At 32.6% G+C, this 108,809-nt stretch overlaps 2 protein-coding genes and 1 long non-coding RNA gene across 3 annotated transcripts; 2 read left to right on the top strand and 1 right to left on the bottom strand.

The window, feature by feature from the left end:
• The first annotated feature begins 17,929 nt into the window (after positions 1-17,929).
• LOC129233740 (uncharacterized) lies at positions 17,930-31,971 on the top strand. The gene is made up of 2 exons (XR_008581482.1): positions 17,930-19,895; positions 31,824-31,971. It is a non-coding gene; the product is annotated as an uncharacterized LOC129233740 (long non-coding RNA).
• Positions 31,972-35,626: 3,655 nt separating this feature from the next.
• Positions 35,627-80,536, top strand: LOC129233739 (src substrate protein p85-like). Its single transcript, XM_054867716.1, has 17 exons — positions 35,627-35,716; positions 37,219-37,295; positions 39,670-39,799; positions 41,222-41,332; positions 41,569-41,623; positions 44,843-44,950; positions 45,182-45,406; positions 54,748-54,858; positions 57,287-57,453; positions 62,268-62,334; positions 64,488-64,636; positions 66,081-66,278; positions 67,665-67,844; positions 69,588-69,705; positions 72,337-72,429; positions 73,188-73,243; positions 78,856-80,536. The coding sequence occupies exons 1-17, from the start codon at positions 35,627-35,629 to the stop codon at positions 78,934-78,936; spliced, it is 2,016 nt and encodes a 671-aa protein (XP_054723691.1). The 3' UTR covers positions 78,937-80,536.
• A 2,406-nt stretch (positions 80,537-82,942) lies between these two features.
• Positions 82,943-105,695, bottom strand: LOC129233741 (methylosome protein 50-like). Its single transcript, XM_054867717.1, has 9 exons — positions 105,556-105,695; positions 101,870-102,055; positions 97,434-97,575; positions 94,058-94,110; positions 93,002-93,072; positions 92,873-92,927; positions 89,427-89,604; positions 84,995-85,072; positions 82,943-83,216 (listed from the first exon to the last, which is right to left on the bottom strand). The coding sequence occupies exons 1-9, from the start codon at positions 105,611-105,613 to the stop codon at positions 83,087-83,089; spliced, it is 951 nt and encodes a 316-aa protein (XP_054723692.1). The 5' UTR covers positions 105,614-105,695; the 3' UTR covers positions 82,943-83,086.
• Between the last annotated feature and the right edge of the window lie 3,114 nt (positions 105,696-108,809).

The following is a 108,809-nucleotide window of genomic DNA, read 5'->3' as shown; positions in this document are numbered from 1 at the left end:
AGCACTTTGTTCCAGTTCTTTAATGGCAGGAGTTATTTGGCTTTTAACATGAATTTTTCAAGGCTTTACTTGATTCCAGGCACTACTACTCTTTATTGAAATCATCAATAACTAGTATGTTGTGGCCATCACGAAACTTTCTTCTATATTTTTCTTTTTTTTTCTGATCAATCCCCATGCTTGACGAGGAAGCAATATTCCCAATGAAAACAAAATTACACATGCAAAAACTTGACGACCATCCCAATGTCTGAGTTATTGCAAAAGCAAAGCAAAGAGCGATATTTGAAAGTTATTTTAAAAGCCTTGCTTGAATTAATTACGAATATTTTATCTGTTAACAAACATAAGATGGCAACAGTTAAAAATTTTAAATCATTGAGATAATATTTCCGATCATTTCCATACAATTAAAATCACGGGAAATACGCAGACGACAATCTATTACGATTTATCTTTCTTATTGTTGCATTAATAAAGCTATTTTTATTCAAAAAAAAAATCAATACCTCTTGGGGCGATTGGCGTCAAAATTGAACCAAAGCCTGTTTACATATGGATTCACATATATTCCAAATTTCAACCAGAACGTAGCATTACTTCTTGACATAGAGCACTCACAATGGAAAAAAAGAACGGGCGATTGCGCTACCCCCCTTTTTAGCTGTTGACAGCAAAATAAAATCAGCTCTTATACCCGCTAAGGACTACTTGCCGATAAATTTTTCTTTCATTCCGTTCATTATTTCTTGAGATACAGCTTTCACAATTGACGACGAAAAGCGTTCTATAGCTCAACCCCCGTTTGAGTTATTGACACCAAAATTGAATCAGCACCTGTTCCTGTTACTGGCAACATATGGACCAAATTTTGTTTGATTCCGCCAGTTACTTCCTGAGGAATAGCAATCACGCGTAACTCAAAAAACGTCCCATTGCTCCACCCCCCTTGGAGGAATTCGCGCCAAAAACCAATGGGCACAAGTTCAAATAGGGGCACATATGTGTACCAAATTTCGTTCGATTTCATGCGGTAGTTTTTTGCTGTAGAGCGGCCAAAAAAAACTGGTCACACACAGACGTGACACACACACAGACAGACAGACATTTTCCAAAAATAGTCGAAATGGACTCAGCACACCTCAAAACGTTCGAATCCTTCAAAATTCGAAAATTTGCACGAATCCAATACTTTCTTCTATATATTAGATATAGAAGAAAGTAAAAATGAACAAATGACTCCACTGTTTAACGGTTTTTTTTTGAGCAGTCATGATTGCTTATTGTTCTCATTTGACCGTTCTTGATGTGGTGGTTCCTTTTTCAGCTTGGACCAGGGAGGTGCCTCTGCAGCACCGGCCTCTGCAGGCGCGACTGTTCCCCGGTAGCTGCTTCTCCTGGTCGGTGGCGTCCATGTCCTAGACACACTCATGCCCATACACACACACACATGCCTTTACACACATACACACACGCCTACGTGCATACAGACAGGTTTACGCACACACACAAGTCTACACATGCACGGACGTGCACCTGCACACACACGTAACCAAACAGGAGGTGGGACAGGCTTGGGGGGACAGGAGCCGTTTCTAGAAACAATAACTGCAATGAGTAGAGTCCTGTGCGAAACACATAATTTGAATTCAAAATTCAGACATGTGATTTTCCAGTATTTTTACTGAATTCAGTATTTTTTGAGAGAGCAAAATACTGCATGCAGAATAAAAGAAATCACATAGGCAGTTAATTTCATGCATCCAATTAACATAGTGTACTATATAGATACAAAAATACATGAAAAAGCTTTCAGTTATAGTAAAATATAGCAACATAGTAAAATATAGTCTTAGTTCACACAGACAAGCAATTTCAGTATTTTTCATCCTGTTTGGGTCACATGTCTGAAAATTTCAGAATTCAAATTAATTGTTTTTTTTTTTAAGTTATTTTTAATTTTTTTATTTTTTCACTCCATTGGAAAGAAAGACTTTGTTTACCCCAGATCTTGACACCTACAGTCGCAGATCCAAGCTTCTATTTCAAAAAAAAAAACTAACAAATTTTTAAGTTAAGGTCAAAAGTATCTTCCCAATTCAAGTTATTTTTTGCCGTGGTTATATTTATTAAAGCCTTCATTTGTTTTTTATTTCAATTATAACGCGGAAAATAATGCCTTTTAATTCATGGCAGTTCCAAGTGTGGCAGAGAGGCATTTTTGGTAAGAAACTAAACAGGTTAGAAACAAACGCCTACAATGAAATAGTTTTCATTCCACTGAATTTTTTTATGCATTTCATCCTTATATAAAAATCAAGCAGAAGAATTAGTTTTATGCCCCCCCCCCCCCCCCCATGTTTGCTATTTTTTTTGCTTTGTGCCAAAATTATGATTTTCTAAAAAAAGTTTTTGGAGCCTCTTAGTGCAAACCAAAATTTATGCGAATGAAATGTATGTATTAATTTAAAGCTTCCCAGGCCGCCAGCCTTGTCTAGTGGTCAGAGAAGTCTGACTGCGACAGGATGGTCTGGGTTCGAATCCCGGCTCGGGCATGGACGTTCTCTCTCTCTCTCTCCTGTCCTTGTCCTTTCTTTGTGAGAATGTGTTGTTGTGCTGTGAATGGTTGCCTACGCTATAAACGAGTTCTTATGGCATGTGTGTACTGTAGAAGTCGGACTTCACGCCAAATTACTGTAGAGTTGGAAAAGTGAAGTAGCGCACCCCAAATTGTCAGCCTAGCTGGCACTCGACAACAACAACAAAGCTTCCCAAACTCTTATACAGTCGACTCCCGCTACAACGCGAAAGGGCTATAACGCGAGTTTTTCACGAGGAAAGAATTTTAGAGCTAACGCGAATTCCTCGTTGACAACACTTTTTGGAAGGAGGTATCGGCTCCGTTGTTGGCTACTAAATATTAATTTTGTGAATGTTGTTACATCCCTTTATCGTCACTGACAGCAGCGAAAGTTCTCATACCAAACTACTCTACGTATCGCGTAGTTAGTGCATCAAATAACAACTCAGCATATTTTTTTTTTTCATTCTAATTATTAAAGTTGATGAAATAGAATGATGCCTTTGTGTGCTGTTTCATCCAAAGTTTGAAGATAGGAAGAAAAAGAAAGTTCCTGCCAGAAAAAAAAAGGGTTTAAGATTCTCGATATGCTTGAACAACTACAAAATGTCGACGGTAGCACGAAAATAAGTATGAGTGAATCTTTCATAAGTACAATTAAAAGTCAAAACTACAGAACTTAGACTTCAGAAATTAGTTTCAGTATTGAATTGCAGAGTAGTGTCTAAGCAAAGTAAATTGTATTATGAAAATGGAAGCTGCTCTTGTACTGCGGATTAAAGAGTTCAGGAAGAGAGGCTGTTGTCATAAAATGGAAACGTTATAAAAGACAAGGCGAAGCAACCATATTTAAAAATATATTGAAAAAGAAAGGAGCATAAATCATCACCATCTTTATTTTTCAACTCATGAATATTATTACTGTATCTACTGTACAGTGTTATAGTGCAGCATTTTATTATTACTACATACTATGCGTGCCGTGTTGTTTTATTTTATGTCTGTCCCTCCCATGCATTGATCATTCATTTTGTGCAACTTTAAGCATTTTATGTTGAATAAAACAGTTTTTTTTATTTTTAAGAACAGTAAAAGTTCAGTTCTTTATGTAAGAAACTAATGTATAGTTGAGGAATACTTTAAAACAGTTTAAGGGGTGTTTAACAGTGTCTAAAAGAATTTGGTGTGTTTCTAAAAAAATGTATACGTAACATTTCTCTACAACGCGAAATTTCAACTTACGCGAGGAGTCTTGGAACGCATCCCTCGCGTAAGTCGGGACATGACTGTAGTCAGCAGATCCTGTCATTAGAGTGTACAGTAGGGTGGGCCGAAATAAGCCGAAAAATTTTTTTTTTCGAAATCAATTTTTGGATAGCGCGCAAAAGTTGCGTAGTGAGCTAGTTAGCACTCACAAAAAATTTCTTGGATATTAAAAAATATCTAGCCGGCGCTATTTGACACTGAAAAACCGAAAAAAAAGAGAAAAATGAATTTTAAAATGAATTTTTTTTAAAAAACCTAAATTCCAAATATTTTGCTGAAATGCATCGAAAATGTTATATAATGAGCTAGTTCGAGCCCATAAAATGTTTCATTGATTTTAATAAGCATTTAACCGCTCCTTTCCGACATCAAAAATTGAAGAAAAATGAAAAAATATTGAATTTCTTTAAAAACCAATGTGAAAATTATTTTTCAAAATTAAATCATAGAATAATTAATTAAATATCAATATTAATCATAGTAATTGTATCACGCAATTGTATCATACATAGTCTTAAAGGAGCGTAGCTAAATATTCTACGAAATGTATAAAAATCTTTGAGGATTTCAACTAATTCACTGACAGATACTTCTAATGTTTGATGAAACTAGCTTCAAACTTTTATTTTCTAGAATTACATATAGAGATAATAAAATTTTGAAAAAGAAATCTTCAAATTTGATTCATAATACCTCATGCATAATGACTATTATTTTTTGGAATAATATTGTCCCTTGTTATCAAATGATGGAAGTTCTTTCCTAGCTTGAAGTTTGGCACGAATGTATCCATCTCGTGCAGTTTCACCGCGAACTTTTATTGCAGCTTCGGTTATTAGATTCATACAACGTTCCGCAGCTTGCGTGGGACAGGGAAATTTCTCGAAAGTGAACTCTGTAGGCAGTTCTTTGCACATTTCTTTCATTGTTGGTCTTTTAGATGCATTATAAGAGATGGCTCTGTAACAACACAGTTTGCCCAATCAACTAAATCAACATAATCAACGGCTTCAAACTTGAGTTTAGGACGCTTAAAAAATCGTACACCATCCGGGCTCCTCGTCTTCTTATTTCTAGAGTTCAGAATGCGCCTAATAGCTGATTCCCGAATGTACTATTTTCTTGAGTCAGACAACATTGTCAACAGTTGTTATTCAGGATGAGCGAAATATGCATTATTTGAGAGAACTTTGAAAAGTATCAAATCTTAGATGGTTGCTTACTTCCTTCTCCCTTTATTTGCATTCAAAGTGATTTGATAACCTCTGATAATGTCCTCATATGTTGGAAGAAATCATCAGGAGGAGACAAATCTTTTCCAGGTCCAAATAGAAGACTACTTGTGTTTGCTCGCGTTACTTTCTTTTTCGCACGTTTCTCCATAACAGTCGTGTTGTATACCAAAACAAAGATTATAATGCAATGACATTCGAAATTTCTGTTTAAAACGATCTGCAGTGAACAATCGAATGCACAGAATTTTGTTCTGACTGAAACGCAGAGAACAGCCGGCCGGGAATCTTTTCTTTCCCCAAAGATGGACATTGGACACAAGAGAGGACCCCTTTAATTGCTTAATTGCTAACATAGTTTTGGCGGGCAAGAGGCTGAGAAAAAGAAGAATATTTGCGTTCAATTCATTGGTCAGTTTAAAGGACTTTAGAGGATTCACCTTTTTTTAATACTCAAGTTCTCTATTTGTCAAACATATATAAAATAGTTATAAATTAATCTTAGGAAATATAGAAGCAGTTGAGCGCCGTTAATTATCCAGGAGAAACAATTGGAACCAAAGATTTAAAAATTAGTACCTTGTGTAACTATTTTTTATTTGAGTGTGTTCATTTTTTAAAATTGGCGTACAAATGTCGCATAAAATTGTTTGAATTTTCACTGTTTTTTTCTAAGTAACTTATCGCGTAACATTTCAGTATTTACTTATTTCAAAACTACTTTTTATTTTTTTTTTTCCATGTTTCAGTCTTAAAGGAGCGTAGCTAAATATTCTACGAAATGTATAAAAATCTTTGAGGATTTCAACTAATTCACTGACAGATACTTCTAATGTTTGCTGAAACTAGCTTCAAACTTTTATTTTTGAACCCCCCCCCCCCCCCCCCCCCCCCCCCCCCCCCCCCCCTTTTTTTTTTTTGAAAAAAAAGTGCATTTTTGCCCTTTTTTTCAGTTTTTCAAGGTCAAATGGCGCCGGCTAAATATTAAACAAACTTCGCGAAATTTTTTCTGGGTAATAACGGGCCCATATAGCAACTTTTCCGCACTATCCAAAAACAGATTTCCAAAAAAAAGTTTTTTCGGCCCACCCTAGTGTACAGATACTTACAGTTAGTTGATAATTGAACTACAATGTACTCTATATATTACAAAATCAAAAGGACAGTAAAAAATTTTTTCAAGATATTGAGTTTTCGAGATAACATGGTCATAATCATAAGACAGTAACCCCTATGGTTATATCGAACTTTTCGGGGGACAAAGAAAAAGCGCTATTTTACCTATAAGTCATTAAAAATAGTCATCCATCCAACATACAAGTAAATTAGGATTCGTTCTTTCTGACACATAATTTTCAAATAATTTTGATGTAATTCACGAATGTACTATCACATGTATTAAATTTTAAATAAGATTTAAATTTAAGTAAATTTTTAGCGTCAGAAAAGTACAAATATCAAATGGTAAATGAAAATCATCTTTTTTAGCTACTGCAAAATAAGACTAAGCATTCCAATTCCCTCTTATTCTCAATAGACTTTCTAATCCCTTCGATTTACAGTAGAAATGATGTGAAATGTTAAAGTAACCAGATTGTTTCCAGAAAACTCTTTCAGCATTCCAATTTCCAATTGACTTTCTAATCCTTTCGATTTACAGCAGAAAGGATGTGAAAAGTAAAAGTAACCAGATTGTTTCCAGAAAACTCTTTCAGCATTCCAATTCCCTCTTATTCCCAATAGACTTTCTAATCCCTTCGATTTACAGTAGAAAGAATGAAAAGTAAAAGTAACCAGATTATTTCCAGAAAACTCTTTCGCCCGCTTGTCCAGATCATTCTTCCTTTCTTTGATGCAAATCCCGATTTGTACAACCAAGCACAAATCTTTTCTGTACTAAAAGGCAGTCAGGGCCAGGGCATATGTTCTTTTCATTTTGGGCCAAGGCCTAAGTATCGATACAGAAGCAGATGTCCAGTGTAGTTTCCAAACAAAATCTAAGACTGAAATATACTGCCAGTATGTACATTTGGATGACTTGAATTGCTGCTGCTTTTCCAGCGAATTCAGAAGAATCTTCATCTTGTTCATTGACAAAATAAAGAAAGAGACCTTTTCATAGTATAATACCATATGTTTTTATAAATGGTTTCAAGCAAAGTTTTTTTGTTTAAGGTTTTAATATTTCTTTTCGGGAGACAGAAGAAAAGAGCGATATATCGAGGCGCGAGATAACGAGGGGTGTAAAGAGCAATTTTAGACGACCTCCAATCATTTTAGGGAGAGAGGGTTTCGAAATATTACACGCAATTATTACGAAATTGAAGTTCTAAAATGCAATTTTATAGCACGACCCCTTTCAACGGAAAAGAAAAATAATAGCTTTGAGGATATGCTTGGATAAATTTGTATATTTTAGTTGCTAAAAGCGATATGGCAGCTCCCCGCTCATCTCAAGCATGTGTAAAAGTCAGATACGTAGTAAGTGATTAGTTAAAAAATCAACCACCCCCTCCTTGAATAATTTCTGGATCTGACTATAATTCAGGGACTCTCACCCGGAATTTTCTTCGAAGTTGAAGACCCGAAAAAAAGAAACTTTTTAAAATTATCTTTTGTAAATTTGGGAAGAGGGAGGATTTTCAGAAAATTTTCAAATTAAAGTGTTAAAAAGCATAAAAGTCTTCATTTTTTAAAAGAAAGAAGACAACAGTAGAGGGTCGCACCGGGCATTTGTCCACATGGCCAGTCCACTCCTGGCAACATGAACCAAATTATGCTTGATTCCAACTCTACTTCCTCTGAGGAAGAGCCGGCACACATAACCAAAGAAACATTCGATTGCTCCTCTTCCCTCCCAGGTCAAAATTCATGCTATTACTAGCAACAGAAATATGCTAGCTTTTGCTATTTTTTGCTTTGTCTGCTAGTTATTCATGCTATGATATGCTTTTTTATGCTAGCAAGCATCACATGCTATTCAGCTAGCATACTCAGTAATAGCATGGCAAGCTATCTACAAGCATCATATGCTTATTTGCTGTTCAAGCTTGTTCAAAAGCATGTAGTGCTACGTAGCTTAATAAGCTATTTTAAGCTTTTTTATGCTAGCAAGTATCACATGCTATTCAGCTAGCATACGCAGTAATAGCATAGCAAGCTATCTACAAGCATCATATGCTTATTTGCTGTTCAAGCTTGTTCAAAAGCATGTAGTGCTACGCAGCTTAATAAGCTATTTTAAGCTTTTTTATGCTAGCAAGCATCACATGCTATTCAGCTAGCATACACAGTAATAGCATGGCAAGCTATCTACAAGCATCATATGCTTATTTGCTGTTCAAGCTTGTTCAAAAGCATGTAGTGCTATGTAGCTTAATAAGCTATTTTAAGCTTTTTTATGCTAGCAAGCATCACATACTATTCAGCTAGCATACACAGAAATAGCATAGCAAGCTGTCTACAGGCATCATATGCTTATTTGTTGTTCGAGCTTGTTCAAAAGCATTTAGTGCTACGTAGCTTAATAAGCTTTTATGCTACACATACACACACTTATGCCTGCACACAGACACAAACACATATGCCTACATACACACACGCGCGCGTACACACACAGCACTGCATACGCAACACGCACACATTTGCATACACACACACACGCACCCACACACATGCGCCTACACAAACGCACACGCGCATTCATACACACACACGCTGGTGATTGCGAAAAACATAATTTGAATTCAAGATGCCAAAAATTCAATTTTTTTTTTTTTTTTGCGCTCTATTATATGCCTTCATGTATGCGCCTTCATTTTTTTTATGCGCCCTCAAACCTGTGTGCCTTCTGTATTAAGGTTGGCGGGGGACCCAAATAGTGTTACTTTTAAATAAATTCATAAGGCCTCGCTGATTGCCTGCTCAAACAGTAGACTTGTCATTCAGGGGTCAACTGCCCCGATTCTTCCAGATAATAGGAACAGGAAACATGCCAAAAGAGTCGCCAAAACGAACTCGTCGCCGCATTTATGCCAACCTCTGGTAATCGTTATTTGGAGTACTGATCACGGATTTATTTACACCTGATTTGATTTACACGAGGCGTGGTGATTATGATCCGCAAAAATTGTTTATTTCTTGCATTTGTGTGTTTTGTATTTTACTTTTTTGTTTTAATTTATTCATTTTGATTTGTACTTTACATTCCTAACTGGTATGCGACTACTAATTATTGGTGATTCGATGATGAAATACGAATTTAAGAAGTTGATGTTCCCAGAAGAAATTTAAAATTGATGATATACCGGCGTGTTCTAAAAGTGAATGGAATAAAAATCTTGATATCCTAACTGCCTATAAAGTAAGTATTTTTAAAGTTAAAACGCATTATCTTTTGAAACGGTTGGTTATTTGACAGCATCGTAGATGACTTCCAAATCATATAACACAAAATTCCAAAATTCAGTAAGTAATAATTCACTTGCTGCAAAATCATATCATAGTCGGCTCTTACAAATGAAGAATATGTTGTGCCAGGGAAGAAATTTCTCGGTCAGATTATGTTTTTTCTACCAGCAAATATCAATTGTCATTGGTTCCTACTGTTATTGACAGTAAAAGATATAGAATGATCAACTTTTAGGATCTTAAAGGTTTGAAAAAATTTAGATGTTTATTCTGATTTTATAATGATATGGAGAAACTTCGTTTGTAAACTTTTAAATATCTTTGATAGTGATGTAAGTTATCCTCCTCATAACACTCACATTGATAACATGAATTGTAGGGTATGTGTTTGACTATTAAGAATTTTGCTCAACAAATTCTCAATAGTCAAAATTTTATGTCTTCATTTGATATACTTGCCAGGGTTCAAAATTAACAGTGGTCCACTAGTCCAGGACCAACCACAAAAGTATCTACTGGACCAGCGAAATACAAATTGTAGTGGTCCACTTGACCAGGGAAGTTTTATTTCTGCTTTCCTTTCAGAAATTGTAAGCATCACAATTTCGATACCATAAGAAAGTTTGCACCTTTATTTACAATGTTTAGATTTTCAGTCTGCAAAAAAGACTATGTTAAAAGATTTCTATAGCATTATAACATAGACTAGTGATTTTACCTCTTATGTCATGTCGATTAAAAATTGTAAATTGTCTCTATATTATCATGTTACTTTATTTTGTTTTTTTCCCTTTTTTCGTATTGTTCAAAATCAGGATGTGATAATGGACCACTAAACGTGTGCTGTTCTGGGAAATTTAGATTTTACTAGTCCATTGGGCCAGTGACGTGTTTTTCTAAATTTCAACCCCTGCTTGCTTCTAGGAAGCAAATTTATAACACTCTTGTGGGTTGCAAATAAATAATTACGTGTGAAACTGATTTTTGAAAGGTAAGAGAAATAAGTTATTGCTCTACCTTTCTCTGTATACTTACCTCACAAAATACTTTTTTATGTTAATGTACTTTATTTTACAGCTGCTGTGCAGAACTGATGAGGGCAGTTTTAAATTCCAATGCTTGAATTTTTGCAAGTCTCTTGGTGGCAATTTTTTTCATCAGAGACAGAAGACCCACAAAACTAAGACTGATCCATACCTTATCCAAATGCGGAGTGGAAATTAATCCTAGTGTATGCTCATGCAGTAGTTCATTTCATGCTACAGTTTAAAAGTTAAAATGCATTTTTTGTTCTTTCTTTTCTTTTTCTTTTTTTCAAATCTTTTTAACACAATTTTTAAACACGCCAGCATTAACAGCTGCCAGTCCTAAGCCTGGATAAAGTGTGAAGGAAAATTGTACAACATTTTAATTAAATTTGTTTGTAGGTATATTATAGCAGGAAGAATTGGTTTTAATTAGTGCCAACCTTTCTGTTGATGCTTTTCAGTTTGCATTGGAAGAAATTGAATTTCAAGGAAATATACATAAATAGTTTTAATTTGCTGTCAAGTATTACTATGAAATTTGAAGAAATCCTAAGATTTAAATCTCATTTCCAAAGTGTCTTGTTTAATATTAAATCATTTCTTGCTTTTACAGCTATCTTACGACCTTTTGTTTTGAGCCCTAAGATCCAGAACTGGAACCAGGAGTTTCAATACAAGGATTGGTCCAATCTCACAATTTCCTTTTCAAGTAAATGTTTCTACTGAGTAGCATACAGCAGGAAGATTTGGTTTTAATTAATGCCATCCTTTCTGTTTGTGCTTTTCGGTTTGCATTATCTCTTCAAAGTTTCTTCAGAGAGCAGTGGATGAATTTTGCAGAAGCAGCTTTGAATCTACATTGAACCCTTTAAATTGCTATCAATAAATCACAAGTATAAAAAACTATATATATTTGATGCACTTCTATGATTGTAACATTTTTTTGTGTATTCAATATTGTAATAAAGTATGATACCCAACATTTAAAAACATGGACTCAATTTTGATGCAAAAATAAATTGAATGAAACTGTCATTTGTCATGTTTGAACTTTATGCATAACATTGAATTTATTTGTTCAATTATGTAATATGTGTGCAATAATGATGAATTCTTATAAGTTACAATTTAGTAAATATGAAAAAGTAAATTTTATTTCAAATTGATTTGAATAATCATGAATAAGAGCAGGGATTGTTAATATTCATATTGTATTCAGTAACATTTAGTTAACAGTGACTAAAAAATATGTCTTTAATTTTAGCTAAGAGCAACATTTTCTTGTTAAACTAATTAAATGCGGTAGAAACTTGTTACACCTCAAGGTTTGAGGGATATATTTTGCACTTGCCTCATAACTTAACCATGGTATAACATTATTCATTATTGCCTTCCCATTGGGCAACAAATTATAAAAATTAAAATGAAGAAAATGTGCATTTAACTTGGGTGTTATTGTTTGACAGCTGTATTTTACATGTTATTTTTTTTCCCCGTTATAGAACTTGGGCAAGAGAGGAGAAGAATTATAGTTACATTACATGAAAATTCCAACTTTGTTTTGTACATGCATATTAAATGCTGTCATAATTTCTTTTGTTGGCTAAGGTTGCAGAGGGCTCAGGGCGATGAGACCCCTGGACCTGGAGAAAGGCACCCTTTTCAATCTTCAAAGTAATTGTGTGTTTAGTATAATAATTTGCATCTGCAATAGTTAATCAAGCATTCTTTCATAATTTAACACATATACATTACATGATATCAGGCCTGGCTCCTGGGGTAGGCAATTGCCTAGGGCAGCAGATTTTAGGGGTAGAAAATTTCAAAGTTGAAACATTTTTTTCTTTTAAATATGAATAACTGTTTCAGAATCATAAGATTCACTGCTTCAATGCAAAAAAAAATATATATATATATATTTAAGACTGTACCAGTGCTTGAATATGCTAAACATAGTTTGGAATTGAACTAGAAATTCAATTTAATTTTAGAGGTAGCAAATTGCATGATTTGAATGTCTTTTGAAAATATTAATATCTGTTTCTAATTCATAAGATGCACTACTTTAATGTTAAAATTGAAGTGTGTACCAGTGCTTGGATATGCAAAAATCAGTTTGGAATAAAACTAGAAACTCGCTTTAATTTTAGAGGTGGCAAATTGCATGATTTGAAAGTCTTTTGAAAATATTAATATATGTTTCTATGGCATAAGATGCACTACTTTAATGTTAAAATTGAAGTGTGTACCAGTGCTTGGATATGCAAAAATCAGTTTGGAATAAAACTAGAAACTCGCTTTAATTTTAAGCACTTTACTATTATTTTTATTTTATTAATATATTATTATTTTTATTATTCAATGGGGGGGGGGGGCACTTGTCAATATCGCCTAGGAATGCAGAACTACTAGAGCCGCGCTACATGATATAAAAATAGTTTTGCACAATTCTTTAATCTTTTTGCTATCTACATAAGATTTAATTCAAAGGAAGCTGTAAAATGAATGAACATTATGGTCAATAGCCAGAAAGTATAAAATTTCATGCTGAGAATGATAATATGACTAAAAACCAAATGTTCTAGAAGAGAACTTTAATGCCCCCTAGTTGTAATCATTAAAACTCCATATTTTTTTTTTTTTTTTTTTTTTTGAGCAATCACGATTGCTTATTGTTCTCATTTGACCGTTTTGGTGTCCGTGCCTTTTTCAACTTGGACCAGAAGCCTTTGCAGCACCACCGCCCACCGTCCTCTGCTGGCGGCGCGGCGCGGCTGCTCCGGTTTTGAGCTATCCGCTTCTCATGGTTCCCATGTCCTACACACACGCACGTTCACACACATACACGACTTCACACATATACACTCACACATACCTACGTGCATACACACAGGTCTACGCACACACACACAACTATGCACAAGTAACCGCCCAGGAGGAGAGGCAGACTTGGGGGGATAGGAGCCGTTTCTAGAAACAATAACTCCAATGAGTAGGTCCCTGTCTCAGTTCGTGATTGCGAAAAACATAATTTGAATTCAAAATTTCAGAATTCAAATTGATTTTTTTTTTTTTTTTTTTTGCGAACAATTTTAAAAGAATTATTTTTTGTGTAGTCTTATAATTTTTTTTCTTGTCTATCCAATAAACAGATATGCTGCAAAATTTTGAAATTTGATAGTGAGCAGAGTTATTATAGGGGCTCATGTGAACAATTGAAGACTTTTTTTTTTTTAATATCATAAAGTAAAGAAACTTAAACAAAAAATCTCAAAAAATTCCATGACATAAAGAAAATATTTAATAGGGACGTTTATGGGGAAGTTCGTCATTAGTTCATAGACTAGTGTGCATCTAACCTTAGTAAATAGGATGATTTACGAAAATTCTTAATTCCAATTTCCATTATTTTGACCTAAATTGCCCTTCATCTTCATTTCAAATTTTAGCGTTTACACACTTTTTTTATTTTTTATTTTCTACAAACTACCTTCAGTTTCCACTAGTACAGCGCTGTACATATATAAACATACCATGTCATGATTCACACCATGTGGTATATAAACCAATCTAATAAAATAATGTGGTGTATAAACCAAAATATAGTCCAAGTGGTGTATACCAGCTAAGAAAATGTATATCTGAAAAACATAGAGCAGATCAAATTCATCTAAAGTCAAACCCAGTGGCCAATTCACCATATGTCGCAACTGTAAAGGGGATCCGAATGACGCACAAAAGTGCACATGATAAGTGCACTATGTTTTACATAGTTTTGTTTTAGAGAGGGCCTCCAACTTTGTATTCTGACGGGCCCTAAATCTAAAACCGCAGCTGGTCAAACCATCTATTTTTTTCCCCAAAATTAGGGCCTGGTTAAGACATCAGGGAGCCGTGTGTAGTCAACTCTTACAATTTTAGCCATTGACGAAATCAGTTTGAAAAAAAAAAAAAAAGCCGTTTGGGGCCACAGCCTAGTTGACCTATTCAGTAATCAGGCCCTGCCTGAAATTAAGTGAAAAATTAGGTATACCAATAATTACCAAAAATCGCAATCATAAAATCGAAACCTTTTGAAAAACCGCGATCAAAAAAACGAAAGCTTTTCATACACGAGTATAAACTTAAAACGTTTCAATTTTCTTCATTTTAGTCCAATTATTTCCCCAAAAATGCAGTGAAGTTTTACTGATTTTCTTCAGACCATCTTACTGACCATATTCTTTGAATAGAGAGAGAAAAATTACCTTTTTTGCGACCTATATAAACGGAATTTAAAAAACTTTTATTTTCTAAATGTATTCATTTTCTGTTTTTATATTCTGTTTCGTTCTCAATTCCAGCGCACGGCAGTCCAGTTCCTGCACTTGTTTGCAATTTTTATTTATTATTATTTTTTTTTTATTCAAAGATGTCCATTAAGAATGATGACGTACCCCTTCAGATGTTACAGAGCATCCACAAATTGTGCAAAACTTCTAAAAATCTCAATGGCGCAGTCTGCATCGTGTTTTTTCTCATTATCGACGGGATCCTGACTATTTACGCATTAATACAATTTCTAAAGACTTAGTGCAATTTTTTATAGCCAAGCCACTATCTCTTATATCACTTTTTAAATTAGAATTGAGGCCTTACCCCGAACCTAGACTAGTATATTCCATATCACAGTAAAAAACAAAATAGCATAAAATGTATTTTTTGCATTCAGTTTTAGGAGCCCTGCGTTTTCAAAATATCCTGCTTCTTGTTTTTTAGAGACGGGACGTCAGTGTATATGTGTGTGTGTGTGTGTGTTTGTGTGTGTTTTTTTTTTTTTTTTTTTGAGCAATCACGATGGCTTATTGTTCTCACTTGACTGTTTTTGACGTTCCTTTGATTTTTCCCACCACCACCCTCCGCACCATCACCGTCGACGGGCTCCTCACGATGCTGCACCTCCAGCGAAAGCCGTCTCCAGGTTGCATCCATGTCCTACACACACGCACATACATACACAACTACACACACAAACACATACACCTACACACACCTACACAAACACATGCACACACGCATACATACAGATACCCACACATACACACACAAAAACATCAACTACCCACACATTCATGTCTGCACACAGACACAAACACATATGCCTACACACACATACACATACCCCCCCCCCCATTCATACACACACATACACATAACCCGTACACACAAACACACACGCCTATACATACACACACTCGTGATTGCGAAAAACATAATTTGAATTCAAGATGTCAAAATTCAAATTAATTTTTCTTGTTTTTTTTTGGGGGGGGGGGGGAGCAATTAAAGGTATTTTTCAACACTCATTTGTGCGCAAGTGATTTTTTTTTAAATAAAAATTTAAAATTAGGATAATTTTATATTCTCAAGTAGTTTAGATTATTCTGGAGGCCAAATAATTAAGCATTCAACCTTCATTTCTCGCGACATATCATCATCGTGAGCACAAAAATTGGGGGCACAGGGCCGCAGTCCCATCTATAGAGTCCCTAAATGAAGTGAGTTTGGAGCATTCAACTGACTCTTCTGACGATGCTCATGGAAGCATTAATTAAAATTTTACCAATTTTTCCCCGTTTCTTGTTCATTATTATTATTTTAATTGTCATTATCTGATTTTTAAGAAAAAAAGACTCTGCGAATGACCTGCTTGATCTGTACAATCAAATCACAGAAAACACCAAAAATAAATTGACATAAAACGTTTAAAAAAATAATTTAATTAAATTATGCGATGTTTAGTCTTGTTTACGATTTTTTCAAGACTTTTTTTACGTTTGTGAAAAATACTAATTTAAAAAATATTATTAATGTGAAGAATTTCTACTTATACCATTTTTAACTGTGACCAAGTTAAGTGCTTGTTCTGTCTTTATCCACATCTTTGAAGTGAATAATTAGAATCTTTCAACTGAGCGATAAGTTGCCAAATATGGTAACCCTGCAGTGTTTCCAGTTCCTATTATTAGTCAGACTAAACTGCCCCACACTCCTTGACTACGGGAAATTAATGTATCTACATATAATTTAGCGTATTTTTTGCTATTTCTATTGTAATTTCCATCAAGTACCATACTTTTTGCACCCACCACCCTGAAAAATTCGAAATGACCTCCTATAAGGCAGATGCTTATCCCCAGTTTCTTTCTCGACCCCGATGTAATACTATTGCATAGTTTATGAAGGCAATGGACAGTTCCCAGTCCTCTGATATTTGTTAAGCATTAAAACTTTAATAATGAACATAATTGCATAGAAAAACAAAAATGCATTTAAATGAGCGTCCCAATTGTAGGGACTCTAGTGCTAATAATTTTGACGAGAAAAATTTAAAAAAAATGAATATAACTCATGGAAAGTGAACTGTCAAAGTGTTTTTTTTTCATTGGTTTGTTATTTTCACACATTTATAGAACAGCGTTTCAACGTATACAAGCAGAGATTTTTTTAATGAAATTACGCAAGGGCAAAGTGCAAAAAATGTGTACCTTTTTTGGCGGGAAATTTGGAAAAGCAAACTGTGATTGGCAACGGCAACATTCCGAGCCGCACCACACCAACCAGCATGTTTATTTTGTGCACAGGAGGAAATTTGCGCTGAGATAAGTATTCTTTTAAACCTGTTTTTGAAATTTAACTTAATATTGTAATACTTGTTTGTGCTTGTAATTGTTTTTTATGCAAATTCAAGTATCTTATCAAACTATTTTACGTTGTAAGCAAAGCATTGTAGCAAAAATGTTTGTTTCCTTGAGTTCGGACAATCTAAGGAGTTGTTTTGTTTCATCTTGTAGTACGGCGCTATTTACTGAAAAGTGTCACTATTTTACTGAAAAGTGTCGATGCTATTTTTTTTTAAATCATATTTTGGATCAGAAAGTTATTGTAATCCATAACGTAGTTATGTAAGCTGCCTTTACTTAATATAGGCATTAGAGTCATATATTGGATATTCAATCACGTTGCTAGAAATTTCTTCTTTAGTTTTTCGTTTTTAAATTCATTAAAAATCTTGATTTTATTTTATGATTAAAACAAATTAAAGCAAGATTAGGATGCATCAGTTCATCAGCAGCATCAGTACAACTTTATAACAAGTATAAGGTTAGACTCTTAAAAGTTTTAGATTAGCTTTAGTTAGAAACTTCTATATATGTTTACTTCATGTATAATAATTTACCAGTAATTTTGAAATTTAACTTCTGAACATATTTTTGCTTCGTCGTAGACCAAAAATCAACAGCTTAAAATTGAAATTTATCCAGGACAGAATTAACTTTTGTCAAGACGCTTCTTAGTTAGGATTCACTGAATAGTTGGTTAATCTTTCAATATACTGCATATTTGGCAGACAAACAGAATATTCGGTTTGATTGAATACTTTAATAATTCAGTGACGCAATGCGTAGCAAATTTATTTTCAACACTTAGTAAACATATTTTTTCATATAATGAATGAAAGTTTTAACGTAGTTAAAAATTAGTTTGAGTTGTTGCCGTCTAATACTGTCAAACCTGGTTTATAAGAAAGCACTTAAAATTAATTTCTGCTTGGACAAACTGCATTTGAGATCCCTAATCCCGGTCCTACTGTTGATGATTTTCCAAATAAGATGATCTGCTTTAAACAATATGGTTTTAAAGGTCCCTCTGATATTGTTTTAACGAGTTTCAAATGTGCTATCATATTCAAAACAATTTTAACGTAAGAGAAAACACTCAGGTGGTAATTTCAAATTTTATTATTTTCAATTTTTCGTAATTTTTATGACATGTCTATATCTGAGAGTCAGAACAAGGTAACTCACAATATCGTGAGGAGACAGCTAAAATGGTTGTCAAAGATGGAATGCACCTGGTAAGTAATTACAAAGTTTTTTTTAGAATTATATTCACATGACTCGATACAGAATAAGATTCTACATGACAATACACTAATAAACTGAAAATCACAGTTTTTGGACTTATGTCAGTATTATAGCTCTGAGCTACAGATATTTTAATTAATCTTACTTTTTCAAATTCAATTAACTATGAAACAGTAAGCAGAAAAGAAAAAAAAAACTTGGATAATATGGAATATACATAATTATGTACAGTCGGCTAGCAACTTTGTTTTGTATTTGTATGTAAGGTAATTGCAAGATCCTTTATTTATAATGTAACATACTACCATGATTATATTAGCTACATCAAATATTATTCGAAAAGAATTGCAGATAAATATAAACCATTAGTCCTTTACTAGAACAGTTTTTTTTTAAAATTTATAATTGCACTAAATATAGATGCATTTAGGATGTTAAATGAAAATTAATTTTTATTTCATAAAAAAGGAAAAATAGATTAACCTTCCTTACATTAAATTGGTATAAAATACAAATGTTGAAATCACAAAATAAATAATATTAGATATTGGGTAAAATATGTTATTCGGTGCACCTATGCTTTTTAGTACGGACAAACTGAGATTTGGCACTTGCACATTATAGTGAATCATAAGGAAAGGGGTAAGGAAAATAAAAATTTGTATTGTTGATATTTCGATATGAAAAATGCAGTAACCATTTAAAATATGTAAGTACTGTACACAAGTAAAATACTGTATTAAAATTGAAAATTTAGTTCTTTTAGTCAACCAGTTTTCTGCCAAAATGGAATGTTTCAATGACTTAATGGTTTGAGTTTTATAATTTACGAAACATATTAAGATTTTTTTTCTTAGTAACTACTTAATTTAAAGATTAATCATTTTGACTTTTAAAGGGTAGCTATTTCCTAAATTTTCCTTAGCAATTCTTGACAGTTTTCGAGCGTAATTTTTTAAAAAGACTAGCTAGGCTTTGTGTTGAATTTTAAAAATAATGAATATTCTAAAATAACACACAAGTTATTAAAAAATATATTTAGTAAGATCTTTTAATTTAGGAAATAAAACTTTCAAGAAAATATAATTACACGGAATTAGTATTAATGCTCTACTCAAGCTATACATTGTATTATTTATCTTTTAAATAGTAATGAACAAAGTTTTAATGAACAGAATCATCGGGTTACTGCATACACGTGTTTTGGAGTTACAGGAACTCTTTTTCAATGTAAAGTGGTGAGCTTTTGTATGTAAAGACCCAAAACACGGGTATGCAGTTGTCTGCTATTTTTGTGCATTAAAACGTTGTTCATTACTATTTACTTCCCTGCCCAAAGGTATTTATTTCTTATTTATCTTTTAGTTTAAAGCAACTTTTTTTTGCAGCCTTTAAGAACAAAATAAGATGCCTTCTTTGCACTAAGATTTTCAAGTAGGAGAGTGGAATTGCAAGTCCTTTCTCATCACAGGTAAGTGATATTAGTTTTGAAAATATCAGTAGGGGAATGTGGGGCAAAGTAAAATTGTGAAATGTTTACCCTGTTTTTAGTACAATATATCTAGTAATATTTTAAAATACATTTAGGCTTCTCGAGTCAGAAAAAGTTATCTCTGAAGGTCAAAGCGTAAGCTAATAAATACAAGCAGTTTTGAGAAATTGGTACTCATTTGGTAATATTTTGTTGTACAGTCAACCTTCGTTTATCGTGGTCAATTCGCTCCAGACTTTACTGCAATAACTGAATTTCCGCGAAGTAGGATTTATTTATAAACCAAATGTTTTTTTTTCCTAATTAGAGTGCATAAAACCAACTTACGACAATTTAAATAGGTTTTAACATAGTTAGAGCCCCCTAAATATTAAACAGCTCTCTTAATCCCCATCACATTTTCATTACTTTGTTAAAACTAAGCTACACGCACAATATGCAGTTCTTAAACATTACTACTAATCTGTGAAAACAGCTCAACTTGTTCGATGATGAATATGTGCCCCCGTTCTTCCTCTTAACTTATCCTCATTAAAGGTATTATATATACAACTTAAAAAGCTTGTACATTGTGAACACTATATAGAAATGTATGTATTTATCCCCTAACAATACAATGATTTATACTTTCCAGTTAGTGTTGAACGGTTAAAATGAGATAGCGATTCCCTACACTTTCTTCGCCAATTTTGTACCTTCACTCCCTTAACTAGTCCAACTATAGCCCCTCAGAAGAGCTTATCTTACTAAAAGGACATACTTTGTTATTCTTTAGTGGGAAAAAATTTACAGGGCATAAAAAAGGATTATTACTATATTTGAAAAAAAAAAAAACCCCAGAAAAAATCGCAATGTAGTGAAGCCCCGAAAGTCGAAGCGCAAAGTAGCAAGGGATGACTGTAACTCAAAAATTATTTTTGTAATTTTAAAATGAAATAGTTTTTATTATTAACATTTTTAGTACTACTTGAGGCCTATCAGTGCAGTTTTTACTCAATTATTACTAAGCTTAGTTTTATTTTAAATGTTTTTTCCAATTAATCATGTGCATGCGAGGTAAAATAGAATAGTTTATTCCATGTACTTATTCATTTCTTTTATCACTTGTATATTAATTTACAAATAAATTCATATGCATTCCTTTGCATAAAAATTCACTACTTTAATCATTCATTTACATATTGACTTATTAAAGCATTATTTTATTTGCTCGTTTATTGTTTCGCATGTATTAATCAATCAACTTTAACCCCGCCTCCCTCTGCCGCACCACCGTCGACCAGCCGCCTCACGGTGCTGCTCCTCTAGCGAAAACCGTCTCCAGGTTGCGTCCATATCTTACACACACACTCATGCCTGCACACTGACACAAACACATATGCCTATATACACACACGAACGCCTACACACACACACACATGCAGGTACACACACAACACGCGCACACACATGCATGCATACATACACACACACCCACCCACACACATGAGTCCACACAAACACACGCATACACTCTCGTGATTGCAAAAAACATAATTTAAATTCAAGATGCCAAAAATTCAAATTACTATAATTTTTTTGTTTATTCTTTCACTATCTCTTTATTAATTTATTAATTATTTTAGTTAATCATTTATTTAACCCAAAATGGTGTTGATAATCAGATAGAAAATATTTCAGACAAAAAATATTTTATTTTTCACTTTGCCCCTTGATAAAAAAAAAGGGGGGGGGGATTCTTTATGTGCTGTAATTTTTGAAACAAATTTCCAATTTGCAACAAGTAAGTTATTTTAACTCTTACACTTTGCCCCACATTCCCGTACTTCAAACTTAAGACACCACTTATTGTATGATGGTTTGCTAAAAAAATTTGTCAAGTGTGACTAGATAGCCTTAATATTCCAAAGCAAACAAATGAAATTGTTTGCTCACCGAACATACATACTACAAAATTAATTGCTTCCAGTTCATCAACCACATCTCTGTTGTCAAGCTTAAGCTGCAGTGAATTAGTTATTGTTTTATGGCATTTGTATTGTAACAAGTTGGTGTTGTTCGAATTCTCGTAAATTCCCCTTTTTTCTAAAAAGAAAAAGCTATGTTTTGATACAATTTTCTAGGGATTTACCAAACACCTCAGTGTGCTGAATACTGATAATAATATAATACAGCCGGACCTCCATATATCCAAGTATGAACTTACGAAGAAAAGATTCCATTTATAGAAATTTAGAAGCTTAATTTTATTAGAATTACCGTAATTTCGGGTAGATAAGCCGCCCTATCGTATACGCCGCACATGCAATAATTTACTAACTAAAAACAAAAGTTCATCGGATAAGCCGCCCTATCGTATACGCCGCAGAAGAGCGTATCAAACCATGGCGCCCCACACCCTCTATATATACATATGTACGGATGCGATCATTTATTTTAGTTAGAACAAAACTGTAACAAGCAACTGCATTTGTTAACAGATAAAAATGGAATAAACTTCGTGTAAAAAAAAATCAGAAAATGCTACGGTTTCACAAAAAAACCAGTGTTGCCAGATGACATCTACAATTGGTTGGATGAAAAGTTTTCAAATCATTGTTATACTTAGCAGTTCATTAAAAAATTGTTTACCCTTTATCAATTGATTCTTTTTTTTTTTTTTTAATTTATCATCGAGACATTTTAAAACATTACTCAGACTATAGGGACTCTAACTCAGAAAAGCTAGCGATTCCTCCATTTTTCAGCCTAGTGAAACGTATGTTATCATCACGAATCTGGCAACGCTGGAAAGAACAACAACAGCGAAAAGCGGTAAAATCGGCGCAAACTAACGCAGGTTTAAGGGTGGGAGAAATTAAATTTAATGAAAAACCTGTTTCATGGTGCAATTTGAGAGTTCTACTAGCGTTTTTTAATGAATTTTAACATTACCACTCGATTGGGCGAACATGAAAAGCACTAAGAAAGAATGGTGGGGGGGAAATTTCTTCAGATACGCCGCCCTGGCAGATACGCCGCAGATGTTAAATTTCAACTTCAAAACACGTATAAGCCGCGGCTTATCTACCCGAAATTACGGTACTACTAAAACATTAAAGTTCAATCTAATTTTTCTGGAAAAACTACATTACTCATTTATTTGTGAATTATATTACATAAAAGTTAATGATTTAAAAAAGAAAAACAATAAGAAACTTTCTTTTTTTATTGTTTTTAAATAAACAGTATTCCAGACATTGGATAAAATCATCATAGCTGTATTCCTTAAAAAGAAAAGAAAAAATTTATGAATAGCCAATTTTACCAACAGTTCACCAAAGAAATGTTTGCATTTATTGAATCCTCTATTTCATTAGAAATATTTTTCGAAAATTGAAGTCCAGAACCTGTAGTCAGAGACACCTCCAACATTTCATTTTTGATTAAATTCAAAAAATTGCATTTTTATCCCTCCCCCTTCTGTTTTGCAAGGAGTTATGGCTTTTTCAAATACTTAACTATTTCTGTGTCCATTAAGAGGTTTTTTTTCTGCAAAATTTTAATACAGTGAAATCCCGTTACAACGAACTCCGAGGGACCGACAAAATATTTCGTTGTAACGAAATATTCGTTGTAACGGAATTTACTTAAAATTTTCTTTATTTTTGTAAAAGTGTTAGTTTTGCAACTCTGTACTCTAATATAATTAAATCTGCAATATTTATCGTAACTAACGATTGCAAATTTTATCAAACACATTATTTATTCTGAAAAAACAAAGAGTAAAATATTTTTTAACACTGACCTTTTATTTATCGGTTGTCTTTACAAAAAATCTGTTATTTTTTTTTGCACAAGAGATTTCGTCCCAGAGGACACAACAAAAGATTCCAGTTTATGAATGTGGGAAAAAATTAAGTCAGGTACATCGCTCTAAAACGAAACAAATTGCTTTACTTTTGAAAGGAATTCAATAGCCTGAGTTGCGGTGACGTTTGGGTCAGCACACGCTGTATCTTCATTCTCACTTTCTTCACTTAGTTCACCATTTAATTTAGAGTTTTTAATGGAATCGATGATTTCCTGGTCAGTAATTTCGGCACAGGTCATTAAACCATCATCTGCTGTTATAAAATCGTCCAGTCGGACGTCATCGGGGACAGAAGTACGAGCCTTGACAGTACTCCATAGATCCTTTAAATCGGATTAGTCAGCTTCTACGGAATTCTTATCTCCCTCGCATAGCTGCGCATGACGCCAACAATTGACAATTGTATTTTCGCTAATTTCGTTCCACGATCCAGCAATCATCTCTATGGCTTCTTTGACGTTCGGCTTTCTTCCACTGTCATTTTCGATGCCCAAAAGAATGTGCCTTAACAAAAGTGATCGGTAGCGAGCCTTAACAGCTCTGATAATGCCTTGATCAAGTGGTTGAAGAACGGAGGTGCAGTTAGGCGGGAAGTACTCCACACGAACAAAATCTAAATTAGGAAGATCATTGTGGGCGGTGCAATTATCGATAAGAAGGAGTACTGTTCTGTTTTGTTTTTTCATATCCTTGTCGAAATTAAGTTACCAATCATTAAAAAGGCTTTGCGTCATCCAAGATTTCTTATTTGCCCTGTATTCGCAAGGTAAAGAATGACAGTTTTTAAAACATCGAGGCTTTGCTGACTTACCGATGATTAAAATTTTTCGTTTCTCCCTTCCCGATTTATTACAGCAGAAGGGAGCTGTTAATCTTTGCTTCGAAGATTTACCGCCGACACATTTATCTGCTTTAAATGTCGATGTTTTTTGCGGCTCAAGCTGATAAAAGATACCAGCTTCATCTGCATTGTCTGGACTGTAGTTTTCTATTAAAGCGGCTATTTCGCCAGACCTCCATTCACTTATTGATTGGGCAGGTGCATCACTTGCTTCTCCGCAAATTACTTTCGCAACTGCACCATATCTGTCTCTGAAGCGATTCAACCAACCAATGCTTCCTTGAAAATTTTCCACTTCAAGCATTGCTGCAAAATGGCAAGCTTTCTCTCGTAGCAGTGGGCCGTTGATGGGAATGTTGCGCATCCAGGAACCACTGAAACACAGCAGAGTCAACATCTTGAAATTGAGCTGGCCGCATTCGCTTCCGACTTGGTCCAAGCAACGATGATTGCAATTGTGCTTCAATTTTCTTTCGATCTTTTAAAAACGTAGATAAAGTTGACGGGGATATGCCGTACTTTTTCGCTGCCTCCGATTTCTTTAATCCATTATCCACTTCTATGATAATAGCCATCTTTTCTTTAAGAGAAAACTGCTTTCTTTTGAGAGTCGCCATTTTCACCAAAAAAACACTCCGTGACCCTTGGTCAGAATTTTAGTGATTCTAAACTAGACCACCCGTTGGCAATAAGAATGACGTATGCTTGTCTTCTCATCGCGCTGACGAATCAGGATCCACTTTGTCCGATTTCTCTCTTCGCACCTTACAGACTGAATGCGTGAGTCACTGGCCACAAGAAAGTTGAAATCTTGCGGATTCCCCCCTGACAAATTCGTGGGGTACCATACAATAGCGCATGGCTAGACACTGGCTTTTGTTTGGCTTACGTTTCAGCATGAGTGGATTTCCACCTTGAATGGCTCTGTTTCAGAAGTACAAACCGAGTTTTCACGTTACGACTAACGAAAGTTGTTTTTTTATTTCCAAAAACAGCATTAAATGAAAAATATTCAAACTGACGCCAAGAAAAACCTTTCGTTGTAACGGATTTTTGTAAAAATTCTTTTCGCTATAACGAGATTTTTTTTGCATTATCTTAATGGGGTTTTAAACGGGACCGAACGTTTTGTTCGTTGTAACGGATATTTCGTTGTATCGGTATTCGTTGTAACGGGATTTCACTGTATCTCTTAAGCAAATTTGAATCTTTCCAGTGTGTTCAAGTTAAACTTGAGATTTCCTACTGTAAAATTAAATAGTTTTTTCATTTGAATCAATGCATCAAGTTGTAAAGTAAAATGCAGTTGTACTTTACTAATCAAAATCATATATTTTTTTTAAGTTAAAATTTTTAAAATGTTTTTTTGGTTTAAGTGGGTTTTTTTTTCCATTCCCTTTCAAAAATTGCATTCATATTTTTTTTAAATTAGAGGGAAGGAGAGAATCCCATCCAATCAAATCAACTCTAACTAACCCCCCCCCCCTCTTTGTTCCCTTTATATACATGCGTGCGTGTGTGTGTGTGTGTGGAAAAACTAACCCAACTGTCATGAGTATTTCCTGTTTCATTCATTGACAAAAAATGTTTCATTCAAATGTTTAGAGTGGTATTAGTTTTGCAAAATGTATTTTAAAAACTAGCAAATTTGCCACTAAATATAAGTTTTTTTTTTCTTTCCAGGAATCAGGACTTCTAATCAGAAAAATAGCTCTTTTAGTCCTTTTTCAGCCTACTTTCCCAGTAAAAATCAGAGAAAGAAGAAAAAAGCATGAAAGAAGGCTTAATACATCTTAAAAATATCCCGAAAAACAAAAAAAAAGTCAAAAATAAGTAAAATAGTTAGATAAATATTGAAAAATTAAAAAATGGAAAGTAGGGTATTGAGATGGGGAAAAATGTCTGTCGGTCTGTCTGTCTGTCGGTCTGTCTGTCTGTCCCCCCCTAATAACTTTTGAATGAATAGTCCGATTCGAACAAATTTTTTTTGTTAGAAAGATCTCGGCAAGGACATCTCATTCTCATAATTCATTTTTTGATTTAAACAATTTTTCATTCAATTTTGAACAGTTCAAAAAAACTTAACATTAGCGCCTACGGGGAAATTCAAATCAAAAATAAATCTTGAACTTAGAAGCGAAGTGGCTTCAAACAAACTTTGTAGGGAAAAAATTTTGATAAAAAACATGTATCGAAAATATCTTTTTGATTTGAACAAGTTTTCGTTCAATTTTGAACAGTTCAAATCTCTTAACATTAGCGCCTAAGGGGAAACTGAAAGTCAATATAGATTCCGAACTTAAAGGCGGATTTACTTCAAACAAACTTTGTTGGAAGTAGCTCTTGACGACCTACTCCCGACTCCGACTCCGAGAATTTAGGGGCACCTGACACCGACTCTGACTCCTGTTCCCGACAATTAATCGGACTCCGACTCCCCGACTTCGACTCTGACTTCGTAGCTTTGGCAAACATTTATACACGTAGGACAAATGACTGACTCCGATTCTTGGATATTCGACTCCGACTCTTTTATCCCAAAACGAGATTGACTCCGACTCCGACTCCGCTGCTGTGGTTTTAACTGTGAAATAATTATTGTTGATATGATTTGTTTTTATTTTCACGCTAAAGTTTTAATTTAGGTATTTAGTTTTCGGTGAATAAACTCGAAAAATATGCGCAGACGATTTTTTTTTTTTTTTTTGACAATGAAAATTATTTCTTTAAGTTGACATTTTATTGTTTTTTTTTTTATTTTGGTAAGTGCATTAATTCGTTTAAAAAATTATTTTTGGCAACAGGGGAAAAAGAAACGATTTTTTTTATATGATGTATTTATTTTAATGAACTTATTATTATTTTTTCGTTTTGAAAGCTGTTAAAAAAATTTTTTAATGGAAAGAAGTGTATTAGCTGCTTTGTTTAAAAGGTGCTGCTATTTTATTTGTTCGTTTTTTTGAAGAAAAGTAAGGAATATTTTATTCCTAGAAATCAGCTTAAAATATTTAAAAAAAATATGTTTGAAAAAATTTGCGATTTTAAGCTATTTTTGAGAATATTGATCAGGTACTAGAAATTAGTATGGGTATACAGGAAAGTAGGCTCGTCTAGTTCTAGACGGAACTTCTTGTTTAATTTTAACTTTCTCCTTTTATTTCTAACTAGCAGTACCCGCACCGCGATGCCCGTGCTAAAAATTTAATGGAAATCCAATGAATAAAAAAAAATTTACGCCTGCTCTCCCTCTGATGTAAAATGATAATTTTTCTTTGTATAAAATGCGTACACACCATTTCAAAGAAAAAAAAACCTATTAAAGTTTCTTTGGAACTTAAAACTTTTTGTCAAATCATTAAATTATATTTACAGATACTTTAACCCGTTCGCACCCAGCGTCACGCGGACGCTACGCAACGATTCCTCTCCTATCAGCCCAGCGTCACTTATCCGCTACGCGCTCTGATCGATGCTGTAGTCCCAGCGTCACGTATATGCTTTCTCGAAATGGAACGATTGAATTGAATATTTAAATGATACTAGATGGCGCTAAATGGCTATAACTTTGATCATATTCGTGTCACATGGTATTTGACCTTCATGTACACGCTTTAGTTTCTTATTTGGGCCTCTCAATGGGATAGATTTTTTTTATGTAAACAACAGTGAATTACTGCTCTGCGCATACGATTTATGAGGTCTCAATTGCTCTTGTTTATATCTTTGCTTCTCTTTTTTTTACGAGTAATTGAAAGAGATATACATCTAGCTGAATAAATTATGGGGGAGGGAAGGAAGGTTAAAATATTTTTGCGTATGTGTTCCAGACTTTTGGGATTCCCCGTTCAATGAGAGTACAGGAATGATTTCAAGAGGCCTGAAGTTTATGATTATTTTTGAATCCTTTCTGATATTGTTCTTCTGTATTTATTCTTTTTCATTTGGGGATGGAAAACTGCAATAAAAATGATTAGCGAAGTGAGTGAAAGGGAATGTTTTCGAGTGAATTATGAAGCAGTTTTGAGACTTGTCGCGTGGGTAATATCACTAGTTTAAATTCGTTGACCTAAGTTTTTTTAATCAAAATTACATAAGGAACATATTTTTTTGCTACATTTCTTTTTCTTTGATTCCACACTCACGATGTCAAACTCTAACTTTGTTTTTGTGCACATATCATTTAATTTTGCGCACATGGTTAAAGTTTTAGTATTCTACTTATTTCGTTCCTTCTAATAATGTAATAGTTTTTATATTAATAATTAGTAATCAGTAATACATTGTTTAAACAAAATTTAAATTTCAAGCCATTATTTTGAGATGCTAATTTTATATGAATATTTTTGTTCCGTTAGGCTTAACTGCTGTAAATGCTCGGGCCGATGGCGGCGTTCCATTTCAGAACGTTCGGTCCCGTAGCTGCGCTTCGTTTTCCGAGCGCTGGTCCTCAAGGGGTTAAAACTCTATTTAGCAAGTGAAGCGGTTTTTTTGCAATTTAAAATATTTCGCAAAATAAACAAAATAAGACATCAAATAATATCTTTCAAATGTAAAAACTACCAAAATATCACGAAACAGGCAATGACTTCGTTCAAATGTTGACGAGTAGAAGCAATTTTCACCTCTATCATACCTTAACGGGCAACTTTCTAGCTTAGATATAAAAATTGATACAATTAAAGCTAAAAAAAAATGCAGAAGTTGGCGCCTGCAACTTTCTGATATTTAGTCAGAGCCTGAACTCATTCTTTGGGCTTCTTACCCTTGGAAAGGATAAGATTTGATAACTTTCTGTTGGTTGGTGTCGACATGTGCGTGGTGTACACGTGATGTGTGAAGGGTTAAACCCCACGTAGATATTTTGCGAAACTGATTGATCGTCACTGCATTTTATTTAAGTATTAACAAGTGCTGTGATACTTAATAGTATTGTATTTTCTTTAAAATTTTTTCAATTATACTTCAAGAATATAATATTTGCCATTATACTTTTTTAAAATTTACTTCAAGATATCATGTTAGGTATTCAACTTCTCTTAATAGCCAACTTAATGTAATAATATATTTTAATACTAGTTGAAATTTGTATGTTTCCCACCAGTACAGTTTTAGTTCAATAACTTTTGTGGCATTTTTCTTCATTTGTATAATATTTTTCCAACTTGCATGTCTGTCTGGAGGGGCACATTTAAATGGTAGTTTATGTACAGGTAAGGACTTATGACCAAACCCAATCCTCCACGTTAATTCTGCCTCCTTTGGTGCATACTAGGTGAGTCAACTCTCTTGGGCAAAACTTTAAGGCAGGTCAGATGGGAGGGTAAAGAGTAAGAATCTTATTCAACATATGGTCACAAGTGCAATGCTGACGCGCTACATGCACACAGAGCTAGAAACTAATGGATGCAAAAGGAGTCTCAAGTTTATTACACAAAGAAAATTTTACGTAAGAGTTTTGATTTTAAAAAAAGGTTTAGAGCCAGGCCGTGATCTATAAATTTTGAGTCCCCCTGCAAAAAATCAGCAGGACCCCTAACCGCCTACTGGTTTTCTGTGCCATTAGGGGCTGCTGGCACTTTTAGTGCCCCTCCACCCTTGTGGGATCTGCAAGTAGTTAGAAGTTACGACCTGTAGTATCTAATATGTGCTGTCCCAACAAAAGAGCAGCAATAATAAAAGTTTATTCAAAATGGCTTGTTAGTGCGATATTAAGTGCTTTGTTATTGCCACACATGTATTACAGCTATAGGCTATAAATTTCAGCCAACTACTTTAAACCTTTCTTGAAAGCTAAAGTGTTGTGTAAAATCTTCTTTATGTAATGTGTGTGTGTGTGAATTTTACCGGTTTTGCTTCCATCAGTTTTTCCAGCTTTGTGTGGATACAGCTCATCAGCCTTGTGCGACCATAGCTTCCTACGTGATTCATGCTTTTTATCCTCCCCTCTGTACCCCTTAAAGTTTTGCTCGAGAGTTTCGACTCACCCTGCATGTATAAATTTTTGGGTGTATTTGGAAGTTTAAACTCAAATAAGGTGTGGCTTTATTTAATAACCTTGCAGTCAGTGTGATAACCATATTATGATAATGTCCTCATGAAATTTGTTCATTTTATAGCATCTCTGTAATATTATATTGGGTTTAGTATTTACTTTGTGTGAAATTTCAAAGATATTTTACATCCACATTCAAAGCATATTAATACATATATTTTTGTACCTAAAAGTAGATAAAAGGCTTAAGTGATCCTAAAAGAAACCTTTAAATTCAAGTCATGAAATTTTTGGTGTGAAACATTGTATGCAGGGTCTATACACTATTCAATTTTCGGGCCCCTTCCAAAATTTAATTCTGTATCTGCCCCCTAATGACATATCCAGGGCATGTAAAATTTTCGGTGTGGCATGAATCTTTGTAGTTTTTGATCAAAAATTTCTTCTAAAACTTGATTATTTCATATTTTATTGAAAAGTTACTGTAGCTCAAAATCGATTGCAAATGGTACCGCTAAAATCATATTTGGACAAATAAAAATCATTAGTCATCATATAAAGCTGTTAAATTTTTTTTTTGTCTGATTAATGCTATACGACACATTCAAATGTTTTTATTCATATACCCTACAAAAGAAAAAACTGGGTATGTACAAATTTCATTCCAGCATGTATAAACATGCCTGGCTGGGCATGTAAAATTGTAAATGCTTTTTTAGCCCTGCATTTCAAGTTCTTGGTGTTCTGAGAAAATACGCCAGTTGTCTTAGAGTGATTTTTTACCATTTTAGGCTATTTTGTATGTACACTTTTGTTCAAAGGTAGTGAAAAGCACTTATTTTTGCAGGTTGTAGATTTCACAAAAGGAAGATATTGTGATTTTGCCAATTTCATTTGAACAGAACCAAAAGTTGATCATATACAAACAGTTGAAATACGTCCAAAACTTAAATCTTTGGATTATGACTGGCTAGCAAAAATTAATGCCTTGCAGAAAATTCTAAGTTCTCGATAAGATGTGAAGTTAATGCTCATTTTGTTTATGGGCTATAAATATTGTAACTTCTTTTAAGTTGCACTATATATGATGTGGGTTCAAAATATGTCTCACTGCAGTGTAATGTTCTGCATTAGTTTGAGGCGTTTCAAAGTGCTACGTTAGAAATCCTTTATTGCTTTATTTTATTTGTTTTGTTATTTGTTCATTCTTTTTTTTTTTAGAGCAAAATGAGAAAATATCTACTGAAAAGAGGGAAGGACTCCTCTGGAATTGAGACCGAGATGAAGAGAAGGAACAAATATTTATCCGATAAAATTCAGAATCTGCGTTACAATAAAGTTTAATTGAATAAATTTGATTTTAAGTGTTCTTTGTACTTTTATTTTCCTATTTATTGCATGCCATTTTTATTTAGCACTGGAGAGGTTAGTAATTTATTATATAAGTCTGAAATGAATTTTATAATAACCTCGGTGAAAGACACTTGTTTAATGCTATAAAAGTGAAAAATTAAACCAACAGTGGGTGGTAAGAAGGTAGCTGGAGTAGCAGAAATTAAAGCAAGACAAAAGGTAGAAATCAAGCTAGAAAAGCAACAGATGGTAGAAACTATGGTAGACTAGCAACAAATAAAAGCAGTGTGTGCTAGAAATCTTGCTATAAAAGCAAAAAATAAAAGCAGCATGTGCTAGAAATCTTGCTTTGCAAGCAGGAGAAAAAAGCAACGTATGCTAGAAATCTTGCTACAAAAGTCAAAAAATAAAAGCAACAGATGCTAGAAATCTTGCTAGTCTAGCTTAAAAATAAAGCAACAGATGCTAGAAATCTTGCTATAAAAGCAAAAAATAAAAAGCAACAGATGCTAGAAATCTTGCTACAAAAGCAAAAATAAAAAGCAACAGATGCTAGAAATCTTGTTATAAAAGCAAAAAAATAAAAGCAACATATGCTAGAAATCTTGCTACAAAAGCAAAAATAAAAAGCAACAGATGCTAGAAATCTTGCTATAAAAGCAAAAAATAAAAAGCAACAGATGCTAGAAATCTTGCTAGACTAGCTTATAAATAAAGCACCCTGTGGTAGAAATCTTGCTAGAAAAGCAAACAATAAAAGCAACACAAGCTAGAATTGGTATGCTTTAAAGCATGAAAAGTGTTCCAAAACACTGCATGGCATGCTAGTAAGTTTGCTAGAAAAAGCAAAGATTTTTGCTAGTTTTTCTTGCTAGAAATTAGCATGTGATGCTATAAAGCAAACAATTTCTAGCATGAATTTTGACCTGGGCTTGGGGGGAATTGGTGCCAAAAACAAATGGGCACAAGTTCACATGAGAGCACGTACCAAATTTCTCCGATTTCACACTACATCAGTAGAACCTTGCCAGTTCGGACTCTGTTAATCCGGATCGATCTGTTTTTTTTTTTTTTTTTTTTTTTTTGAGCAATCGCATTGCTTATTGTTTTCACTTGACTGTCTTTGGCGTTACGCTGATTATATCCCCCCCCCCTTGCAGCACCACCGTCGACTGGCTGCTCCCGATGCTGCTCCTCTAGCGAAAACTGTCTCCAGGTTACGTTCATATCCTACACACACAAACTCACACACACATACACACACTCATGCCTCTACACAGACACAAACACACACACGTCTACACACACATACACGCACGCACACATACTCACACAAACGCCTACATATACACACTCGTGGTTGCAAAAAACATAATTTGAATTCAAAATGTCAAAATTCAAATTAATTATTTTTTGCTTTTGTGGGAGAGGGGGCTTTTGGTGACATCAAATTACTGCTCGGGTGTTACCCATGCTATTCACGTTACTGATACAAATATTAACATACTTGTGCTGAACTTGACTCCATAAAATACATCGCAATGATGTATGCTTACACTTCTTCATAAAAACAAACAATAATTGCTTAGAAAATTTAAAATATTACTGTTGGTAAAAAATTTGCTGTGCAAACTCTTGCAGGAAACATATGTTCGAAGCAAACTTTTCTTAATCATCTGCAAACTTTTTTTGGCTCTGCTATTATATTAGTTCGCAATGAAAGAATTTTTACTGAAGTTTTCCGAATATTCGGTATATTTCTATCATACTTAAGTCAGGCCTGTTATATTTCAAAATTTGCCCAGGGATGAGGGTAAGGGTTGTGATCAATACATCTTTGGGGAAAAAACAGCAAGATGGGTACAAAAATGTCCAATATCATCTTAAATTCATTGGGGGGGGGGGGGGTCAATCCCCCCTCCCCCATGCATTGCCGAAAAGACAGGCCTGTCATTCAGATGTGGAGAAAATAAAATGCTCATTGACTGCACAAAATGCAACACCAAGAAGGAGTAGTCAAAATGAAACAAATATTACACACGAAATAACAACATTGATTACAAAATAAAAATAAAATTATCATTTTTTATTGGAAAGGGGGCCTCCATTTCTCATCGCTTTAAAAAAAAAGGGTTCGTAAGATAAAAATATGCAATTCTTTGTGCTTTCAATCACGTATCCATGAAAGCAAGAGATTAATTTCATAAATTTATCTATAGATTTTCCAAGATAACAACCGGTTATTATTGATATTAATTTAAAAATTCTGAGCGAAGTACATATTTGCAGCAAATGTATTAGGGCACGGACGCCATCAAACCCACCGTTCGGTGCAACCGGTTGTTCTATACGAACATTCTTGATGTTGGCATTGCTCTAAAACGCTGACATTGAATCATACTCATGACCGTAATCAATGTCGGTTTGACGGGTGTTGTCTGTTGTGATATGAAAGATTTGTTTTATTATTATGATTATATCTAGCTCAAATTTGAGCATATCTTTATGTAAAACATATTAGTTCTAAAATGTAGGTTCATATAAATTTCATTGATATAATTTTGTATTCCTCTTGCTCTGGCCTTATAGCATCGAAGTTGCTTTTATGATTATTTCCTTTCCATTTTCCAAAAAGCTTTGGGGGGAAAGTCTAAAGTACTTTCAGCTTTATAAAAAATTCTCATGTGTTTTAAGATTGCTCAATTTTATTATTTTCATTTAAAGGCTATTTTTTAAAATTTAGTAATGAAGTCTTTAGGGAAGTATTAATGCTAAATGGCTACTTAGTCAGGGGTCCCTACACCCCTAAAGGCAAGGGTACACTCCCCTAAATATCGCGAAGCCCTCCCAAAAGCAAGAGCCCCCCCCCCCAAAAGTGAAAAATACCCCTCAAAACACCCCCCTTTCCTCCTAAAAATTTCATTGGCACAGTCTACATGACCCTTCTAGGTGAGCACCCCTGCCTTAGTTACGACTACCACGTTTTTAATGTCAGGTGTTTCACTACCATTATTAAAACGGGGACGGGGGAATAAAATCCTTGCAGGTATGCATTAAGGGGGATATTTTGATGGGGACGAAATATGGAGCTGTCTGGTAACCATACTGTTTTCTTTCCCCTTAAGTCATAAGGCTGTTGCGTTATCCGTGCTGAGCACCTGATCAAAAGTAATAGGTAATCACTTTGACAAAGAACAAACGAACATTTATGGTTGCACCGGTACAATGCTGGTGTCTAGATAGAAAGTCGTGACCTGTTAGTATAGGAATTTTAATAAAAATAGTAACCATACTAATGTATACATGCATGCAAAAGCAAAAATTTCCCAAATTGCATTCAGTTGCTGCAAACTCTATTCTGACTTTAATCTTAAATTTTTGCGTGCGTCATTAGTACTGATGGATCTAAAGTTCTTCTGAACTCTTAATTAGCTGTAAACTGATATGCCTTTTATGATTGTGCAGTACATAATACTGGTGTCACTAGCATTATGTACAACAATAGCATTTTTTTTTTTAGTCAAGTATTTAATTTTGTCAATTTTGTTATTATTTTGTCCAAATCTTGTCTCAAGGTGTTAAGTGATTATTTTTAGGTATAATGTGTGTACTATATAATTTATTTAAAAAAAGGGATTTAAAAAGATATTTTTATTTATCTTTCAGTTAATATGTGGCGTGCTACTGTTGGTTATGATGTAAATAATACAAAAAATGGAGATGATGGGGATGACGATTGGGAAACTGATCCAGATTTTATTGTAAGTAAACCTTTTAAATTGTGCTAAGTTCTTGATTGTAACTTAATAATTTATTGCATCTTCATCAGTTTTTGAAATGAAATGCATTATTATATGATTTTAAAGTAGGCTTGCCAGCTTTCTGAAATGTTCAACTGGGACATCGGAATCCCCCCCCCCCCTCAGCATTGCTATTATTCAAAGGGGTACGCTCTCCTGGCTGAGTATTAGAGCGTTTTATATGGTAGTTTATTTTCAATGCTATGAATAAATGGTTACTAATTATGAACCTTAATATACAAAGGTTGTAATAAAAACTGACATAAGCAGATAAAATTTAAATATTTCAGTTCCGAGATGTAAATACAGTGAAGCACCGTTTATACGGTTTTGAAGGGACCGAATGAAAATAGCATATAAATGAAAAAAAACATATAATAGGTGTATGTTAATGTGTATTAGACTCTGCAGGGACCAATTTAAAAAACGTATAATTGATAAAAACGTATAAAAGAGAAACATATTAACGGTGCTTCACTGTATTTACAATTCATTTTGATTAGAAAAAACACTTTGAATGAGGAATAAAAAAATGAACAATAATTACATATACTTTTCATATTATAGGATTTTTTAGTCTTATTTGGATTTAATCTTGTTTCAAAAACCCTCACAAGCTAATCCGGTATTAATTTTACAAGTCAATGTTGTAAATGATAAAGTAACTATCCTAAATAATCCTTCACAATTAATTATTTTTGGACCATTTTGATCATTTGTAACAAATTTATCCTTTACTGGGACGTGAAGTAAACCTGCCGGGACACCGAGATTTTGTTCGAAAACCGGGACTGTCCCGGTCAAACCGGGATGTCTGGCAAGTCTACTTTGAAGCAATGCATATACATAGCCTATATAACACAACCCTTGAAGGAAAAATCTGAGCTGGAACTTGTGTTATTCAAAAATTACTCCCTTTCATTGCATACAGGTGTGCAAAATCTGCCAATCTGATTTATCAAGAGTGCAACTCAGGCAGTGATTTTTTTTTTTACTTTGCTGATGGCAGAAGTAGTTTTCTTTGCTAAGCCGTGTTTCTTTTGTACAGATTTGATTATTATCATAGCTTGTTGAGTGGTTTGAAGATGGTATTGAAAATTACTGCTTATTAAATGTTTCAGAGACAAAAATATTTATAAAGCCATGCTAAAAATAAACTTTAAGCATACAATTTTTCTTAGTTTTTGAATGTTTCTTTATTTATATTTTTGGAAAAATCGAAACAAAAATATACGTAAATCTAAAAAGAAAAGCTACAAAAAATTTAAAAAAAAAACTTTCCTTTTTGACACTAATGACTTTACTTTGTTAAATTTTTTTTAGTAATGTCTCTTGATTTTTTAATGACAAAAAATTAGCTTCAAATAAAGTTCTTAAAATACAGATCACAAACAGCATAAAATTTTAATACTATTTATCTGAAAACTAAGGTTTTTTTTCCTGATAAAATTATTTATTTTCAGAATGATGTTACTGAAGAAGAACAGAGATGGGGATCAAAAACTGTAGAAGGTTCAGGCCGAACTGCTGCTGCAATAAAGTACTTCTGTTTTTATTCTCCCATTCATATTAGCTAAGCAAGACATTTTAATCTCTAAGCAGGGCCGGACTAAGTTTTTGAAGACTGGGCACGAAATTTATTTACCCCCCCCCCACCCTCCCCACCCTGAACTTATTTTATATGCAGAAGCAGTAAACTATCTTTATACTTGTGTATTAACATAGCTGTACTAAATTTGGTGGTATCTTATATTGCAAAAAAATAGAAGTGACAGACATAGTATTAGGATAACTAAGCATGATAATATTAGATGTCATCAAACTTTGCCCGTTGCAGTAAGCCCTTAATATCAAAGTTATCTATGGTGTGGCCTTAATAATGTTGTAAATATAGAACGAACTTGGAACGAGTGGTTTTGGGATTTACGGTAGATATTAAATTTTTACAGGGATTTTTTTTCTCTAAATTTAATATTTACATCTTGCTATAGTGCGATATAGAATGAGTCCAAAATCAAAATTTTACCTACAGATTTGGTTGATGCCTCCAAATGTTGGTGCCCTGTGACCGTTCCCCCATATGCCCATGTGTTAATCCGGCCCTGTCTCTAATTGATTATTTTAAATGTGTTTATTTGTTGGATTTTTTCTTTCTTTTTCATTTATTGGAGCGCTCAAATTTTATATTTCACTAGGTGCACCAAGCACTGTTAACCCCTGCTAATTCCATTACCCGAGCAATGCCGGGTACGGGAATGCTAGTATATATGTATATATATATGTTATCTCAGGACATTGATTTTTATATATTAAGATTTTGTTTATTTGGCGAATGATTTCCAATTGCAAAGAGTTGCTTTTCGTTTTTAAAGAGTTTTTAGTCATTTTATTTGAAGAAAGCGTTTATTTTACATCGTTATGGGGGGGGGGATGAGTGATTTTCGCTTATTCAGAGAACTGTTTTTACCTTTATCATTTTTTTAAACGATATCTTTTTTTATTGTTTTATTCTTTTTCATATGTGGGATGTTGCAACGGGATTTCCCGTTTGTTCTAGATTGGTAGTTAGTTTTTTACACTTAATATCTGAGGACGCTTTTTATCCTTTGAGTATGGCTGACAGAACAAACCATAAAGTACGGGAGAAAAAATAGTTAATAAAACAACTGCTCAGTGGGCATTAGATAAATCAAGTTGTAATAAATATACGCATTCTGACACCAAGCAGCTTAAAACCTTTTCTTTTTACTTATTTTTTTCAACAAAACAGTTGAAACGCTTGATAGTTTATTGAAATTTTTTTACTTTTCAATTTACAAAGTTTGAACAGAACAACGTCTGTCGGGTCCTTTAGTTACCTATAATTTTTCCTAATTTTGGGAGGATCCCGGGGTCCCTGGATTCCTTATATATATGCCCTTGTCCTTAACCGATCTTTAACTGTTATTAACGATCCTTTTAAAGTATTGATTATATTTGCAAACACAGACCATCCACATTTTATTGTTATACCTATGTTTAAGCAAGAACTTCTTTGTATACAACATTTTTAGTTTTTTTTCCTGGTGCTAAAATTATTAAGCTGCTTGATGAACTGACTTTGGAGCAAGCTACATAACATTGGCCGTGTGAAAAAAAGTCTTCTCTTAAATCGATCCCTGCTACTTTTAATGTCTGTCCTTGTGACTTATTAATGGTTAAGGAAACTGCACTCTTCTAACTTCAAAAGGATAGTCCGCCTGTGATGATGTTCTTAAAACTTCGTTTCTAGTTTTGAAAAAATGAAAGCAAAAGACAGAAACATTATGATTTGACTTGAGAAAAGCCTCGAAGAATCACGCGAGAAACAAAAACAATATCAAATTTATAGTTCGTTATCGACCAAAAGTTGAGATGAAGTACTGAATAATGATTTGAATGGAGGAAAGCCTTCGAAAATAAGGGATTTGAATTTCAATGACAGGTTTTAATTTCGCAGAAATTAAGAGGTTTTAATTAATTTCTCCGAACTAATTGAGATTTCAAAAAATCCTTTCTTAGTGGTTACTTTCGTAATCATGCGGACATGCCTGCCAAATTTCAAGTCTGAAGCTTCAGCGGTTTTGGCTGTGCGTTGATATATATATATATATATATATATATATATATATATATATATATATATATATATATATATATATATGTGTATATATATATATATATATATATATATATATATATATATATATATATATATGTATATATATATATATATATATATATATATATATATATATATATATATATATATATATGTATATATATATATATGTTATCTCAGGACATTGATTTTTATATATTAAGATTCTTCGCCTAGTTGTTCTACCTGCTCACCTTTTCAACAGACTTATAATTTTTATGTTCATTATTTTTAGCATTCAAGAATTGAGGAGTAATGTTGTGAAAGATGATGCTGAATTAAAGAAAAAGAGTTTGGAAAGTGGTCCTAAGTCATCCTTTGGTTATGGAGGAAAATTTGGGGTTCAAGCTGACAGAATGGATAAGGTAAAATAAGCAAAATAGCTTTTAAATTCTTCAATTTTAGTTATTGAATTTCAAGTTATTTCAAGTATATAACTTTAATGATTTTTTTCATTTCTAATAAAAGAACTTTTTATAGTTAGATTTTCGATTCAAGACGAGATAGAATAATCATCATGTTTAATTCTTAGAAGTTAGCCTAACTTAATCATATTCATAGTTTTAAAAACTTATTAAATAAACATTTAAAACTTTTATAAAACAAATTATTAAATATAAAAAGTAATAAACTTAAATTTTTAAATTACAACACTAACTACTAAAATGCTAAATTACATAGACTTTAATGCATTTTGCTCTTCTTTTATTGATTAATTACATGATCTGAGCTAAAATGATGTTTGCTGAAATTAGTCGGACCTCCATATATCGAAGCAGCAAATTGCCGGAAAAAAAGTTCGATATATAGAAATTTCGATATATAGAAATGATCTTAGTTTATCATAAAAATCTTCTATAACATTAAAGTTAAAAAACTAATTTTTGGGTATGAAACTCAATTTCTAATTTATACGAGCATCCGATTAAATGAAAGTTAATCATTAAAAAATTAAATGAAATATTTACTGTGTGAGAACTGCATTGTTTCTAAAAAACCAACTGTAATGTTGTTTCATGTTTTTGAGTGAAAGTTTTCTGTAAGTTTCAGTACTTTTATTATGGCTTTCCGAATTCTCATAACAACAGGAACTCTGCTTGCTGACCAGAAATGACATTTTTTCGCCTTCAGACACCTTCATTCTTCAGCAATTCAACTTCATCCGCAACATTAGGGGTTTTCGTTTTGACGATGGTAGTCGAGAGAAAAGTTAAAAATCAATCTACTTAACTTGAATGATTTTCACTGAAGCTAAAAAGACTAGGAATGATAAAAAACAGACAAAACGGATAACTTGAAACTGGTTTTACTGTATTACTGGTTAGAACTAAGATTCTAAATAAACTTGAGCGAGTTTAAGAACTTCAGAACTTAAAAACGACCTATCTACACACCCCGCATCCCAAGATTCCTTATGAGTTTCGTAGGAACCTTTGGTGAACATAATTTTCTCCCCTAAACTTAATTTTTCAGGAGACAAACTGTCGAAAGTGGAAAAAAAATCTACGAATGACTCGGGGGAAAAAAATCGATATATACAGGTTTTTTCGATATATGGAAACAATTTTTCTATGTAAAGGACATGGAAGTTTGCTGGGATTTCGATATATAGAAAATTTTGATATATGGAGGTCCGACTGTATGTAGTTTTTTCATGTTATGCAAACATACTGTTCTGCATTTTGAAAATAGTGTATCCTTTTTTACTTTTTGTCTTTATGAGGAATGACTTAGTTTTTAAATGCATTCTTAAATATATTTTTAAAATCTCTTTTTTTTTCTTTCAGTCTGCTGTTGGACATGATTATGTTGCTCATATTGAAAAACATACTTCTCAAGTAGATGCCGTAAAAGGATTTGGGGGGAAATTCGGTGTCCAAGCTGATAGACAAGATAAGGTACTTAAATTTGTTGTTTTAAAATTTCTCCTCTCTTGGCCATGTCATTTTCAATTTCAGTTACAATCTCTAAAATGTTTGACAGTTCAATGATTTGCATTCTTAATTTTTTTTCATACAAAGTTGCTGGGGATAAATACTAATTTTATGTTTAAGAAGGGAATTTTTATTGTTGTAACTATGAATTTATTATTCTTTCTTTCTTTCTTTCTTTTTTTTTTTTTTTTGCATTCCAGTCTGCACTTGGATGGGATCATCATGAAAAAGTTGATAAACACGCTTCTCAAAAAGGTATGTTACCATTAAAGTTTAGGCTGGCATAGTAAAGAAAGGAAGAGCAGTTTTATGTTTGGTTGATTTTGAAAATGAGTTAAAAATGTCTTTTTCTAGTACAGTGAAACCTTTTCAAGCAGCCACTTGTCTTAAGCAGCCACCCCTCTTATCGACCATTTTGTTGCGGCACGAATTTTTTAGTATTAGACTTAATTTTAGAAAAACCTCTAGCAACAGCCATCCAACCTTTTTGGACGGCCAGCAAGTGGCTGGACCCAACCCATTTTTCAGGAAAATCTATTCATTATCTCTTTTTAATCTGCAGCTTTTCAGTTCAAGAAGGAGACGTTTCACTGGCTGCTAACGAATTTCGATAGTTTTGGAGTAAAAATGATGCTTAAGCTTATTTTATCAGTTGATCAGTGTGTGTGTGTGATTTGGGTTGCAAAGAATACTGTAAAAAATCTTTTTGTGAATCTCGAACAACATGTTGAAGTTCTGAGCAATATGAGCACAGAAAATTGGTGAGAGAATTAATAGAGTAGGATTTAGAATTATTTCCAACACGAAACAGCAATTGATTGTTTTTATAATTAGAGTGCCCACTGAGAGAAACATTTTCTGGTGAGCTATTAAATCTAATACAGAACAAATATATTTTTGCGCCTTTCATGTACTAATTCACTCTTTGACAATCAATTTATACTTTGTACATTTTGTAATCACCAGCAAGCTAAACTTTGAACTGAAGTGATTTAGGGGATAATAAATAAAGTCATCGGAAATGTGGATATAATGACAACTAAATTGGTTAGAGATTTACATTTTGAACTGAAAAACAAATTTTAAAACAAGTGTTGAAGAAAAGTAAAACCTTAGTTACAAATTGTATCCTATTTTTGAAATCATAAAATAATTAAATAAAATATTATTTCCCTTTAGAAAAGCCTCAAACTTAATTTTAAGTGATAGATTAGCTTATATTATGTACGTAATTTAGAAATTACATTTCAACTGTAAGGAAAACCCTTTAAAATGACCACCCCCTTTGAACAGTCAAAGTGTTACGGAACGGAAGGGTGGCCGCTCAGAGAGGTTTCACTGTTTTGTGTAGTTAATGTTTTAGTTCAACTTTTATTTAATTGTTCAGCAATATATTATTGTATTGTGCAGAACCTGGCTAGAACAATACATGGTTCAGTAATAATTCCCTGTATAACAGTAATAGTTTTGAGTTTCCCGTTAATTTGCACAAAATATAATGTAAATTCCTTTTTAACTTGTCCTGTTTATCCTTCTACAACAATAACTTTGTTTTAAATACTGGCAAATGGGAAAGCATTTGCTTATTTTTTGATCCGCTTGAAACCAAGCTGATGACATGCACCCTTTCTGCAACTAGTAAAGATCAGTTTGTCTAGTTTCCACCTGTTATGTCAAATATTAGAGTGGTTCCTCCCTTAATTGTGCTCCTCTATGCATTTCTCAGAAATGGAAATACAATTGCATAACCTTGATTTAATGATTGTCAAGGACTGGAAAAAGTTGTCGTTAAATGCAGTCCTTCAATTACATCTTCAGTGCAGTCAAATCCGGAAAAGTGAAATGTATCATTGAATTGAGGAAATCGTTAAATCAAAGTTATGCTGTACTGAATCTTGCTGGTTGCAAATTAATAAAATCTAAAATATGCAGATGAAGAAAAAAAATCAAGACAAATTTGATTGTATTTTAAATTTAATTGGACAAATTTATTCTTCACGTCAATCAAGAGTCTCAGTCATGGGTAGAGAAAGAAAAGTTTTGCTCTGATCCAAAACTTTTGGTGTCAAATTTTGCACCCAGGTTTTTAAATCTTCATGTAAATTTACAATTTTTGGTCTCCAAATACAACTTATTGCTTATTTCTAATACTAATTTGATGGTTACAGTATTTATTCGTTTTATTTCCCTAAACCCTTTAGGCCTTAGTTCTAAAGTTTTTACTGCTTACTCGTTCTCGCTGATGATGTTTCCATTACAAAATGAAGTGTTCTTTTTTCACTTCCAGTTCATCGGCTATCTCTCTGTGCACAGCTATATGTGTGTCTGTGTATTCATACTCATACATGTACAAACACAAGTGTATCAAAAAATGAAAAGCTTAGATTTGGTTATCTATTTGCAACTGTTCAATAAAACATCTAGTGCAAAAAGGCAAATATTGACCCAACAAATTTTTATTTTATGTTTTTGACTTTAAGGAGAGAGGAAGATAAAATTTAAACTAATTATTTGTTTTATTATCAATTGCAAAACAAACTTCGAAATAAATAAATAATGCTTCAATCAAGTTTTTATAAATTTATTGCAGGAAATAAAATTTTTAAGAATGTCATATATATTAACATTTTATGTTATTACCGTGGGCAAAAAATTTAGAAAAATTACTTTCTGAAGCATTTTAGTCACTTTTTGAGCAATGGCTTTTATTTTATAACTAAACTGCAAAAATTAATTTACAACTTCATCTGCATACCCTCTGACCGTGACAAGGGCGCCCATATCGGGGGGTAAGGGGGCTCAATCCCCCCTTTGAAATTAGAACTTCCTTGCTTTTAGTACTTTTTTCTTTGCAGAAATGTGAAAACATTTCTTCTCCAGCCGTTAATGAATAAGTTATTAAAAACATCGAATTTTAATAACTCTAATCTGCATTAAAATCAGTTTCCATGGGGAAAATATCTGAGCCCCCCCCCCCTTTTACAATTTTTCATATGGGCACCCTTGCACCCTGCAGTGTGGGGGAGGGGGGTTCCAAGAAATTGAAAAAAAAATTGAAAAACTTATCACTAAGACTTATTAATGTGGCAAACATCATCGCCTCAGAAACAATAAGACATCTAATCCCAGAAATAACACCAAGATATCTTACTGTTGCTCTGAGGCGACGATATACACTGCTGACCTCTGGGGAGGAGGGACCCTATAGATTTTGTTGTAGGAGGGACCAAAAATTATATATTCTGGTACTGCTGAAATTTCACTGTATAACTTCCGTTTCAAAATTTAATTGCTCTTTTGCACTATATTCTCACATGTTGGTGACAAATTTCACGTATGCAATATTGTACTTAATGGTTAATTTTGGTCTTAATTGATGAAATTTTATTAATTAACTCGACTGCTAATGCATTTCTAAATAAAAAAAACCTGCATTTGTTTGGTTTTGACTTTCTTCTCTTAACTTTACTCCAGATTATGCATCAGGATTTGGTGGGAAATATGGAGTTCAGAAAGATAGAGTGGACAGAAATGCTGTTGGTTGGGATTACATTGAGAAAACAGCGGAGCATGAATCACAAAAAGAATCAGCTGTTGGGTGGGATTATCAAGATATTGATGGTTAATTCTTCTTTTAATTGATGACTTTTCTATTATATATGTATGTCGCAGTGAAACAGTTCACATGTAACATGTTTGATAGTAAATTTTGAAAAAAAGGTTTGCTTTTTTAATTAACTGGACTGCTAATGCATTTCTAAATAATGACAAGCTGCATTTGTTTGATTTTATTTACTTCTCTTAACTTTACTTCAGATTATGCATCAGGATTTGGTGGGAAATATGGAGTTCAGAAAGACAGAGTGGACAGAAATGCTGTTGGTTGGGATTACCTCGAGAAAACAGAGAAGCATGAATCGCAAAAAGATTATGCCAAAGGCTTTGGTGGAAAATTTGGAGTTGACAAAGGAAGGCAGGATAAATCAGCTGTTGGGTGGGATTATCAAGAAAAAACTGAAAAGCATCCTTCACAAAAAGGTAATTTTGTATAATTAGTGAAATAAATTATTTATGTTAGCTCTTTAATACCAATAATTTTTGTTTAGTTTTATTTCAATGGAAAATAGGTTTGATCAACATATTTAATCAACAGGTGTGTTTACTGGACAAATATCTTTGTATTTTGGGATGTGTTGTTGACTGTTCATTTTGTTCACATTTACGGGCCTGAAGAGAAAAGGAACTCTTCAACTTTCATTCAACCAGGCCCAGATCTTCGTACGAGGGGGTGGGGGGGGGGGGTCCATTAGTCCAGAAAATTAAAAAAAGACATTGGGGAAAAAAAACAGCATTAAGACTTATGAACTTTGCAAATATACAAGGCTGGCCTCTGGGGATTTACAGATAAGTTAATATAAAGGTAGATTATTTACATGGATAGGTTAATTCTTTTTCCATGCGAATATCACCTGTGATGAAAAAGAAAGGAAATAAAATTAATTTCATTTATTAAATTATTTGTGTATAATTCGTAGAAATCTTAGAATTCTAAATTTCACCTACATATTTTCATAAAATTTGATAGGCTTTTATCTTTGAAAACATTTTTGTAATATTTAGCTCTGTTAAAGGAAAGTCAAAATTTGATTCAGTTCGAAAATTAAGAGTCAAAAGTTTAAAAAAAAATTATGTGTTGAATACAAGTATGCATTAGCCCTGAAATTACCTGAAAAATAAATGTATTTGTAGACAAAGGGATCAAAGTTACTCGAGGTAGAGGTACCTGTCAACCAACTGTACTACAGATTTTATAGATTAGTGGTAGTGCGAAAGAATTGTACATGCATGCATAGTTCAATGCACAATACTAACAATGTGAAAATGTGATATTTATAATGCTTAATAGGGTCTTAGTTTCACATATTTTCTGTAATATCTTGGATAATACCAGGTCCGGCTATTAATTTCCAGGACCAACTTAACTGCAGGAGATCGAAAAGCCGAAAGATGGCGCTAATGATTACATATTGAAGATCGTTTTTTTGCTCATGTGCAGTGCTATCAGCCTCACTCTGAAGTAAGTGGTTCTCGTAGAAAGGCACATTAAAATGTAGTGTCTCAATTCCTGTTGTCGCTATAACGCGAACTTCCAGTGTGAGTACGGATTGCGGCCGACCTGTGTGAGGATCATCATCGATCTTTCATACCCGCCCCGAAAGTTTTTAAACCTTTCAAAAGCTATTGAGCGGGATAACGCTGTACAGTTGATTTTTTGCAAACAAATAATGAAAAGAGAAGTACAACTTAAGTTGGTCACCTTATGACATGCGTTACTATAGTGGATTTACGAAAAATATAAACTTTGGTTTCCAAAAGACTATTAATACGTGTAACGAAATCAAGAGGGCGCCATCGACTTGGCTGAGTAGTGGAGGGATGACGGAACCCTGGACCCCTGTTGGGCGAGATGAAAAGGGGGGAGTCGAAAAAACTTCCTTGGAGAGTGAGAGTGGAGAGGACGAGCGGAAAGGAGGCTGGAAGGTACAGCTGAAAAGGTTGTTTCGAGGCGAAGAAATGAGCCTTCTGAAATCGTTGAGTGCCATGTTTCCCGGAACCCCTGAAAGTTTCCCCTCCTCTACCTGATGATGAAATGTGGAAATGAATTATGCCCTCGAGAGAATTCACGATATTCCTCATATTGACTGGCCAAAACTTTCACGAGATTTGTTGATCCACGGGGCCCCGCCATTACGAAGGATGCAGCGAACGAACAGTAAGTTTTTGTCATATTATTGGTGACCAATTTGTTCCTATCATATTAAGGCTATGATATAATTGAATTTTGTCAATGTGTAAGGTTTCATGTAATTCCAATACATTTATGTTAATTAAACTTTTCCTTGTAATCTACGAAAGTGTAATGTTTCACTATGCCACGTGGTTTTTATTCTTTAGGAAAAATAGTGATATATTTGAGTAGCATGTGTTACGATAATTAAGAATAAATTTGGATTTTAGCTCAATTTGGATTTTTACGGTACGATGCAATTAGATTGCGGATCGCCACCACGTGACGCCATTTGACTCTGTCTGGTAAATTGGCTTGTTTGTGATTAAGGAAATATTTATGAACTGGGTTATCGGACTGGATAACACAAAAGCTATACGATCATAAAATTTAATTACGGAGTTAAACGTTATTTTGTTATTTTTTTTGGTTGATAACAGAAGCAAACAGTCCGTACAAATGGTGCCGTGCCATTTTTTTTTCATGTCACCTTACACACTGATTCGAAGTACTGTGGACCTTTTTATGAATTCATTGTATGATATATGAAATGTTGTGCATTTATTTTTAATAATTAATTTTAATTTGGTCAAAAAATTAATTTTGTGTACTTCACGTTATATTATAAACAAAATGACTGCACCGGAGCAAATTGTTGGTTCTTTTATGCCTTTAGGGCTAAATTTTTTCCAGCTTTCTAACCTGCCTGTTTTTAAAGGCAGAGATTCGACTGTAGGGTTAGAGGAATTTTTAGAGCGGATATCAGAGGCCGCGATCCAGTGGAAGTGGACAGATCAAGAAAAGTTGTTCGCTTTGAAAGATAGACTATATGGGGAAGCTAGGGAGTGTATGCGAGAGTTAGGGGAGGATGCGAAGGATTTTGATAGCCTAGTTCGCTCGCTGAAAAGAAATTTTAGCAGAACCACACCTCCTAGTGTAGCATTACATGAATTTTTGAATTTTAGACAACCTCCAGATATGCCTGTAGAGCGTTTTCTCGCCCAGGCGGAGCAGAAAAGTAGAAAGTTAGATTTCGCTACATCAGGGGCGTCAGTTGAGGACCAACGGGAATCGGCGGAAACTCAGAGAAAGCATTTTCTTAAAAGTATGCTGTTGTCAAATTTATGCCCTGAAATTCTTAGAGGAGTAATTTCCAAAAATCCTCAGACTTTGGAAGAAGTTAAAAGCGCCGCGTGTATCGAAGAACTCGCTTGGAAAAGCGCTCGATTAAATTCTAACCCTTTTACACAATATACAGAAAACCCACAAGTTTTTCAGTTGTCGCGAGAGCCAAATAGTATAGAAAATAAGTTAACTAATATCTGTGAGACTTTAACAAAACAAATGTCATTATTACAGGAGAAAGTAGATGGGTTGGAAAAACAATTGGCAACTCCCAATAATAGAAATATGAATACGAATCATAGAAGTCATAGAAAGGTTGGGCCATGCTTTCGCTGTAAGCGGATGGGGCACTTAAAAAAGGACTGCAATGTCGATATTGGGTATCAAATTGATCAAAATTTAAACTAAAAAGGGAAGCTGTGTCTACTCCTTCACTAGCAACAATTCCCATAGTCTGTAAGGAGATTCTTTTTCAACATGAAACGAAAAGTAGTTTACCCATTATTAACGTAAAAATTAGTAAAGCAAATTTTTTAGCACTTTGCGATAGCGGGGCATCCTTAAATATCACTGAAAAACAATGCCTTCCAGAGAATGTTGTTTTAGAGGAATGTAACATTGTGGTAAGAACTGTAGGAGAAAGATGTGTATCTCTAAACAGGATGGTTACATTGCCAGTAGAAATCGCTGGGATCACTAGAAGTGTTTTGTTTTATGTTGCTGATTTTCCTCTGTCTAAAAATTTTAAAATAATACTGGGCAATATGTTTTTTCAACAAAACAAGTGTGTTTTAAATTATGAGCAAAATTGTATTTCTTTTGATAAAGTTTCGTGTTCATGGTTCACGGGTAATGAGCAGTCAAATGAAAAAGCAAATCTAATTATGACTAATGAGACAATTCAACATGATGCGGTTGGTAAAACTTGTAGCACAGTTAATGAGAAGGCAAATGTAATTTTACCTACTGAGACAATTGAGGAAAAAGCTCATTTTGAAAATGATTATGCTTATGTGCAGAGCAAAAATATTTTACAACCTTTTTCACAGACTTTAATTAACGTTAAACTAGAAAGACCAGTTGACTCGGAATTGTTTATGGTTGAGTCGTGTAATAAGTCTGAAAAAGAGTATTTTGTTGCTCGTTCAGTGCATAAGTCTAATGACAATTTGATTTTTCCTATTCTAGTTTTAAATCCAACTGATGACGTTATTCACTTGAATAAATTAACTAAAATTGTAAATTGTTCACCAGTAGTTTCGGAAAATGAGGTTAAAAATGAAATCTTCGCGGTTGAAAATGAAAATCAGTGGGGAGAATGCGCTGAGGTTGATTTGCATTGGGATGAAGATTTTGATTTATCTCATTTAAGTCCGGAAACTAAGTTTAAACTTTTAGAATTTTTGGATAAAAACAAAGATGTTTTTGCAAAGTCTGTACTTCAATTACCGGGTTGTGATACTGTTTTGCATAAAGTCCCTTTGACTGATGATGAACCGGTTAGAAAACGCCCATACAAAGTGCCATATAACTTAAGGAAGGAAATGAATAATCAATTAGATATTTTGATCGAGTCGGGAATTCTGGAACCCTCCACTTCGGCATTTTCTGCACCTATTTTGCTGGTTAAGAAAAGCTCAGGAGATTTTAGGCTTGTAACAGATTTTAGAGCGTTAAATGCAAAGGTCGTCCCGGATTCCTTTCCTATTCCGATTATTAATGAGGCTATTGATAATTTAAGCTCAGGTACTATTTTTTCGACACTGGACTTAACAAGCGGTTTTTTTCAACAAATTGTGGCGCCTGAAGATAGGCATAAGTTAGCTATTACCTCACACAGAGGACTATATCAATTTACGCGTTCTCCTTTCGGACTTAGAACTTCCGCAAATTCGTTTCAGCGTCTGATGTCAATTGTTTTATCGGGATTAGAGCCCCTAAATATTGGAATTTATATTGATGACATAATTATCAGCAGTAAGTCGATTGAGGATCATTTTCCTAAATTACAGGTAGTTTTTGATCGCCTGCGTCAGCATAAGTTGAAGCTAAAACCAAGTAAATGTAAGTTCTTAACTGAAACAATAAAATACCTCGGTTTTGTAATTACAAAAGGAAAAGTTTATCCTGACAAAAGTAATCTCGAAATTGTTCAAAATTTTAATATCCCGAAAAGTAGGAAGGACGTTCGATCATTTTTAGGAGCGGTTAATTACTATCGGAGATTTGTTCCGGATATTAGTCGTAGGGCTATAAATTTGACGAATTTAACAAAAGAAAAATTAAAGTTTAAATGGACAAAAGAAGCTGAACAGGAATTTTTCGACTTGAAGTCAGCTCTTATTAAAGAGCCTTGCCTTTCTTTACCGGACATGACAAAAGATTTCCACCTTTATACTGATGCGAGTAATACTGCAATAGGTAGTGTGTTATGTCAGTTAGACGGCTCAGGCTACTATAAGCCCATAGCTTTTGGTAGTAGGAAATTAAATATGGCTGAAACTAGATACTCTGTAACTGAGAGGGAAGCTCTTTCAATTGTATATTTTACCAACTATTTTCGACAGTATTTGCTGGGTAGAAAATTTTACATTTACACCGACCACGCTCCCCTGACTGGCTCTTTAAAAATTAGAGACTCTTTTTGCAGAATTGCAAGGTGGTCACTTTCTCTATCCCAATTCGAATATGAAGTAAAATTCGTGCCCGGCAAAGTGAATAGCGTGGCCGATTTTCTCAGTAGGCATGTTAGTTCTTGTAGAACTGTTCAGGGTCACATTTTTATGAATGAGCAAACTTCTGAGCTAGACGTAATTATCCCAGAAGTAACTATGGAAATCATAAAAGGGGAACAACTCGAGGACGATAGATGTAAGCAAATTCGGGAAAATATGAAAAATAAAATGCCAAATAAGCCATCGAATTTAAAGTTTTTTGAGAAGGAGGGCATTCTTATGTGTACTGACACGAGCATGGGCATTGAAAAAAGAAAGGAAAAGTATGTCATTCCCCAGTCTTTGATTAGGAATATTTTCCAACTCCATCACGACTCGCCCTCTGCTTGTCATCCGGGGATAAGAAAAACTTTGAAGAAACTTAAGGACTTGTACTATTTTCCAAAACTACGACAGCACACAATTAACTGGATTAAGTCTTGCGTAAGCTGTATGGAGCGTAAAGCCCATAATCCAAAAGTTAGTGCGCCTCTACAAAGAATTCCTTTGCCAAACGGCCCGTTTGAGAAAGTATCGTTCGATATTGTTGGGGCTTTACCCATTACTGAATCGGGAAATAGGTATCTTGTCACATTTATTGACTATTTTACTCGCTGGGCTGAGGCTTTTCCGGTTCCTTCTATTGGTAGTGAGGTTATTGCTGACGTCTTGATACAGTACATTTGTCGCTATGGTACTCCTAAGAAAATAGTTTCTGATAGAGGTTTGAATTTAATTAGCGACAGTATGAAAAAAGTGTATTCGGCATTTAATGTGAATAAAAGGGAGGTGATAGCATGGAGGCCCCAGTCCAATGGCTGCATAGAAAGGGTTCATAAGACTTTAGGGAATTCTTTAAGTCATCTAGTAAATCAATACCATAACGACTGGGATAAGAAAATTAATTTTGCTTTATTAGCATACCGTACATCGGTTCATGAAGCAACAAACTTTTCGCCTGCGTTTCTTGTATTCGGGAGGGAATTTAATTTACCTAATAGTTTTTTAAATGCTCCTCCCACCTTTTCTTACAATGATAACATTGATTTTGCTAATGAAATGTTAGTAAATTTAAATAAGACATATAACACTGTAAAACAAAACTTGACAATTTCTGCTGAAAATAATGAAAAACGCAGAAAGACAAAAGCTAAGGACAAGGACTTTAAAGTAGATGATATTGTATATTGGTATAACCCAGCGATAAAGCCTGGACATTGTAAAAAATTTTATAAACATAACGAAGGTCCATTTAAGATCACAAAAGTCCTATCGCCTGTGGTAGCAGAAATTTCAAAAGTCAATAAACCAGATGTTAAGCGTTTGGTTCACTTTGAGAATTTAACCCTTGCTACAAAAAGGAATGAAATTTTGAGCTCGAAGTCTGATGATGATGCTCAATCTGAGAACGAAAACAAAGGTCAAAGCCATGATACTGCTATTGACCAGAATGACGTTGCCCCAAATGTTGTGTTTCCTGGAGTTATTGGTCGATTTGTACCTTGACCGTATAATTTACGACCACGTCGCCATGGCAGAGTTGTATAAAACATTTATCAGCAAGGAAAATAATTCTGTGTATGTACTTGATTATAGATGTATGTTTTCCTAGTATTGCGTTTCATTACTATGTCATTACACTGTATCTCTTTTTATTTAAGTAATATTTTACATGTATGTATTGTATTCCGTATTCAAGGATATTTTTCATTATTTCTTTTATCGTATAAGTGTATCATGCGTAAAACGTTTCTGGTTAATTTTTACTGGTCCACAAAGTACTTCAGTTTAATTGCTATTTAGGGATTTTTGTTCTTGTAAGCACAAAATCAACTGTACCTTTTGTTTTCTGATTTTTTTAAACTTTTTGATCTAACGTGATGTTGCATTTTGGGGACTGTATGCGCGCTACTGTCTTTAAAGTCTGTATTTCGGGGTTTGTTCACTTTTGAAGGGCAAGGTTGGTTCTTGTAGCCGCTGTGGTGCTTTGTCGTTTTGTTGTGAATAGGCTTAGATCAATACCTCCTTGGGGAAAACGGTTAACTTCATTTGCTTAAATTAGTTTCGGTTTCATTAACATGTATCATGTGCAAGCAAAAAAAAAAAAAAAAATTTTTTTTTTTTTTTTTTTTTTTCGCGGGGAGACGTAGGTATTTGTACAGTTGATTTTTTGCAAACAAATAATGAAAAGAGAAGTACAACTTAAGTTGGTCACCTTATGACATGCGTTACTATAGTGGATTTACGAAAAATATAAACTTTGGTTTCCAAAAGACTATTAATACGTGTAACGAAATCAAGAGGGCGCCATCGACTTGGCTGAGTAGTGGAGGGATGACGGAACCCTGGACCCCTGTTGGGCGAGATGAAAAGGGGGGAGTCGAAAAAACTTCCTTGGAGAGTGAGAGTGGAGAGGACGAGCGGAAAGGAGGCTGGAAGGTACAGCTGAAAAGGTTGTTTCGAGGCGAAGAAATGAGCCTTCTGAAATCGTTGAGTGCCATGTTTCCCGGAACCCCTGAAAGTTTCCCCTCCTCTACCTGATGATGAAATGTGGAAATGAATTATGCCCTCGAGAGAATTCACGATATTCCTCATATTGACTGGCCAAAACTTTCACGAGATTTGTTGATCCACGGGGCCCCGCCATTACGAAGGATGCAGCGAACGAACAGTAAGTTTTTGTCATATTATTGGTGACCAATTTGTTCCTATCATATTAAGGCTATGATATAATTGAATTTTGTCAATGTGTAAGGTTTCATGTAATTCCAATACATTTATGTTAATTAAACTTTTCCTTGTAATCTACGAAAGTGTAATGTTTCACTATGCCACGTGGTTTTTATTCTTTAGGAAAAATAGTGATATATTTGAGTAGCATGTGTTACGATAATTAAGAATAAATTTGGATTTTAGCTCAATTTGGATTTTTACGGTACGATGCAATTAGATTGCGGATCGCCACCACGTGACGCCATTTGACTCTGTCTGGTAAATTGGCTTGTTTGTGATTAAGGAAATATTTATGAACTGGGTTATCGGACTGGATAACACAAAAGCTATACGATCATAAAATTTAATTACGGAGTTAAACGTTATTTTGTTATTTTTTTTGGTTGATAACAGAAGCAAACAGTCCGCACAACGCTTCCTCGCCCTAAACTTGTTTCCACATTTTATATGTTTCTGCAGCTGTCTTGCTGAATTTGAAGCAAAATTTAATGTTAATTCTTTGCTCCACTTTTACTTCGACGAGAGGAATTTGAGCGCTACGTTTTAATGCATCTTTCCACAAGAGCTACTTACCTTAGAATGACGCCAATTTCACTGCACATGCGCATAAAAATGCTTTTCAACATGCAACCATTAGTGCCATCCTGGAAATTAATGGCTGTACTTCGTATGAATGTAATGGTGGCTTAAGAATGTTATTTCATATATATAAGAATCTAATTTTTTTAAAAAATGCATTTAAATGGTCATAAATACATTTTCTGCACTCTAACTATGAAAAATCATTAGTTTTATAAATAAAAAAACCTATTTCGCTAAAATTCACTTATCGTGGTAGAGGCTAGAACAGATTAACTGCAATAAACAAAGATTGACTGTATCGTTAAATCTTTTTAAATCTAAGTTGAAGTGTTAAATATTTATTGATACATAATTGAAAGTAGCATTTTCAAATGCTTCCTTAAATTGATTTGCTTCTAAGTTAACTTTTGTTTTAACTATTTTTGATTGCTTCACAGATTATGCATTAGGATTTGGTGGAAAATTTGGTGTTCAAACTGATCGCCAAGACAAGACAGCTGTTGGTTGGCAGTATATAGAAAGAGTGCCAAAGCACCAATCTCAGATTGGTCAGTCATATGGTTCTGAAAACTAAATGAGCTAGTAGCATTTTGACTTGCATAACACTGCTGCTTTTCACTTACTCAATAATGTGCAGCTTTTATTTTTAACTCACATTATTGCATGATTCATTCAAATAATTGTGTTCCGTTTTGGGAACTGATGGTTGCAGTTAAGTTGGGAGAAAAACTCGCATTCTTTGACATCCGCTCATTTAATTCAAGGATGCCATTTGTAACTTATTATTTTGCTTGTTTTAAGTAAATGGGGTAACATTTAGTATTTATAGATGCTTAAAAGCAGAAATAAAATCTTTTTCTTAGTTTTTTTTGGAGGAGGGGGGGGGGGATATTTTCATTGATCAATTAAAAAATTGTGTTAAATAATTGCCTTTTTAATGCAAAGAACATATTGCAATTTCCTTTTCAGCGTTTTTCTCATTTTACTGTTGAAATCTCTCGACATTTCTTGGATCCATAGTTTACTAAATAACTTGAAGCTTTAAAATATTATAAATATGTGATTATAACATAAAATTGAAATTCTTGGAACAAAATATAAATAGTAATGTTCATTTGTTTTAAGAAACCTTTCATCTGGTTTATTTTTGTTTACGTAAAAGTTTTCCGATCATACAATTATGTTTGTCATTGTTATTATTTTTGACATATTGATATTTTTACTAGTGCATATTGCAAAGTGTCCAAATTTCAGATCTTGGTAATTTAATTTATCAAGAAAAAAAAGAAGAAAAAAGGAATACCTTTCTTTAAAATTTAGAATCTATAAGAATGTACATAAGCTTTTTGTTAATGTTTGCTGGGATTTTAAACAATTTGTAGATAATTAAAACACGTGTGCCTTAAGCACTGTTGTAAAATTGTTTATTAGGATTTAAGGAATGCTATACATTTTTTTTTTTGATGTTGATAATTCATCGGTATTTAAAATAATAAAAATAATTTAAAAAAAACGGGGGGTTTCATTAAAACTTAAATTTTGTTGCGAATGGCAGCCTTGGAACTAACACCAAGGAGACTTCAAAACTACAACTGAAAGTAAATAACAATAAAACTGCTTGCTAGACTTTTTAATTATAGCTTTGCTTTTTTTTAAATTTAAAATCACTGCAGCATTTTAAAAGTTAACTTATGATAGATGTGCATGTACTAAATTGTTCTGGTGTTTTAACAGGTTTTTTCAAATTTACGTTATTGCAGCATGTTTATTGATTTGCAAGTTATAGTAAAATCATGAGATATTATACTTTTACTGTAGCATTTGATACTTTTAGGACATAACATTCATTAAATATCAATTTAGAATGTTATCAATATAATGAAAATTATTTTTGAAGCATATTGTTTTCAGTGGTTAAGTAAAATGAAAGTTAACCTGCTTAAAATTGACATAATGTTCCTCAAATATGCTTAGAATTGAATATTTAGTTTTTTTTTTTAAAATTCAAGCTTTTTCTTAAATAGAAGCCAAGATTCTGTTAAACCTCTTTAAACATTTGATATTTTTAAAAGTCATGTTTCCCTATATGTTTGAAAAATATAAAGTTAAAACTTTGAGTTTAATGTTAGGTTTAAACAATGACATATTGAACACTTTTTTATTAATATAAAATAACTCCAAAGTTAGTTAAACTCCATTTTTTCACTTTAAGAGGTATGACGACCTAAATAAGAAACTAGAAAACAAATTATCAAGACATATAAAGAGATCCATCTGATAAATTGTCAGGGAGAAAAAAACATCCAAATATTTTAATTGTGTAATAAATTCATTTGAAATTGTTGCTCATAACTTTACAAATGTTGAAAATCTAAGTTTTTACTTAAATTTGGCTGAATTACATTTTTTAAAGGAATAGAAACATATTTTATATCATCCCAGTACTAAGTGGAATTTTTTTAGGAAGTTCTATTTTATTCACTTGTTTGGTTTGGATTGTTTGTTAGGAAGTAATATTTGGTTGTTTTCAAGTAAAATAAGACCTAATTTGGAAGTAATAGGGTTTTGTATTATATGCCTGTCATTCTGGGACAGAAGGTTTGTATGTTCTTGCAATATGCATTGCTACATGTGTAGCACTTTAATGCTTGATGTGAACACTTACCAAGTCCAGGGATGCCCATCCCCCTACAGTAATTGGGTGCCCCCTCAAAGGCTATATAGCCTCCCAGATTGAGAACCCTTCCCTCCCCAAAATAAAAAACTATCATTTGAAGCACCCCTTAAAATTTTCAATGATGCAGTCTTTGCCATCGACTCTTCCCTTGTGATGACCCTGCCAGATGCCCCTTAGAAATAAAATAAGATTAAAATTTAATCACATATCCTTAAAAAAATTAAAAAATGTTTAGCTGTAAATATTAATAATTTTTTCAAAATGTCTCGCCAATTTTGTTATTTTTAATTTTGAATTAGATTATGCTAAAGGTTTTGGAGGTAAATTTGGAGTTCAGGATGATAGAAAAGACAAATCTGCTCTTGGTTGGGAGGAAGTTACTAAAGTTGAAGCTCATCCTTCGCAAACTGATATGAAAAAAGGATTTGGTGGTAAATTTGGTGTTGAAGCTGACAGGCAAGATAAAGTAAGTTAGTTGATGGAATCATTTTTTTCCCTTTGTTTTCCCCTTTCTGTTAAATGCAAAAATTATTAGTAGTTAAAAGATTGCCTTATTACTGTATGGGTATCATTACTGTTCAAAAGAAGTCGATTAGTGTAACTTATTTATTTTTAAATAACAGATAAAATTTACAAACACAATGTTACACTTGACACACAGAGACAATGAAAGGCTTGAGCTGCACACAGGGGCGGCATTTCACCATTTCATTTGGGGGGTCGAGTTTTGTAAATATGTATAACCCCAAAGCGGAACCAAACACACATTAGCTAACAAGAAGTTGTCATAAAATCGGTTTAGTATGAATAAAATTAGTGAACAAAAAATTTGATTCATTGACTAAAAAGTTATCATACAAAACATCTCGCTACTAAAGTTTTTATACCCTTTGAAAAAAGTTATAATGCATGATTTTTGGAATTTGGAATAGCAGGGAATTGTGTTACTAATCTATCAGTGCCCAATGTCGTTCGTGCTGTTTTGCCAGTTCAGCTAAATGGAAAAGGTCCCCCCCCCCCCCCTTTTGTGCTTCGAAAATATTTCTCTAACCTAAAATCTTTTTCTACTAGCTAAGCTGATTGTAATAGTTAAAAAAAACTGAAGTAACCCAAAGTTATGTATGAAAACACTTTTTATATCTTGCTCTTCAAAATCACCCAGGCTACTTCAAAAACTGTGAGGGGCTTAAACTTTTCATCATTGAATAATCTAGTCATGTCGGCGCTCTCAGCTTCAATGAGATATCATCTGCCTCCAGCTCTGTTATTCACTATTCCAGACTAATGAGTCCATAACAAGGACGAAACTGCAGTCTCTGGATGTGACAACCATTCTGTCGGCATATTGCTTGTAATTTTTCTTGCCTCATGCTAAAAATTTTACTCACGGTTGAAACATTTTATATTTTGTTTTCAAAATCCTATCCAAATAACCATAATCACAGCCAACCATACAGAAAAATAATTATCATCAAATATTGTGTTAATTTCATGCGAAACTAAAACTATTATTTCATACAAAATATTCAAAAATCAATGTCTGACTTCACATCATCATGTGGATTTTTGGCATTTTTTTTTCTCTTGTGCCTTTTTAAAATTGGTTCGGAGAAAAAAAAATTTTGAAAAATTTCACGACTGACTGAAATATACATTTATAAAAAATCTATTTTCAGTTTCAGTTGTAGATTGAACTGTGGTAGTATAGTGCACAGATCAATTGTAGACTGAACTGTAGTTTGAATGGTCGAGTAGCGGATGGAAGATATAGATTTTGATAGAGTAAAGCATTTTTCAAAAATCTTTTCCCGATGCAAACAAATTGGATAAAAATTCAAACGAAGTCATACATGCTAAAGGCCATGAGCTTTTTCACCATTGACAAAATCGTTTTGCAATAATTCTTCCTGTCACCAAACCACTGCTTTGAAGTTATAGAGAAATGTTTTTATAATTTTAACTCTTGAAGATTATCTTCTGTCAGTCCGTGATTGCATAATTATAAAGCCCCATAAAAGGTATTTGGTTGATATGTCTTTTTTTATTCAATAATCACATGCATTTTTAAAAAGTTTCCATGAAAGCAGTATAATGTATTGAGCAGCTGAAACCTATTTCGAGCAGAAGAAAACGATGAACACACATTAAATAAATATACACTTAAAAAATGAGTGTAAAAGTGAATGTAAAATATCAAGGAATTTTCTTGTGAAAACCATGCTGCCACACCACTTTTCACGAGCCTCTCATATTGGACATACCATCGTTACACTGGGCACACAAGTGTGAGATATTTAGCCTGTTTGAGGCAATGTCTTCTTTAGTTAAAATTAACCATGGTTCTCTATCAGTTTTCTATGTTCTGAAAAAGCCGAAAATACTTCATGAATTTCTAAGTCATCAGGGTTCGTACGCTCCGGGAATTCCGGGAAAACCGGGAATTGTCAGGGAAAATGACACTGTCAAAAATGTCAGGGAAAAGTCAGGGAGTTTTCAAATTTTGTCCTTCAAAAATTTTTTTTCCATTTTTTTCCCAAGGAATTAAGTACTATGAGATCTAGTCTTCGTTTTTATTGTGATTTCACGAAAAAAATTATAAATTTTTATCTAAACCGACGCTGGCACTTAAAAACTGCAATCGAAAAATGAACGTTTTTTTTTCACAACGAAAAATGCGCCAAAAGAGCGAAGATTTTCTTACATGGAGTCAGTGAGGGAAACGCATTTCTTTCTACTGCCTAAAGTTTTAGATGAGTTGCCACAACATTCTCTTCGGTTCAGGGTTCGTACGTTCCGGGAAAACTTGGAATTATCAGGGAAAATGACTTAGTCAAAAATGTCAAGGAATTTTCCAAATGTGTCCCCAAAATTTTTCTTTTCCGAATTTTTTCCCAGGGAATTTCGTTTTATAAGATCTAATCTTCATTTTTATCGATGTATTTAAAAAAAAATTGTAACAATTTTAAAGCAATGAAAAAAGTGGCGACCCAAAAAATCTTCAGCAGCCGCCATTTTTGGCTCTGAGTAGTTCCCAAGGGAAAAAAAAATCAGGTGAACAGCACTTATGCACAAACTCAACAGGAGAGAAGACAATTTACTGCTTCGGAAGCACAACCTGTAGATGGGAGGGTCGATCGGGGAAAATGTTTTTTTTTTTTTTTGATCGGAAAATCATTTCAGCTACGTGTGAAACGTAGTCGCCATCTTTGGTCATTCACAAGATGGAAGTAGATACGATCCAAAAATGCCTAAGTTTCTAAAAACAAAGCAGAATTGGATGTCTTCTTTAATTGAAAACTGATGAAAACAACAAAAAATGGTCTGCAAATTGTTTTTCTATTATTATTTGAAATAATTTTCTTGAGAAATGAAAAATTTTGTTCTTAAAACTTAATCTTATCCTCACTGCCTCGGACGCAAATGTGATAAAAACTTTTCAATGAATTGTAATATCATGAAGATTTATTATTTTTTAATTGTCTTCATGCAACAAATTAAAAAAAAGTTATTTCTTATTTTTTGGGCACAGCCGCCATATTTGGTCATTCCCAAGATGGAAGTACACAAGACTTTTTCAAGTGCCTAAGTTCCCGAAAACGGCATTGGATGTTAATTGCAATGCAAACTATTGAAAACAACACAAATTGTGCCCTTTTTTTCCGGATAATTTGTAATTATTTTCTGGAAAAATGCAAAATTTAATCTTCATAACATTTTTTTTTGTTTTAATTGATTTAGACTCTTATGTGCTAAATACTGACTATTTTGCTTTTATTGTAGTTTTTTAATGATTATTAATTATTTATTACTACTTTTATACTACAAATCCAAAAATCTACTTATTATTTTAAATTTTTCACTTTGTCGCCATATTTGATCGTTTGCACAATGGAAGTAGACTTAAACTTCCAGAAACAGAATTGGACGTTTATATCAATGTGTAATATTGAAAATAACATTAAACGTGCAAAAAGTTATGAATTTTTGAAAATTAACTATTACTTTCTGGAAAAGAAAGTTTGAAATTTTAATGTAAGCGTCCTTTAATATGTGAAAAAAAAAAAAAAGATTATTGGCATTGGCCTATGATTGGCGGATGTTGATTTTTGTTACTATGCATTACATGGTATGCTGATTGATGCAACAAGTTAATCATATTTATACTGAAATTTAGCATTGCATTTTGCTCAATATGTTTCGTGTAACCTACTTATAAGAAAATTAAAAGCATTGTAAACCAAAAGCGGATGCTAAAAGATTGCTGCAGGACTACAGCAAAACGCTATAATATTACGCGTGACATCAAAGAAACGCTAAAATAAGTTGAAAGTACTCTGTTTTCAACAAATAGTAAACAAATTAAAATAATTTTGAACAAAATGTTTAAAAAAAACTTAAAATTTTGACAGAGAAAACAAACGAAAAAAAACCAAGTTTTTTTTTTTTAAATCTAAGGGGAGAAGTTTCAGTTCTTCTGCATCGCTACTTTAAACAATTTTAATTATTTTGAAAATATTACTATTTAAACTTAAATTTTGAATGAAGCGAGTAACCTGGAATTTTCTAAAAAACAACCTGGAAAACCTGGAAAAGTCAGGGAACTTTTTTTAACCAAAAGTGTATGAACCCTGGTCATCATCCAAATAACGAAAAACACTTTTTGTAGTCTGAGAATGTGTCAAGTTTCATCACACAGTTGCTGAGAATCAGCGATATTTCCTTTAATGAACATTAGTTTCCGAATTACATAAATTGAATTCACCCATTTTCTATCATTCTGCTCAAAAAATTTGGGGGTGTGACCGCCCCCTCTTGACCCCCCTATTTGCCGCCCCTGGCTGCACACACTATTCCACAGTTACTTGGCCTCTATTACTCTATTTTCCTGGTTGATCACCCTTGGCCACTGCTGTGAGACAGGTCATCTTATGTTAAAAGAGAGAAAGGCAGCTATATACATGGTGGTTAACTCTTATTTTTATTATGTTTAAAAGTGAAAAACAACTTAAAAATTTTGTAAAGAAAAAGCTGTTCTTTCGTGAAAAGCCGATTTTTACAACTTTTTACAAAGTTACTTAAATGCAACCTACCTACAGCCTTACAGAATTGGTGATTTTCCTTCATTTAAATAGTAGCCCAAGATTTATAGAATATAATTTATGATTCATTTGATTCTTTTTTTTTGGTTTCTTTCTTTGTATGCTGTTCTAACTTTTCTTGCTTTCTTTTAGTGGACATTTTTTCTTGCACATTCAGTCTAAATATTTTTTATGTTTTCAGTCTGCACATTCTTTCTCTGAAATTGAAAGGCCACAACCATCATATCAAAAAGTTCGTGCAGAATCAGGTGAGTTTTTTTTTTTTTCTTTTTTTTCACCATTTCAGTAAAGCGACTGTTTTGTGTGAAGGTGAGACTTTAATATGGTATTTAGTGATTCTCTGAATTCTGAATAAGTAAAGGCTTTATCGATTCAAATAAAATTCATGATTCAGTTTAAAAGCATAATCTTTTTGTCCTCACTCACGCGTCCAGGCAAAGAGGATGGAGTGTGCTTACAAGTCGTTTGCTCTAGGAAGAAACCCTTTATTATCTTACATCTAAAAATGCAGTGTCCGTATGTTTGCTACCGCAAAATTTAAGAAGTAGTCGATGGATTTACTTGAAATTTTTACTCAACACTCTTTTTGTGCAGAAGAGAGCCCATAAAAACTTTTTATCCCCAAAATTCTAAGCATTTTGCAAGAATTAAATAAAATCATTTGTGTCTGACTAATGATTTCTATGTATTTTGGCCCATTTTTCAACATGAACTGAAGTAAATATTTAATCCATTGCCAAAGACAATAAGAAATTCAACCTTTTTTTTTCTAATATCTTAAAAATGCTACTTTCAGTTTTGTTGTTTTGAGGCTTAAATAAAAACAATTATGTCTGACAAATGAATTTAAGCATTTAAGCCTATTGTTAAGCGAGAACTGAAATAAATATTAATCCTGCTTCCTAAGTATAGTGAGAAGCTCAGCCTTAGTAAGAAGCTCAGCCTTCATTTGTTTTAAAATATTTTAAATACTTATGATTTTAACAGCAAACATACACTTTTTTTGACAGTCGGCGGTCCGATGCATGACCAGCAGCTCCACTCAATGTTTTACTTTTTTGCTTTCTGTTTTCAAACCTTTTCTTTCAAAGTTTTCTTACTATGATGTAACATGTATTATGTAAACGTAATGATAGAAATGATCACAGCAATGCCAGGTTTTGTATAAAATTGTAACTGGAAAATCTATTAATAAGTGTGGCAGTTCACTTAAGACTTATTCAAAAAATTGTGTGGATTTTTGTGTTTCTGTCCCTACAAAAAAAAAAAGACAAAAAAAAATCTAGTAAGTGTGACCCAACAAATGAAAATGACAGACAACCACATGCTAAAAGTAAATGGATCCAATGCCATAGTTTGATATGGGAAAATAACACTGTAGATATTCTTTCAAAATATAAGTACTCATTTGTGCAAAATGTATAGAAACAGAATGCACAAAGCATTCAGTAACTTGGGTGTGATTGTTTTTAAAAGGTGTAACTGATAACGTTTTTTCAAAATATGTTTAAACATATTGAATGAGATACTCTGTTTTTCCATTGAAATTGTTATAATTCAATAAGCAATTCTAAGTATAGTTATCTATTTATGTTGATTCAATTTGAATAATACAAGATGATAATTGATAAGCAAAGAACTTACCTTCTATTTGATCATCTGTTATGTTTACGTTGAGGCTTCTCTATAATTATTTATATTTCTTTAAATGTGATGTGTTGTCATTGTTTCATGCTTTATGCAGTCACTGCTTAACAATGATTTAACTAATAAAAAATGAGCAACATTTATTAGCTAACAATGCATAACATGTCTACACACTACGATGGTTCGAAAGAGTCTAACCGCTTTTACAAGATGGATGCAAACAAAAATGAATTAAAAGTTTTTAGTCTGGATTTGATAGTTTGGATTTGAAAGTTCACACTTTGGTTTCGTTTTGGTTTGCATTTAGCAAGTATTTACTGCTCAGTTCAGGGATCACAATTAAAAAGATATTTGTAACAGAAATAAGGCAATGTATGCAGATTCAATTAGAGACATGTTACTATACTCAAGGCTATGACATTTTAAATACCACAATTTTGTAAAAATTAAGTTGATTTCTGTTGTTTTAAGCAAATTATTTGATGTAGATGCTGAAAGCTAATGATATATTACTATCGGTTATTACTTTAAAAAAAAGTTTCAGTTAACTAAATTAATATATATTTTACTTTATAATCTGGGATCAAAGTGACCTGCTCTGCAGTAATACATATATCGAAAGTCCATCGGTTCTAGCGTTAAATAGTGAAAATTGCTCTTTTTCAGCCTAAATTTAGTGATTTCTACTCAATGATTTTGTACAAGATCTGACTAGTTGAAACTAATTAGAAAATTATATTTTTATGTGCAGTAGGGTCCAATAAAGCTAGTAGTTTAAGAGCTCGCTTTGAAAACATGGCTAAAGCAGAAGAAGAAGAAGCAAAGAAGCGAGCTGACGAAGAACGTGCCAAACGAATTGCTAGAGAACAGAAGGAAAAAGAGGCTGCTGAAAAAGATGAAAAGGTAATGTGAGAAAAAATGTAATGTGAGAAATTGTGTTTATACATGGGAATCAACGCCATAGTTGGGAATTATTATCAGGTCAGGTCAAGGACGTATCCAGGATTTCTTCAAGGAAGGGACAAAATTTCATTTTTAAAACTTCAATTTTGAAAAAAAGTTAGTTTGCAGACCTTCTCAACCTGGCGTAATCGAATATCGTTTAAAGTTACATTTACGGAAATACAGTTTCGAAAAATTAGCAGAGGAAAGAGCTTGAATCTCTTTATTAAACTTTTTATTTCCACTACCTTTCTTTAAGTTATTTCTCATCATTTTTTAATTGTATGACGTAAAATATCATGTAAATTTACATGGTTTGAGGTATTCATTATGAAAAAAAAAAGATATAATGTGCATTACATAAACATTAACGTAATGTGCAATTGCAACATAATGTGCAATATGCTACTATTTTCAAGTCTTATGTCATGTTATGTTGTGAAATGTTTATGCTATATTTTCTAAAAGTCACTTTTCCATGTTTGTGACAAAATAGCCATGTGTGATATCTATTTTAAATTAAATAGAAATTTTGCATTTTTGAATATAAAACATAAAAATGCAAATATTCAATAATTTAATCGTGAATGAAAACATACTGATTTTTTTTGGAGGGGGGGGGGGGGGGGTGATTTCCTAAAAGCCTTCTCTAGCTTGATGTGAATGCTGATCATACTTTTCAGTTTCAATAAGGCAATACTAGTATAGTATAATTTTGATTCTCATTTGATGATCCTGAGAAATGACTTGAAGGCAGTGGATAAGAATTTATGAATAATTAAATATGCATGAAAGTAACACAAAAATTGCTTAAATGAAACCAAAGTGAGAAAACATTCAAAACCTTTATATTTACTAATTGCATTTTCTGCTTTATCTGTGCATTTTTTACCATATGAATTATTATTAACTGAAGAATATGTGATACAGTGGAACTTCAGTTATTGGGACTGATCCCTGTTCAGACTCCGGATTTAATGGGTGACCTATTTAAATTCGTTATTGCTTCAATAGTGACCTGAAAGTCTTTGTATTGAGTTAATAATAAAGCAATTTTACCTCCCATAAAGCATGAGTATTTAATATGTCAGCTACATTGTATTAGCAGGAATATAAGTATGTACAGTATTCTATAAAGAAGTACAAAGCATGTGTACTAACACTAATGTCATCATCAAGCCAATCAGTTTGGTAAGCCAACAAAAGGTTACTCTATTCAATTCTACATAATGAGGCACAGTGCTGTATTACACATTGTAATGCAAATATGAGAAAAAAATGGTAAAACATCACTTGATTTTTTCATATTTAGATAATTCTCATACTGTTATTTCATTTGTTAACTTCTATTGCAGTACTTTGGTATATACATACACATAAGATAAAATATTTGATAATGATTTAGGAACGACAAAGAAGACTAAGCCTGAGGGAAGAAGCGAAGGTGGAGGAAGAAGAAGAGGAGGAACATTTATTTGGCCCTACAGTTCGAACGTCATCTGTAGGTGTACCTACCCCTTTATTGCAAGCTGCAACAACTACAAAAAGTGCTTCTCCAGATCAATCGTATTACTCCTCGGCTCAGCCTCCTGTTCATTATGAAGTTAGTAATGTTAGTTTTGTCACATAATTTAGAAATACAATCTTGCCCTACATCAATCTTTATATTGTATTTAAGCTCAGTTGTATTTAATCTTGTTAACTGGAAACAGTACATGTTTAGTAAAATTAATATTTATCTGATGTCTGCCTGGTAATTTAAGATTAAGTTATTTTAGATGAAAGATAAGTGTTAAGCCTCACCTGTGACCACTTTACCCTATAGGTGAATAAAAACAAACAATTTAATTTTGTACATTTGAAAGAGATCTCTAAAAATTACTTTTATTCATGTTTATATTAAAATCTTGATTTAAGAACTTGTTAAATGTGTGAGTAGAATTCAACATGTTAATTGGTGTTCAAATTCTTTTTTTTTCCTTATTGAAATTTTACTTTACTTGGGGGCAACCTCAATCTGCTTGCTATTTCTTAGCAACCCTTTGAACTGCAAGAAGTTCCATTTAAATTACTTCATGATCTGAACTTGCAGGGCTCGCTCTCCAGATACATCATTGTAATTTAGCAAGTTTGGATCTAGAACTCACCAGTTACGCTCACTATATAACTAAGGTGACCATATGTCCCATTTTGATTGGGACTCCCATTTTCAGGTACCCTGTCTCGTTCCCCTCAATGTCTCGTTTTCTGAAATGACAGAGAAGAATACTGAGTGCTTCAACCAAAAGTCAGTGGGTGGAGCTGTTTAAGTATTTTTGTACCCATAAATTAATTCATGTATAATTATATATTATACTTTGTTTTCCCAGACCTAAAACACTCGTCAAATGCATCTCTTTGCTTATGACTAATTTGTGGACTTCCAAAACAGCACAGTTGCAAATTGCAGTTCTTATAGCAATGATGATTTTAAAAGTAAATTGTGGGAAATTCTGCAAAGTAATTCATTCTTTCTTGAAATCAGCACCACATGTATTCAAGCAAATTTGTTTATTAAGAAATTACACCAATTCTTGTTCATTCCTATCTTAGTCTGTCATAAATTATTATTTTTTTAAAAGGCCACTCTTTTTGATATGCACATACAGGTGCCTAAAATTGGTAAATGTCCCGCTTCGAGGAAAAATGAGATGGTCAACTTAACTTCTGTAATCCAAAAGTAGCAGGACATTTTCAATGACCTATGTTTTCCTGGATTTCTATAGACATACCTGATCCTTTGTTCTGTAAATTATCTCCTCTAAAATGTATGTTTGAGCTTATCTCTCCCAATAACAATTCCATCACATGTACATTCAGAGGAATAAGAACTATTTTTTTTTTAAATAATTATACTGCATTGTATATATTGTATAAATTTCATAAAATATATTTTTTTGCTACAAACAGTTATTACTTTGATTTAATGTTAGTTCTTGTTCAATTATAGGAAGATCAAAGAAGACGAAGCCGAGAAGTTGAGAATGAAGTTGAAGAAAGCAGAGAGCTTTCATCTGCTCGCACATCATCTGTTGGTGTCCCGACACCATTGTTACAAGCTGCAATTACTGCTAAAAATTCATCTCCAGAACAGTCATATATATCACCTGTAGTCTCTAAATTATTTGAAGTTAGTTATTTAATTTTATGTAAAGTAATTATTGTTTTACATTTTTTATAGTGTTTAAACTCAAAAACTAAGCATTTATGATGTTTTAATCTGTGTAATTTTTTACCATGTGCAATAAATACATGCATCTTCCATTCATTCCTCAACTTTTAATATTTGTTTCAGCAAATCACTAAAGCAGCCTTTGATACTCTAATTATATTTATCTAAATTTTAATTTGTTAAAATTTTAAATTTGTTGCTACATTTAAAATGTTTTTCCCTTGATAGTAAATCAACTACTACGTGGCCCTCCCTTTAAAAAGCAATTAATTAACGTCCGCTCGCCTCAATTCTTTGTTTAATTTTTTTTATTGCAAATAACTTTCCAACCGCCTCCCAAACATACACACATCTTATTATAGGGGGCTCCTAAGGGGGCGAGGGGGCAACTGCCTCCTCACTTTCTAAAGTATAGGGGCCTTGCCCCCTCAGTTTTCAGAATTAAAAATCAATGATCGATTGAAAAATGATTTTTTATGGGGTGGATTGATTTATTTTCCAAAAGTAAAAACTGAAAATTCTAGATAAATGGACTTTTCCGCGTCTGATAGAATGTGCTTGGATTTTTCATTTTTCATAGAATTCGAATCATAAGGTTTTTTTAAAGCAGATTTTAATAACGTTTAAGCTTTTATTCACGCGATTGATGAACAAATTCATTGTTGGCCGACAAGGAAATAAAACACAATGATTTAAAATTTTTATATGTTGCCAGTTTCTATTTAATAGCAAATAAAATAATTGACATTGATTTTTAATAATATAAGGCTTTTAAAAGGATTTTCAATTTTCCCTCTTGATTCTACGGTTGCGACTCAGTCGGGGGTTTTTTAAAAAAATTTATCGTTGTTATTACAAAGCTAGTTTGGGTTTAATCAAGTTTTCTTTATGCATGCCAGGCACATGTGTCAATATAATAACACATTATTAAGATGATTGTAATTACTAGAATGGAGTAATTTTTTCATCTGAGGAATATCTTGAAAGAATTTTTTTATCATCCGAGATCAGTTCAGAGTTTAAGACGCCTCCACTTCACTCCTGGTATTCTGAAATATCCCCAGGCAGCGTCCTTGCTCTTGACATGAATAGAATCATCCAGGTCCAGATCAGTAGACTTGAGTGGGCATAATAAGAACCTTATTTTTACCAGAGGAGAGAAAAGCTTTTGACTTGCACTAAATGTGATTCAGCTGAGGCCTCTCCTTCCCACCTTCTTGCGTGTTTGGGATTGACATATAAAGATCTATCGACCAATACGCTTTTAGTGTACGACTTCTTATCGATTTATAAACTCTTGGACCTGGTCTAGCATCAACTAGATCATGGGGAATAAGCCACAACGCAACAGTAATTTTTTATCCATGGAACTCAATCCCTCTCTTAACACTACTGCTAAGTCGTAATTTATGCAATTTTGATTTAGATTGCATTTCTGTGGAGCATTGTCCTGCGTGAAAAGAGGGATTACTGTTTTTCAATTGTTTCTTAAAATGCTTTTATGTAAGAAGCATTACTAGACTTATGATGCAGTTATGTGCGTTTTATAATATACTAAATAAAATACTCCAAATTGTACAGGTTTTATCAAAAGCACTCAAATCAGCTTCAGACCTTTTATGTTTAATTTTCTTGTTATAAGAATCGTAGATGTGTCAATTTATTTACTTATTATTTATTTAACTTATTTGTTGCTATTAGGATGAGCCAATAGAAGCAAAATCAACTAATAAAAGGATTCAAGAGCCAACGTTTTTGGAGCAAAATGAAGATTTAGAAGCTGAATTATTTAAACCACCTCAAAGTTATTCAGAACCGGGTGAGATTTTAATTTTTATTAACTTATAAAGTGTTTAAATATCTTTTCCATTCCAAGTATACTTATATTATTATAGCAATGAATTTAAGTTCAGGTTGATAAATTGGTTATTGTAAAAACATAGTTTAAAAAAAATCTTATTTTGCTTAAGGCATGTGCCTACCTTTTTGGAGCTTTTTTTTTTTGAAAATAAATTTTTTTTTGTTTAACATACATGTTATTAGTTAGAATACGAAATAAAACAATGAAATTAAGTCCTACTTTCATGGAATTTTTCTCCACTTTTGAAAATTATTAAAATTATAGTGAATATTAATACTTACGCTAAACCTTCTCTAATGAATTCTAATCATTTTGTTTCAACTTTAATTCCAACAATATGTTACTACAACACTTACCTGTGTTGTGAAGCAAAAGATTGATAATATTTTGAAAACTTGATGATATAGGACAACTGTTATGTACACAATATGAATTTTTCAAATAAAATTTACAAATTTTCAAATAAAAAAACCATAAAATTAGTAAATACATAAATACAAGCTATTTGGTGCTTCGTAACACAGCGCAAAATGAGCTGAATATACAGACCAAATTTAGTATCAATATCTCGACAATGTTTTTAGAAATCAGATTTTTCGTAAAAAAAAAAAAAAAAAAACTAAAATCGCAGTTTTTTAGAAATTGCAATTCAAGTTTTTAATCTTGAGTAACAAAATTAGTTCAAATAGATAAAAATAATACAAAAATCAATTTAACTTGACATTTAAATAAGAAATTGTGTCAGAATAGTGTTTGGAGATTATAGAATGGTTGCTCTAATGCACTGATTACATTTTAGTGGCTCACGTAACGCTCACTTTGGGATACAAAAATTTCCCTTCCGCTGCATGTCTGGAGCCGCAACTCTATTTCTAATAATTGCAGGGTTTAAAGTAAAACATTTTTGAAATTCTAAAGATATATCTTATCAAATGAGCAAATAAAACTTATTTTGAAAAGTTTCATCGAAATGAGGATTTTAAAGGTAGGCACATACTTTAAAGTGAATATCAAACGTAAATAAAGCACAAATTCTCAAACATTTATGCTGTGGTCAAGGGGGGGGGGCACCTGGTTAGCCCGAGCCTGAGCTTGAAAGGGCTTGAGATTTTTAAAGTGAGGGGTGAAATATATGTAGGGACCTAGAGGGGATAAACGCTGCAATAGGGGGCTTGTAAAAGTCACTTGTGACAGGCCCCAAAATTTATGTGCACGCTCCTGGGTCAAGAGTTTGTGCAGGGCTGTGGTGATGTGTCAAGAATTTGTGTTCTCAAAAATTTTGTGGTGCGTGAATTTCCATTGGTTGACCCATTAATAAATAATATATAATAATTGGTTGACCCCCCCCATATCCACCTGGTACGTTCGTTCCTGGTACTACGTTCTGTTCTGTTGATGACTCTCTTTTGTGTGGTGAGTTTTTTGAAAGATGAACAGCAATTGGAGCCTTGAAATAGCTATATGCTGTATTTTCTTTAGAATTTGCATTATTTACATTGGTTTTTCACTTTAATCATATTGTAGCACATAACATTTGATCATTTTTCATTTAAGTCATTATGCTGTTTAAAAGCAAAGAAATAGTAGTTCAATCTTTTATGTACACTGCTGGTATTATAGGGTGGGTCAAAAAACACTTTTTTTTTATAATCAATTTCTAATAGCATGGAAAATTTGCTCATTAGCATCCTAATAACAGGGAAAATAATTTAAAAAATTTGAAGTTATTTTTGAAATTGTGCAAGCGCACCTCAAGTTGAGAAAAAAAAAATCGCATTTTTCAATGATTTATATTTTTTTCAAAAAATAATTTACTTCATTTCAATAGTATGAAATATACACTTAGTTGTTCCCGAAATGAATAGAAAAAACTTGGGGCACATTGTGGATCATGTGAATTCGTGCAAGAAACCTTAAAATACCATTTAAAAGTAAAAGTTATATTATTTTATTCAAAAATTCTTAAGCTGACATAAAGCTATTACACATCTGTTTTAATGTTTAACATATATTTCTCTTTTGCTAAAATGACTCAAGACTCACAACGTGCAGGCCCGTCATTTCAAATTTTTCAAAGGGAAGAGGGGGTTAGTTAGTTTTAGGGGGTTTAGAGGGGTGGGGCAATTGGTTAAAACTGTTCTGAAAAGAAGTGCTTTTTCTTGGTTTGAAGCAAAAAGAAAAACAGAAACTGAATATCCATGCCTACGATACCCCCCCTCCTCCCAGTACTTAACCTAAAATAAATTAAACGTTGAAATTTATTCATTAGTTCTTTCAGGTGAAGTATATATGTCTGATTTTAACTAAAAAGAAAATATGTTCTGGTTTTTTATTTTTTACACAAAGGTTATTTGAAAATAAAAAAATTGAACAGCTGCTTCACCCACATAATTCATAAAGAAAATCCAGAAAAACATGCACATATCCAAAAAAAAAAATGCAAATCCACAGAAAAGAGCAGGTGAACTGTTTTTTGCCAATTCAAAGCAGTATGCACTAGAGAAAAAAAACGAAACTTTTTTCCCCAGAGAGATAAAACAATAAATTATGTATTTAACAATCGAATATTAATGCATTCATTTTTTGTAGCATATGAAACTTTAGAACAAGTTGAAGAAGAACTATATGAAGTGCCTGAAGGCTCTGGTTTATCTGCTGTAGCTCTTTATGATTATCAAGCTGGTAAGTTTATTTTTAATACATATTAAATATGTATGAAAAAATGTTGTTGCAAGCAAATGTTTTTATTTGTAACAACATTTTCCTTCAAAACTTGAATTATAATTTACTGGTTTTTCTTCAATACATTTTGTGCCATTTAAAATTTACTTTGCTATTTATTTTCTTATAACCAACTACTTGTTTTTATTGCTGTTTATTTTTTTCTTATCAATAATTTAATATATACTAATCCAGCTTCTATGAATTTGAATTTTAGAAATTGAAAGACATTTTGTCAGTGACGGCGCTGTGCAGTGTTTTAATGTATTTTTTTCCTCCCAACATTTTCATAAATTTAAAAGCCTCATTACTCTTTTCAAAGTTGTAACACGGGAGGTGGTAAGAAAAGTTTGTATTTAAAATTTATTTGTTGACTTGTAAGTCTAAGTGGTGATATTAAAAGAAAAAAGATTTTTCAGAAAATATGGAATCTTTTTGAATTAAAATTACTTCTCTTAGTCATAATTTCTGTTTCCACTCTGCGAAAGCATTCGACTTTTTACCAAGACAAAATTACAATTTACCAATAGCATTAGGTTAAGCTATTTTTTAATCATTTTAATTGCTTCAAAATTAAAAGATAATTTGTAATAATAATTATAATACTGTGTTATTAAGTTATTATAATTTAAAATTCATACCTTACATTGCACTAAGTATTGCAGTTTGTTACTTTACCTTTAAAAAAATATATTGAGTTTTTTTTCTCCCTTCATTAGCTGACAGTGATGAAATATCGTTTGATCCAGATGATATAATAATCAATATTGAAATGGTGAGTAGCTTTTTAAATTATTGTCATTTGATAAAATTTGTATAAAAGTTGTTACTCATTTTGATACTTTTATAATTAAGTTTTAAATTTTACATGTACATATGTTGTGGTTAAAATGTAAGTGATATCCTAACATAGTTCAGAGTAATCTAAAGTTTTGTAAAACATTTGGCACTAATTTCGGTTACTTGACAATTTTTGTACCCTCTTTGCAATATATTTTAGCTTTTTTTTCTCTCATCTGCACAATTGGTATATTGAGAATCTAAAGAGCAACCCAAATCCATGTTCAACTCCATTTGTCAAATTTTTGCCTTCCATCTGTCATGCAGTATTTAGTTTCTTTGATGATAAATTTTAACCAATATAAAAGAAACAAACGTTCATACAAATACTTGCTGAAATTGTACTTTTAGTGCAAGGAAGGTAAAACTTTAACTCAAAACGAAATCATTAGAGTTATACGACACCATTAGAGTTATACGACACCATAAATTGGCCACATCTTGACAAATTTGGCACCAAAATGTGATGCCAAATTTAGAGTCTGCATGATAAAAGTCAGTCAACAACAACAACAAAAAAGGGGAGGGGGGGCAAAATGTGACTCAGACAAAAAGCTATAAGCTTGGAGCTTATAAGAGACATGCAATATGTTTTTTTCTATTAGACTCTTATGTCAAGAAAATCCAATTTTACTATTCCTGTGTGCATTTTTGTTTCATGACAATAATGATTTCTGTGAAAAATTTAAAAAAACTTATAATCTCCATTGAATAAATGTAAATGAAAAATATATATGTGTATGTCTCCATCAAAACCATCATTTTTTCACTCCTTGAAATATTTTTCTTGTATAATTTAGATATTAAATGGTTTGACCAATAAATGAACACTTAGGCTCAATTTATTTTCAGAAATTCATAACCATTAAAATTTAGTACAACATTTCAAATATTTTTATTAATATATGTTATTACTTTTTTAGAAACTGAATGAATTTTTAAGGTTCATGTTGAAGTTTTTTGGAGGTTTGCAGACCCCGAAGAGCAGACCTCCCTACTTTTTCCTATTTTTTAGAGCACTGTCCTTATTTTCCTACTTTTTCCTTTTTTTTCCTACTTTTTCTTTCTTTAGTATAGCACTTCTAATTGTGCATTGATTATTATTTTTACCATGCCGCCCCCATAATTTTCTGCATGTTTCAAATTTGAAAAACAAAAGAAACAAGCGGTTCCTGAACTGACTACATTGACATTCCTAAACTGACATTGACTGACTACGGTAATTTCTTTAAGGAGCGCCGCGGCGTCTGCGTGTTTAAAAGTTAAATTTTCTCAAGTGACTTTTTTACCATTGCTCCGATAATGATCGACTTTTCTTTTTATCGCTCCGACTTCAGTCCTACTGTTTTAACGAAACAATAAAGAAGTGGATACCGACACATTCTAATGCAATTATATATTACTTACCCGTTAATTAGAAGCTTTAATTAAAATAAACGGCCGAGTGTAAAAGAAGTGCGGGAAAAGCCGAATTTCCTATTCACCAATTTTTTGTATAGATTACAAGGGAAATGGAGCTCTATTTAAACAGAAAGGCAATGTAAAACCTTAAAAGGAACGTAAGGAAGCAAAAATTGAAAAACCTGTACACAGTACATATTTTCTTGATGTTAGTACAAAATAAAAGCGACATCGCAAAAACGGAACACTTCAAAAATAATCGCAGAAACTAACTTTTTTCATACATAAATATGATTATTGTTCATTCTAAATAGGAAACATGATTATAAAATTTATAAAATTTCAGTTTCTTTCTTTGCAAAGAATGTATTTGCAAAAAAAAAAAAAAAAAAAAAACTCGGCAAAACCTAGGTGGGCAAAACGTTTCTGATTTTTGGAGAAAAATCGGAAATCAATTTAAATGCAAGATACCGTTTTTATTTCTTCAGATTTTTTAAAGTTGTGTGTGGGGGGGGGGGGAGGATAGAGCCACAAGCAAATATGTACTGTATTTCTTTTTCTTTTTAATAGATATTTCTTAATCTGATATATCATCAATATCGAGGAGTTGCTCCCCCCTCCCCCCATCACTCTCAATTTCGTGAACAATTTCCGGATGAATATTTTTGTTGTATGGTGAGAAATGAATTGTTTACCATGCATGATTATCCCTTTTTTTTCCGTGACAAAAATTTTGGAAGAAGGAGGTAAAAAATCATCAAACCAATAAAACAATATTCGTTTTTATTGCTTGTTAAAAATTAAAACTGGCCCGTCATTTTGATTTTTCCACCGGGGATGGCTTGCGAAGTATGTGTTCTGAATGCAAATTTTGTCTGAAAACGATAAAAACCACACAAACTTATAGTTAAGCATTATTTTTCTAAAGCCAGGGAAGGGAGAAATTTTTCTCACTGACCCCCCTAAATGACGTTCGTGAAAGAAAAATTTTCTTGTATACTAAAAATATATAACATAATATAAACTCTTTAGTTTACTTATTTCGTTATTTATTTAGTTTAATTATTTTATTATGAATTTTATGTCCCATATTTAAGAACAAATTTATTTTAGTTCTGCACTTATAGTCTATTTCCTTTTTTTTCAAACTCAAACATCTGCCCCTGCTTATGCAAAACCGCATGTCAGTTGCTGATTATTTTCAACCAAAACTAATTTAATATTTGCTTTGCTTTTTGTATCATAGTTTATGACAACAGGAACTGAAAGTGTTAGTATTTTCAAATGATAAATGGATGCTCTTGAAGGAATCTTTTCGTTTTTGACAAAACAAATCTTTAACAAAAATGGTTTTATTGCACCAAAATATGAGTTTTATTATTATTATTTTTATTTATTATTATCATTATTATTATTTCGATCGCTATATTGCATTTTATTCTTTTCTTCTTGAAATTTTTATTATTGTATTGTTGAAAGGTGTTTCTTTGTTTGGATTTTATTTTCATATTTTTGTATTTAGTACCTTTGTTTCCACTAGTTTATTTTTCATATTGAAAATTGTCAGTTTGTTTCTTTCGTTTTGTTATTTGACTCGGTCTTTCATTAAATCCCTTTAATAATTCAAAAGTACTGTTAGTTTATTTTTGGGACAGTTTTAAATCAAAAATACTGTTAGTTTATTTTACATTAGAAATAAAGTTTACACAAAATCTGTTTATTCTTATCTCTTCCTATTTTTCCTACTTTTTTAAGTGATTTTTTTCCTAATTTTCCTACTTTTTTTAATTTTTAATTCCTTATTTCCTACTTTTTCCCCCCAAAAAACCTCTTCGGGGTCTGGGTTTGAATAAAAAGTGGTGTAGTAACTCAGTAAATAAGCATGTATAACTTGTTAATTTATTGGGTTACAATGACAAGTTAAGACATGTTAATGTTATGTTGGGTGTTAATCATGAAATTTTCTAGCCATGTGGGCCTTTTGTTTTAAACTTAAGTTTCATTGAGGATTCTTCCCCCATATAATGCATTCCTTTTATATCGTTTGTAGAGTCTCAAAAGTCTGTGCTGATTGGGACTAATGATTGCTCAGATTAGACAACAAATTATTAGTGATTGAAATTTTACATTTTTGGGTGACCTAAAGACTTGCCCCTTTAACTTCTTTGTACAAAGTTGAAGTATTGTCTTCATGAAAGACTTATCGTTGAAATTTAATTTGAATAACGCTTAAAGGAATTTTGACTACTTTTTGCCTGCGTATTTCTGTATGTATTTACGAGAGGGATTTGATAAGTTTATGACTTTTAAATGAAAAAATCAATATAAATCCCAAAATGCAGTTTATTTTTCAACATAATCTCCTTTCACAGCTATACACTTTGTCTAACTTTTATAAACTTTTCAAAAAAAAAAAAAAGGTGTCTGAATGTCATCAGAATGGAGTATGGTGGATGAGGCACTAATTCATAGCTTAATTCAAGCAATTTCATGGTTGCAATTGCAGATGTGTGAGCTAGCGCATTATTGTGACAGCACAGCACTTTGTTCTTGGATAAATGGGGTCGTTTTTCTCTTAATTTAGCATTAAAACTATCTAATAAATTAGCATAATACTGTCCCGTGATTATTTTTCCTCTTTTAAGATAGTCAATGTGGATTATGCCCTTTGAACCTCAGAAAATTGAGGCCATAACCCATCCAATGGAACTGTTTTTGCCTTTTTCGGAGCAGTTTTCGCAGGAGTGCACTATTTTGACTGTTCTTTCATTTCTGGTGTGTAGTAATGTATCCAAGTTTCATGCATTGTGACATAAAATCGCAAAAACTCACTTGGATTACGCTGGCATTTGTCTAAACACTATATGACATTGTTACACGATTCTGTTTTTGATCGACTGTCAGCAAACATAGCAGCCATCTTGCTGATAACTTTTTCATACGCAAATGTTTGTCCAGAATGTTGCATACACGTTCAGATGATATGTTTTATTCATATTACTATCTCACCCACTTTCACACGGCAGTCTTTTAGCACAATATCATGGATTTTGCATTTCTTCGTTCGTAACTTCAATCGGACGTCCAAAACTTTCTGCATCTGTTGTGCTCCTACGGACACAACAAAATTCTGTAAACCACTCGTGAATCATACCATGCTATGGAGCATACTTACAATAATATTGTTTCAACTTGTAAACTAGTAGGCAAACAAAAAATGTAAGTTCCTTAGTGATGTTTGAATGTATGTGCGTGCATGTGTATGTATCTTGCATAACACAAAAGCCCAAGAAGCTTAAAATTTTGCACATGCAACTAGAACAATGTCAAGTTGTGCACCTCCCTTTTACATTGCAATTAAATCTTCCAAAAGACTGTTGGTTGTGGGAAAACAATGTTAATTTCAAGTTGTTTTTGTATCAAGTTATTAATTCTAAAACATATCTTAATCCATCTCTAATAAATGAATATTTCATGCCACTTGGCATTGTGTTATTGTATAATTTTTTCAATTGCGGAAGCTTGAGAGTTTCAGATTTTAATAAAAAGCACAATTTTAGATATTTAAGATGTACCTCAAAATGTCAATGAAGCACCCCAAACCCTGTCATGCCGAAACCTTAGAGTTTCAAGATTCTACTGTGCAACCTTGATTTTATTTTGCTTTCTGATTTACTTTTTTCATCACTTTTCAAAACTTTTTCTTTTACTCTTTGGAATGGAAAAGAGGGTAGTTATTGTTGCCAATTACCGAAGGGGGAAACCTTATTGAAAAAAAAAAAAAATGAACGATCAAATTGTTCATTTACTGGTCTGACCACCCTAATTTCATCCATGAATAATACAATTCAAATACTTAATATCAAATTATTCTAAAATTATGTTTAATATGTTTTTATTCTACATTTTGAAAAGTTTTTTTTCAGTGCTTACTTTTGAAACAGTTAAATTCCTTTTTAAATTAAAAAATAGTTTTAAAAAAAAGACTATTCTACTGTATTGATAGATATTTAGAAAGCTCAGTCAATATCTCTTTTGTTTTCCTAGCTTGAAGAATAGTTTGCACTTGAACCATTTGCTTGCTTAATATGAAAGTGATTTTTAATATTTTGTTATGATTTAAAAAATATTTATTTATATTTTCAGATTGATGAAGGTTGGTGGAGGGGAGAATGCAGAGGTCAAATAGGACTTTTCCCTTCCAATTATGTCCAACTTTTACAGTAATAATAATTAGTCGAATAAGGATTTCTCAGTGAGTGTCATATAAGTGATTTTTAACCTATTTCATTCATTGAAAGACCAACTACTTTTTTAATGTCCACAACTGTTGAAAGCCTTGGTTCAGTCTGATATTTTGTAAGTTTGCTTTTACATTTGGTTATTGTGATTAATAAATAAATGCATGTTAATGGAAAAAAAGTTGAAGTTGATTCAAAAACCTATTTCTTGACATATAATTGGCACTAGTTGAAAAAGATTGAAGCACTGACAGAATTTACTTGCCCAGTCATAAGTATTTAACTTTTTGGAACGTAATTACTGCTTTCCTTTTGCTGTCTATAGTTTAGCTGTAAAATTTAAAATTCTTGTCTTAGCTAAAGATTGTGCCAACAATTTGATTACTTTAATCTAATGCTAATCTTGTGATTTGTAAAGAAAAAATTGATATGTGTACATACTTTTTCCTTATTTTTTGTTGACATATGAGACCAGTTTTTAATAATTAACTCAGTTTGAAAGAATTCTCCAGTATTACAGCTTTAAAAAATAAATAAATTAATTAAAGGTTTTTTTTAAACATTAATTTAAAAATATTTTTAATTGAAATCAATCGCTTTTAAATCAACTAAAAATATTTTTATTATTGCAATAAAAATTATACCCATTTTTTCTTCATTTTTTTTTTCTATAGGATTCAAAGGCTTAAATTTTCTTCCATTTCTATGTGCCAAAATATTTTCTTTCAAAATTGAATTACTTATCAAAAACTGGTTCATGTTAGCAGTGAGCTGCAATGAAATTTTTTAATTAGTTTTTAGTACATATTTTGCTACTGAATAACAATAAAAAACCCCGAGGGTAAAATTTTTTGGAAATAACCTTTTTCCATATTCACTTCATAGGAATTATAGTGTAACGCATATTACGAACAAATGATTTTAATTGTGTGTGAAATAAAATCAGTATTTTGACTTTTCATACTTGTAATGTGTATTTAAATATGAAATTCCTTTAAATGTTCTTTTTTTTATGTAATTTTAATTGTATTTTAGCTTCTGTAATACTTATCAACATTCCATTTGTAGTACTTAATACATGTAAGCTTTTTGGATTTCTTTAATTGCTGCAAGAACTAAATTCAATGGCATACTAAGTTCATATTAAAAATGTAATTTGAAACTTGTTCTGGTTGAACTCTGCGTTTGAAATCAAAAACTTTTTGTTGGTGCAGAATTTACAATGAGCTTTAAGAAAAAAATTATAATGTTATTGTAAAAGTAAGACTTCTGCATGAGGTGAAAGCATAAAGAAATTTATTTTCATAGTGTCATACATAAATGCATATTTATTGTTGAAACAAAGTTATGTTTGATAAAATTTTAATGAATTGTAACTAAAATTCATAAAGTATTATTTGTACTTTAATTTTAGAGTAATCAAAGTTATTTCATGTATATTGTCAAATATTGTTAATCTGAAAAGTTAATGTTTCTTTTCATGAGTAATTTTTATATAAATAAAATCAAATGATTGTTTTACTTTGTTGTCTTTTCATCAGTGACATAAAAAAAAGCTTTTAAATATCTAAATTAATTTGCTTTCTATATAAGCTGTGTATATTATGCGAGAACAAATAAGCCAAATTAGCAATAAGTTCATGGAAATCTCAGTCTCAATCATATTCTCAGTAAAAAAATGATTCTGAAATTAAGGGAAAGTTTCTGAAAAAGTATACACTGCCAAATTATAATGAAAACTATAAGGTGACTTACCACTCTCTCTTCACAAAACATGCATATATACAGTATGTCCACATTTAATCTGCAAGACCTCTGTCTAAACTAAGAATAGCCCTAAATGCATACTTCCAATCGCAGAAATGGTCAAAATAAAATGCAGAGTTAAGATATTGCAAGTTTGAAGCAAAAAAGAAAATTAGTGAAAATATCTTTTTATACGGACCTTAGAGCCTCTCATTTTTATTTAGGGATATAATCTCCATTGAAAAATACATGAATTTAAAACATTTGTGACCAAAACTCAAGGAGAGTTCAATATTTTAAGTGACTGTGCTGAAGACTAGATAAAAACATAAAGCTTACATAAGAATGATAGGTTGTCAGAAATAAAAAAGCAAAATATTTATACTTTTCATTGCTATTGAAAAATAAATGCAAATGTTATGCTCTGAGGTGTCAAAACATTACAAAAGCTCCTATAATTTGAAAAAAAAAAAAAAAAAAAACACTATGCTCACATAATTTTGAACTGTAGTCGCACGATGTAACCCCCTCTCATCCTACCTCCAAGAGGACAGAGGACTCCAAGTCACAAAAGGCTGCATTTCATATCTCAGTGAATATTGCTCAAACTAATGTCATGAATAATTTAGTTTTCTTTATAACGCTGAAAAAACCATGTCAGGGAAAACCCTGTTCAAGCACTGTTGAAGTATTTTCCCCCCAAAGTCAAAAAACATGTTTTATCTTAACCATTTCACACTCTACCCTAAACAATTCATTTAATCAATAAATAATAAGCAACAAATACAACCATGGTATATAACCCTCATACAGAAGTAAAAATGCACATTTGGAAGGGGGGCAGGCTGCAGAGAACCAAGGCAGGCCTCTCCTGCCCCCCAAAAGAAAGGGAGAAATGAAGAAAAAAGGGGGGGGGGGGGAGAAAATCAAAACTGCTTACTAGAAAATAATTTTAACTCTTAAGTGCCACAACAGTAAATACCAAAAGAGTAAATTTTACTTAATCTTTACATTCTCTCTTATTCGGAGGCCCCCACAGTAAATACCAAAAAAATTATATAAATATTAAATACCAAAAAAATTAGTGCCACAACAGTAAATACCAAAAGAGTAAATTTTACTTAATCTTTACATTCTCTCTTATTCGGAGCCCCCCCCCCCCCCTTTTCTTTCCTTTGGCGTCAGTGTCGCCAGGTCCCCAGTTTCCGACTAGGCTGACATGGCCTCTTGTGGAGCCTGGAAGGGGGAAAAAGAAAGCAAAGAAGTGTGATAGGGGAAAAAAGTTTTGGCAAGAAAGAAATTGATGGTTTCAAAAGAAATAAGGATGTTCTTCAATAGAAAATACTAATATAACATCAAATAGCACAAATTGCAGATTACTTGTAACGCCGAAACATGTGTCTGCAGGAATGTTTTTTTCCAATGCAAAAGAAATGAGCTTATGGATAAAAAGACATCCGACAAGAGCTAGATAAGCAAGCAGCTTAAAAAGTAGTAATAGCAGATTAACTAAACACCAATGAGAAAATTATAAACCAATATGCAAGAAAAGCCAAACTCGTGAACTTCCCATATACTGTATATTACTCGCATATAAGTAGACTCCCCTACTTTTAAGTGGAAATCTACTGCTTTATGCTGGACTTTCCATTAAAAGAGGTTTTTATTTTGCCTGACTTATTGAAACATGGGTCATTTCACTTGAAATGACCCATGGGGTGATGTTAGGTGTATGATAGGTGTGAAAAAGTTTCTATAGTCCATTAATGATTGTAGCTTTTCTTTTATTAATACATCATTTTAGTTGCAAAGTTCTGTGGAATCATCCATATGTAGCACTTTTGCAGATATTATATTTATAATGTTTCCAGCATTTTTTGTAGGGTGAAGTTAATTTAACAGTGTGACTGCTTTTTTATACAATCACTTACGATAACTCAAAGGCATGTAACTCCAATATTTCTTTATCTCGAATTTTATATTGCATCCCTAACTCGAGAGAAGGCTGCGGAAAATTCACAACTCGAGCTACCAATAACCTGAAGGTTTTAGCCTGTACCTCGGGACTTAGAGTTATCAAGAGTTAGGTGTCATTCACTACTTATGCAGTAACACGGCAAGGGATGGGGCATTATGTGATATACTCTCCACTGGTGAGTGATTTTTCTGATATATTGTAAGTTGATGAGTACATTTTTTACATACAATATGCATCAACATATAAATCACTGCTATACTCTGCTGCATGAAGTAAAAATAGTTTTATTTAATCTATGCAGATTAATAAAATACGAAAAGCCTTTATCAGAACAAGCAAGATGAATTTTAGCAGACAAAGTAAAATCAAATCAATTTATTTTATTTTGGAACACTTTATGATAACATAGAAATCAAACAGTAACATCTGTTTCGGTAAACACATGTTTTAAAACTTTCTTGTCCCAAGCACAGGAAATCAAATAATTTTCTGGACTCCAAGCAAGATCTCGAACAAAATCATCATGGTCGTTATTTTTGTACCTGCATTTAAAAAAATTATTAATAAAATTTGAAAGAGCAAATGAAATAAAACTTTAGTATTATCATTACTTTGTTGTGCCGTGCTATTTATGAGGCAATTTTCTGATTAGGTTGAAAAGAAACAACAATCAAGTTTTTTGTCCTCAGCAGAACATGATTTGTTACACCACTGACATTTTTATTAAACGTATAATAAGCTGTTTGTAGTTGCTCTATAAAGTTTATCACACTGGACAATAACATAAACAGCCACTATTTGAATGAGTCTTAATATTTTAATAAAATTAAAGGGAAAAACATTTAGCTTTATAAACTGAATAAGTTGCATCCACATTTGTTGATATTATAGCTGTAAGGTAAACACACCAATAGTAGCTACTTCAAGGTGTATATTTGAAAAAATAGAATTCCAGGTTTCCCAATGGATTCAAACGCACAGAAGGTATATTTCCTGCATGTTTGATGCATTTTTGAATGTAATGGGAATCCTTTTTGTTTTCAAATATAAACCTTGAAGCCGCCGCTAGTCTGACCATCACAAGAAAAGCCACCGTCGAAATGTCTGCGCCTGTCTACTGCTATAGTAACAAGGCGCGTCTCATTTTTCCAAGGGAAGCTTAATGTTGGAAAAACCTGTACATGCACAAAGGCAAGCAGACGAGTGGCGACAAAAAGCCTTCCTGCTAGTCCTTCAGAAAATGAACGAAGTCCGTTTCTATGGCAGTAGACAGGTTCAGACTTGATGGTGGGAAAAGCCAGCAGTACTGGTGTATTTACCTTATAAAATTACGATAACACTTAGAGTACCATAATAACACTGCATGGCAAAAATAAATAAATAAAATGCTACTGACACCATTCTTGTTGATTCATATGGACAATGACTCCCTTAATCTAAATATGATCAGTTTTCATATTTCACCTCTCACTTTTTCAAAATAGCTCCCACCTATTTTTTTTTTTTTTTTCAGTTTTTGACAGTTTCATTATTTTGGTTTGAAGGGGAAAGGAAGATTATATTAACCATTAACATTCCTTTGAAGGACTAGAGAAATTGAAAAGTTCAAAGAAATGAACATTTGTAGCACGAAAGAACATTGCAGGGGAAATTTCCTTTTAAAATATTTATCGTAAATTTTATCCAAAATAAATAACCTAAAACAATATTTTTCTAGTTTTCTTTTTTTCACTTGTTTTTCACTATAAAACCAGAGTGTCGGCCTAACTAATTCAAATTTGTGTCATATAAAAAGTTAACAACAGAATTACTTTCTCACACTGATAAAAACATCCTCTGATAACTAAACAGAAATTAATTTTATTGTTTGATGAAATCTTTGGTAAGATGTTATTGTTTATCTGCTTATATTTTCAGAATAACAATACAATAACGATAAAGACTATCAAGATTTCTATTTTAGTTTCAGAAAATGATTTTATACTAAATTATGCGCTTTGAAATGTAAAAAAACAAACAAATAAATAAATTTGAACAACATCCATATTTAAAAATGCAATGACGAAGTAAAGAATGGAACAAATAATTGAAGTATAATTCAGAATGATTAAGAGATACATTTACAATTAAATTTATAGAATTTTCAAGAAACTCAACATTTCCTCATCATAATAAATAAATACTGACTTTTCAAATTCATCTACTTTTACAAAAAATATAAACCTAGAAACATTTAGGTTTTACTGTTTTTACGCATTTACAAAATGTGTTCTTTTTTCCAAGTATTATAAACACAAGTAATACTATTTTTTAAACTCACATTAGGGTTGGAATGTCTTTATCTAGATCCATTGCACAGACATCTGTATCATCAGAACAACTACCAAGCCATGGAGACCTAAAAAGATCATGAAATAAAAATACAGAATACTATTTATATAAAATTAAAAACAACAGTATTAATTTGCAACATTTTACATTACAATGACAAAAATGTTCTGCATGTAATTCTTCCTTGTATGAGATAAAGGAAGTATTAGTAACACAAAACTTTCTTACTAGCAGTTCCAAGTCATTTTATTTAACTCACCCTTAACTAAATGCTGGCTAATTTTTTTTTTAGCATATCCCTACAAGTTTATAAACTTACTAATGTATGGGCAGCCAAAATATCCATTAAGACAATTCCCCCGGTTTTCTACGTGTGTGTGCACAGCTAAAAAAAATAATTGAAATTTCGTATATAGAGTCTATATGGGGTCTAGTTAGGTCCCTCCCCTTTTGGTTGTGATTCAATGTTCCAGAAGAGTTCTGTACTCATTTCTTGTTACAAATCATGTAATGTCATTGTTATACAAATCTTGTAATGTCATAAACTGGCAAACTTCAGTTGCAAACCTGAAGACATATAAAAAGTGCCAAATTCAGCGTCAGATTGGAGAAATATGTAGAACTGCTTACACAGTTCTTTCGGATCGCTTCGCGATCTGAGCTCGCTACGCTCGCTCACTGGTCACCAAAAAATTAGCCTAGCTTTATTTGTATTAAAAAAAGTGTAGTGTTTTTTTTTAAATATTTGTATGTGAATCTCATGACACTTATGATTTTCATACATTTAAAGGTGACAATTGCTTTGACATGCAACTCGTGCATTAGATTACTATAAAGCATAAGTTTGCAAATTCCATTATCTTTTGAGATAAGTATGCAAGGGAACATTTTTGTACTAAAATTACAAACATAATATAATCTTTTTTTTTCGTATATTTACTGAATGCAAAAGAAATTGCAGTGAAAAAAAATCTACAATGTTTACACACTGTAAAGACTAAGCACCTTAAAAACATTTCATGGTCATTAATTATACTATGTTCAGTGCCAAAATATGTGTGTATAAATGTTTTAAAAAATCTAACAGTTGCAAAGAGCAAGCAACTTCTGACATTCTCTGAAAGCAGTGATTTAGTTGGAAAAAAAATGTTAGAATGAGTGTTTTAAGAGTCAAAAAACCCAACCCAGTGACAAGACAGCACATGAGAGCCAAGGCCTACTGTACTCATCTCACTCCTTCTGACCGAGGGCTCAGGGATGCTCGACAGATGCTCCGGTTAAGAGGTCAGCCTAACGTTGAACCTTCAGGGTTTAGTTCCCAAGTATGATTGGTACTCATTTTATCGAACCAAAACTAAGTGACATCTTTTGCAATGAGAATTGTCCAATAAATTAATTTAGTCTATGTGGAATAACATAACAAATGTGATTGGAAAAAAAAAAAAATCAGTCTTTACAGGCTGCAGTTAGTGGCAGAGCTGTGGAGTCAGACCGGTTTTTTGGTAAAGGAGTCGGAGTCAATGGTTTAAAATTTCAAGAGATGGAGTCAGTAATTTTCTTTTAAAATTCGCAGCTCTGCCAATATTTGCGGAGTCACAGCCCGAGTCCGACTAATTTTGGGTAAAGAAGTCGGAGTCTCTAAAAATCCTGGAGTCGGAGTAAGACATTTTTCCTCCGAATCTGCAGCCCTGGTAAGTAGGGAACTTTATTTTTTGTAAGCACTATGGTTAAGGGAAAAACCTTTCGACAGCAACATTGGCTTTGCAAAGGATTTAAAAAAAAAATAAAATAAATAAAATCATAATATTTCTCTGCGTACACGATTAAAAATTTCTGGGTTTTCAGATACAACAGAGACATAATCAAATGATCCGACTCTTGAATGACTTACATATGACATGTCTATGACTGAAAAATGGTTTTGTCAAATCTAAAAAAATTTTATCAAAAGTTTGACCCTGTGCATTATTTATAGTCATTGGGAAGGCTAATCTAGCAGGAATTGTTCACATTTGAATTTAAAAGGCACATTACTATCGGATGAAATAAGTGGTATTCAAGGATAAGTATCAGTGTTACTATTAGCTTTTTTTTAATACAATAATATTTTTCTCCAGTTTTATTACTATCAGTGTTAGTCCAACTCTTTTCTCCAGTAAAGTGCATGATCATACCACAAATATTTTTGGAAACACTTACAGAACTCACTCGATTTGCAATTCGTGGTTCATAGCGTGTGTTTCCGCGCCTAAGCCTATCTGAGTCATTTCTGATCGATCTGCTTTCAAATCTTTCATCTAAAGACTCCCACACCCACTGCTCTCTTCTTTGTAAATTATATTCAAGTGAATGAAAACTCATTCTAAAATCAAATTTATAACCCTGGACATCTAATGCTAGAAGAGAGTCTGCAGCACTTGTAAACAACGATCATACGTAAACAAAGAGGATTGTTGCCAACGGAGAGAAAGAAATAAAGGCAAGGGAAGTAAAACTAGGGACGTAAGTGTTTAAAATATTTTCTGCTTTTTCCAAGACACTATTGCATTGTTCTTTTTACATGCATTATTTAGTTTAGTTGCAGTTTAAGATCTCAGATGTCAACCAAAACATCAAAATTCTTCAAATTTGAAAGTTTCATTCTCTATACTTAACATTCTTACAGGTGCATATTGTACAATAAGTAACTTTGCAAAGGAGGTTGGGGCAAGACTCCTTTATTTTTGGTAATGAGGGAACAGTTGCATCCTGGATGAATATGTATGTAGCACGAATCCAGAGCTGACGAGAGGCCATGTCAAGCCTAGTCAGATACTAGAGGCCGCTTGTGATCAGAGTAGTATAAGGTTAATATGTTTTATAGGTGGAATTGGGGCTTGGTGACCAAACTGACAAGGGGCCTGCTTTTGCTCTCTGTGGCTTGCAAGGCACCCCTGTTAAAGTAAAAATTTTCTTTATACTTGATGAACATCTAAATATAGCTAATATTCTTTAAATAGAGAACTAACGACCAAACGGCACGACCTTGAGGGTCACGGATTTGGACAAAATTCTAAATATAGGTCCATTCCCACTAGATATGAGCTCAGGTACAGCGGTTTGACTGCATAGGTCCTAATTTAGCTGGAAGCAAGGGTCCAAAGTTGTTAGTTTGGCCCCAACAATGCAATGGTGTGTCCGTAGGAATTTCAGACTTCGACACAATGCTTGTTCTCCCAACACATTTGGCGTCTTTTGTTAGTACAACGAGTGGAAGGGGTAACACCTATTTATTTATGGGCATTATTTCAGTTACTTGAAAAGTCAACACGATTTTGTATTTTTTTTTTTTTTTTATGTGCTATGTGCAATAAAATGGAATTTTATCTTCACTTCCATTTTTTAAACGGAATTTTATCTTCACTTCCATTTTTTAAACGGAATTTTATCTTCACTTCCATTTTTTTCTTATCATTGTGAAATATCTTTGATAGCAGCGATAAACATCCAGTTAAACTAAATATTTTTATTAGCAAACGATAAATACTTTTTACTAGCAGACAATTGATATAAGAAAAAAATAATTAGCTTCAACTAACTGCAAACGATAAATATCCTGTAATTATGGTTTTTTGGCAAACACGGTTTTGAAGTTTAAAGTAATATCCAATTTAAATTTGAGAACCACTTCTTAAAAATTAATATTAAAAGTAATTGATTCAAAGTACGTGCATGCAAATGATTCGAATCTGCAGTACAATTGCGGAAAAAGGGGTGAAAACAGTAATTCTAATGGAAACTATTGCATTTCTGGGTCCAAATTATCAACTTTAGACCCCTGTTGCGGCCGAACTAGGGCCTATGCAATCAAACCTTTTTACCTGGGGTCATACCTAGTGGGAATTAACCTATATTTAGAATTTTGTCCAAATCTGTGACCCTCAAGGTCGTGCCGTTTGGTAGTAAGCTTTTTGTAAAAATTTCTGCAACTTGCTGTTAAAGAATTGATGTTGTCATAACAATGTAAATTTTTCGATTCATCAATAATTAGGAGAAATCTAATACCTATTGCACAAATAGCAGTTTACTAATGACCAAAAATCATATCTGAATTCATTTTTTTCTTAAGCACTATTCTCTTTCAAACACTAGTTTTTTCAAAAATACATCTTAAAAACTACTCAGTTTCATCAAGATTAAAGATGCAGGGCTTCCTCAGTGAGTGCTGCAGTACCCTGTGGTACCACAAGGAGAAGCAAGAGGTGTCACCAAGTGTCCACAATATCAAATCTTTTGTAAATGACACAAAATGGTGAAATGGTTACATATCAATATTTCACCCAGTTCAGATAGTTTTCTTGAATAAAAAAATAATAAAAGAGATGAGTCAAATGAGAAATTACATTTTTTTATAATATTGGTATCAGTAATAATCACATTACCTTGGTGAAAATTTTATTCTGAAGACACGACGTTTGTGAGCATCCCATGAAGATAGCGTTACATTCTTTTTGATGTCCTTAATAGCAATATGGCCACTTTCATCTCCTACAGCAATCTGATTTGATTTATGAGGATTCCAGGATATGGCAGTTATTTCGCTTTTTAATGGGCTACTATCTGAAACAAATAAAAATTTGAACATTATTAACAATTGCTTTCTAATATCATCTCAAAATTTTTAATTTGTAAATTAAAACCATTTCTAGGAATTCTCAACTAAACTGTAATACTAAAATAGAATTTCAATAAGGTTTGTAATAAAAACCAAAACCTGTGGCACGATAGTCCGTGAGTGCCAAGGCTTACTGTGCCCGACTCGGTTTTCCTGATTGGGGGCTCAGGGGTGCAAGACAGATGCTCCAGTTAGGTGGTCAGCCTAATGCGGAACCCCCTGTGATTGGTTCCCAAGTACGCTTGGTACTCATTTTATCGACCCACTGAAGGGATGAATGGTTAAGTCAACCATGCCCAACCCAGGCCTGTGGTGTAAAGGTTTATAATACATGTGAATAAAAATTCTTTTTTTTTCTTATTGAGTGTGTGTGTGGAAGAGGAACATTCTTTCCCCAAAAATTATGCTTTGCCCAATATTACATGCTGTGTTAAAGACTTCAATCTTTTTGCACCCAATAAAAGTATCAATTATTTTAAAAGTTAGAAGTTATATTTTGATATATGCCACATCATATCAACTTATTTTATTTTTATTTTAATAATCAATGTATTTTCATCTCAAATTTTAGCTGTTATCAAATTATTGGTAGTTGAAAAAGAAAAAGGAAAAAAAAATAAATAAAATAAACTTGAGAGGAACAAGCATTTAGTTGTTTATTTTTTAATTTTACTAAACCTTTTTTTCTTTTCATTTATTAACTTGCTTTTAATGTGAAAAGTATGCTTAAGTTCATACTGCAGTAATATATTTTATAAAATTGAATGTTTTCAGGAGGGGCACTGTTTGAAATACAAACTTCTATCGAAAATAAATGCATAATTTTCTCCCAGTTGTGCATCCCAAATTCTCACAGAGTATTCATTTCATTAGTATAGCTCTTTGAATCAAAACCTGTCAGTTTTAGTTACTTATCAAACTGCATTGGTCATTTTTCAGGCTAATGATTCCAGTTATAAACAAAAAATACAATGAATTACATTAACAGTAGCTTTAAAATGTAAAGAAATGATCATGCAACTCTATTGTTTATAGCCGAAGTCGCCAAGCCACCACGTTACTGTAATCCAGCTAACTCCGACCAATTGGCGGTCCGATCTTTTGAACGAAAACTTTTAAAACTTCATATATTGCCTAATTTGTTCTTTCCACCAAAGATAAAGATCTTCCACTACACTGATCTTTTGTGTACAGAACTACCCTGTTTTAATTTATCTGAAAGAAAATAAAATTTGTTTCCTCTTTAAATTCCATCTTTTTTTCCTTTAACAATGTACTGATTAGTTTGTTAATCCTTAAAGTATTCTTGACATTGGTACCAAAACTCAGATGGATTTGAGCTGAGAAACAAATGTTGCTAGGTATGGTACTTTCTGATCATTTGGTTAGGAAAACCTTAAGCATCGATCCGGTCAGATAGTTCAACTGTGACGACAGAACACTCGTTTTGCATGAACCATCCAGTACTTTACTGTACATTATATCATGGGGCCTAAAATCATTGCTTTCAGGAGAGAGAGAGAGAGAAATGAAGGCTCCACCTCTCTCTCTCTACGTTTTATCAATTCTCAATTGACATATCACAGTAGGAAATTTCATTACAAAAAGCAGAGCTGGCTTTCGTATTGTCCTTTGGCAACAGGTTAAATATTTATTTCAGTTCTCGCTCAACAATAGGTTAAAATAAATATAAATCATTTGGGAGCTATAATCATCCAATGTTTAAATTAACTAACTAACAAAAACGTTTTCGATTGGATCCATCCCACTTCTATATATATACATAAACTATGCTTGAAACAACTTAATTACATGCAAAAAAAAAAAAAAAAGATCAAAATCAGTCCAGCTGTTTAAAAGTCTTATGGTTACAAACATCCGTACAGAAGAAATATATATATTATTAACACATTAAAAATTTTTTAAAATGTCCCAATTTTCATCCTGATATTTTTGCAATGCAATGCCCTTGTGGCGTGTTGGTAGTATGTGTGGCATGCTGAGTGGAAAGCAAGTAGTTACTGAGGGTAAATTTAACATTTTTTATTTACACAGCTATTTACAAGATTTAGAAATGATCCGTAGTTAGACAGATTTCTGGAGAGTCAGAAAGCATGACTGACCTCTCCAAAGTTTTTGATCGTTCTCCTCGTTTAAGAGTCAGCTGCGCCCCAGCCCCGCAAAATTCATCTCCCCTTTTTCTTGGAAAATAAACGGGGATTCTCTCTCTCATTTCCCAAGGATGCAGCTGGTCCATGGATGCAGGTGGCCATCCTGGGAACGGAATGTTAAACTTGAGCCAAAACGGCCAAAGTTCAGCTTGGGGGCGGAACATAGTATTTTATGGATTTGAAAGAACTTGATGCAGCTGGCTTCGAAGTGTGGGAATGAGTAAAAAGTGTGGGAAACAGTGGCATCCATTGACAGAAAGCGTACTATGCCATATCCTGATTTATTTTTTTTAAGCCTCAAATTGGCACCAACTTTCTTTTTTTCTTTGATGACTGAAAAACTTTTCTGGCATCATCATGACACCTAAACTGAAATTCTTATTTGTAATCCTGGTATTAAATTCCAAACACCAGTGTTACAAATGGCCAACCTAACCTGGCAGCATTGTAATACTATGATTAGATTCTGAGTAGCCTTTACAATTCTGCTAGGTTAGGCTTGCCCCCCAACTATAGAAATAAATAGCAAAAATAAAACAAAAATATACTGGCTAGAATCCAGATGACATGTTATAATTTTAAACAATCCATTACTTTTCTTAAAATATTTCATCTACTGTAAAACAAGTAAATGGAAGGAATTTTAACTTATCAATATATTTTTTCCTCAGGGGGAATATCTTGAGTTTTTAACAGAATTTATTTTCACAAAAAATGGAACATTTTGTGGATTTTCTGGATTCATTTGTATTTTGTTTTAACCCATTCAGACCTAACTTAATTATGCATACATTTTAAAGTAAAATTCTTTTAAATTATGATCAAGGTATCGTCAAAAAGTTAATCCACTTATAAATCCGTCTAAAATAAGGTGCAGAAATATATCTACTTCTGGCAGGGTTTGCAAAGTAGAAACATTGGAAGGCAGTTTGTTTTCTATTGGGCATAAAGAAAAATTGTCCTACAAATATGACGCTGAGCCCTAGCATATTAAAATAGACTTCAATAAGAAACATTCCACCATTTTTGGCACAATACTAACCAATTACAACAGCTGGTTTTGCTAGTCTTCGATCAAGTAGGAGAATTTTTCCATCCTAAAAGAAAAGCAAGTTTAAATCATTTAACATACATAGATACAAAAATTTTACACTAATCAAATAGAATGTACCTGTCCACAAGATGCAAACAAATGAGGATCTTCAGTTGAACATGCTATTTGCCAAATAATTCCTGCATGAACTGTAAATTAAAAGGATTTTAGGCACTTGTTATTTATAATAAATGCAAATTAACAGCCAAATGGACATTATTTGGAGCAAAAATGTTTCTATCGCAAATATAAGAACTTACTACAGGAGGAATTGCAAACACTTGGATATTTCCATCATTTAAATTTTTTATGGAATATATAGTTGACTATCAGAGCAGATTGATTTTAATTAGAGGCATCACACATGCATGAGTTTGCTAACCACTTCAATAACAAACTAGCTTAATCTATGCGAAGCAGTTCGACAGAGGAAATTTAAATATCCGATTCACTTTATAGGACATTTTTCAAAAAATAGCCAAAAGATTTGTCTGCTTTTTTTTTTTTTTTGCATAGTCTGAAAAACTTTAAAATTATACCTTACTTTTGTAGTTTTATGAAGTAAAAAGAAAGCACACACACACACACACAAAAAAAAAAAAAAAAAAAAAAAAAAAACCCTAAGAAATATTATTTATGATACAGCAATTTATCTTATTAAAATAAATGTATTCTGTTTTCAACGCAACATCACAACTGTGGTTCAAAACTTTTCAATGAATTCAGATAATGCAGTCTAGGTAATTTGAATCAAAATTTACCTGAAGAGAAAATTTCATTCAAAACCAATTTTTAAACCCATGGAACGATCAAATTCACAACCTTTATGTCATTGGCACTGACTGAGCTAATAAGGCCTCCCTTATACATTGCTATACATTAAAGCAACGCTACACAATAAATAAATTTTTAAAAAATTGCATTTTTTGAAAATCAACCACAATGTAATTTTTTTTTTTTCATAAAAAGCAGTGAAAAAATTCCTAAAATTATGCTTTACTTATGAAGTTTGATGTATTATTGCAGAACTTAAGGCGTTCCATCAAAAAACCCCTTTGAAAAATGAAAGATATGAAGCACAATATCTTCATTACACACACACACACATTAGGACAACAAATATCTAGTTATTACCTGGCCTATAAGTTTCTGTTGTTGAATAAGTATCTAAATCCCACACTTTAATGCTGGAAAGAGAAAGGCGAAAAAACTGCTTTAAAACATTAAAACTTAAATGTGACCAAAATTAATTCTGAGCACAATAACGCTAATAAAGAATGTGAACTCAATAATTTAATGCCACAAAAATTACAAGAAAGCATAAACTTAAAAAATAATCGTCAATCACTTTTAAAGAATGCACATCATTCTGCTGTAAGTCACCAAAAGTTCAAATAGAACTAGGGATTGCAATACCGGACCAAAAATTCAATACCGATATTCGGTATTTTTAAAACGCAATGCCGCAATACCGGTACAGTGAAATACGTTTAACACGAAAACGCTTCACATGAAAAATCGGTTTACGCAAACTGGAATAGCGATCCGGACTGTATACTGCGCACTTAAATATAAATCTTTTAACAGGAAATTCGTTTAAAATGAAAAAAATTTCCGGTCCTTTCAGCTTCGTGTTAAACGTTTTCCACACTATTTGAAATTTCTCAAAAACAACTTGAAAACATATTGTTTTGTTGCCACATTTCATAATTTTGTACAAAAATTGTAATTTATGAAAACGTAATGTGAACAAATATAAAATGAAGGAACAAATGTCATAACAAAAAAATCACTACTAGTAAAAAACATAGTGCATCTATTGAATTGTTTCTAAGCCTGGAATTCTTTTTCATGCTCTACTTTCCTACAGTTGAAACTATTCTTTCTGATTTCAGGCAGGTCGGTGGTACTGTTAACAATGCATGATACATCTCCTCTAATTTCTTTGCCTAAAAGTATTTTATCTTCAAAAAAATTCTTCTGTTTCATGTCATTTTTGGATAAAACCTTTTGTGTGTATGTGTTTCTTTTGTATTGTGTGTATTTTTAATATTTTTTTAAAATTTAAAGCTAGTTGAAATTTCTTTCCTGAGAGACAATACTTTTCCAATTTTTACATCATTTTCTCTTGAACAGGAGGGGTTTGTGTTTATTTTTTATTAGCCCTTTCGTTTGAAATTTATGATAAACTTGACAAAATTTGATCTTGTTGGTATCTCTTATTCTTTTTAGCTTTCTTCTCAAAATTCTTTGCAATTTTAATTATGTAAATATCTGAAAATATCTTTGAATTTGTGGAACATATTTATGCTTTTCCTCTATGCAAATTTTCAAGGCAATATATAAGTCTAAATATTATCTTGCCAAGCATGAAGCCAAATAGCGAGACAGCACAACAAACCAATACTGGTGTTAACAAATTGCCATTTGTAATGTTAACAAGAAACAGTTTTTGTCAAAATTTAGTACAGTTGAGACAAATATTTAAGAAAAAAAAATAATAAAGCATTTCTGCAATTGATGGTTTGAATAAACTGTTCATTGGACAAGGGGGGGGGGGCATTCAAAATTATACTCGAAATTAACTTTCCCAAAAGGGAAAATGAGCGATCAGGGAAATGGAAAAAATAAATACATGGTGCAAAAAATACTCTTTAGTTGAATGATACTCTATTAGTTCATGCTTTTAAAGCTAAATTTTTATATTAATAGATTGATTTCGGTTCGGTATCATGGAAAAATAAATGTAAATTTAAAATATAAGTAGACATTCAATAAGTTAAATTGAGAAAATTCTTGAATTAAAATTTTATTTTCAGCTAATACCGAAAATACCGGTATTTTCCTCAGCAAATACCGGTATTACGAAATTGCAAAATTGCTTGAAATACCAGTATTCAGTATACCAGTATCCCTAAAGAAAACTGTCAAATTATCTTTCTCTGCACTAAACAATTTACAACAGCCTAGTAAGAACCACGGTTTAAACTAAGTGAAAAACTCCTTCAGTAAAAGAGCAAAAATTGAAAAAAAAAAAAAAAAAGCTTTGGCAAGATTAAATTTAATGCTTCAGTATTATAAATTATTATTTTTTGCCATGCCGCAAAAGATTAAAACCATGAGGCAATTTCTTTTTATTAGTTTCTAAAAAGTTTTTTATACACCTATATTTATACAACTTTTTAATAACTTACATTCATATGAGTTTTTCCCAACAGTTACAATGAAATACAGTTTAGGACATCAAATTCAAAATTTGGAAATTTGTGGCTAAAAGCTTCAATGTTTTTGCTACAGACAACTTTATTTTTGACCACATTCTTTGCAGAAAGAAGTTCAGAGCAAAATTGGGAACATTTCACCACAGTTTTGGAAAAGAAAACCATTTTAAAAAGGAGGAAAATGAAATGTAATGAATATATTTTTAATTTTTTTTTTTTTTTAATGTTAATAGGTGTCTTTTCGTTTTGATATCAATAAAAGTTCATGCTTAAATTTCTGATAGTACACATGTGTTTTCAAAAACAAGCAATTTTCCATGCAACATGTATAGAAAAAATTAGCAAATCCAAAATTTAGTGTTTCCCACGCTTTGCACATAGTCAGACTTTTTACTCTAATTAGTCTTTAATTAACAATTGAACATTACAAAATTGTATCAGAATGTGCCAACATTTTATTTCTTTTAGTGTAGTTAAAATAATTGAATTATAATCAGGAAAAATGTCCTATTTTCAAGTTAATTTGCCAACTATTCAATATTTTTATGTTTGTTATGTTGTTTTTAGCAACTATTATTTGAAATCCAAAAAATCTAGAAATATAGAATTTCCTTTTGTTTTTTGCAAGAATGATTTTTTTGGCTCACACTTTGGAGATTTCTTTTCGCAGTTCAGTTTGGGAATAAAGTTACCATGGCTTAAACCCTGGTACAAACTAGCAAACAAACTAAAATTATATTTTTACAAGAGCACTTTAATTCATACAAAAGAGTAAAAAAAAAGAATTTAGCAGCCAGACAACAAAATTTTTTACATTTTTGTCTGAACAACTTTTGCAAGCAATTTCTTTAAAATCACTTTACATATTTTAGCAACAACTCTCTTTTATTTCTTAACTAGTGGTACCAGCACGGCTTTGCCCGTAATAGAACATTAAAAGGTTTTTTGGTTCGTCTATATATTTACAAATAATGTATAGTGAATTTTCTCGCCAATTGGCTTGTGCTCATGTTACGGTTCCACGTTAAGATAATTTCGTAATTTACTCGTCCATCTTATGATAATTTTATTCTTAAAATTGGAATAGTAAAAGAACCACATCGAATTTTCGAAAAATCGCTTCGAGGTGCACACCCCCATGCTACAAAGTAACTTTGTGTCAAATTTCATGAAAATCGGCCAAATGGTAGAGGCGCTATGCGCGTCACAGAGAGAGATCCGGACAGAGAGACTTTCAGCTTTATTATTAGTAAAGATGAATTTTGCGAGAGCAAAAAATAATGTTATACCATTTGTCTGCACTTGAACTCACTAGTCTGGTTTTATCACTACTCACTGAAATAGAAGTCACAAAGTCATCATGCTCACAAGCTCTAAACTCATTGGTAAAATTTGACGATTCAGCATCAAGATGATAAATTTCTAAAGACCCTAATAAAGAAATAAAATGCATAAAAGAATTACATTTAAAAGCTCATTAATATACATTACTTTTGTACTTGAAACAATTCAGCATTTGCATACAAAAAAATATGTAACATAAAAATTATGCATATGAAACTAGACAGCATTAAAAAAAAATGACCCAAGCATTACAAATTACTAAAAGGACTCTCTTATTATTATTATTTTTTTTTGTTTTGATATAATCATTCATAAAAAAATTATTTTAGTACAGTGAAACTTAAGGAATCTGAAACTCTGGATAATTCGGATTGCTTAAGAAATCCAGGACTAAAATAAAATTAAAGAAAAAAAAAGGATATTCAATAATTACAATTCAAAAGTTAAGTTTTTTTTTTAATGGCAGATACTTTTAGCATGCATTTGATTGCAATGTACACAACCAAGTAATTGGCTGCTATAAGGTAAACAATAAAGTTCTCAATGTTTTTACTTTACCATTGAAAGAAGTGATAATAGGTAAGCTAAATTAGTGCGTCACTTTGTTTAACCCATTCCTTGCCCCGGCCGATACAGGATCGGCCCCGCAGTTTGTGTTAATACTGCCCCGGCCGATTCAGGCTCGTCGCAAGAAAATGGTTCCTAACTGCTCTCGACGATCCTGTGTCGTCACGGCGTTTCTAGCAGTTTTTGCTTCGGCCGAATATGTGTCGGCGATCCTTCCAGGGGCAGAACCCTGTTATTGCGCTTCTCTGTTGGGTTCTGGAGCTTTTAGGGGAGCGGTAATCAAGCTCTTTTCTTAGACAAAAGGGATGTAACTTATAGTATTTCACGGAACTTGTTGTAATTTTATTTTACTAAGATATTAACTTTTCAAGTACTCTTTGATGGGACACGTATAATGCTTCGAATAATCAGGCATTATATTTTTATCTTTTCGTGGAAGCTTTGTTTCTTAGCATTCTGGCATTTGAAATCCTGATGAACAAGTGTGAAAATATTTCCTTACATATTTATCAATATTTCTATGCTTGAATAAAGCAAATAAACAGAAATATGTTTTTCTTGTTATCAAACATCCACCTTTTTACGCAAGTATCCTTCACTAAATTGTTCATAATCCTCAAATTTTATAATTAATTTTCACAATATTATTTTTTTTTAATTATCTTACATATCTTAATTTTGTACGAGTATGTTTTTTTTTATTATTATAATGTGTTTACTACGCTTTTTATTTATTTGTACATTATTATTATTTTTTATTACTTATTTATTTTAAAATCATGATATTTTGAAACGTAAATTATATCTTTATATTCGCGGCACCATTTGATGGATTTTTAGTGATACGGTTTTGAATATTTTTTATTTCACGAAAAAAAAATGACGAACGCATTGATTATACGTAAAAGTTGACTATGTAAAACATAAAATAGATACAACAGTACGAATAAAATGATAATATCTTGAGCTCTTTTGTTGTACGCTTTACTCATAAGAAACGAAACATTCCTTTTCTCCCATTATTTTTCAGATTTTATTTATTGTCTTAAAATAGCTCCAATATTTTAATTGTACCTTCTTTTATGAGATTTTAAAAATATAAATTAAATATTTGGTTTCTTTTCAATAATCAAATTGCCATAATTAGTAAATAATCCTATGAAACTAACTAACATTTATCCAAGTATGTTTAAAAAAAAAGATTTAAAATCCGGCTCGATTTCAAGCAAAATCTCCTTTTTTTTCCTTCTGAAGACATGTTCCGTCATGTAAGCATAACAGCTTGCTTTGAAATTCCTTTCTGAGCTAAACTGTTTTGTTGTAAGAAAATAATGTGGAAGGGTTGACCACAAAACACTAAAACCTTCTGACCATTCTTTGAATGGAACTAACTTGCTCGGATGTTTGCAAAGAGGGTCCTTGGAGAATACAGACCTCCCAGTCGGTCTAGTTCCTCTCTCAGCTGGGGGCTTTTAGTTGCATGCACAAAAGTATCCTTTATTGAAATAGGGGATTAGCCGCAAGTTTTGATCTTTTGTAATCATTTATCTTTAAAATACTTCCCATGCTTGAGCAACTGATATCTGGGAGTATCTGGGCATTCAGAAGGGATTTAAAAGTCACCTGAATTACGATAAAAGTCGACCATAGTCCTGCCATCAAAGGGATGTCTCTGTGTTTATTGGTCGTTTTGAAGTGTCACAATATATCAAAGGGCACCGAAGAATACTTTTTATCCTCTTAGAATATCATTCCCACACTTAAAGCGTTTTTGTCCATTCAATTCGCTTGCTTACACGTTGGATCGATCAGTCAATTGTTTGAAGAATGTTTTGTTGAGGCCTTTTGAAAGATAGATCATCTTACATTTAAGAGTAAAAGAAAAAAAAAAAGATATACTGAGATAAAAGCAAAAAGAAGAATAAATCAATAAAATAATTAGTCTTATGAAAATAATTTCTTTTCGTCCAATCCTCTATTGTTTCTTATTTTCCTATTATGTACTGCGTAAATGTATGAATATTTCAGCACATATTAGCAACCTTGTATTTTATTGCACTATTTAATTCAGTGCTTAAAAACAAATAAAGCGAAGCGATTTTCGAATGCAAGCTGAACAGCAAAAACAACATTAAAATACCGATAGCAAAATGGGGAAAAAAGTGTTATTACAACGTAGCAAAAAGCAACTCCGTTTCGTTATCTGCGGCATGCGCGTTAAGGGTTTTCGGGCTGGTCATGGAATGGGTTAAACAGCTGTCATGTATGCAAATTAGTGTATCACGTGCTTCAAACACCTGTGGGGAGGCATCAGACCTAGAAAAACCCGTACAGTAGGCTAGCAAAATGGAAGTGTCTAAGGAGCTCGTTCAATGTTGTTTGATTTGAGATTTTAAAATGGGCTTATCAGTAGCAGCATCAACTGTCGAATATATGTTAAGCGTTTGGGGACAATACTGTAACTGAAAGTACTGAAAGGCCAATGGTTCTAAAAATTCAAATCTAGAGATATGTCTCTTGGTGATAAACCTTGTAGTGGATGACCACCAGCCTTGGATGATGATGTGGCCTAGAGAAGGTCACTAACGAGGACAGTAGCCTAACATGTGGTGAACTTGCAACACAGCTTCAAGTTTCTGACGAAACAATTGGATTGAATCTGCACTGCTTAGGTAAGTCCTATAGAAGCAAGCGGGTTCGACACAAGCTGTTAGAAATTCACATGAACAAACAAGTGGCAGAATGTAGGTTGCTGTCTCAGCACTGTATCACACCCATACTAGATTAGTGCTTTTCAGTGATGAAAAGCAGATCATGTATAAAATTCCCCAAGCATTCCAAGCATTGGTTGTCATCAAAGGAAGCTGCCACTTACACTGCAAGCTATGCACCCACACAAGATCATGCTTGGTCTGGACGACTAGTCGCTATGTCGTTGAAGTAAACACCGTACAAAGTAAACTCGCGCAAAGCACTCACAGAACTTATTTGTATCTGAGACATCCAAGTTTTACCGTAAGAGGATTGCACAGTTAGAGACACATTGGCAGAAGGTCCTCGATGCCGATAACTTTGAGAATAATAACAATTGACTATACTTTCTGTGAGCCATCTTTTTTTTCCACCATTAAAATGACAAGTACTTTATTGATTTACCTTATACATTGTGTATATAGGGTTTATCATACTAATACATATAAACATTAGCATTAGTACGCTTGTTTAATACCTAATTTATATTGTGCTATATATACATTAAATGTCCTTAAAATTTGACATTTTTGCAAAGAAAAATGTACTAAAATCAAGACAGTTCTAATTTCAAAGGGGGGAGGGCTCAAGCCCCCCCCCCCCCTGCCCCCTATATGGGCACCCTTGTCTGTTGTGGTCACTTAAAAAAAAAAAAAATCTTGCTAAAAATTAAAAGAAATAAATAATCATATTTACAAAAACATGGTGAATTATAGCATTTTGTAAATAAATTCAAATTTAAATAAGAAACTAAAACTTAATTCCACAATTTCCTAAAAAAGAGAAGGTAGCGAAGTTCAGTGCAACTGCCAACAAAAGCCAGAACTTTTATGTTCATAAAGTTTTATAAGAGTGATTTAAAAAATCCCAACTATTCAAAATGCTTAGAATGATAACGTTAAGAAGTTTGCACAGCAGAAAAGATCAAACATTTCCCAAGATTAAAATAAATTATTAATGTAGGTTTATACTGCCACTATGAACCTAACACAGATTGTGGCTGTTGAAAATGTTGGTAGAAAATTGAGGAAAAAAAGATTTTAAAACAGAAATTTAATATTACCTGAATCTAAAGCAACAGCTGTTCTACTTTTATCCAAGCATACCAGATCACAAATACCAGAAGAAAGTTCAGTTCCAGCTAAGCATTTTTCAACTTCTGGAGCATCGCTAACATCCTTAAAGCACCATAAAGATCCATTCCAGTATCTGCCTGTTAGGTTTGATGAACCTAAAATTATTTTCCCACCTGGAAAATATTTTTTTTAATTACATATTTTTAAAGTTACATCAGGTTTAATAGAAATATGAAAATTATACAAGCAGGATATACCACACATTATATATATTATACTGCAAGTACAAGATTTTATTTCAGATCTAAAATAAACACATTTTGTGTGAGTACATAATTACTCTTAGATTGATGTACTTTTAACTTCCTACCTATTTTTTTTAATAACTAAGCTTTAAAAATAGTACATGATAAAAGTTCAAGATGTTATTTTGACTAGACTAGGTGGGTAAAATGAAAAACATTATGCATTAAAAATTAGGATTTCCTAATAAAATCTTTGAGAAAATCTTGTCATCAATGGCCATCCACAAGGAATTCACTATGCCCACACAGTGTCATGTCATTCCTCAACTCATCCTTCATGACCACTAGTAGCCAACACGACATGCACCACACCCAGCTTGCAATCTTAAGCCCTGGTTTCCTAGAAGCGAAATCACCGAGCTTTGGCGTCGCTACTCGGCGTGACGCTGAAATCTAAGTCAAGTGATTCCGGCGTGGCCACTCGGACGTCGATTTCGCTCGGGCACGCATGCGCAGAAGTATCAACTTTTCCTCTTGGCGATAAGAGACGTCGAAGGTCGGTGATTCGCTCCGAGGAAACCTATGCTTTATAGGGGAATACTATGAAACACCATTCAATGCATAAAACAGAAATGAGAAGATTGAAGACCCTATTCTGTGGCTGAAAAACTGCAAGAATTACTTATAAACATAAATGATGAGCAAGCAGGGTTTCCGCTACGGTCGCATTTTTCGCATAATGCGAAAACACTATCTGAATTGCGAAAATAAAGCAATGCATTTTCGCTTTTTTGCTCAAATAAAAAATAAATTATTTTTTTAAAAAAGTAGAAATGTTTGATCCTAGAGAGGAAGCATGCATGGCGATAATCAACTTAATCTTTTTTAAATCTTAGCTAAGATGTTTAAACTACAATTAAGTTCAATAACTGTTAGTCTTATTCAGCATTATGTCCCCCCAATAACTGCTTTATTAGGAGGAGGGGACTGCAACGTTCTAAACAACAATCGTGTTTTCTTTTTTTATTTTATGTTTTAAAAAAATTGCTGTTGTACTTATTTCTTCAAAGATATCACAGATGAAATGTGAATTTTATTTTCAACTTTAGATGAAACACACTGAGGCATATATAAATATATGAGAATGAGTAACATTTTAGCATTTTGCTAACATTTTTTCCTCAATTTTAGCTTTTATGCTAAAAAACTTTTGAACCCAGCTTAAACCCTGTGAGCAAGGGCACATTCAGGGGAGGGTCAAAGGTTCAGTTGACATGGGTTTTATTCAATTTTTTAGATCCAAAAAAATTGTAGTCAATGCTAACCTTTATTTGCTTGGTTTTGTATAGTCTTTCTTCTCAGGGCATCATAGTTCAAAGGATTAACTACGTTTGTTTACAGGGCTATAGCTATTTTGAGTTTTTTTTTTTAAACTTTCAAAAGAACAACCATCTCGAATGAGCTTAACATTCTTTCAAAGCACTCTTCCTTCTCTAACCAAATATTGTTTAGGGGAGAGGGGGACTAGTGTGGACACAAAGGGTTAGTGTGGACATCTGGAATTATTCTTTGATTTGTTTTTAAAAATTTCTCAGTTAATTTATGCATAATGACAACTCCAACATGCACTTCCATGTGTAGTTTCATGACAACACACTTTATACTTCAGTAGCAAATTACAAAAGAAGGTTTTCATAGTGGAAAAGTAAATTTTGGATTTTCTTCCTATTAATAGATTAATTACACTCTTTTATATTTTTATTTTAAGTAAAAGGAGATAATATACCATAAATTAATGTATTTTATATATATATATATATATATATATATATATATATATATATATATTGGTATTTTTTTTTTTGATGTGCATAGTTTTAATTAATAATTATAAGGCTTAAAAGAAAACTTTGCCCCATGGGTGATGGGGTACTGTGGACACATGGTAATGATGCCTCTGTGGACTCATACACACTAATCCCTTGCAACTTTGAGTGAGAAAAAAAAAATAAGGAGTTAAATATAATATTTTTTATGTTATTTGCTTGATGAGATTAATTTTGACAGGTATGATTCAATAAAGGATTTCATGCCCCATTTTTTCATATTTTAGGTTTCATTTACAAAATAAAATAGATTCTTGTAAAGGGATGAGTTTTTTTACAAATGATTTTATTTATTTATTCATCATATTAAACTTTGGGATTTTATTCTTTTCAAATAGCAATGATAACAACAGTTTTAAAGTACAGCAGTAGTTTTTAAATTTTCTTTACTTTTCCATACTATTTATAAAAGAAGTAAAATATTTCGAAATTTTATACGAGTTCTGGCAAGCGAGAATCATTTTAATATGAGGTGCGGCTAGCGATCAGAAAAAGGTTGGCCAGCAATGGCTTAACCAATATTTTTTTAGAAGGAGGTATAATGCTGGTCATTGAAATGTGAGCCCCCCCCCCCCCAAAAAAAAAAAAAAATTCTGAATTAGTCCATGATGATAAATAAATTTCAGAATTTGTCCTTAGTTTTTGGCGATGATGATGATGATGTATCGATACAGCTTATATGAGAGTATTTTTTTCTGGCACAGATATTGAATGAACTGGACAGATAAATAATGCTAAACGATAACAAAGAATGGAAAAATGGCAAAATAAAAAGTCTTGCTGTTTAGCCAGAAATCATTAGACACAACGAAATTCAAAAATGAGTGCTAGAGATTGGAATTTGTAAATGAATACTTCTTCAAGGATTGAATAGAAAAACCAATCTTTAGAATGAAGGGAATCAACAAAAATACAACATGCTAAATTGGCACCCCCCTCCTCGTTATTGAAATAGTTGACGCTATTTTTGCTTTTCATACTTAAACTTCACATTTTGAAGAAACTTTTCATGTAAGTTAATGACTTGTTTTTTAAATTTTTTATTTGGCGGATAATTTTATACTTCAACGGCTTAATTCAATTCGTTGGCACTTTTTTTTTTTTTTTTTTTGTGCATTTTTATGGAAGACCTTGCTTGTTCAATGGCTTATTTTGTGAAAAAAAAAAATTAACATTTGGTTTAAAATTTACGCAATTTAATGATTTCGGCACGTGATTTGCTTTCAATACTTGTGTTTTATTACGTGCCAAGTGTTCCAAGTTGTTACGATTCCCTCAGAAATAATGGTGGTAAGATTTTGATAGCTGAAAAGCTTTGGTTTTTCTTTGTTATGACCAAATGTTTCACGTCTTAGGTTGCTAATCAGCTTTGCGGATACTGTCAGAATGGAACGATTATTGCGAAAATTTGGAAACCGCAGCAAAATCTCAACTATTAAAACATTTCTTCATTTATAGCAGCACTAAAAAATTAAAAAAAAAAAATGTTGCATTGGATTTGCTATTTAAAATAATTAATAAAATCTAAACCAATTATCTTACTTGAATCATAAGACAGAGCATCTAAATGCGTTTCAACAACAGCTGGTACATTAGACATGTCAAAAACAGCTATGAGAATTGTTAATTCTGAGAAAATCAAAATTTAAATACAGAATTCTTTCATCCAAAAAACATGCGCTCCTCCAAACAAAACGCAAAACCTCATAACAGATGAACGGGATTTGATTGGTCAACATTTTTGCTGCCATTTAAAGAGAAACTCAACGTTCAAAATTAGTTTCCTTTAGTTCAATTTTTTGTTTTTAAAAGAAATTAAATCCCATTTCTTGTTACACAAAATTGAATTTCACATTTTTTATGCCTTTAAACTATGAAAACACAAATTGTCTAAAATTTATTTTCCAAATCCACAAACAGCTCAACTTAACAAATTATATTGTTTTGGTTTATGGAGCTGTTTTGGTTTTCTCCGATTCTTATTTGTGTCACAGTTTAACGTGAAAAATGAACTATATTTACTCTTTTTCTGCGATTTTCATTCTATTTGCACTATTTTCTGTCTGTGATGTATGTACTGTTAGTTCTGACTTTCCATTTTAATTCAAAATGCCTTATCCTAATATGCAATATGCAATGAAGTAAATGCGTCTCTAATTTAGAAATACGATTGAACAGATAACAAATACTTTAAAATTTAAAAATTGGAAGAAAAAACATGAATTGTTCTTCAAATATTACTTTGTTGATTGCCTTACTTGGCAGATATAAATTAACGATTATCCGTTTACAGAACCGTAGTTTCGATTTGTTTTCCAATGGGTTAGTAATGGAAAATATCGTCGCCTCAGAGCGACAGTAAGATATCAAATCCCAGAAATAACACTAAGATGTCTTTTTTTGCTCTTAGACGATGTTATACAATGTCGTATTTACGCATGGGCTTACTGGGCTATAGCTCAAGCCTGCATGATTTTGAAGGCGGCACTTTTTCCCATTTCAAAGAAAATAAAACCCTTTTTTTTAATTAGTCATGTGGCCGTAGGAGCGGCCTTTAATGGATTCTTTCGTGGGATGATTTATTAATAAAAGGAAGGATCCGCACTTCTCTGGCGTCAATACTCAAATACAAGAGGTGTTATTTAAGATCTCATTAAAACCTACTGATCTCTCATATGCCATGCTGTATTTACATTATAAGGAACCATAACAATGTTCGTAAGCAGTTTTGTAACCATTTCCGCCTGCAGGATAGTTTTTTTTTAAAGACGCATGGCTCCCATGAGTCGTTGAAGCAATTTTTTAGCAGAACAATGCCGGGTTACACACATCATGGGTGTCAGGGAACCTCCTCTTTCACATTATCACCTTTTCGGGCATGCTTGATGGACTGATCTGTCACTCACATATCGCATGTATCCACAGTTACTGTGATACAGTTGCAGATCGCCACAGTTTGTTCAGTGTTCAATCAAAGACAAAATATTCAACCGTAAAAGTAATAACAACAAAAGAAAAAATAAATGAGCAAATGAATTAGCAAATTAGATACAAAAGTATTGATGTTTCGAAACATCAGCCTTTTATATGTACATTCCTACCTAATAAACTCCAAAAAGTGTTTTAATGCTAGAATTCAATTCAATGTAATCACTTTATTAATTGAAATGATTTTTAAACTGCCAAAGATAAACCAACAAGAAAAAATTGATAATTAATTATTAACATTCCAAATTGAGTACTTATATACTCACATATAAATCGGATCTCGCGTATAAGTCACCTACTTTAGAAGAAAAATCGGGGGAAAATTGAAAACCCGCTTAACAAGTCGCGTCCCTACTTTTGGAAAAAACAGGAGTGTTTTGATGCTAATTTTGAATTTAAACATTATAAAAAGGAGGAGAATGAAATGTAAGGATTGTTTTTATGTTAAAAATGTCTGATTTTTATTCTTTTGCACCAAAAGGGTTCACTTTTGCAATTGCGATTTATGTAAAGGATTTGATTTCGGCGTTATGATCTTGTTATATTTGTTGCTTTTATTTTGATTTTATATCAATAAAATTTTATGCTGTAGCCATATTATGTTATTTTTTAAAAATGAGCAATAATTTGCAGCTCTTGTGAAAATTTGCAAATATGGCGATCCCTGCACTTTTCGCGTAGTCCGCCGTTTATGTAATTATTTATTCTTTATTTCACAGTCAGAATATGTAAAATAATAGCAGAATGTTTAAGTATTTACATCTTTAGCTTCTGCTTGAAAGGGATGGACTAAAATTGGGGAAATGTTCACGTTTTTGAGTGTTATTTTCTAAGAAAAAAATCAGGGAAAGGTTTCGGAAATTCTGCCTCGCGTATAAGCTGACCCCCTAACTTTGAACCTCATTTTTTGTAATAAATTTCTCGACTTATATGCCAGTATATATGATAATGCAAAGGGATGAAAACCTTATAAATTTAAAGCACTGTGAAACATCAATACAAATTAACTGGAATAATTACATAACATCCTTCAAATTTCCAGAAGAATAATACTAACACAATGTAAATTACTTTAACACTGCTCAACACCAAAAATGCATCCGGCTCAAAAATAGCTTTTCCCGAAGTATTTTACTTTGCTAAACATGAAAATCACCATAAAAAGTTGAGATTGTCTCTAGTTTTCATGTTTTATAGGCCATTGTGCAAAATTTTTTTGAAATGAATTATCCTCTTAGTTTTATAAACTATCTTGAAAATAATATTTTCAAGTTTCTCCAACACCAAAATCTTCCATTTTTTGTGATAAGTTTTGCATTTCTAATTTTTGTAGTTAACTCGTCTATTTTAATGCATAAGAAACACTTACTGTATATAGGTTTATGTGTGTACATGTATTTTTTAAACTTGCAGTGACATTTGTATTAGCTATGTAATGCTAGTTTTTGAGTTTAATTATGCTTAGAGTAACGTGTCTTGATGTTTCTAATTTACATAATAGGCTCAGTATGAAGATGTGCGATGTAAATGTATATGTCCCAGTCCTGAAGTTGTTAAAGGAAATAAAACCGAAAGAAAGCTTTATATCGCCAATGTTAAACCATCTCAATGGTAAGGAAAAGTCTTTTTTTTCTTTCTTTCTCTTAAGAAAGTATTTTATTTAATGTGTTATAAAATGAAACCGACAATAATTGCAACATGTATTTTGGTGTTTCAAAGAATCCTTTATAAATGCAAGAAGATGAGGCTGTTCCATAAGCCTACATCTTTTGCATTGAAAAAATATGTTTATTCTAATCTCAAAACAC

The sequence above is a fragment of the Uloborus diversus genome, unplaced genomic scaffold, assembly GCF_026930045.1.
Source record: "Uloborus diversus isolate 005 unplaced genomic scaffold, Udiv.v.3.1 scaffold_677, whole genome shotgun sequence".
In the NCBI taxonomy this organism is placed as follows: Eukaryota; Metazoa; Arthropoda; class Arachnida; order Araneae; family Uloboridae; genus Uloborus; species Uloborus diversus.
This window is presented reverse-complemented; position numbering and strand designations above follow the sequence as displayed.

Excerpts from the sequence above, each read along its gene's own strand:
- LOC129233739 (XM_054867716.1), top strand. The coding sequence starts at position 35,627 with ATGTGGCGTGCTACTGTTGGTTATGATGTAAATAATACAAAAAATGGA. Across the intron at positions 41,333-41,568 it reads AAGCTGATAGACAAGATAAG|TCTGCACTTGGATGGGATCA; the intron begins GTACTTAAATTT and ends TTTGCATTCCAG. Across the intron at positions 64,637-66,080 it reads CTGCTGAAAAAGATGAAAAG|GAACGACAAAGAAGACTAAG; the intron begins GTAATGTGAGAA and ends ATAATGATTTAG.
- LOC129233741 (XM_054867717.1), bottom strand. The coding sequence starts at position 105,613 with ATGTCTAATGTACCAGCTGTTGTTGAAACGCATTTAGATGCTCTGTCT. Across the intron at positions 97,576-101,869 it reads AGCTGTTGCTTTAGATTCAG|GGTCTTTAGAAATTTATCAT; the intron begins GTAATATTAAAT and ends TTTCTTTATTAG. Across the intron at positions 94,111-97,433 it reads AGTTCAAGTGCAGACAAATG|CATTAAAGTGTGGGATTTAG; the intron begins GTATAACATTAT and ends TTCTCTTTCCAG.